Genomic DNA, 143,787 nt, shown 5'->3' on the forward strand with positions numbered 1-143,787 from the left:
AAGGCATTTAATCATTATCAAAGTGTGTCAAGTGATAATCTCAGATGTGGGAATCAAGGGCAGGCACAACTTTGATGCAACACCTCATATGCACAGCAAACCATCTTTCTGGAGTTTTTTCCAACAATTAAAATCTTCAGCCTTTTGCAGGAGCTGAACTGCTGTGTAAGCTCAGAAGGACACAAAAACTCAGCTGAAAATGCACTTGAGATCTTCAGTGAGCTTCCTCAGGTTTTACGTCAAGTCAGGACTGTCCAGCCTATGGTTTTGTTGAGAGCACTGTACCAACACTTGCCATAGCAGAGTCTCTATTACTGCTTCTCTCTCAGAGTGGGCATGAAATAATGCTTCAGACACTGCTGGGACTTCTCCCATCTCTGGAGTCTTATCAATACTGAGAAAATGTTGACAATTTGATAATGAACCATTATCATTTGAGAAAAAGAGAGAAATTAAAAGCAAACATCTGGTAAATAGAATTAAACATACTCTCTCATCACACATTAGACGTGCTCAAATCACAGAGTATCTGCTGCAGGTCTGCTGCTCAGCATACACCTTTACACCACGGATTACAAAACTTTTTTCTCCTTTTAGATCAGCATTTATTCTGATGCAACTCTGATAACTGCTCCAAAATTACTTGCTTACTAGCCACTGCAATACTGCATCACGAGCATGTAAAAATCCTAACATCCTGTGGCACTGGATGCCTTCATATTTTTTAACCTCAAAATCCTTTCCCTTCCCTGCAGTGCTCACCTAGTGACTTTTGTTTACAACTCCAGCACCAACCCCTCCCCCTAGCTAGGCCAAGATCTTGAGCATAATGATCCATACTTCATGACTGTGGAAATTCTGTCATCTTATTCATACCACACCTACTAAAATCAGTCTGCACCAATGTATGAGGACACAAGAATAGGCATTTGTTGAAAAGACTTTAAAGTATCTATTTTTGCACCCGACCATCACATCAAATTCTTTCATACCAAAAGGATTAGTTTTTGTAGTCCTAAGTTATGTTATCAACCTTACCTGCTAGGTAAGTAGAAAAGGGCTATGTAATTTTTCAAACAGCTGGTTTTTGCCAAGCAATGTACTTGGTGAGTTTTAAGTTAGTTTATTTATGGAACTATCATGAAGTACCCACTCACTTCTTAAAGAAGTCCTTAAAAATCCCTCAAACAAACAACAAATAACAGAAAGCAGAAAATTTACATTTTTTTGCCTTCCTTTTATTCTAGAGGTAACCTACCTGATAATAAGCTTCCATTAAATGTTAATAAAACAAAGGTTACATAATTCACTATCCAGCAAGGACTAAGCAGGATAAATCCAGATACTAATGATGGTTTGTTTGGGATTAATGGTAAGCATTGGATTAGTTGAGAGCTTCTTGGTATCTGCATTTCCCAGCTCACAACAAAAACTCCAACAGCAAAAGGCTAGTGCCACCTTTGGATGAAAATTCGTATTAGATCCCTCAGTCAATCTGATTTTCTAATCTGCTATTTGATTAGATACTTTGTCGTGCTTTCAGAAAGTTAAGTAAGATTTAATCAGAAAGTTGTTTTTTCCTTCTCTCTCACCTCCCTTTTTCCTACTTTCTCCCACTCAACTTTAATTTTTAAGCAATAGAGAAAGAGTTCTTCCCTCTTCTTAGTGCTCATATGATAGCTCTTCGGAGTTTATTCTTGGAAATGTATCAGAATGTCTATTAATTGTCATGGTACTTGATTAAAGTCTATTTGTAAGATATTTCCACAAAAATGTTAAGCATTTGAGGGAGAAGAAAAAAAATCAGTGAAACTTTTAACCTAAGTTTAGGTAAAGGTTTACATAACTTTGATTCTTATTTTGGTACTTCACCCATTTCCAGACTTATCCTTATTTTACCTTGCTTCAGATAGCCAGAAATATCCTCATCAGTCATCAGACCTGCAGCACCTCATTCATCTAAGAAAGAAAGGACTGCTTCATTTTGAAAGGCTGTATCCAAATGTGTTATACAGGCTCTGGCTGAAATGGAATTCACTTTCTTCACAGGGGACCACGTCCTGCTGTGTTTGAGTTTGTGACTAGAACAGCGTTGCTTAACACCCCAGTGGTTTTGTCTACTGCTGAACAGTGCTTGCACAACATCAAAGCCTTCTTGTTAGTCTCTCTGGGAGTGGGCAAGGATTTGGGAGGGAATAGAGGTGGGACAGCTGACACAGACCAGCCGAAGGGATATTCCATACTGTGTATCTTCATGCTCAGAGATGAGAATCTTGGGGTAGGGGATGGAACATCTTCCAGCACAGCCATTGCTCAGAGTCTAGCAGGACATCAGTCTGATCGTGAAAGATGGCAAGTACAGCACTCTCTCTCTACCCTCCTTCCTTCACTTTTGAACTTTCCTTTGACCCAGGCATTTTCTTGCTTTTGTTCTTCCCGTTGTGTGCCCAGCCCACCGCAGGAGGCGTGAGCAAGCAGCTATGTGGGTGCTTAACTGCTGGGTCCACCTAGCACACCAGGGTTTTCAAAACTTGTGTCTCCGCAATAGGCACATGGCAGCATCTTATTCCTTAAGGCAAAATAGTATAGCATTACTGACAATCAAATCTACAGTCGTGGTTGGTATCAACAAAAAGTGGAGACTGTAAGCAAAAAATCCCAGAGAGGCAAATGATACCATTTGCTAATTGGCTTTGGCTTTTCATCTCTGAGTGGGTTTTATAATTACATGTGAGCTTTATTTGATTTCAAGGGCTCTGCATTTATTTCTAATAGTAGTACTTTCCAGTTTTTATTGGATGATCCCCTGGAGACCTTGTACTAGGGAAAAAACGTGATCAACCAAAAACTTTACTTCCTATGTTCAGGCATACTTCTACAGCAATGTGAAACATATGCCATTTAACCTACCTCACACACAGGCAAGTAACAACTTGAGAAAGACTGTCTGGAGTGAATCAAATCAAAAGAAGGGACTTTTCTTGATGATTTCCCAGTGCAACCAATTAAGTCCACTCCCTGCACACTATGTGGCCTTGTTTTTCAATTTTTTATGATTTCTTTTCCTTAACAATTCCCTTTGTCCCCTTAGGGATGAAAGGACAAGTGTTTGCTTTCAACTGAGGAAATGCTCTGACATCAATGCCCCTCTACGGCCATTCTATTTCTAAAGCTTCTGTTTGCAAAGCTGAGCAAAGTTTGGCCGGCTGACTTCTTTTGCTCTCTGCAAGTACCTCCTATACTTGAGGAGAAAATTCAGGATCATCTGAAAAAAAGTTACACGCATCACACATCAACACGTAGCTGAAGTGATACCACTATTACCATGTGAGTCATTACACAACCATTTACTGGAGAAAAGGCTCATGTTTCCAGTTTTTTCTTATGCCCCTACCACTAATGCCTGAGTGTCTGTACCTCACTTACCACTTGAGTCAAGGTCAGGTGAATATAAGAATGGCATAAGTCAGAAGATTCCTGAACTCCTGACATGCTGGGAAGATTTAAAGAGTACCTAAAATCATATCTCGTATGACAGCATTTCTTATTCATGTTTTATTGAAGCGAAAGTCAGTCAATGAAGTAAAGTGCACATGCAACTCTACTACTATCTCTTACTTTCTACCATTTTTATCCAATGAATTTAGTACATATCCTAAAGGGAACTCTGGAGCTGCCAGCATGTCTGTGTACATTTAATAAAATGAAAGTAAACCAAAGTAGATAGAACCTAGAAAAACAAAGAGCAAATGCTGCTCTATTCTCAGTTCAATCCATGTTTCTCGGCCCATCTGGCACTTAAAGCCACCTTTATGCTTCCACAAACCGAAGGCCATATGAACAAGATTATATCCCAAGATAAAAATGCACATCCCCAGAGTGTGAGACCTAGATTAAACCATTCAACAGGTATTCATCCCTGTCCTGCCAACATAAAATGCAGCAGCAAGCAGGCACTTTCTGCCAGTATAACCCATTTATTCTATCACTAACCCACCACATGTCTGCAGTCCCTGTCCAGGTTGCTTACATTGGGGCTGACATTCACTCAGACCTTGACCATACCCAGCTTTAACACCATGGTGGGACACACCCAGTGACCGAGAGCTGACCACTTTAGTATTCACGGAGTGCAGACCATCACTAGGTTTTACTTTTTATGACTGCAGCCAACTAGTTTTAAAAGTAGTTACCTGGTACCCAAGTCAGGATTTTAATACAGAACATAAATCCCAGCAGATGCTGGAAAAATGCACCCAAAAAGCTGGATAAATATTTGGCCAGAGGATCCAACCTCCCAGGCTGGCTACTTTAAAACATCAGCTGCAGCAAGACAAAAACAATTTGCAGATTCTCATGAAGTAATTCATCAGAGTATGTAGCTCACAACTAATAAGCAACACTCTGCTAGACTTAGCATACCTCAAGCCTAAGCACACATGATTTCAAAACAATGAGCTTGTGACCATATCAGGGTATCTAAATTTCTGTACTACCCTGCCTACAAAGGCATCCATCCCTCCCAGCCAAGATGCTAACATTGGCAGAAGCCAATAGGCTGACAGTGAGTCTTGCCACTCTTTTCATTCCCTGACCCGGTGGGAGCCTTCCCTTTCTTCAGCAAGCAGCAAGAACTGATGTGACTACTCAGATCTGAGAAAAAGTAAAGAAAGAATTCTGTTCAGACCAGGGGTGTGGTTGGTGTCACAGCCAGCACCATCTCACCTTGCAGTCTCCCTAGGGCAGACTCTGGCTTTCCAGCAGCCAGATTAATACCTCCTAACCCACATTAACCTATACATTCCCTCATCCATCACCCCAGGAAACTATGAGGCCCTTGTCCAACACATTTAAAAGTGGCACAGCTGCAAAGGGTACAACAATACCAAAGAGCAACATCAGAATTGTGAAAGATACAAGTGATCGTAGATAAATGTATTCCAAAGTTTAATAACATGGCAGGCAGTACAACTCTAAATAGTCAGTTAAGGCACACTGTAATAAAAAGTTAGGGACACAGAAATGCAAGTTGACTCCTCATGTGTGAGGCTGTAAATACCACCTGAAACAAAAAAAGACCTTTCTCTCACAATGCTATCAGAAATCCCGTGTTACCCAAAACTTCAGCATTAACCTAACGCAGGGTTTGGATGCTCGAGGCACAAGCTCTGGCGTGCCCCAGGTCAGAGTCAGTCCAGCTGCGTTACCTCCACGCGTCGCTGAAGTGGCTTCGGCATCAGGAAAAGGGCTGCTTGCCGGGCTAGCTAGCTGGCTTCTCGGCAGAGGAAACATAGCATGAGCCAGTGGTATCAGCTCACTTAGCTCGGAGACAAAGGAAGAAAGAGGCTGTTCAGGTCTGACTCCTAACAGGTTTATTGTTGGAAGTTTCACAACCCAAACGAGCTCGGAAGGCTGGAATGCGATGTGATGGGAATGATGGGATTATGACGGGATCCTCCCTTGAGGCTCATCCTCAGTTTTATAGGGAATTTGAAAACCCTGGTGAAATGGGAAAACAACCAATGAGTTACAAGCCAGGGGGAGGATACAATGTAACAAGAACCACTGTAGGGGGGAACCGAGAGGCGAGAGTTACAACAGAACCAATGAACAACTGAGTAACCGAGAATTTTCCAGAACCGGGGGAGGTGGCACCGCCCAGGGGGTGCGTCTTAGGCTTCTGAGCCGCCCTTCGACCGACCCTCTGAGTCTGCCTCTTCGGGAAGCTCGATCCAGGGGAGGGGCTGGGATTGATTGGCATCACGCAGCCCCAGCCCCGCAGCGAGCCGGGTTGCGCCAACGCTAACCCCCGATTTCCAGTGCTGTGTTGTAACAGCTTACCCAGCCAGGCCCTTCCTATGTGGCTCCTCCAGAGCAGACAGTGCCTCACAGCGCTCAGCTCAACAAGAGCAACCAGAAAGTCACGACTGACACCATAAAGATGTTAGTTCCACATATGGTTGCAGCTCACACTTCATTAGTGCCTGTTCCTAAAGGACAAATTTATCTGCTGCTCTGACGCTCTGCTGCTCATGCCTGCCTAACCATATTGCAGGCAACACGACTAACCCAACAGCACTTTGGTTCCAAGAAATTCCATGCTCCATGTAATTTACTTATCTGGTGAAAAATCATACGCTGGCAAAACCCTTTCAAAGGCATTCATAGCAAATGGGATGTCTCATGAGGTCTGTAATATTGCTAAGCACTAGTGGCTGACACCACTGGATGTCTACACAAGCCTGGAAGTCGCCCTCCCACTTGCCAGGTCCGTGGGCCCAAAGGGACACTCTCAGGGTGGGCAGTCACAGGCCTCTCACAGGCAGAACACCCTGAGAACTTGGGTATTTTTTTCCTACTGTAATTTATTGCCAGTTAACATCAACTTCTGATTGCTCATCTGAGTGCTGGGGGGTGGGTGGGAAAGCATAAACACCTCCTTGAACAGCTCTCCTCCCCCTTTCTAATTTCAGCTTCTCATGGGTCACAGACCAGCTACAGTCAGCCCGTGCCACTGCCCTGCCGAGCCAGTGGATGAGGCAGGGGCTTGGGGTTGCATGGTAACGATCCCACCTCCTGCTCTTTCCTTCTTACTGTTTTTCCATTGCCTCTCCATGTCTTCATGTTTCCAGCTCAGTGTGCCCAGTCACTGTTCCTCAGATGGGTCCTCACCCTGGTGTGAGATGCCCACAGCCATCTTCCCGCAAAGGATCCCTCCTTTGGCGTGGGTCACCTTCCAAGAGCAGCAGCCCTCACAGCATGGTGCCTCTGGTCCCCCGCAGCTGCCATTCCTGCTCAAAGGCATCAGTGCTGATGGCCACAGGCTGCCCACGCCACGGGCTGCCCATTCCAGTCAGCAACACCACAGGGCTGGCGATGGCCACCTGCCGGGCAGGGCAGGCCGCAGCCCCCACTGCCCACACACAGCACATGGCCATGCAGCGCCCAGCTGTTCTGCACCACACAGCTTCAAAGTTAGAGACAAACTATTAAGAAAAAAAAAAAAAGAAAAAGAAACAAAAAGCAATCTCAGTCTACCCTTGCTCTTACACCACTAGATAAGTCAAAAAATTGAATACTAAAGTAGAACAGCACTAATACTTTAGCAGTCTTTGACATGAAATTGTGGAAAATCCTCTCATGATTTACTTTGGATTTGTTTATCTGTTCTAGATTTATTCTAGATTTCTCCCCCTGTAGATTTCCATTTGTTTTAACACATATACTAAAACTGGGCTGCTATTGCTATGCAAATTGTTTAATTCAGATTTCTTTTTATAGTAGCTTTTGTTTCAAAGGCTTGCATAACTTGCTAAGGAACTCATGCTTTAAAAAGATACATACTGAAAACAAATTAACATTTTCTGCAGGAGGTTTCAAATAACTGTACAGAGGGGAACTAAAAAGGAAAAAATCAATTATCCTTTTAAGTGGGGTATCGGAAGTGAGACTTTTTAAGTTACTTGAAGGTTATAATGGATGAGTTTGTTCAGACGCAGAATGCAATTTCAAACACAATGCAATTTCAGAAGCAAAAGTTTCCTTGGTTCCAATAATGTACTTTCCTGAAAAGAGACTTTATTTGGACCAGAGACACACAAACATCCCACGTTTCCAAAGAAGCTTCCTTAATGTCTACAGTGAACTACATCATCAATGTTGTTTGGCTTTCAAAGCCTCAGCCTCAGACCATCCTGAGACATAACACGTGCCCTGCGGCCACAAGTGCAGACTTTGAGTCTTCATGGTGCTCTATGTTCTAGAGCACAGAACCTGGAACTAGGCAGGCAAGTGAACGTGGCAGGCAAGACATCACACAAACACATGGCATAAACATGAGTTGGGTTTGTAGGACAAAGAATTGGTCTTCACTAATACTAGCCATACCAGTTCTGATTTCTGGCCAACTTGTATCCCACACTCTGCCTTTTCTTCTTTTTTGATTTGCTTTTTTGTCTAATCAAAATGGCTTGCACTTGCATTTATATTGGGAATTCTTTTCAAGCACGTAACAGGCACAGAGGAAGTGTTTGCACTGAAATTCATTGCTTACTTTCATCTGATCATTGCAGGAGAATGTACTTTTCATCTCCAAACTACAATGTGGTCTACCACGTTCTTTTAATGATGTAGCTAGTAGTAACTAGCCAAGAGGATTCTGAAATTAGTTATTTCTGCAGTTTCTGGATACAATGAAAAGCACTCAAAAATATGTAGAACCTCCTTGATATTTTACCATTGAAGACAGCATTATTATCTTCAGGAATGCAATATTCTGAAAAGACAGTTCTGCCCATCAAATTTCACCAAAAGTCATGGAAAATTAGACATGTTTTTTATTCCTAGAAGACTAGAACCAAGGAAAAAACTTTATGCTTCAAACAGTGACTGACAGTCTTTGTAGCTTCCACACATTTTGTGACTGTATTATTGAGATGTTTATTCCATGAATTGCAGAAGTTTAATCAGACAGTAAAGTTAAAGAACAAGCAGCAATGCAGGGGCAGACAATTTCTATTAGGCTAATATCCCATTTCTTGACTGAAGCATTGCAATCAAGGACAGCCTTGCCTCATATGGGCATCCACACATCCCCAAAGAACAGCAACTCCTCTCTCAATAAACAGTCAATACACCACAAGTGTTACGAGATAACCCCCAAGCTTTCTGAGCTACTGAGACTCTACATCCTAATTTTGGCTTCATTTCAGAACTGCCACTGGCACAAACTGAAAAGACTAGAAAAGAAAAACAACAAAGCATTGAGTTGACTAAAAGAGCTCACAAAAAACCCCCAAAAAGCAGAGCTTCTGAGTGTCCCAAGAGAACCAAGGTGTCTGAAAGAACCAGAATGTATGGAACTGTAAACTGGAGCAAGAAATTCAAGGATGCTGCTTTAATGTACTCTTCTCTCGAGCTTAGTCTCCCTAAATAAAAAAATAAATAAAAAAGGGCATTTGAGACAACCACCCATCCACTGTATCCATGAATAAACAGAGACTTCTAAGGGGAAGAAATGCACAGAGAACTCTGGAGATATGGTGCAGAAATCCAGAAGATACCAAGGGAAAATCTCAACTTCTCATGTTCTGGATCACATCCTCCACTTTCCATAGGCAGCAAAGGAGCACTAGGCTTCTATTCACCTGCATGATATACCTGGTGTTAGTAAAAGCGTAAGTGCTCTTCTATCCACACACTGCAGCAGATGATAGAGTAGAAGACGTCTACCCATCCAACTAAGAGAAAAAAGCCCAGAGGAGGTAGTTAGGCTAAAGCAGAGTATTATAAAAATACATCACAAATAGGCTGAAGCTGACAATCCAGAAAGTAATTCTTAAGTATATGCCACAGCAGTATAATCAGACAGCCAAGCAGGAATCTGCCTGTCTTCACCCCTTCCATCTTTCCCCCTCATCTTCCCTGAAGCATACCATTTATCAGCATACAGAGATGCCCAATCAGACTAGATATTAGAGGTGTCTTGCTACTAAATTTCAGCTGCTTGCATAGTGACAAAAGCTACTTACCAACTCCAGGGCAACAAATTTGCTAGACAATCAAAAAAAGAAAACTTGGAGTCAAAACCAAGCAGTTGACTTGACAGTTTTCAAAATAATGTAAACAATGCTATATTTCAGCTGTTCTCATCAGTCACACAAAAGAAGCCAAAGCTCTGTGCAATAAACAGTGTGTAGCACTATTAGGAGAGAGATTTTACACTTGTACATACATCAGTAGACAGCAGACTTTCAAAGTGTAATACCCTATTCAGAGATTTCCCTGCATCTGCCCTCTTAGAGCCACAATACATAGAAGATGTGGCAGAGCATTTGCAATCAGAAATCAAGGCTTACAGAAGTACACACTTAGGAAATTAGTACTGTTTTAAACACTGTTTCAGAAAGCTCACGGAATTTAAAAAAAGGCAATACCATAATGAAAATCCATTTAACACTAAAAACATTTTTCAGTATTGAGCAGCCCAACTATAAAAATTCTCTCTAGTTCTGGATTTCATAGAATTACATATGATTGAACTATCTAATGAATAATTAAGTGAAAGAATGGTATGATCAATATAATGAAATAAAAAGCAGAAGTAAATATCTGTTAGTCCAACAAGTTACACAAAGCTGTGTATTCAAAACCACACAGACTAACACTTTGACCAGTGACAGTGGAGCGCTGCATTTGCTAGAACTTTATGAATAGACAAGAAACAAAGAGTCTTGTAACTTCTTGTTGTTGGCGTCAACCCAGTATCAGTTGATAAAGTGGAAGTTTCCAAGAATAGCCATGATTTGCCTTTAGTGCTCTTCTCTGTATCGATACCAAGCCTCATTTTTGCTTCTCTCACCATGAGACCGTACAAAATTTCCATTTGCAACCTGGTGTCCCTAGCCCTGCCCTTAGCCATAACCTGAACTATGAATCAAATAAATCACCCAGCACAGAACACTTCATAAACAACTTGCAGCCATCAAACCTAGACCTGCAGACTCTGCTGTGTGATCAATGAATTTAATTCTTTATGATGCTGTTCATAATCCTAACCTAATCTCATCCTGGAAAAAAAACATACACCATTATCTTCTGACATGACAGGCCTGAAGAAGCTGAAAAATTAGCCACTAAAACTTTCCAATGCTTAAACTCATGCTTAATTCTATGGGGAATAATTGACAAGACATCAGTAACTCTCTCAAGCAAAGCAGAACACCATGTCCCTAGAAAAGTCATCACAGTTTTGGTTATTTCTCCTTCCTTCCATGTTGCCTAAAGCTCTTTCTTCACTCCATCCATACTGTATTTCCAAACCAAGAACACCAAGGCAGATATCCTTTCCCAGTCTCAAAGAAATGCTCAATTTCAAAGAAAACATATTGCCCCCTGACTAGATGAATTGTTTTAGAACCACTTCAGCATTGTAAGAGCCTATGTTCTGACAAGCAAAGGAAAATTCCATTCACAGATCAAAAAATAACTGTATAATTTGGAAGCTATTTGTTTCTTAGAAAACAATCAATGGAACAGTCCTGCCAATGTAGGAGTAAAATTACCAGAAGCACTCAAGTGCTGTACTCCTAGGTATGTAACTATTGACTTGTATATACGGCTCACACAATGCAGTCTCTAGCTGTTTCTGAGATCATGCACACATGCATTAGAAATACGATCTTCGATTTTGTGTTCTATAAAAACATAATGTAATTACCCATTTCCATACATGAGCTTAAAGGCACTCATTTTTGTATGTAAATAGCAGGAAGGCTACTACTCATGTTCAAAATGTTCAGTCTTTCCAACAGGCTCCTTGAACACAGAGCTATGATTTCCTTCATTGGATATTCTCATACCTCCAACACCAGTACTCTTTTTTTTTAAGGTGACTTTTTGCATCAAGCTGTCATCTATGACATAAAACTTGTGTGTGTGTGAAATTAAGACCACACTTTGTCACTGGCCAAAGGCAATGCACAATATTGCAGGAAATAAAATCTGTGATGTGATGTGATGTGATGCCATGTGATGGCACGACTTTGTTGCTTTTTCATAACTGGGTTCTTAAAACAGTTAGACCAGACTACACAGAATGGACAATTAAGTGTGGTTTTGCAGGATGAGACTGTCATGCAGGCATTTTACAGCTATTCAGCTTGGAAGGTATGGGCTACATACATGCTATCTAACATTTTCCAGTTTAACACTTCCTTTTCTTTTTGTCTCTCCATACAAGAACCAGAATAATTTTACCTGAGGAAAAATATTAACAGTCCTGTCCTTCCAACCAATGGAGCAGTAACCTATGGGCTACTCAAATAACTTTTTAAAAATTCAAGAATTAAATAAAAACCAATTTTTTATTTACAGAAGTAAATAAAATCATATTTCACACAACAACAAAAGTAGTATTTTGACACTCCTGGAAGAGAAATCAGAACTATGGGAAGTCACTACTGAACTTCTACAATAAACACAATGTTAACTATTCAAGTCATTAGTACACAGAAACACAAAAGCTGTGCTGAAAAACTGTTACCATCAACTCCAAAAGGAAGCACATTATGTTTGCAATATCAGAGTGTTTTTGGACTGCAACAGAAACTAAATTTAGACCCAGTTACATAAAAAATACTAATAGCCTTAACACTTTTAATCAGCATAAGAGGTTTAGAGATACACAAATGATTTAAAGTCTGATGACTAGTTTTATACTGCTTTTGCAATATTGTGCATTAGTAAAGTCAGTGAGATTATGAAAGAAATACTAAAGCATAATAAAATTACATAAAACATGAAAAGCAGGCTATACAGAGTGACTCCAAACATTGATGCTAAGAGAAATTTTACCAGAGTATTTCAAAAACGTAACTTCTCTATAGATTCTTGCAGCATAAAGATTAATCTAACCAGGTAATGCAAACCAAGTACTGGTAGGTTCAGAAAATAGGTTGGACGCTTTATAAATGCAGTATTAACTTGTGTGATCCTCCAAAGAGCAAAGAATAAAACACTTACTATCTTCATACTGTTGCAAACTGCTGATCCATGACAAGCACAACAGCACAAAGCAATCTGGCAGCCTTTCAAATGCCGAGTCTGGCATGGTGACGGGCAATATGCTCCGCCAGCTGTGCAACTCCTTCAGGAGCTGCAAAACAGCAGAAGAAGTAATTCCCTGATGATTTGTCAGAGCAGTTCATTACCATGTCTTGCAGAGCACCTGCCAATAATTTATGAAGTATTGATTACATCACACTCAGGGGTTTTTGCTCCATGAAAGTTAAACAAGTTCTCTGAAAACAACCAAAGATACAATAATAGTGCACTAACAGAAATAATTACTTGGATATGGTATATCTGTTGCCCCAGACACATGGTAAAATTACAAAATGATTGGCAATGTTATCGCACCCAATCTCACACTTTTTGATATGTAATCCACACCATGAAAACATTTTCAGGTTCACATCATGAAGCATATGCAACAGGCTAGTTAGATAATTGTGGGTAACGTTGTTTTTTTTTTTTGCTGACCATTTTTTCTTTATTTGACCAGTTCATTGCAGTGGCATCAGAAAACATTCCTTAGAAGGCTGTTCCTGTCGCTGTGTCCTAGGCAGATACAGAAATTAAACAGTGATGATTAAGTTCTAACTACATCCTTTCCTTTCAAGGATCTTTCAAAATCCTCTTGTACAATTTTACTGCAAAATTTGAGTGTTACCACTGATAACAACGTATTACCTACCTGCTTCAGAATTATTGCTGAAAAACTTTGGCAATAACAGCTGAGATGAGCACACTATAAAACTTATACAGACGGATTTAAAAGATTAAACACCCACAATTTGACACAACTACTGTAAAATAAGGTATACTGGAAAATAACGTATGATACTTGTGTGGTCAGTCACATTTTTGCTCTTTCTACAAAAATATAAAGAGCTGGAGAAGAAGTAGTTCTCTGGATTAGATTAACTGCAACGGTTTTACATAAAACTGCAACCTTCAACCCCAATAAAACCTTATCTTTCAACCTCTAGACTATTACTGATTTTTTCTTTGCTAGAACTCAGTGATCCAAACTGCCTCACTCCAAATTAAGAGTTCTTGTTCTGATTTACAGAGCTGGAAAGCAGTTGAGTAAATGACTGTGTATCACAACGTAGTTCAGAACTGGTGAGACAACTAAACAAGACTTCTTGCAGACAAGGTAACTGAGTTAAGTGACAGCTTTAAGAAGGTACCAATGAAACCACCGCTTGAGAAATCGATCACTCCAAGAGCTGTTGCTTAACAGCTGTGTTGTTAAGAGTTCATTCTTCACACCTATATATTCCTATAAACTAATTAGCCACAAACAAAGGAAAAAATAATTTGTTACATCTAAAAATAAAAACCTTCAACATTTTGAAGATGGAATTTTTATTTACTTGCAAAAGTTCTGACATTGTTATTGACACTAAATGTTATGCTTTATTTTCTACATCTTAAATACCAGCAAGGGCATAGCAGCCACCACTACACAACATGATTAATTCTCTCCGTTAGTTTACCATGTAATTTTCCAGAGTCAGTTTTACAAAAACGGTATCAGCCTTGGGCCAAGTTCAACAGCAAGCTTGTGGTTTGGGTTGTATTATTTTTTAACTGAAATGACCACCATTGCAAATTTCTTTAGACTCATTTGTCAAAAGTAGCTTTTAGAGAAGTTTTTATCACTTCCAAAAAGCTGCACTGAAAATTAAAAATATTTAAGAAAAGCCTGCACAACCAAAATAATGTATTTTCTCATTAGCAAAATTGGTGACTGCCAGATTGCAGTTACAAACTACACTTTTTTGCAGATGTTTAGCTCATTATCATTCAGCTGTTGAATCACAGATGCAGCTTGCATCACCTAAGAGGATTATGCAACAACAGGCAGGTTTTTACTGCTTAAAGCTCATACAGCAAACTTGCTTCTTCTAACCTTTAGAGTTTGTATGGATCCTTCTCTTCCAGGAAAACAGTTAGAGAGCTTACTGGAAGTTCTACTAAATAATGCAGGAGGTGAGGTTGTTTTTTGGATTTTTTACTTTTTGTCACAGTGGTAATACATAACCTATCAAAGACAGTAAAATTTGAAGTTCACTGCACGAAACAATCTTGTTTTCCCACATACTCATAACTAATTCCTCTTCTACCACTGTGAGGAAGTGTTATTGAGCTGAAAGGAAGGATCCATTCCCTTACCATGGAACTGCAACCACTCCTCAGAGCTCCTCTGCCAGAAAACTCTAAGACAGAATTAAGAATTTAATTAATGTAATGAATGTAGTTGATCTCAAACAACATGCTCTTTCATCCCTTGGTTAATACTGGTCCAGCAGTGTGATGTACATTAACAGTTCACAACATATACTGTTTATTATGCCATTTTATATCATCCAAACCATTCAATGAAGTATTTGTCCTTCCAGTACCCTTCATGGAAATGAGTTTCTACAAAAACTTGTGTTGTTATACTGGAAGCTTTCAACTTCATTAGAAATAAAAAAAGTACTCTTAAAAAGATGATTAGTGCTCACTTCAACTTTGGCTAACCACCCTGGTCTGTACTTGAAGGAAACAAGCCATGCAACAAGACTCCCAAAATAAATGCTGGTGATGTAGGATAGACATGATCTGGCAATGTGCTCTTGCAACCCAAAGAGCCAATTGTATCCTGGACTGCATACAAAGCAGCGTGGGCAGCAGAGTGAGGGAGGGGATTCTGCCCTCTCCTCCACTCTGGTGAGACCCCACCTGAAACATTGCATCCAGCTCTGGGGTCCGCAGCACAGGAAGGACATGGACCTGATGGAGCAACTGCAGAAGAGGGCCACGAAGATGATCAGGGGGCTGGAGCACCTCTCCCATGAAGGCAGGCTCAGAGAGCTGGGGTGGTCTAGACTGGGAAAGAGAAACCTCTGGGGAAACCTTAGAGCACCTTCCAGTACTTAAAGGGGTCCTACAGAAGAGCTGGAGAGAAGACTTTTTACAAGGGCATGAAGTGAAAGGACAACAGGGAATGGCTTTAAACCAAAAGAGAGTACATTTAGATTAGGTACTAGGAAGAAATTCTTCAGAGTGGGGGTGACGTACTGGCACAGGTTGCCCAGAGAAGTTGTGGATGGCTCATCTCTGGAAGTGTTCAAGGCCAGGTTGGATGGTGCTTTGAGCAACCTGGTCTAGTGGAAGGTGTCCCTGCCCGTGGCAGGGCGCTGAAACAAGATGATCTTTAAGGCCCTTTCCAAACCAAACCATTCTATGATTCTATGAAATTTTGATCTTTGTATTATATCTCTTATCCAATCAAAAAGAGTCTTAAGAGAAGGTAACACTTAATACTGTTTAAAATATTTTTAAAAATGAATGTCAACAGGCAATTTTATAGATTCTTTTGATCTAGTTTCATTATCCCAGTTTGAACTACCATTGGTTTCTTACAGAGTTTTCAGACCAAGTGCTAAAATTCTGTTTACTAGATACATTTCTTTATCAGATTTGACTATGAGATCATCTTCCCCAGCACTTCCTTTTCAAAACTATGAAAACAGCTCTAAAAACCATGAAACAGAATATCATGCAACATTCAGACCCTTACAGTAAGATTATTTTTGACAAAGACTCAAAAAATGTTAGTAGTTTTCGTGGTTTAGGAATGGTATTCTCCCATTTAGCGTTCCCACCAAAACGCTCCAAACCATGTGCCACTTGTTTGCTCCTCTTTTCCCCTCTCCCTCCCCTGTTGGAGTTGAAGAAAAGAACTGGAGTCACAAAATGTGAAGATCATGGGTTAAGATAAGAACAATTTACCAGAAACAGCAATGAAATAAGAAAATGAACAGTAATAGCAACGACACCAGTAACAAAAGTGTATGAGGGAAGCGAACGATTCCCATGCAAATGCTCACCCCTACACCAAAGGGAGCCCAACAATACCCGAGCAGGAAGCGACCCCTTCCCCATTCTTGGAAAATGACCTGAGGTGGCACAGAATAACCTCTGGGTCCTGGCCACGCCCCTCCTGGCTGCTGCAAAAAATTAACCCTGTCCTGCCCAGAACCATGTTTAAGTGTTTACCCCAGGCAAAACACTCCCCCTTCCTACCTGTAGTATTAATACATGTCATGCCTTATCAAAGAAATCTTGATTCTGTACAAAACAAGTGGTTTAGGGTATGACCATCTATAATAATTATTTAGATTGGAGGGTGGGGAGGAAGGCTGTCTCTGCTTGTTAATTCCTAATGAATAGCATTTGACCCCAGTTAAAAGCAAGCAGAGATATGGGAAAATCCCTACATTTCCAAGCAAGTTGTAGCAGCAAGCAGATCTCAAATGCTGTCACAAGACTGTTAACTCTGACAGAATGCTGGGCATCCTACCTTTCCATTTAGAGCATATTTTAAGAAGTGGATCTGGTTAAGTCTAAATATTGTTGAAGGATGGAGAAGATTTTCAGCTTCACTTCACCTTCACTTCATATTGTCGAAGTAAAATGATTAAAAATTAAACTGTCACAAACAATGTTATTTAACTCAGGGTTATAAATTAAGCTATGTTTTGATAATAGGAACAGCATAATAATTAATGCTAGAATTATTTTTTTATCATTAGAATTCTGCTTCTGCATTCCCTTAATCTTTTAAAACATGTCTTCACATTCTACTACAGAGGTACAGGAAGAAGAGACTACAAGAGCTAGGATTTACCCACAAGTACTACAGACTTTGGGGATGGAAGGCGGCAAGTTTCCACCTTTCCTGTGTCTCCATATACCCTTGGCTCTTCTTATCTGAGGAATTTGAACTATCCAGGAGCCTTGGAAGGAAATATTTTTAACTGGTGAACACCAAAACTAGGTTTGACGGTAATGTTCTTACCCTCAAGGGCAACAGATTAGCGAATAAGAAATGGTACTCCTTGTCACATTTTTACTGTTAATGAAGAAAACACAGAAGTCAGAAAATACAACTTACAGATCGTGGCAGCACTGACATTTTGTGAAGGTAAGCAGAAATTAATCTTTTAGTTCAAATACAAACAAGAACCTGACTAGTAACTCTGAAAATTATACAGAGAAGTTCAATTACTGTCTAAAGCAAATCATAGTTAAGAACGTATCAGGGAACTGACAGCAGAATAGGCAAAATTAATGGGCATTGGCTTCAGCTGCACACTGCTTACAAGCACTGCATGCACAGCTGAGGAGCACACCTGCCCCACAGCACCAGTACAGCCTGTGATACATTTTCTACAGATGTCCAGAACTCCAGTCCCAGCACTCAGCTGACTACTGTCACCTTGCATGCCAGCTTCCTAGGTGTGATTTCACACTTCAGCCACCCTTATGCTGAATAGACTAAAATAAGCAGTTAGCTGTTTTGCTTATACTTGAGACTTTTCCTCAGTGATAGCACTAATTTGGGGGTCTCTGTCAGCACACACTAGAATTTAGTGGCTGATAACACTAAAATTTTGTTGACCTTAGCTGGATTTGTATCAGTAGGTTAAAAAAACAAACAAAACTGATAGAAAGGTTTATGATCACACTGTGTTGTCTTTATCTTTTTCTTAAAAACAGCACTATTTTTTACTTCCTAAGGGGTTTTTTCTTTATTAGTATATTCCATGCAGGTGTATGTAATCCCATCCTAAGCCCTCAAGGTAAAAGTCCTAGGCCAATATGATTATGTACAAAGTAACTCACTTTATAAAAGTTCACTAGTATCAGCAACAATAGTAATACAATAGTATTCAGCAACAAGTGTTCAGCATCATATAGATTTACATAGCATTGCTACAAAACGAGAGCATTTCTAAGAGGTTCTGGTTGCCAATATAAGGGAAATACACATTTTTCTAGACTGTTAAGAAAAAAACCCAGAAAACTGAGCCATCTAGTAATCCTTAGCTTTTCTTTGTGTAAGAAAATACATTCTCACTCCACATTACATTTTCAAGTTTTTTACATTTCTAGTATATAGTTCTACCAGATGTTTAACACAGTCTTCACTTTTAAGTTACTATTTTAAACAGAATAGTCTGTAGATCAGATAGAAAATTTTTGTTGAGAATGAATGACAAAGTAAATTAGCTTTCCATTGATAGCCCACAGGGCTATTTTTTGCCACTTTTTCAAAAGGTTTTATTTAAGCATACACACAAAGAGCATATATTACATTGCTGTTTGATATAAAAAAGCAAACAACCCTCCACTGCCAAAGCTGGTGTTTCACACATGGACAGGGAAGAAAAGGATTAAACAAACTCAAGAGGCCATTTGTTTTCATAAGTTAATTTCTGAGAAATTAATGAACTCAAAACTGTGCTTATCCTCACCTAAAAAGGAAGGTCAATTCCTAGCATCAGCAGCTACAATAAGTCTCACTGTCAACTAGAACAGAACATGGCACAAAATTATTAAATACATCACATGAATGCAGATTTCAAGAGAAAAGATCTTCTTGAACTTGGGTCATGGGACTCTGAACAAACAGCAGTGCATGGATAAAGGCTTTAGACTTTGAAAAGTATTAAAATCAGAACTTGGAAAATGTTTTACAATTGGCATAATTTTGCAAGAGCTAGGAGTTACAAATTCTGTAAGTTTGTGCAGAAGTTACTTTGAAGCACAATTACTGCATTTTAAACTGCCTGAAAATATCATCCAATCTTCCTAGAGTAATTGCCCAAGTAATTTTTTTATCTTGCAGATTAATACTTTCATATAGAATATGAAATGCTGTTTCAGAACAAATCAGTAAGATGGAACAGATACAGCATTAAGATGCAGCCAGATTAACACTGGGGAAACTTTAGGTAGTCTAGCTTTAAGTCTGCTGTTAATAATGTACTTTAACTAACCTCAAATTAAAAACAGAAGATGAAAATATTTGAGACTGTTTCCCAAATCAAACTTACTAAAAAAAACCCCAAACAACCGAAACCAAAAACAACCACACAGAAACCAAAATGAAGAAAACCAAAGAAACCAAAGTTCTTTATCCCATCTTATTTTAGAACAGAAAAAATGACTTTTACATATTTTGTACTCTTTGGCAGGAAATCTGTGAAACCAAAACATGCCCTCACAAATTGAACCTTTCCTGAGAAGTGTTCATAGATTCATTTAAAATGTGTTATGTGGGAGATGCCAAGTTGTAACAGTTTAAGAGTCAACTACATGGAATGTACCAATAGATTTATGAACAACAATAGCAGTTACTTACATATTCATGGCAGCTAATTTTTCTTTATGAATTAGATTTCCCTGTATAAATTAGAAAACTACAAAAAGTCAGAACTGGGAGAAACCTCTATTGTCTGTAAAAGTTCAAGTGAAAACACCTTTGCAGCACTTTCCTTAGACAATAGCGTATTGTTCATATAAAAGGTCTCTTATCCTATAGAAGTCCTGGCAGAGGCAGCCTTCCAATCCAATGCGCCCTGTTTCAGTCTGAAACAAAAGACATGTTTCAATTTATTATCTTTACACTAATGAGGAACTTATTATTAAAATAATATTTTAATTTATTACTAAAATAATACATATTATAATATTATTTGCCGAAGAGATTAAGATACAGAAGACCTACCCTGCGGACAGCCACCAGGTTGTTGCACACAAGCACTCCTCCTACAAATTCAGCTTGTATACCTTCTCGCAAGAGAACCTGCTTGAAGTCAGACAGTCTTGGCTCATTCATAAACACAGACTGATGTCCAAGAACCTTCAAAACAACACACACAATTTTACTACTTCTATTTAACACCTTACATTTTGCCAAAGATCTCATTATTGCATAGGCAGCAGTGCGGCCTCAACTAAAGGACTCTAAATTAGAAGATTGGCTCTATTTCTGTTCACCTGCAGCAATACATCTTCAGGATTGAAAGGCCTTAGAAGTTACCCATCAGGCAAAGCAAAAGTTTTTTCTTTGCGCACATATTGAAGACAAATGGAAAGCTGACAATGAAGATCCCTCTTCCAAGCCATGCTATGTCAGAGACTGAGCTGCAGTGAGCTGTACTGCTGATCAGTACAGGGTGCTATGATGGTTGTCATTAATCTGAACAGGCTTTAGAGTTGTCTCCATAGTTGTCCAGCTCCCAGAACAGACTACATTTAGGACTGTGAAACAGAGAATCTTAAAAAGCAACTCTAGGATTAAAAAGTACTGGAATCATGCAAGAGAAAGATAAAACAATATTTCCTAAAATGCAAAATATTTTAAGAGTAAGGGTAAATTTGTAGAAAAGATAAATGTAATGAACTCTCAAATCACTACTATAGAAGCAGACATATGAATGTCAAAGATCTGTATCTCAAGTATATGAAATATTTTCCATAGCATTAACAAAACATTATAAAATCCAAAAGCGATTAACACCAACTAATTTCTCTGTCTGCAAGTACTAATTACAGATATGACACGCTAATTAAAATCTTATCTTCATAAATATATGATACTGTATGCTAGGCACTGTTAATGCATGCAAAAGATCATCCTCACTGAAAAGCATAAAAGCTGAACAAAGAACAGCACTGGGTTAACAAAGAGAAACCCAAACATGAAAACCCAGTTTCAGTTAGGCTTTCATTTGAGTAAGATCACAGTATCAACCTCTAAGCACTAGCAAAAGACAAATGAATACAGAGGTCTTTGTAAAAGAAATCCAGACCAGTATCATTTCTGTACCTCATGAGGTGGCAGAGGTTCCAAAGTAGGAATGATCTCACTCTCCTCACACATCTCCTTGTCATCATCACCAAAGAGGCTTTTCATGGCCTTCTGTTGTGCAATCACACTCGAGTCTGAAGAAGGCACGTCCACTTGCATCTCTAAGTCTTCGTCTTCCCTCAACTCTCCCTCTTCCAGAATAACTCCAGTATCCACTTTTGAAACCCTCATGTCCAGAACACCATCTATCCAAGCCAACTCGGCATCCTTGGCTTTACAGAACTGAAGAGAGCTGACAAGAGAATCTTTCAACCTGACCTGGGTTGCACAAAAATAAAAGTACTATTAGTTTCATGAAAAATACAGAGTTCTTACTTCAAGCATTAAAGATTAGCAAGTTTCTCTTCACTGTCTCTCCAATGGGTTTGGTTCATGCACTCTTGCGGAGAGAAAGGAAGGAACTGGTATCACCGAGGCAAGATACTTTAAAATTTAATATGTGTAACACTCATATCACAACTTAAAAAGCAGCAGAGATCAACACCTCTCTCATCTTGGCTAAAATAACAAAAGAACCTACAGAACTGCAAACCCGAGTCAAATTTACAGCAAGAGCAATCATTTCCTTTTAAAAACCAGGAACCTTTTTTCCAGCCAAGCTGTCCCTCGGTTGGCCTTAGCAAATTCAGAGAAAGTTTCTATAGCTACAATTAGGTTATTGATGAATAGTTCCAAATTTCAACTCTCCAAAAAAATTATCATTCATATTTTATTGTAAGAAAAGATGTTGTAAATATGAGACTTTTAAGTGTCCGTACCCTGATTCCTCTGGGGGACTCTAGGACTTTAATCCTTTAAATAAAGCTCTACTCTTAGAGATTGTTATGCACATTAGAAGGTCCATGATTCCCACAGTGCAATCAAGGCTGCAACTGTGTGAAAGGCACAACTACCAACGACCCACCCATCTACAGCACAGCCCACTCTCTTACCGTTTTAAAAAGCAAAAAAACCCCAACAACCAACAAACCAAACGCAGAAAACATGCTGTTTTAAGGCTCTCATAACTAGATGATTTTTAATAATGATTTTTTTTACTTCCTAGAGAGTAACACTTTTCTCTGGAAAGAAACAGAAGTACCTCTTTCAACAATTCTACCAATGTTCTTCTACTAACTTTAAAAGAACAAAGGAATAAATGACTACTGCAAAAGTGCTTGTGAAAGACTTCCCTCTAAACAACTTCAAAAATTTAATTGGGACCATACACAATTTTTACACAATTCACACAAGTTATTTCTTATTTATAACTTAATATATTGCATTTAATTTTCATGGCAAATACAGAGCAATACATCATCATAACCTCACTTTCCAAGAATCATCATATTAAGTTTTTGGTGGGTATGCGTGTCTTGTTTTTATCATTAACTTGCTCCTAACTTTACATGTTCAATCTTAGGTACTATTTAAGTATCAAGAATTTTTATTTTCTAGCTCTTTAAGGCTCCATTTCAGATTCCAAAGAGAATCCTGAATTGCAGCTAGTATACAATGGTATTCTAAATTTAGGTATTATAAATTTATAAATCCTTCAACAAAGCAAACTGATGTCCCTGTGGACATGAACATTGCCTTCTGCACTACACACTGATCTCACATTCAAGCTTTCAAATGAATAAGCATCAGGAGAATGCTTGTCTAGAAGACAGAAAAACACTACCAATGCCTTGATCACACAAAACTAACTGTACGCACAGGTAGTACAGCTAGTACCACCTCTCCCCTCCCAAAGAGCAGAGGGCAAATTACATTCTGCCCATACAGCTCTACTACAGTCCACAGTAGTTACACAACTAAAATTCCAGCACCTTACCTGGTAAATATGAGTTTCACTTGTAGCATCTACAGTTTCATGAAGTTTGGGCATGTAAACTTTAATATCTTTTCCACCAAAAGCTCTGCAACATTCTGCAAGGTCCTGACTGGCCTCAGGCGGTCCATGGACAATGACCAGTTGTCTTGGTTTCATTTGGTTAATAATTTTTTTAATTGAGTCCCCATCTGAACGTCCTTCATAGTCAATGTATGTAACTCTGGCTCTAGTTTGAATTGAGAAATCCAAGAATAATATGTTTTAGTTTAGAAGATTAAACATCTTAGTGCTCCAAAATACTTCATTAAGACATTTTTTAATTATTCTACATCAACAAAAGCTGTCAGTACAAGGTATATTACGGATCTGTAAAATACAGCTGTCAAATATTAGTGTGCGTGTATTTAACACTATACATTCACAAAATTCACTGACACAGTTTTCAAAAAAATAAGTTATCCATGAAAGAAGCATATTTGAATATGTTATCCTTTTAACAAAACATATGTATCTACGCTAACACACTATTGTTATTATTTCTTCTACTTCTTCCAGTTGTCTCCACAAGACAGGGAACAAACCACATTTCTTAAGAGTGGGGAACCGTAAGACTGTTGTGTGCTCCCAGAAAGACTAGTAAAATTCAGCTTAGCTTGGGGAAAAAAATAAACAAAAATCAAGACCTTTCCCACTTTCTTAAATCCAAGCTAGCCTTTTACCCAATTTGCACTGTAACCATGACACCATTCTAGGAGAACTGACGAGAACAAAGTCACTCACTTAATTTCCATAGATTCTGTTGCAGAAATACATTTGGTAGGAACGTCTGATAAATCCTGGTCCATAGGCTCCTCTCCATTTGTCAAACCAGACTCTAATTTGCTTTTTTCTTCTTCTGTTGCTTGAAGTTCTGGAACTAGAAAATCCTCAGGTCTAAAGAATGAAAGGCATTTTGCTTTTTAGAGTAAAACCGAAGCACTACCTAATATAAAAACAAACAGTGCTGACTATTACTACTAAGATCCTTTTGTAACAACAACATTACTACATCTGCCTTCAGTATTTCCATACTTGAACAGAGCTGATTTGGAAAATATGACTTTCCTATCTTAAAAAAAAACTTGAATAACTTATGAAATACTAGCAAATCAAGCATTTCTAGCAAGTATTCCTTATGCAAAGGAATATCACTAGATTTTGCTAGGATGAACAGTGTTTTTTCACCTCACAAATTTAACATTAAGTGTAATTTAAAGCACAAAAAAGTCAGGTTAAAAGAATTTTAAATCTTCTATCTCATACGATTTAAAAAAAAAAAAGCCTGGAGTAAAAATGCATCCTAAGAGGTGTGAACACAACAGTGGGGATCAGCACTCTGCAGCTTCAATTCTATCATAAGCTTCCTGTAAGACTTAGCAGTTTGAAGAGCATATAACAATGCTGCAAAAGAGACAAAATGTTGATTTTAATTCCTTCTAGTTTTTGGTTATTTCAGAGATACTACATTAGTATACATTACCACCACATACTTGATAATTTCACCATATTCATCCCATTTAATTCTTTCTTCAGGAGCTGGAAACATTGGGTAAGATTTTTTTGCCTGTTTGAAGAAACTTCCTTTCCGGCTACCTTCACCTTTCATCATCAAATCATGTTTGGTCTTATGTAAAGTTGGCTGATCAATATCCTCTTCAGCATCACTCTCATCACTGGAATCGATATCTGCCCTGAAATGACATTCCAAAAAAACCTAGCACTTCTTCTTTTTTTTCAAGTTTCATATTGCATAAACACACTGACCTGAAAATAACAGCTGACATAACACTAACCAAGGCCAAGGGCAGTTTATGTGTCTGAAAAAGAGCTCACAGACAAAAGGCAGATGAAACTGGGTCTATCAGAACAACAGATTAAAAACAACCACTCCTGATTCCTTAGTGCCCTCAGAAAAGTCTACTGAAACTATAATTTTCATTTATCCCTGTAAAGAGTTGAAGGAGCAGAATAATCTCAACTCTGATCATAACAGCCGAATGAGCAAACACACTTACTCTTTAGACTGCTCTAACTTCTTAGCTGCTTCTTTCTTTAGTTTCTCCTTTTCTAGGTATTCTTCAAGTTCTTTTCCTTCCAACTTGACACGTTTTCTCAACTGCAGATAGAATTAAAATTAATTTTATTGTGAGTAGCTGACACAACTTTAATACTTCTCTGACATGCTGTTGACAAGAATGTTTGTACTTTGGTATCAAGGGCAAGTATAAATTGTATGTCACATACAAGACAAGACTATGACAAACATGCGGCACCTTGGCATGGCAACATCATGATAGTGTTAATTAGTATAGTCTACTTTAAAAGGAAAGCATTTCTAAAAATACTAAAATCAACTAAACTTCCCAGAAATTTCTGAAAATGTCTTTGGGAAATATCTCTTCAGTAAGTGAAGGCAAATACTCTTAGATGAGCAGTGGTTTTTAGTTTTTCTATCATTAACATCAACCCAAAAGAAGCTGGAAAAGTCATCCTAGCTGGCAAAACAATAGTAGATTTTGTCTCTTGTTTTCTGAGTACAGGTCACTCTGAATAAACTGAATTCTAGTGATAATCTAACACTGTAATTCAATGCTTTCAATCCAATCTAAAACTAAAATAAAGCTGCGTCATCAGTATTGAAATAATCACTGCAATCACAGGGACTTCCATATATTAACAGTGTGTACCAGAAAGAAGTAGATACAGGTGTAGAGATTATTAAAAACAATTTGAAAGCATGAATAGCAATTCATTGTCTCCTAATTTCCAGCATTTACTTATCTTTCTAATCCTGGTGGCATGTACTATACTAACTTGACTTGCTTCTCCCCTGACCCAAACCTGGAGTATTTTCCAGCAAGACTAACCCATCATATGTGGTGATCCGTACATCAACTGCAAGCAGATTTTTTTCTATTATAATAAAAACACAAAGGTAAGGGTTGTCTAAATATTTAAAAGGAACTTCATGCTCAGGTCTATGGAATATTAATTTTGCCACACTATGAAAAAGCATCTTACAGTTCTCACTAAGAGACCTATTTTTATGTAAATTTATCCACAATTTAATAAATATGCCATACACTGATTTCAGGTGTCTCTCCACCACTAGAAGAATTTTCAGAAGATCAAAACGGAAACTATGTTCAGTTTTGCCCATATGACCCCAGATGGCCCACAACAAAAACTTAGAGCTATAGAGACAACTCTTACCTCAATATCTATAACTTTTTCAGAAGGATTATCAATCAGGAATCGTGCTAATGTTCCAGGTGTAGTGCGGTAAGTTAAAATTATAGAGTTTTTGGAATCCTGGCACCATTGAATGAAAAGATCTCTAGAAAACCCACACTCCAAGTCAGGCTGACTGGCAAGAACAACTTTTGGACTAGGCACTCGAGCCAGATCAGACAGACTGTGACATAAGGAGAGATGGCGGAACTGAAAAGGGTTATTTCTTTTGTCTTCAAAGCACCTCATCAACTTGTCACTCATCCATTCAACCTAAAACATGTATTAGAGAAAGTTACCTATATGAATACAAGTTCTTCAACCGTACAAGCCTGATATGAAGTACAAGATGCAATATGCCCATGATTACTTCAGTATTTCTCAGCAGGTGTAGAAATAACATTGAGCATAACCAACACCAAAACAAGTACTTTAAGTTCTCATTTTTAACAACTAAAAACTATGCTAACAAGTCTTATCATAAAACCAGAAATCAGTGTCAAGAAACATGCCCACTATCAGAACTGGACTCTGTGTTACTTGATCAAAAGAGCTGAGACACAAACATGCACTACAGAATAAGGACACTCCCCCAGCACTTTGCCATTTTTTACCATTAAAACGAAATGCTTTTGCATAAATGTTTCATTACACTTCATAATTGGATTTTAAAATCAAAACAAACCTGAGATTTAGAGAACTCCACTACATTGTAGCTGACGTTATTCAAAAGAGCAAGAGAGTAGACTCCTAATCCTGCATCTTTTGTTCTCCAGATCTGATCAAGAAGCTGAGCAAGCTCCAGAACTCTGCCCGCTGTATCCACTGCTATTAATACATTTCCATCACCTCGTAATGTCTCCAAAACATTAGCTAAGAAGAATTAAGAACAAAACAAAAACCTACTTATACTTTGAACCAAAGTTAGGTTTGTGGTGTGGCTTGGGGCTTTTGTTTGTTATATGACACTAGCAATCATATTCAAAAGCATACTGAATACCGAAACAAATGAAACTTCAAAGGAGATCCAAATCCACACTTCCACCAAAATTAAAGGGAGCTGGAGTTTCCTCAGTAGCTCTGAAGATCTCTCTGCCTTGGTACTTATTTCTTTTGTCTTTTTTTAATTAAAAAAAAAAAGTAAAATGGAGTTTTAAAAAAGAAAGTGCTGCGGAGAGTAATTTAAAAATCCCTGAAGAGATTTACGGATACTGGGTAAAATATCCTGTTTTCAAATACAGTTCACTGTTGTTAGGAAAACATTTAACTCACAGGATCAGGATCATCAGAAAAGAGTAATTCAAAACTTGTTACATTTTAATAAGGGTTCTTAAGTTTAAATGCTGATGAATTTCTCATAGAAAAATCATTTATAGTGGCTAATAAACCACATTACTGATATTTTTGAAGCCCAAACAATACATACTCAGCAGCTGTTCATCCCTTTGCTTCCTCCTGGGTTGTACATAAGTAGCATTAAATGAATCTGTAATAAGCAATGAAGGCCTGCTCAACATTTCCAAGGAACATCCATTCAGATGGCTGTGGAAAAAAGGCAAAATCTCAGTTTTTTGCATTTCTATTTTAAAAGAAAAAATAAGACAGCTAGCTTCCAGATATTTGCATGTACAGAAATCAAATTACTCAGCTACTGAAAGCTTCCTGCTTCAAATTTACAAATAAATAAAAATGAATGGAATAAAGAAACCCAGAGCTAATGCTTGCTTCAAACTGATTAATCTAGATGCACATGAAATTAGTGGTCTTATTAGAACTGGAAATGCACTTCTGCTTCCACACCTCTTTATCACCCACTAAATGATACACACCTAACACAGCTAAGAACTATACATTGCTATGTTGAACTTACATCTCCCTCTTGTGGTTGAAATCAACGGCATAAACAATTTCTTCCTCCCCATCCTTGACAATCTTCCAAATTGTGCCTCCTATCATGTGACCAGCTGGCAATGGTGTGATTGACAAACCATGTCCTTTGCCTACAAAGGTTTTCAGTATTTTAGGTAGATTACACATATTATAATCCATTACTCTGAACAAGAGATAGTAACTTTAAACAACTGAATGCCTAAATTACTGCTGAGAAAAAAAAGTCAAATGAAGTATGAAAAAGCAGTAATATCTGTCCTTCCCATCTAACCAGTAACGTCAAAACAATTTGCAATTCACTTTTATATTTCCTCCAGAATAAAGAAATTAAAGCAAAGATCACTTCTTCCCTCCATCTCACACTGATACTCAGAGGCACTGTAAAGTAACACAACAACACTGTAACGTAAACAATAAATTATATAAAAAACACATCACAAGAAAGTAAGCACGCTGATGAAAGCCAGGACCCTCTCTGGGCCAACTCTAAATGTTTACTGTATCATTCACTTTTGAGGTACTTAGAAAAACTTATATAAATTACACAACCCGGAAGCTTTACTGAATGACAAACACAAGCCAAACCATAGCAGGAAAGGTGTTCATGTGCTGCAGTCAGGGATAACAGAACTTTTCAGCACCTGATGCACTTTTAAAATGCACTGTTGCTCCCTGTCACTGATACCAGCCTGTATCTTTGTCAGATTAAAATGAGACCACCCACGACAATTACTCACTGACTCTGCTGCATGAAGTGCACAGTAATAATTAATAATTCAACATACATTATCTTCTTAAATGCCTCCATCGAGTCTTTTCAAATCACCTCCATTAAATATAAAAGAAGTAGGTTGTTTTAAAAAAGTTGTACACTAAAATGACTCTTTAGATGTAAAAACTGCCAGCACAAACATAGCCTTGCTACAACTATCTTGAAAAGGGGCCTACAGTCTTTCAAGGGTAACATCCTCTTTCTATTTTACAAATAAGAAGGTAAGTATCTTGGCAACACTATTCATGAACCTGTGAAATACTTCAGACAAACTGCTGGTGGTCAGCTTGTATCTGTCTCTGTTCAAGAAGAGAGTTTTTATTTCATTCTGATCTTTACATTCAACACGAGTGGAAAGCTGCTGATTGTCTGGTTGCTACAGGTCCCAGCAATAAGCTATACTGAATATGATCTGAGTCAGTGAAGATCTCCCCATTAAATCCCCATTACATGCTGTAACTTCATCTCTGCAACCTGCTCTAGAAAGTTTTCCCTTGTGTTACTGCTTATGAACAGTTCTGAGGTATCTACCACTAGACATAAGTAAATGCTTTTAACAGACATGAGTAAATTTCAAGAAAAGCTACAAAAACACATAAGAGAAACAAACATCTAAACATTCTTTGGCATTACCTCCTCCGCATTAAGTGAATATTCTATCCATTTCTAGATACAATTGCTGAGGCAAACAATTCAGCTGATACAGGCTGATATGGGCTAATGAATTCAGCACTGCAAAACACACAGTATTTCAGAACACACTCCCTTTAAAAAAGTTACTTTAACTCTTAACTACTCTATTGCCTTTCACTAGAAGTAATTTCTTGAGGCTTTGGTGACAACTTTACCTTTCAAGTTCACAATCTGAGAAAACTTCAGCTGTTGTATCTTATCAAAGGCCGCATCTACATCATCCAATGTAAAGAGTGTAAAATCTTCAGTATTATGACGGGACTAAAACAACAAAGAGGTACAGAGCATTTAAACACTCCACCATAACAAAGACGTTGTGTATGAAAATATCAACTTAAACATACCTGGTAGAGATCATACATAAACATCTGTCCCATTTTATATACAGGAATAGTTGCATAAATGGCACAATTCAATCCCATTTTTCCAACTGCATAAGGAAGTGCACCAAGGTGTAGAGGATCCGGGTGGGAAAGAAGAACAGCATCAACCTGGTGTACATGCCTGTAAAAAGAGGGCAAACAAAAGCCATTGAAAGGAGTTCTGTATGGTTTTGCGTATCTCCTGTTAGGGCTATTTTGAGAATACATACACAGTCTGAATGCCAAACAATGAAACTTCAACCTTTCAAGGTTTGGAACAGTTTTAAAAATCATAATTAAAAGTTACAGGTGTTTCCTAATGTTCAAGTACTTAAAAACACAAGTGATTTCAGAAAGCATAATTTTAAGATCCGGAAGACGTAAGTTTCACATCAAACTCCTAATGAAGAAGATCTTAGCAAGTATGTGGACACCAGAAAGTCACTGAGGGACCAAAAATCCTATCAGCACAGATGTGCTACAAATTGTTTATACAACTGAAAACAGACTACAACTTTTTCTTCTCATGAGAAAGAACCAAGTAACAGGACCAAATACACAATAATCCTCAGACTAATAAACATCAAATCAAAATATATTTCTTTAAACATAGAAAAGATCAAACATATTGTTTAAGAAAAGTAGCATATCCATTTGGGGGATTTTATTACTTTTGAAAACAATTTTTTTTCTTGCAAAGTGTTGCATAAAATTAGAACTCAGACTAAAACCTTTCTATGTATCATAATTGAAAAACTTGAGGGCATAAACCATATGTATTTCACCAATGAAAATACAAGTTGGTCTGACAGCTTTTTGTTCCCTTGCACAGGAAGTGGGGCACACACATTCTTCTCAATGGCTGTTATGAAAAAGGGAATTTTATCTAATTGCTTCTCAGATAAGACACTTGAAAAATTTTATAAATCATCCTTACTACCTAACAATCCTCAGTTAAAAGATTCCAAACACTGCAAGTGTGTCAGTGCTATAAAACTAGTATCAAAAAGCTTAGTTTCTTTCCCAAATTTCTGTGTTTCGGTTCTAACCGAAACACAGCTCCTTGCTGTACACCTGCAGACGTCCAATATAAAAGTCTAGAGAGATTTTGGTTTATAGGGTTTTTTCACTTTGCAGGGCTGGTGAACTGACAGAAGGCATTTTCCTGACAGTTCATTCAACTTGAAACAGGAGGCAAGAGTTGAACCGCTTTGCATTCAGCCTACATACACTAAGGCTTCCTCTCCCATTTTAAACTTAGTTAACTGTTCTAAATTAGTTGAGAGCCAGTCTCCCACAAACTGTGTCACATTTACGACGGTAAAAACCAAACAAACTATCCAAGCCAAAACATGGAACAGTTTGAGAATTACAGTTAAGAGACACAACTCACTGGACCGACAAGAAAAAAACCCCAAGTTTTTGCGGGAAATGTTTCAGCAGTGTGATTCCCTTCAGGTAAAACACACACAAAACAAAGAACAATTCTGGATTTAGCAACACCATACATTATACCACTGCATGGAATTTCTACAACTTTCAAGACAGGCCAAGACCTATTTTAAAAAAAGGTGCACGAACTGAACTACTTACTTCCTCAGAGAATCAATAATATCCATAGAAAAGTTTTCATCCCAGCCACAGTCCAAAAGAAAACGAAACTCATCTACTTGCAACAGATAGCAAAGGGCAGATTCCTCCTGCACCCCCGAGAGCGTAGTCAACTTGATAATCGATGTCATTTTCCTCTCCAAGTGCTTACTCTCCAAAAGAACTAATCTGTATGGGGGACAAAATGTTTCATTGACTAACACAAAGAAAAAGTCCATTTACTTAGATCTAGCTTTACATATTCCTGAAAATACGCAGGCTAACGGTATTAGTACTGCTCAATAGAGCTGCTGGATACCAAGTAAGTCCCAGATGTTAACATTCGACCGTTGCAGGTCTTCTGTTTTAGGAAGTGGTGGGGTTGTTTTTTACAATATACATTAAGAATAATTAAAAAGAGGATCCCTAGGAGCAGCACAGTTAACAGCAGCTTCACAGAGCTGGATGGGGACACCCAGAGATGGCACATCCAGGGCCGCGACTCTCAAACCCAGGGCCTGCCCGACCAGGGGCACAGCGCGGGGCGGGCCGGGGCCTCCGCGCGGGGGCTCCGGGGCTCCGGGGCTCCAGCGTCCCACCGGGCCCCGGCGCCCAGGCCTGGCCTGACGGGGCGAGCCTCGCCGGGCGGGGACAGCGTCACGGGGGGCGAGCCTCGCCGGGCGGGGACAGCGTCACGGGGGGCGAGCCCTGCACCCACTCCAGTCCGAGACGAGGAAAACAACGGGGAAGAGGAGAATGGTGTGAAAGAGCGGATACCTGCTGCCCTCAACCACCCCCAGCCCGTGCCGCGCTCGCCGCCATTTTGCGGGAGGCGGGAAGGAGGGGCAGCAGGCGGAAGGGTAGCGGGAGGCACCACAGCGAGCCCGCCGGGGGGAGGGCCTTCCTCCCCCGCCCTTGTGCAGCCCGTGGTCTCTCCCGGCCCGCCCGTTCTGGTGCCCTTGGCGCGGCCGCTGTGGGTCCCGGCGGCGGCGCGAGCAGCGGTAATGGCGGGGTCGCGCGTGGGGCGGGAGCGGCGCGGAGGGCGGAACTGCTGTCAGACCTCCCTGGGAGCGCCTTGCCCTCTCCCCTACCCCTCCGACCGGGACGCGGCAGCGGGCGGAAGCGGCCCTCAGCCGTGGGGCTTTATGGCGCTATTGCCCCTGGAGGGGCGGTCGGGGTCCTGGGCAGGCCGGAGGCGGCTGAGCCGGGCGGTGGCGGGGCCGTGTCGCCGGTCAGCGCCCGGGCCCGGGCAGCTCCTCCCGCCGCTCCCGCAGGGGGGGCTGTGTGGCCGCCCCACAGCGGCCGCGGCGGCAGCGGCGGCGGTGTCCGCCCTCGGGGCTCCGAGCCCGCGGCAGTGTGTGACAGACGTCTTTGGTGTCGCGTGTAATTCCCTAATCTAGAAGGCTTTGGTTGGGTTGGAAAGGTTTGCTGGGCCTCTTTAGTCTGGAGAGGAGAAGGCTGAGAGGGGATCTCATTAACGCATGTAAATATCTCAAAGGCGGGTGCCAAGAGGATGGTGCCAGAGTCTTTTCAGTGATGCCCAGCGACCGGACAAGGCGCAATGGCCATAAACTAAAACACAAGAAGTTCCGCCTCAAGACGAGGAAGAATTTCTATAAATTAAGGGTGCCTGGGACAGGCTGCCCAGGGAGGTCGTGAAGTCTCCTTCTCTGGAGACATTCAAAAGCCACCTGGACGCATTCCTGTGTCACCTGCTCCGGGTTACCCTGCCTTGGCAGAGAGGTTGGACTGGATGACCTCCAGAAGTCCATTTCAACCCTAAAGATTCTGTCATTCCGTGATTTTAGAAACGTTCTTCCTTATTTTAGAAACGTTCTTCCTTATTTTAGAAACGTCCTTTCTTATCTCTCAGCTTCCCACTAAACATACAACTTGTCTCTGACACTTGAGGCAGGTAATAAACTGTCCATCTACAGGAGTTCAGGTTATAGAAGTGTTTTTAATGTTTTACAGAACAGCAGACTTCTGTAGAGTTGCTTTAATGGGTAAGTTAAAGAGATGTTCTATTTCTCTCCTGTTTTAGGATGAAAGACTTTTTCCCAGGGCCAAGAGCTAGTTAGGATTATTTCTAAGAAACCCAGGTATGGGTTTGAGAACAGTATGTGTCTCCTAGGAAGTGTTAGACAGCCCTCGTGTATTATGTCGTAGAATCCTAGTAAGTGAGAGTAAAGGTGCTAAGCATGCAACAGTTTCCAAGTGCAGATTTATTAGTAACACCTGTTATGCTTTCCTTTCTAGCAGTCATGGTGAATTTCGCCCAAGCTGTGCGTGACCACTGGGTTCACATCCTTGTTCCCTTAGGATTTGTGATTGGATGCTATTTGGACAGATGGAATGATGAAAAATTGTCTGCCTTCAGAAACAAGAGCTTATTATATAAAAGGTCTGCTTTATGATGCCTCTTATATACACGTATAGTTATTTTTCAAAGCGCTTCTTGGTTCTTTTCTACAAAAAAGTTATAAGTATAGCCAAAAAAAGGGAAGAAAGCCCTAAAAATATCAAGCATTCACGAAATGTTTGAGGTCAGTAATAACCTCTGAAAATTGAGTCTTTAGGAGCTATCTTCATGAAGGAAAGGATCATTAGCTGCTGTCAAGTTCTTGGTCATGAAATGTGGAAACCATTATTTTGACTAAAACTTCAGCAGGAAACACCGTGCTTGAGTTTTAATTTTCTCTCTTAAATTTAAAATGATCACAGCACTTTTTAACAAAACCTTTTTTATGAATGTGTGTTAGTTAGAAATAATAACCGAGTTCTTGAAAATTAACATACATACTGGCAGCTCTTCACTGAATTATGTGATTATATGCACTGATCAGTTTGGGTTTTCTGGCTGTGACTTCTCAGGGAGAATTTACATCAGAGGACTTCAGGCATGGACTCATCTGTGTCAGTCCTAATTCTGTATTAGATCATCAGATTAATAAAAGAAGAGGGGGGAAATCGTGTTGCATAGACGGATGATAGGACTGTTACTATCAGTTTGCCGGTGGATTTTTTTTTCCGCTCTAGCCTCATCTAAATAATTTTGAGTAAGAAAGAAAGCTTTTGACATAATCCACCTCACTGGTACATTAGCACTTTTCTTAATACATTTGCTAGTGATGCTGGGCTGCTATGTCAGCATCTTGTAAAAATCCTTTCTGCTTTCACACCTCTCTTTCCACTGAAGTACTGAATTATGTTTAAAAGAACTAGAATTTTTCATTTTGGATCCAATTAAAAGTCTATTAACTCCTTAGAAGTCAGCTGTTCTGTCTTCCATTTAAATGAATGGAAATTAAGAGGACTCAATCCACTGAAGCTTTTGAAAGAAAAGAGCAAAATACTGAAAGATTTTTAAGTGACAGCAATTGCACAGAGAGTTAAATTTTTACATAAATCTCAAAATTAAGGTATTGTTGAATAAATGCATTTATTAGTAGTTATTCTAAAGAGAAAGATACTAATTTTAGTATCTTCTCTCTTGGTTTTTTTTTTTCTACACAGGGAGTTGAAGCCTGGTGAAGAAGTGACGTGGAAATAAAAGCTGATGATGAAATGGAAGACATTTTTGTTTGATTCATCATCTTATCTCACCTATTGAAAGAACAGGAATATGGTTTTTACCCTGAGAGGATATTACAGTAAAGGATATCTGCAATTCATCAGTGCTAGTTTAATTTCCAGTGTTACTTTTTGAAGTTGATTTAATTACATGACTGATATGTGTTCGGGAATTCCATTAGTCCTTAAGTGTTGAGAAGATTTTGTCCCCTACTCTGGAAAGGAGAGGAAGAATTATAGAATAAACTATGCAAAAATCATTTGTGTTGTTATTGATGTGTATGGTGTGGAATCCATGTGTTGATAGCTAATTCATTAACTCGCCTTCAGAGGAATACTTGCATAGACTCAGAATGTGATTGACAGTTGTTTCGGTTTTTTTATTGAAACTGGGTAAGTTTCTTTTTGTATTTCCTCTGTAGGCTTGGTACTGTGGCTCTGTGAGCAGAGCAGGAAGGTGTAAGGGGCAGGCGGCCGGTGAGCGCACGGCAGGAGCGGGCGCTGCTCAGCGCGGTGCCGGAGAGCCGGGCCTGGGGCCGCTGCGGAGCAGGCGCCGCGTGCGCTCCCTGCGGGCACGGCCGCCGCCGCGCGGGGGCGCTCGCGGCCAGCGGCGGGTCAGCGCGCCGGCCTCCTCCCCAGCAGGGGGCGCCAGCGCGGCAGCGGGGCCTGCCCTGAGCCGCGGGGGGGCGACGGGCGCTGCGATTGGCCGGACCGGTCACGTGGGGCGGGGGCTGCGGCCGCCACAGTAAACATGGAGTCAATCTTCCACGAGCGGGTGAGTGAGGGAGCGAGTGAGGGCCGGCCGGGTCCCGCCGCCCGCCCTGCTGCCCGCCCGCCTTCGGTACAGCGCTGTCGGTTGTGGCCGTCCGGGCCGCTGAGACGGGGGAGGCGTGCGAGCTTTATCTGAGGAGCTGCCAGGGCGGTGGCTGGGCCTCCCGTCCCCGCGCTGACCGTGGGGCAGCCCCCGGGGTGCGCTCGGGCTGTGTCGGACCGCGCCGCGCGGCCCCTCCCGGGCATCCGTCCAGCCTGAGGGAGAGCCAGGGCCCTCGCGCGACGGTGTCGGTGCTTATGGCCCGTCCCAGCTGGATTGTGCCAGCCTTGCAGGAAAAGGAGAGTCAGGGCTGAGCCTCGGTGTCCGCTTCGGCATGGGTACTGTGTTCTGGGGACTGCAGAAACAGATTCCACGTGTGGGGAGGTGTAGGCTGCAGCTACTTACGTTTTTTAAGAGAGAGCACGCATAGCTGAGAAATGAGTTTGAGGATAAGCAGCGGCAGGCAGGGCTGGTCCTATGCTCTCAGACCTATCTCTTCACCGAGCTTGGTTGGGGTCGTGTAATGAGTAGGGAGTGGGAGACCTGCCAAAGAAATCTCAGTTCGTAAACTATGCTTCTGTGTGCCGAGCAGTATTTCCTGGTTTGGAGGACAAATGCTTCTGTGAACTGCTGTGATTTATCCAGGTTCCCAAATATGACATACTTCTGTTTCAATGTTGTTCAAATTATAATTGGCTTTTTTTCTTGTATTTTGCCAACGTCTCTTCAACTTTATTGTGTTAATCTTAACACTAGTTCTGTTACTTTGTTTTGATGTGTGGGATTGGTTTCCTTAAGAAATCAAGTAAGATAGCTGTGTACCGTCCTTAAAAAAAATTATAAAAATTGTTCTGAAATCCATAAAATCTGGGGAGCGTTCTTTCTGAGTAGGTTTGGGTTACAAAATTTGGCAAGTGTTGTGATGTTAAGTAGCTGCTGTTCAGAGGGTGAGTGTTGGATTTCAGTCATGATGGCCTCTGTTTCAGTGACCTTTGGTCTAGGTTTGAATATAGTTTAACAAAATGCAGTCTTTTCGTACGTGGCCTAGCCTATTGCAGTATGAAATAACGTCTTTATTACTAAGTTGCTTTCTAGTTTAATAACAAAACTGCTGAAATTGAAGTGACAAAGCATAATACATTCAAAGATAGAAGGTGATGGTAATTTGTAGTTGCTACGCATTCTGGGGAAGGGGGAGTTGGCAGTCTCTCACGTGAAACATACGTGCTCCCTGGTGAGTTAGTTACACAGTTAAAAAGTTGCACCTGAATGTATTTTAAGTTGGAAGACCAAATATTTTTATTCTGTTATTATTTTAAGGAAAATCTAACTGAATCTCTGTCTTTTTGTCTTAAGGAGTATTTTTTCCCCCATCAAGTGCTGTCAAAATATTTTGAAGTGCTGCATGTTGCTGTGTCTGCACACCCCAGTTGTTTTGATAAAAAGACATGAGAAACATGGTATTTATAAAGAAAATTTAATAAAACCAAGCAATTTTTAGAGAGAAATGACAGTTGCAGAAAGTAGGATTTAAGGATGGATGGGGCTTCAGGAGTCCCTGTCTTAGAAGTTTGTCCTTTCCTTGATAAGATACAGATGAGTGAAAACACTGAAAGCAGGGCAGCAGTTTATGTCAGGAGAGGTTTTAATGAGGGGATTTCAGGTTATGGAAAAGAGGCAATATTCTCTGCAGAAAACAATGGAAGTTCATGTCAGTTAAAAACTGTAGGATCTGTTTTCTGCATTTGGCACTTAATGTGTATAGCTTTTACATATGAAAATTAAGATTTATTAATTTCAGATAATACTGTACAGATACAGAAAGGTCCTTTTCGTGAAATTAAGATGTAACCCTGTAATACAACTAATTTTCAGAAGTATTTTAGTATCCCTCTGTTTCTAAACCGGTTTCATATAATTCTGATGGGGAAACTTGTGATTGTTGAGCAGGTTCTTCTGTTACAGTTTTGTCATATGACCAGCAGTAAGGATGTGGTCCCAGAGGGACAGAAGCTGGTGTCTAGTCTTGAGTTTCTTGTTGCAGGAAGGGCGTGAGCTGGAGGAGGTTTCTGGATTCCATTGAAGCCTGGCTGTACAGCCAGTGGAGCTTTAATAACTCTTTGCTCAGCTGAGTGATGAAACCATAGGAACGTTCTGGAGTAAAGGGAACTTTGGAGGTTTCTGCTGTGGGGAGATCATGGGAGAGTTCTACATATGATTTGTATGATGCTTTTATGGAATTTTAAAGAATATTGCTCAAAAGCATACTCTTGTATTCTTAGTTTCTGTGGGTCTGGTACAAGGGAGGGATGTTCTGTATTGTTCTTGAGGGGTTTTATTTTTAACAAAGAGCATGTATAGTAGAGTTCTTAGTGTAAATAAAAATGAAGACTGATTAAAACAAAAGAGAAAAGCAAGATTTTAAAATTTATGTTGCTTGTCTTGCACCTGGAGTTATTTGTTTAAAAAGGATTGCTTTTCATAGGAAACTGCTTTGGTTGGTTTATGTTGTGAGGTTTATTTAATGAGGCGGTATTTTATCTCTCATATGAAAATTACAGAGCCTGACATGCATTCATTCAGATTAGAGATTTTTTAAATTTGCACTCCAAAATCATGACTGACATCGTTATTTAGCTCTTTTAAAATTTGTGCTGGTGTTCTAAAAATGTTACACTATACTTCTATTATCTGTAGTATGCTGGACATGTAACAAATTATCTGAAATGGTTTTTATTTAAATGGTCTATCAATAAAAAAATATTTTCATTGTTTAATATGCTGAATTTAATTATTTTTTTCTTGTTTCCCCATCATTGTTTTCAAGATTTTCAAACTAGTGGTATGAGCTTATTTTATCTACTTCCTATATGTAAATTTCATGTGGAAAAGGAGCTTTACTGCTCCTTCAGCTGCTAATCACTTTGCCAACAATAAGATGGAGAGCGGATTGTCAATAGCCACATCCAGAAGGGAAGAAAAGTTAAAAAATAATGAGAGTGTCTGTTACAGAACATGCTTGCTACTAGGAAGTAGATATCTAAACTGTTTGATTTTCATGTATTGATGATTTGAAGAAGATAGAATCCATTGTTCTGATGGTTGCAGAATCTCTGTATGATTTTTTGGGTCACTGGCAATTTTTATGGTGTTTTCAAAAACAATTTTTACATGAAATTTATTTCCTTTGAGGAAATAAAGTAGTATGCATGTTAGGTTTTTTCCCTTCAAGTGGATGGGAGGGTTGTATTCTATAGCTTGCAGTGTAATGCATTGAAAGAATATATGGTATTCTGCATGAGGGGGGGGGGGGGGCAGGAAATTTGCCAGAATGAAATGGCTGAGTCATTTTACAGAGTTTACATTAACCTGATTTTCTTCTCTTTTTTCCCCCTTTTTTTTTTCTTATCATTGATATTTTTTTCTCTTTCACAATTAGCAAGAGGGCTCATTGTGTGCTCAACATTGTCTGAATAATTTGCTGCAAGGAGAATACTTTAGTCCTGTTGAGTTATCCTCTATTGCACAGCAGTTGGATGAGGAAGAAAGGATGAGAATGGCAGAGGGAGGAGTATCTAGTGAAGAATACAGAACATTTTTACAGGTAAAATCATCTTCATTTGAGGTTGCTTGATATTTGCCTGAAATGTAATATTGTCTGGCACAGACCTGCTAGTCTTGTGTAGCTAGACAAGGTTAATTTTCTAGTGCTAAAGCTTTTTAGATTTATAGGCCTTTTCATTCATGCATCTTGGATGTGTCATTTTCAAGTGTTACTAGTACAGCTTTACAATAATTCAACAAAAAGCTACATTACCTTCATCTTACAAGTAGGAAGATCAGGCATGATCAGGAGGATCAGTATCAGTAAGCCACTGTCAGACAGGAACAGAAATTCCCATGTCTGTCTGCCCTTTAAGCACTGAACATCTCTAAAGGTTTGAGTTTTAAATTAACATGCCTATTTTGGGCATTGTAATCAGCCTTACAGACAAGGACATAAGTTGTTGCTTTAAGAATCTGCAGTTATGTTTATTTTCAAAATTCAATTATTTTTGACCTTTTATGCTTACACCATTTTTCCCTTTTCTCCCTCCCAACCTCACTTCAAGCAGCAGCCTTCTGTAAATATGGATGATAGTGGATTCTTCTCAATTCAAGTAAGCATAGCTCTCCTCTGACATCATTTCCTGTTTATGCAATATATGTTCTCCTCTATAATTTAAATGGCATTGAGCTTTTTCATCTAGTTACCAGTTTATGGGCTTAATGGGATTAAGTGCTGGACTTCCAAGTGTTCAGTGTTTTCCATTAAGAGCAGTGACTTGCAGTTCTTCAGTTCATGGGCCCTCAAACACATAGGAGAAGCATGGATTCCAGAACTGTGAAATGACATCTGCTGGCAATAAGCTTGACTTCTAAGCTGTTTCTTATGGGCACTTCAGGTGTAGACCTTGGTTCCTACAGACTGCAGTTTAAAAAGCAGAATTCAGATTGCTTTCTCAAGTTAGAGACTGGAAGGCCCTTGGCAATGCTTACAGGGTTATCACAGTGATCTGCAGATTTTTCTTAGGTTTTTTGATTTTGTTTTTTTAGGGCTGTAGGGGTAAAGTAATTAATAATAAATACTTAAACCAAAACAACAACAAAAAAAGCTTTGAACACCAAATTGGGGCTTGTGTCTAGATTAGAGCTCTAGGCATCTTTGGCTGTCTCCCAAGCTTTCAGTGGTGCTTGCCGATGCTCCAGACTTCTTCAAGAGCCTCTCTTCATTATGGCAGACTAGGCTGTTTTTCTATTTAGCAAGAAACCATTAACAGTTTGGCTTTCTTTCTATCACTGATTGGGCTGCTTCAGTAGCTGAAAAAATGCTTCCTTGTTCTACTGCTTTGTCCTGTCATTGCTTTGCCATTTGCTGCGCAGTTGGCATGCTGAAAGGAAGTTGAATTGTTAACTTAAAAATTCTTACAGTGTTATTTTGTGTAGCTTTAAACAGTTTTTGTAAAAGAGTTGGTGCTCAGATCAATAAACTGATCCTGTGATAATCCAGTGGTACAAAATTTCCAATAGTTACTGTGAAGAAAGATTGAGATTGTATGGGGCGGAAGGAAAGTAAGGGCAGAGCAGTGCATTGCAAGTAGAGAGATGACAACTTAGGAAGTGTCTATGGAAGGTGAAATTACACCTTTGTTTGGGGGAGTAAACTCATTAACAAGGCTGAGTTAAATCTTAGTTTTGTTACTTCTCCTTAGGTAAGATGAGAGTGTTATGTTGCGTGTAGATTCGTGACAGCTGCATTTTGAGTAATGTGATTCCTAGGTTTCCTGGCAATGTTTTGAAATCTAAGTTTTATGAAAACAGTATAATTGTTTAGTGTAGCTAAGATGGTTGCATTGCTTGAATTTAGATTTGAACTAGTTTGACTCACGAAAAGTGTTATTTTTTTGACAGGTTATAAGCAATGCCTTGAAAGTGTGGGGTTTAGAACTAATCCTCTTCAACAGCCCAGAATATCAGAGACTTGGGATCGATCCTATGTAAGACTTTTAATCTATGATTTAAATAATGTTTCTTTAAAATTGCTGTTTCAAGCTGTGCTGCATTTTGATGTTTGTATTATCCCCTGACTTGGACTTTTTGTTTTGTTTTGGGGGTGCATGAGAACATCTGTCCTCTTTGCCTTCATGATATTTTAGTATCTGTGGCATCACAGGTATATGGAAATTTCAGTGATATTGACAACTTCCTAAATATTATAAAAGCAGTATGAGTATTCGGTAATGTAACATAAATGGTTGTATTACTGAAACTTTATTATTATATAAGTTCGAATTAGTGATAACATCTTAAACATTATTATGTACTCTGATTTTAGAGTATTTAATTTTATTTATACCTTTTGTTTTTCTTTTTACAGAAATGAAAAATCATTTATTTGTAATTATAAGGAACACTGGTTTACAGTTCGAAAGTTAGGAAAACAGGTGACACTGTCTTTTTTTATTTTAAAATTTACTTCAGAAATGGGTGTGGAAAAGTGGTTGCAAGTAGATTGTCCTTCCCTTTTGAAGCTTTTGCTGCAGTTTGGTTTAATAGTATCCCATATTTTTTAAAAAAAGTAAATGTTTGTTTTATTACAAAAATGCCAGGCAGGTCATTGTTAATGTTAGCCTGGGGAAAGATGGTAGTATCAATTCCCTTGTGAATCTGTCCTGTAGAGAGCTGCAGCTCTGGTAGAGTCTTATGTGACTTCTTAGACTACTTTTTTTTTTCTGCATGAAGTACTGAAGAAAAATTGTTTGAGGGGTGGGAGGGAGTAGGGAATCCTGAACAAGGATTGGGATCCCTACAGAATGCAAACTTATTTTAATACAATAAGTTACTGACATGGTAAAATAATTTTGTTTGTTTAAATAGGCAGTAGATATAAGGAAAAGTTCAAAGTTTTGATGGATAATAATGGATACTCAGAAGACTATCCATTAGAATGAGGGTTGGGAAAGTAGAATCACAACTTTGTAGTATTATATAAAACTTTGAAACAATTGTATTCTGAGCAGGAAATAGTTATTAAAGGTAAGGGATGGCCATGTTAGTATGTGGTACCTATGTACCAACTCAGTTCATATCCATGTCCCTTACAGCACCAATGCAGTGTTTTATTTCAGTAGCCAGTCATTGTTCTGGATCATACTTCATAAGCTTTTATACAACATGAGCTGATTTGGTGTTTGGTTTTTTTTAGGGCTTTTTTTCATAGAAAACATTCATGGAAAACAGCTTTTAGATTCTGTAATAGTGGGACAGGGGTCTCTTTGCCCATTTGGTTCATTTTTGTAAGTTCTGGCTATTTATGTTGTCATCCAGATTTAAAAAAATAAAGAAAAATCACCCATGAATGAGAAAACTAAACTCTACTGTTCTGCTTTAGTTTAAAAGTATGGGTAATGTTTACAGACAATTTTTGTTTATTTGATATCAAAAAGGCTGGATTTTTTTTTTAAATTATGGAAGTGCTCCTTATTATACAATGGAACCGTGTTGGGTGGAATTTTATGAGAGAGCATTCTAACCCAAAGCATTCTAAGTTGGAGGGGAGATGTCTTTTGTCTTTTTGTATGTGTGGCCTGTAACCACATGAAGACAATACTAAGTTTCTGTTATCTAGAGGGTAATGAGAAGATTTGACAAAATAGGTGGACTTAGATTTATTTGACCTGCTTCTCTTCTGTTACAGTTAAAGCAAAATTAGTTTCACAAAACTTTCTCCTCCATAATGCCTTTTAAAAGTTGCCATAGTCTGTCCATCATATTTTTTACCCAACTTTTTATTTCTGTGTTTTTCTACACTGTTGGTCTTCTTACCCATTCCTAGTGGCAAAGAGTGTTTTTGGCAAATTGATTGCACGACAGGGTGGTAGATAGTAATTTATATTATTGTATGGGCCTGGCTGCAAGTGTATGGGTGCATATATGGAGGTTTGGGTAGATTAGTGCATTTCTGTGAGGATGGAGATAGAATTCTCCTTCTTCTATCTCAAATGGTGCTTCCTGGTTAAAAATGGACAATATTGAATGAGGAGGTCTAAAAAAAAGTTCTTCAGTTTCATTGATATATATGGGGGTTTAAGGGTGGAATATTTTGTTTCACATTGAATGTATTTTCTCTCTAGAAGTTTTATGTAAGTATAATACTGTTTCTCTCTTAGAAGTATTATAAATTACTAGTTATGGTCTTTGGGGAACTAGAAATGAGTTGTGTATGTTTATATGAAGTGTCCCTTCTTGTAATATAGTGCTGTACTCTCAGCGTATTAAATTTGAGTAAATTTTTCTTCATTTTTAAGTTTAAAAATTATCTGAGAGAAGGGTAAACGCTAGTTTTCAGCTTCACCTGCTATTAAAGGTGGAATGTTCAATGAAAGTATTTAATGGAAGTAATGTCTATTTCCTGTATCTATTAATTTCTTAACACACAGCATTAACTGATGATGGGTTTCTTGCTTCATTAGTTTCAGGTTTAAAACTAGGATTAATCAGAATTTTAGAATGATGTCTGAAATAAATCAAAATACAATGGTTAAGGATTATCTGTTTTACTGTGTTTCCCTGGTACCAGTATTCAGTAATGGGAGAGAGCATGTGGTAATTTCCACACTTCAGATGTCCTGTTAGAGTATTTGAAGGGTAACCTTTACCAGTATAGGTATTATGCTTCAAAAAACTTTTATTTGGTAATTTATTTTAATAGATTTATTTGGATATTCCATAATAGAAAATTACCACAATGTACAGGAATGGATTACTGAGTAGTCTTCATGCTAATTTGTTCTCTCAACCTTCTTTTTTTCTTAATTACAGTGGTTTAACTTGAACTCTCTCTTGATGGGTCCAGAACTAATATCAGATACATATCTTGCGCTTTTCTTGGCTCAATTACAACAGGAAGGTAATAGTAACTTGCAGATGTTAAATCTCATTAATTAAAAGTAGGTAATAACCATTATTTCTTAGAACTTACGTATTCAGTTAACTACCCTTAGTTTTATGATTGAAATAGTGAAATAACCCAACTCCTTATAATGAAAGGTGGAGTCTTACATCTTAAGTTGCACATGATTGTATTCCATATAGTGTGCATTTTAGAGTGTTTATATCTGCACTTTAGTGCTGTAGACTTATGATTTCTTTTTCTCAGGTTATTCCATATTTGTAGTAAAAGGTGACCTGCCAGACTGTGAGGCTGATCAGCTACTGCAGATGATTCGGGTACAGCAGATGCAGCGACCAAAACTGATTGGAGAAGAGGCAGCACAGTCAAGAGATCAGAGGTAAATAAAGATTTTATTTTGATAATGTTCCGTGTGATTGATTTGCAATTTGGAAGTAATAAGAAGTACATTTAGTTCAATGTTTACTGCTGTTGCACACAGTAAAAGCAAGCTGATTGGCAACAAATGGTGTATTTTTAAGTGGGTAAAAGCTGCCTTAATAAGGATTCCAGTCTTTCCATTGAGTCTAATGTGCATAAGCATATTATACTGCAGATTTTTGACTCGGAGAGGAAAATGGGTTAGCATATCTGATAAACTACTGTTAATAGTAATTATTCTATAATTCAGACTGGTTTGTGCATTCCGTCATAAGTAGAAAAGAATGAGAAACTGATCTCTGATTTCCACATCATATAAATCATTCAGCCTTCTCTTTTGGAATAATTTTGCTGTAACATTGTGGTGCTGCTCATTTTTGGTGCATTCTGCTAATACAAAACATCGTTGAAAGCATAGAAAGTACTACTTCTGCAATGATTTCATTGAAGTTGCATAGCGAACAAATTGCATACTGATAAAAAGGCTTAAGGCTTCTCAGAGGAATTCATTATTTTTCCGCTTTGTAAAGTTAAACTGATGTTGTAAATCGGTGGAATGATTGGCAGTAACATAGAAAGTGTGTACAGTTTACATGGGTTGCTTTTGTGTGGTCTTCCAGGCCTCCTGAGAAGGAGACCATATGCACCATTTTCTGCTGGTATAACTGTTTCAATAGCAGTAGGTTTGAATAACATGTATCATGGCTTTTTGTGGGCTTATAATTTTTGATGATTTACTATCTAACAGCTTCTTGTCACCATGTGCGTTGTTTTAGAGTGCAGTATGTGGCAAATATATGTTAAGGTTGCACTGCAGTTGCTTGCAGCCCTTTTTGTGCTTTTTCATTTTTCAGGAAAATATTTGTTTATATAACAGACTTTCACAGGAGAAATATTTTTTCCAAACTTAAACCTAGAGTTAAATCAGCAGAACATACTAATTTTAAACCTCATGATAAAACCTAATGTGATTTCTGTCTGAATTTTGCGATGAATGTATGGATTTCACAGGCTACCCAGAAGTGATGTGGACCAAGGAATAGAAGTTAACCATCCCTTTGATGGAACAGGCATGTTAGACGAAGATGAAGAGAATTTTCAGAGAGCCCTAGCTCTAAGTAGGCAGGAAATTGATATGGAGGATGAAGAAGCTGATCTTCGCAGAGCCATTCAGCTCAGCATGCAAGGTGCAGTGCTCATCTAAATTTCTTACAGTTGCTTGTGTTGCTTATGCTTTAAGCAACTACTGGAATCAGTTTGTCAGGCACTCTTTCCAGCATGCGTCAAGCTCTCTGGAAAGACTGGTTTTAGGCATGGAAGGACAATCCAGAATTGCCTGTAGCCATCTCCCTTCTGCCTTTTGAAAAGTTGTAACTTACATGTTGGCATTGATTATTAGGAAAGAAGAATGAATTGGCAAAGGGTGGCAGGAGGAAAGGGAAACAGTTCTAAGGTGAGAAGGAAAGAGAGTATCAGGCAAAGTTAAAAGTTACTCTAGGTGCTTAGCTCTCCAACAAGTCTCTTTCTTCTTCTCCTCAAGTTTGAAGACATTTTTTAAGCTGTATTTAATTTACTAACTTCATTTTACTATAATTAGTAGGATATGGCATGTTCTGGTTTTAGGTAGCCGTCGAAGTGAGCTCTCAGGCTCATTACCACAGAATGTTCCTCAGTCGTCGCACAGCAGTCAGACAGACTCCCTTTCCTCAGAAGAACTGCGAAGGAGAAGACAAGCATATTTTGAAAAGTAAAGTAGCTGATAGAAAACTGCATGTGGAAGTACATGTTGTATTTTTCAGTGCTTTTTGGGGTGTGAATGGGTTTCTTACTAAGGTCCAGCACACCTTTTCTGTCTTAACATGATTTCCTAACATAATAATGCAGTAGTCTTGCTGCTACTGGAAGTCTTGTGAGGAAAGAAAACAAAACATACATTATAGAAGTATTTTAAATGAAATCCTGTAAATTTCTGCAATTACCTTCCCAACAAGAAGTATTATTTCTCTAAGACTTTGCTTCTGGTAGTGATGCTTCTCATGTGCATCACACAAAAGCATTGTACGTATTTTATGTTGCTGTTCCGGTGTACCTTCTTAATACATAGTTGGGTTATTGTAGTTTTTCCTGATCTCGGTCTTACAGTAATGGAGGAAATAAAGACCAGGGAGAAATGGTATGGATGGGAGGAGTTAGACCTGGCATGATAGGATAAGAATGCAGAGCTTCCAAATCCTGGGAAAATAGTCATGTGGCTTGGAGTGTAATACTGGGAAGATAGGTGTCTGAAGGTTAGCAGGGTGAAATGATGAAAGAGATTTTGGGCACAGGGGTGTTACTGTACCAAACAGCTTCTACTTCTGACTCTTGGCCTTCCTTGCAATGAAATGAACTCGATTCAAGTCTCATACTGATGTTAATCTTATTCTCTTATAAATTTATAACACTTTCAGACAGCAACAACAGCTACAGCGGCAAGATCAGACCCCAAACCTACAGGATAAGGCAACTGTCAGCTCAAGCACTCCAGAAGCTGGCCCAGGTATTGTTTTTTAAACTTACATCCAACGCTGAAATGTGTCCTTTTTATCTTTGTATTGTTTCTTAATTTTCCTTGTCTGCCTACTTTGTCACTTCAGCAGCCACTCCAACTGCATATCACAGCTGTTACTGTACTGGCAGTGAAGGAAAGGATCACTTTCCTGAAAAGCCTGTTTCCCTTTGAATGGCAATATTCTGTTTCAAAGTGAAGAGCATTGCTAGCAGACCACTTGAGTTCTAGCTTTGCTTTTTGTTGTTTTGTTTGTCTTGAGCATTACAAATTGGAATCTTTGATGGTATTTGTGCCAACTATGTGTTTTCTAAATTACTTTTAAAGTTGTATGACAACTTGGAGTAATATCTGACAAAATTATTGGAACCAGTTTTCAGAAGAACATGTGTAGACCTTACCAGTGTTAGGTATTGATGATCCAAAATTGGTGTGTATGGTTGCAAACTGCCTTTTGTCAGTAAAAAACTATTTGCAAAATGTTCAGTGATTATAATAACAAAGCCAGTTTTGTGGGTGGGGTGGGAAAAGGGGGGTGTGGACAAAAGAAACAACAAAAACATTTAACTGAGATTAAGAACTGTGAATTTATTACAGCTTGTATGCATTTATTGTCTTTAGGAGGTGATATGAGCGAAGAAGACATGCTTCAAGCAGCCATGAATATGTCTCTGGAGTCTGTTAGAAACCACTTGAATTCAGAAGAGGAGAAATAACATCATTATTCCCCTCGTATTGTCAAAATGCTAAGTCTCCATTAAAATTCTACTGTGTGAATGTTGCACAAACAGGGTTCATTTCAGAGTTCTGGAAGCAGGAATGAAAGGGGGGCTGCTGGAGGTCAGTTTAGAGAGGGTCTGCAAATACAAAAAAGATTGCACTAATTTAGAGAACTGTAGCACTCCTACTACAAAACATCTGCTCACAAGAGTAGTGTTGTTAAAATTAATAGAACTGTTCACACAAACAAAATTAGACAAGGGTAGCAGCTGTAACTTGCATTTAAAAAACAAGTTTAAATTGTTTTGAAGAATTCTATAGAAGATACAAATGATGCTGAAAACAGCATCAACTGATTTTCTTCAGTACTAATGGAAAAACAGATACGAGTAGTAAGTTATGCGCATAAATTCTTTTTAATAGATCACTCTAAAATGGGGAGAGTAATTAAGTTCCATTCATCTTAAATTATTTATCTTGTGATTGTTTATTATTAATGACTTAATGTCAACTTTTTGATCCTGCTGTCCACTTCTGAAATGATCCATTCTGCAGGAGAAACAAGAATCCCTAAATTTAATGCTTTTCAATTCAAGACAAAATTTTCAGTGTATTGTTGATTATCATGTTATTCCTGAGTCTTTCAGTGATTTCTGACTTTTTAACAGTTTTTGGTTTTAATTCCAATTGTAAAATTTTAGGTTCATGTTTAACATACTGCCTTTTAGCAGATAACTTGCCTTATTTGGCTTGGGGTTTTTTGTAGTTCTTGTTTGTTTTTAATTATTGTATTCTTACGTTCTTTCTTGTTAAGCCACTGTATTTTTACTACAAAAGCAGCATATACTCAATTGGGTTGAACAGGTTTTCTTTTCTACCTCTTCCAGAGTCTTTTCCTCTTCAAGCTCAACCCTTCATTCTAGCCTTTCAGTATGAAAGAGCTGTAACGGAGTCTAGGAGAAAGTAGGAGGGGATTTAGGTGCCATAAAGTCAGTGCCACACACGAGGTGCATTCCTGCAGTCTGAAATGACCCCTGTGCAAGTAGCTCTTTTAAGAATGAATATTTATGCCTGTGTGGATGTTCTTTCTGAAATGCTTTCTATGAGTGTCTGTCAGAATGTTGCAGTTTTTTCAGGAATGGCCTTTATTCACGCACCTTAAAATTTTTTATCATGCTGTTTCTGATCCTGAGAAAAATTGGGAAGTGCAAAGTATGTGAGAGAGCTTATGGTATGGATTGTAAGACATTTGCTTTGATATCCAGGATGAATGTGTAACAGGGTGACCAAACCTGACTTTGAACTTCAGTGCAACAAAAGAGAGATGTTTCATTTTCCTAAATGGTGCTTGAAATACAAATTCTGTTTACATATAAATTATATGGAAATATGTTGTAGATAGAGTATATAAGCTGTAGTCCAGTTAAAGCATTAACAGTTAGCACAGGCATTCTAAGAATCTTTCAAAAATAACCCCAAATTTCTTTATCAAAATACTTCGAAGTTACATCTTTGCACAACAGTAACATTTAATTAAAATTAGTAGGAAATTAATGGTAGTTAGATGGAAATACACATTCAGCATCAAGTAGTACTGTACATGAAAGGGCTCTTACCTCTCAGTAAAGATTTGTTTACAGCAATGGTTTCCTGATCGCTTAGGATATTATTATATCATACATAATTGGGCTAAATTTTGGTTTTCTTATCTGTGTGCTGGATTTTCACCAATGTCACCAGAACCACTGGTTTGTGTTACACAATATGGATTATGACATGAGACAGCACTACTTTTTAAAAACTGCATTTTGTCTTTTTCAAATAATAGTCATGCACATTATAATTATTTGTAATGTGTTAAATTAATGTAGCTGAAAAGTGACTTTAAAAGTCCATCTGTGTGTGTGCCATTTTGAAATGCTATACTTTTCAGGATGTGATTTTCTGCTTTCAGTTTGAAATTTCTATGAAACTGAAATGAAGAAAGGTGTCTAAAGCACTAATTTTTTTTTTTTTTTCTCATCTGTCAATTAACCACAGCTTAATTTTCCTTTTTTGGTTGTGCCATAAACTAATTCTGAAATAAGAGTCATTTTTATAAATAGGTGTAGACTGGCAATCTGATGCCAGTACTTGGAACTCAGACCTTTTATCCTCTATTATGAAAATATAATCAAAATGTATTATTTCTATAGCTCTAGCAGCCCTATATAAAAAAAAAAAATCTCAGCCCCTTAAATCTCATTGACTAACCCAGGCCAGCTACATGATTTTATAATCACTAAAACATGCAGGCTTGCTGTTGAACTTTCATGTCACATCAAAAGTCACTTACCATTAACCCAGCCAAGTCCACCACTAAATGTAATGGTCCTAAGCACCACAGCTACACCTCTTTTAAATAGCTCCAGGGAGGGAGGACTCAACCACTTGCCTGGGCAGCCTGTTCCAATGGTGGACAACCCTTTCAGTGAAGAAATACTTCCTGATGCCCAACCTGAACCTCCCCTGGTGCAAATTGAGGCCATTTCCTCTCATCTTGTCACTTGCTACCTGGGAGATGAGGCTGACACCCACCTCACTACAACCTCCTTTCAGGACTTGTAGGGAGTGACAGGGTCTCTATTTGAACTGTACCTAAGGAAAAGACTAATACTAGTTGCTGACAGTACATATTTTATAACCCAGGTCCCAGGTTCAAAATGTCTGGACCTGCCAAGACACTGTCAATAAAACACTGATGTCATTTTTTGGTGTGCATTCTTTCAGTGGTAAACAGTTCTCAATGTGGCTTAACTATGCTTCTAAGGTGTTTACTAATTTAGAGCATCCTCCTGGTGTTATCTACCCTGTCAAGCTGAAGGGTTGGGTTTTTTTCCATGTTACAGCTTTAGGCCAAAGTCCATTGTAAGGGAGCAGACATTGATTTTTTTTTTTGATTTTTAAAAATTTTTTTTAATTACAAAATTATATTCGAGGGAATTTCAGACTTCATTCATTCAACAGATTTTTACTGTTTTCCAGTGAATGGTCCATGTGACATAATTTATGGTTTTCTGCCAGTAGAAATCAAAGGAGCAGGGGGAGTGAGTGATACAAGAAATATCTTCCAAAATTACTGCTCTAAGTATAATTCTGCAAACTCCTTTCATGGTCTTACAGTGAGGGCAGGAGGAACAAGAGTTGTAATGCAGTCATGCTTGTATGCAGTTCTTGTTAGGCGCAGCAGGTACAAATATGAGCTGTTTAAATGCTTACATTTTTCTAGACTAGAAAACTAATCTGTTAGAAAACTAATCTAGAAACTAATCTGTTACAATTCTGGCATACTTTAACATTTGGTCTTCCTGTGCCCTTCAAAAAACTGCAGCAAATTTAAGTGTGATTTTCAGCTAAGGTACTCTTCTTACTTGTCATACTTTATTCCTTTGCAGACTACTTGAAAATAACCAGTACAAATTTAAATCTATGATGTGTTTTAATGTTGGACTATTGCTTCTATTACAAACTTACAGAATGGTAGGGGGGTTAAAATGGTTTCTGCGGGTATCTAGTAGACAAATATCATTTGCAAGCTGCTCTGTCTTCTACAAAATCGACAGGTTTTAAAGATGAACAAGAACATGTTACAGTTCTAAAATGTGAAATTTTCTAGAATTAATTATTGGTTCAAATAATGATGAAAACATAAAAATGGTGGCCTTTATACTGAAAAATACAGTATAGGGGAATGGGATCAGAGAACTAGAACTCTAGTTACAATACTTATAATACTTACAAAGAAGTATTATTTTGCAATTCGTGTTACCGGCACATCACTTTTAAAGGATTGAAATAAGAATCCAAGGAGAAGAAAAATTGATGTGGAAACTTTTTTTAAGGGCTTAGGTAGAAAATTATGTTGTTCGCTTGGTAAGCCATTACTGTCTTGCATAAAACAAACTTAAGTCCTGGAAAATCTTTTATTCACAAATCATTACAAAAAAGAAGGAAAAGAAGTCTAACAGGTAATATGTACATATCTATTCCATACACACAGAATCATTTGTTCAAGTGAGAATAATACTTACTACATTCAAACTGGCTTGGTCCAAATACTCAATTCTTCAATGTAGAATTAGTAGCTTTGTCTCGTATCCAGGTTTTCATCTTAAAAGCAGGAGTTCTTTTGCAATAAACTTTTCTAATCTTCATACACACATTTTGCCTTATTTACATTTCAGAGATGGAGGGAATGGTGTAGTATTTAACTTGCCGTAGTCACCTCCTTCCCCAGTTACAGTTCTTCAGACAGTTAGTATGTGTGACTTTTCAACTGCTTTTACCAAATCAAAATATTTATACATTATTTTCTTTGTTAAGAAAAATAATTATAACTACACTTTTCTTTTAATCTCCCCCCATCCTCAGTACAGGCACTGTGTGAATTCAGGACGGGACTTTTTTATAAGAGTTTGAACAAAGGGATGTAATATTTAAATGCCATTGTCCAAAAGCAAAATGAAAAAAAAACAAGGTAAAAACCTTGATCTTGTCTTTAAAGCATGTAAGCATTGATAAAATTTTATTTTTTGCTACATGAAAACCCCTGTGTACAAATCAGGGTAGAGTTAGGATTTTGTAAGGGAATAATTTTTTTCATCTCTTGCCTAATAGTTGTGTATTTTAGAAATCATTTTCAGTAATAGATTTTTTTGTCAAGACTGTTTTCATATCACATCTTTGGCTCTGGATTCCTGTATAATTTTTGTCTATTTTGTGTATATAAAGCATAGAATACTGAAAAGATTTTAAAAGGGAAAGCTGAAATGCTTTGTCATTGTTTTGACTGGAAAATGGCAGCACTGTTCGGTATTTTGAAAATGCTCTCCAAATAGGCATGAATATATATGGTTGTATTTGATATCACTTTTTTAAATAAATATGATTATAGCTTCTAATGTTTCTCTTGTGTTTGCACATGTGCTTTCCTGTATGTGCAGATTGGGCACAGAATCATCAAACATTGAAATCTCATCCCTGGTATCAGTGGGCTTTGCACCAGAGGTGTGTAGACATCAGCAGTGGGGTAGTTTTCCATTGCTGACATTTCATCATCTGATGTCTTTGCATCTGTTGATACTCCAAAAGTTGTGTAAAGAGGCTCCTGTTAAGGAAGGAAGTTGGTGCCAATTATAGTTATGTTACATCTTTAAAAATTGTATGCTTTGTAATTTTTAAAGTAAGATACAGTTTCCTCCCTTGCTGCCAGGATACTCACTCTTTTTGTGCATTGCTTTTGTAGCTTAGTCAAAACAGAGTATACTGGATGATTTGTGTGCCCTTATTAACAGTGGATGAAGTCAGACAGCTAAAAAAATTACTTGCAATGCTAAATAGTCAGTTTCTAGTTTTGCAGGAGTAGTAATTAAAAAGAGTGGACAAGAAGCCTTCTGTGCTACTTTATTGACTACATGCCTTACTTGGCATTATAAAATTACCTACAATAGAAGACATTTTTATCATCCCTAAATATTTTAAACATCTGCAGGATGTCCCTGGTCTTTGTTGAAAAAATGCTAGGAGAGTTTCCCATAAAGATTATTTAGCCCAACACTAAATGACACATCTTTACTGTCATGAGGACCCATATGGGTTTTGTTAAACCAATGATAAGGGGTCTTTTGAGCATTGTAAACTTTTCATCTCCATTAAACCCAATATTGCAAATTAATAATACTGATAAAGATTTATCTACATTCCATGCTATGTCACAGCACTAGTACTTCCTACAATTTTAATGCCTCTTTTTTTTCAGCCAGAAATGAATTTGAAGTGGTGTATGATTGGTTTTATTATGGATAATTGTTAGGGTGGCAAGTATGCCATTAAATCAATATACTAGTAAAATCAGGTATAAACCTGATAGACGAATTGTTCAGTGAAGAAGAGTGAGAACAATCTTTATTGGAGAACTTTTAACTTCTAAACTCCTGGACCATACACCATGGCCAGCCTTAGGGTTGCCTGTGAGTGACAGAGGACAGTAAAGCTAAAAGGTAATACAGTATTGCAGGCCAGCGATCAACCCTTCACCAAGGCTCTGCAAGATACTGTTTGGGAAGCAAGAAGCAGATTGTTCCCCATCTGGCTCGTTGTGTTTGCCAGCTTGTAACTCTAGAGCATGTGTTCTGTGCCTGCTGCATTCTCAGACCTCTAAAAATCTAAGATTTCACCTGTGAAATGCTCTCCTCAGCTTCATTTTGCCGTTGATGTGGTGCTTTAATTACGCATCTTTTTATGTAGTTGTCAATTTGAAACGGGCAATGAGCCAACTGCCCTGTATTTTATTCCCGGTATGCACATTTTTTTATAGCAGTATCAATTCTGACTGATACAAAACTGCTTTTTTTCTGCACAGTGCAGTACTCCTTGTAGTCCCAAATAATTTTAAATACCTCGCTTGATCAAAAAGAATTTTGAATTGGACCAGTGTTGGCGTTCTGGCTGGAAATCCAATCAAGAATCACAGAAGAGACCACAGTAGGTCATCTGGTCCAACCTCCCTGCTCAAGCAGGGTGATCCCAGAGCACATTGCACAGAATTCAGATGATTCCTGGATACCTCCAGTGAGGGAGACTGCACAGCCTCTCTGGGCAATCTGTTCCAGTGTGCAGTCACTGCACAGTAAACAAGTTCTTCCTGATATTCAGGTGGATCTTCCTGTGCAGCACTTTCTGCCCGTTGCACAAACGTTGTCCTGTTGCTGGGAACCACCGAGAAGAGCCTGATCCAGCCTCTTGGCACCTCTCCTTGAGACGCTGATAGACATCGACTAGGTCCCCTCTCAGTCGCCTCTTCCCTATCCACTCCATTTACATCCAAAGCAGCCGGAGTTTCAGGTCTTGTGTGTTTTGTGAGAACACATTCGAACACAAATCGTGTCTGTTCCCGTGCGCAGCACACTGCTTTGCTCATGGCCCGGCTCCCTCCCGCCGGGCGAGTGCCCGCTGATCACACAGCGCTCCGCGCCGCCGCGCCCCGCCCGCGGCTCCGCCACAATCCCGGCATCCTCTGCTTCCGCGGACACGCCATGTCCGCCTCCGAGGGGGCGCTCTAGCCCGGGCTGCCGCTCTCGATGGTGTTTGGGAGGGGTGTCATGGCTGCCGTTGAGGTGGCAGCGGCCGAAGCCGCCGGGAGGAGTCGCTGAGCCGGGACGAGACAAGACAAAACAAGCCGGGAGGAGCAGCTGAGCCGGGAGGATGCGCGCGGCGCTGGCGGAGGAGTTGCCGAGCCCGGTGTGCTGAGTCCGCAGCAGGAGCCGCGACCCGCTGTAGCCAGGAGAAGGGGAAGCGGAGGCGGCCCCTTGGCCCGCAGGAACCGGCTGCAGGGGCCGCCCGGCGGGGCCGAGCGAGGCCCGGAGCCCTCCGAGCCGCGATGGCGTCGTGGCTGGGCGGGCTGGGCTCGGGGCTGGGCCAGTCCCTGGGGCAAGTGGGCGACAGCCTGTCCTCGCTCACCGGGCAGATCTCCAGCTTCACCAAGGACATCCTTCTGGAAGGAGCGGAGGAAGTGGGCGGTAAGAGCGGCTGGGGACGGGCCTGGTTCCGCGAAGGAGCTCTTCCTCCGGCCGCCGGTCCCCTCCGGACCGACAGCGGCGGGGCTTGCGCTGCCCGCACTGGCCGGGAGGGAGCTGATCCCGGCTTGGTGCTTTTCTCGAATGCTGCTGGCTTTGCTGCCTTTGTTTTTATTCTGCTCTTGTGATCTCAGGATCTGGAGAATACACAAATATATTCCCGGGCTCTAATAGCAAACGTGAACCTATTTTAGGCTTATTATTCAGAAGTTTCTGAATTGCGTGAAGTGTTATGTTGCTCCGGAATGACAGCACTCAAACAACACTCTTTCTCCTTTCTGTTTGCTTAGTTTATCTAAACTCTCAGTTAATTAGCTGCTTTTACACTGGTTCCATAAAACTGCAGAGTTGTAGTACAGAGGTTGTTTTGCTGCTGGTGTGATCTAAGTCTGACGTGTCACACAGGCAAAGGTTCAGTGTTTGTCATGTTTTTGTTTATATTTCCGTTGGGCCCAGAGAAACCTGTCGAGTTCTACAATTCCCTTACAGCCAAGTAGGAAAATATGGCCCTTGCTTTATAAGGATTAGAGGCTAGAACGATTTATCTTTAAAACAGAAAGTTAGAACAAAAAAGTCAGAGACATCAGAGTAAGATTTTCTATAAACCAATAGTAAATCTATTCTAGAATATAATATTTTCTTCATATTTTTAATAATGACTTCTTGTTACAAATTTTTGAAAAAACTTTAGTAAAGCAGTTGTATAATGTGATAATAAGTATCAATAGATTAATATCCCTAGTATTGTTTACGATCTTGTAACTACAGATTATTTTAAAAGTTAGCTTTCTCAAAACAATGTTAAGAATAGGAACCACAAAGAACAGCTAAGACTTCTGAATAGTCATCTTAAATGTGAAATTAAGCAGTTCTACTTCATTTACAACCTGTCATCTATTGTGAAAGAATATTATAGAAACATATGTTGTAGAAACCTTGTTGGCAAGCTGATACAATGGGTTTCATATGGATGGCCTTTCTGGTACACAGGTAGAATGCTCAGAAGAGAGAAATTCTGACAACTGTGAAGTAATTTTTTTTCACTTTTCTGGAAGACTTTCTTAGAATGGTTTTAAATTTCAAAATCTGTAGTAGTTTAATTTGGAAAGCTATTTTATGCTCCTGAGCTGTGCAGTCATCAAGGGTGTTTGTTTTGCTTTTTAAAAGATAATTTGTAAACTCACACATTTGTGCATGAGTTTGTGCAAGAGAGATGTACTGATGTTCAGTAGGTATTTCCAGGTGTACTTCACTGCTAGATACTGCTGTCAACATCTTAATTTTCCTAAAAATTTCAGAGTAGTGTATTTGTATGGGTTACTAGACTCCAGGGTGTAAAAAATCTAGTGTCATCCAAGTATTCTTTTATAAAGACCTTTAAATACTGTGTGGCCTAAACAAAACTTTTCAAGTACTTCCTTACAGTTTGGGTTTTTTAAATTTCCTAGTTGGTAAAAGTTTCCTAGTTTTTAGTATTACCCTTGCATTCAGTGTTTTGACTGCCATCAGTTGTTTGTGGATTATGGACTTGCACATCTTCTGTTTCGCAGTTTTCATGTGTAAATTGTTGCCTCTGCAGTGCTTGAGCTGTCTCAGTTTTAAACAGCACGTAGGAAATTATGAAATACAGTATTTACTTGGAACTTGTACTTATTTCAAATTTTGAAATATTGTCAAGGTTGCTTTATAGTCAGTTCGGGATATTTCTCATTGATAAAAGGAAATGTGGTGTTTCTGTCCGTTAAAGGTGGGACATAGGAGAAATAAACATAGTCAATTTGAGGAAGATTGGTCATTAAAGTATATCTCGAATTATGTGCTTTTTCTATTGGATTAACTGGCATAGTAGATGTATCACCTTTTTAAGAGACAATGACTCTTACAGGGTTGATGTTTTGTTGTGTGGGTTTTGTTGGGTGTGGGTGGTTCATTTTTTATTCTGAAAATTCAGTCACTGTTATGTGTATTTAATGGAATTAATACTTGTTTTGAAACTTCACACGGCATTACAGAGAAACACACAACTCTCAGGTCAGGAGCAAGTCTGAAATGAGAAACAGATTCAGGGACACGAAATAGTCAAGTAAAACATTTTTATCTCCCTTACTTTAAAGCTTAAATCCATACTAATCTGTTAGGGTTTTGATTTGGTTTAAAGCCTAAATATGAGTGAACTAAATTACATTCAGAAAGATTGTCTGAAAAATAATTCTTACAGTGTTCTGATGAAAACAACTTTTGATATTTACCTAGGAATGAACATTAAAGCAGTCTGAAGTAAGATATGTATTAATAATTTTCACTTTCTTTCAGATGCAGCAACAGAACTCCATGTGTCCAATTCTAGACTCAGAGAAATAGAAAGTATTAATGCAGCACAGAAGTTTGAAGTAAGACATTTTGAAACACTATTATAATTAAGAGCAATGCATAGAATTTGTTTTGTATAAAGTTGAAATATTGCACTGAAGTTGCTTGTCCCTGGGTAAATCCAGAAACAACGGTGACAGTGGCATTAGAATGTGACTTTTTGTGACAAACTGCCATCACAGTTAGGGAGGCACATTGGTTTATTGGTGTATGCATGTGGTGCAAGTTTTCATGTTTTGCTAACTGCTGCATGCTATGACTGTTCCTGCCTATCATGTGGACTAGGACTGCAGCAGTAGGCTTAGCTCTGAAAAGAGTGGGCGTTTTCCCTGCTTCTGTTCTCTCTCTGTTGTCCTACCGTATGATCATTTTTGACATAGCTATGGCTGCTCATGCTCCTCCAAAACCACTTATAAATCTCATGTGTCCTCATGGAAAGTAGCTTTGTGCGCTCTTATAAGAGACTTGTTGGTCTTGAGACTTTATTTATGTCTCTAAACAAACAACTTTCATGTATGTCTTCAGCCCTTAAGAGCATTGTGAAGTTAAGATACTGTTTTGGGGCCATAACTGTTCCTGCTTGTCCTCTATCTAGTTTTTTGCCATCTGCTATTGGCTAAGGTCAGAGAGAGAACACTGGGTATTAGCTCCAATTTGTGCTTTGTGGCTTAAATTCTTAAATTCTACCTGTGGATCTTGCTAAGATCCAAGTGATTCGGCCGTGAGTTTTTTAAACCTTGGCATTTATCTCTGGTCATCACAAAACTTTTTCTGAGAATGAGCTGGAGTCCATGCTATGTAAAAATGGAAAGCTTGGATGTGACCATGATTTTAGGCCCACGCTTGAACATTGCTGTTACTGTGTGTTTTGAATTAAATAGCATGAGAAACCTGTACAATTTAATTTACTTCTTTTCTGTTCAGTAGCCTTTTGCTTTTCTGATTCTTTAAGGAGTGCTCTGAGTTTACCAACATTCATTTCTCATTTTTGATAGAATGATAGACTGAAAAAAGTCTGTAGTGACTTAGAAGAAAAGCATGAAGCAGCAGAGCTGCAAATAAAGCAGTTGTCTATTGAGTACCGCAATCAGCTTCAACAGAAAGAGGTAGGATACAGAGTAAAATTTCTCAGTATGTTTGTCAAATAAACTTGCCTGTTGTCCTGTTTAATTCCTTTGTTGCAGTGTCTGTTCTCTTCCAGTGGAAATACTGGTCATAGCTATGGTTTCTTGGTTTGTTAATGTAGGCTAAGATATATTTCACTGAATCATGTGATGCAAGCCAAGCTTCCAGGGGATAGTTGAGGCAAGAGAAAATGCTCTGGGAATGTCATGCAGCTGTCGGAATTTCTGTTGTTTCTGGGATCACTGTGAGAAAAGACACTATATACTGCTTTGTATTTCTGATTCAGTTACTTTTAATGAAGGCAACAGGAACAAATTCCCATTTTAAGCAATTATTTTGTCTTTAGATATCATTATTTATCTTAACATATACAATTAAAGAGAACAGAGCTGCCTTTCAAAATTTGTGAAATGTCTCTTTGTGGTGGAAGCATCAGCTTTATAGCCTACTGTATAACATGAGATTTCATAGACCTAAATGAAGAAAGTTGCCAGCATGCCAAGAGTTACACAAAAGGGAGTTTTATTTCTGCTTTATTCACAAATTCATGTGGGAACTAGAGGAAGCAGAACTATGAGATGTATAAAATTCTGCTTGTTAAATACAGTAACAGAGTTGTTAAAAGAAAATTACATGTAGCTAATTTCACCTTATTGTAAATGAGTAAATTTTCAATACATTGAGTTGTTAAACATGAAAGAAATCAAATGTAATAAAAATAACTGGAAAAGCATAATATATTGCTTAACTTTCATATCTGAATACCCTCTTTATATATTTAAAGTTTTTGTATAATCAGTTAGCCTGGATAGTGCTATACTATTTGTGTACCTTGGCTGCTAAAAAAAACGTGTCTCTGTGTGAGGTACTTTTTAACACTTGAGCTAAGGATGTTTTTCTCCATTATGAGAATGTTTAGGGTTGTTTTTCTTTTTCTAGTGAAAGTGATCCGTTATTTGTGCTGGGGGGAAATTGCTTGGTTCACATTTCATAAGGCCACAAAGGGTAAAGTAGAGTGTATTTTGATATTCTTCTTATTCAAACAATGCATTTTATTTTGTATATTCAGGTGGAAATCAGCCATCTAAAAGCCAGACAGAATGCACTACAGGAACAACTGCAGAAAGTACAGACAGCTGCTCAGACTGCCCAGTTGGGAGCTGGTGTTTTGCCAGTAGCCACTGCATCAGCCTCCTATGTTCCAGTGGTCAGACATTCCTCAGGTTTTGAAGGAGATGACATGGATTTTGGAGATATAATCTGGTCACAACAGGAAATAAACAGATTGTCCAATGAAGTTTCCAGGCTCGAATCGGAGGTTGACCACTGGAAGCAGATTGCAGTGGTGAGTGGTTTCTCTTCTACCCTGCTTTTCCCTCTCCCCTCCAAATTACTGCTCTCATTGCATTTTGTGGATTAGGAGTGGATCTTTTGGAAGTTCATGCTAAAAAATGTCTAGAAGCAACATGTTTTGATGGAAAAGCTGAAACCTTTCTTGCTGTTGCATGATTAAGGACACATTCAGTGACCAACTTCCAAATGCTTTTTTGTGATGGTTTTGTGCATGATTTGTCAAGTTAGATAAGGGGTTTTGTGAACATTCACCTAGAATGCTACTTTAGGGTTTCACTTTTGTTCAGCTTTTCAAAAAAATACTTCCTTTCCTCCTGGCTATGATAATGATTTTTATTGATAGCACAGTACTGTTCAAAGTAATAGCTGGATACTTGCATATTCTTTATACTTTCTCTTCTCTGAGTCTTTGATATGTCAGTTATAATTCATGGTCTGTTGAGACAAAAAAGTACAATCTTTCAAGCTGCTGCTGATGTGAGTTATAATTTTTCAAGTAATAGCCTGATTTCAGAGGTATGCTTTTCCCATGTGAAAAAACTCAAAACTAAGCAGCCCTGTTGTCTTACTATGAGCAATAACACCCCCCACTCCAAGCTTTTTACCCATTTATATGTAGCAATGTAATAATAAAAATCCATGGAAAATTAAAATGTTTCTATTAAAATGTATTTTTTTAAAAATCAAAATTACAGTGGATTTTTATTTTGTTTCATGATAGCTTTGTTGTTTTTACTTTTGAGTATCAGTAGAGGAAGCATTTACATAAAAAATACATGTATTTATCACAATTTTCATAGGGATATGGTTTGGGTTTTTTTCAGTCTTCCAGAGTGCAAGGCACAAATGATGCTGAACAAAGTGAAATATGCAAACTACAAAATGTTGTTAAGGTAAGATGACAAACTAGTCTCCTTCTGCTTTACTCTTCGTGGTTTTGCACATGGTCACATGACTTGTAAGTATTTTAACTAGCACTGTTACAATATTATTAAAAATGCACAGGGGCATGTCATAGCACAGCAATATTTCAGTCAGCAGTACAATATTTTAAAATGGTTACTCTGAGAAAGGGTATTTGTATAATTTGATAATTACAGTATGTTAGCTTGGAACAATGATGTTAGTACTTATTAGGGCAAATCACTTTGTGAAGCTGTTGATGACTTATGAGACTGTATTTTAGATACACAGAATAATTTCTCCCTTCTCAGAAACATCTGGCCTTTCTTTGTTGAAGATGCAAAATACCGATTTTACATGTCATCCTAGAAAGTCACTAAAAATGCATCCTAGTGTATCCACTTTGTATGTAACACTTGTAACTGCTTTACGTTGGTTTAATATTTGCTGTTGTGTAGGGCATACTATGTGTGTAAGCATATGTTTTAAAGGAATTTCTTTCAACACGTTTAAAAACTCCAAATCAACAAATGTCAAGAAACTTGACTTCTGCTGTGAGAAATCCTTTAATAAATCCTTTAATTAGACTGGGGAAAACTTTCTTTCTTTCTTTTGTATTGTGTTATTTCTTTCATAAGAAGACATTGTGCTGTATTTTGCTATTTTGTTTCTCTAATGATATTTTTTAGGAGCTCAAGCAGAATTTAAGTCAAGAAATAGATGAACATCAGCATGAGCTGTCAGTGTTGCAGGATGCACACAGACAGAAGTTGGTAGAGATAGGTCGCCGACACCGAGAAGAACTGCGTGAATATGAAGAGCGAATTGAAGAACTCGAGAATCAGTTACAGCAAGGTCTTTGTTACCACATGCTTTCTATTTTAGTTTATGTAGAGTGAATTTTGGTTAAAGTGTTGAATATGCATGTGGCAGTACAATAGGTATCAAATATATGATGTTTAGAATTTGAATTTCAATTTCAGTTCAGCTTCATGCTTAAGATGTGTCCTGTATCTTTTATTCACTCTGATTGGCTTGAACACTGGAACGATAGTGTTTCATCTGTGACATGTATTAGTCTGGAGGGTCATTTTCTATACATACCAATTGTTGTGCTCTGAATTTTACACTTTCTGGGTTGGTTTTTTTAACTTACACTGAATATAGGTGTGGATGAGACGTACCGAATTGAAGATACGAAAGTAACAGCACAAAAATATCTTTTATGAGAAGTAATATGTGCCAGTTGAATTACTTGACAAAAGCTCAAAGATTGGGTAGTGGGACACTGGAACAAGTTGCTCAGAGAAGTTGTGGATGCCCAGTTTCTGGAAATGTTCATGGCCAGGTTGGATAGGACCCTGAGCAACCTGATCTAGTGGGTGGCACCCCTGTCCATGATGCAGGTGTTAAAACTAGATGATCTTAAGGTCCCTTCCAACCCAAACCATGCTGTGATCCTGTGATTGCCATAAGAACCACACCTAAGAATGCGGCCTGACTACAATATAGAAGCTCAGTAGTTCCCACAAGGAGCTTTTTGTTGCCTTTTAAGTATTTCATATTCCCTAAAAATAGTCGTGTCAGTTAGGTTTCCTCTAGAGGCTTCTTTGCACAAATACATCAGCTTTGCCTGTAAACCTCTATTTACCTGGTAAAGCTTCGACTTCTAAAGAGTATATATTCTCTGTTTGCAATGAGAGATCTGTTCCCTTCTTGGAAAGAAGGGAAGTATTTTCACAGCTTCTCTAACTTGTAAGGTAGTACTGATAGGGAATTTATTTCTTAAAATCAGATGCCTGTTAAGATGTAATATGTTTTTTCACTTCATGTATGTACACCAGCAGGACAAATTTAAGGAAGTCGAAGGTAGAAGCCCCTTATCTTTTACATTACGAGTTATCTGCAAAATAAATACCATTAGTGACTTTTTAAGAACTGGAGTATTTTATATTTTTATTTTGTTCATTCTGTCTGACAACATGATAGGGACTAGGGCAGGGGCAAGTGTTTGAGCTGACACCGAGGTGAATTCACAAGTAGTGTGCTTTCATTTTTTTCTGTACTCTCCTGATGATGATTTTTGGATTCTCTAACTTACCTGGAAATTATAGGAGATTGTACAGAAATATAAATGTCAGTATAGTATGATGGATCTGTAAAAAGATTAATTCTGAAAAATGTTTTTCTTCAGCTGAAAAGCTTAGTGCATCATTTAACCAATTATTTGTAGCAAATTGTTTCCTGTAACAACCGTTTGGCAAACCTTTGAAATATAATTAATTAAATTATAAATGGATTTTGCATCAATCTGAATTAAATGGGATTTGATAAATTATTCTTAGAAAATTGAGAGATTCCAAATCCTGATAAATTAGATTGTCATCTCCTCACCAAGAGAGGTGGGGATCAAGTCTATTCTAATTAAATTGCAAACAAATGATGTCTTGCAACACTTAGCATTTAAAGTTATTTTGAGCCAAGCATGTGAAAGTATTCAAAAAGATACTTATCAAATGAGTAATGTGTATAGCACAGCTTCAAATGTTAAACCTATTTAACTAAACTTTCTGTTGATGACGACCATGTTTTTGTTTTAGGCTATCTCCCTCTGTCAGAAGAGGTGAAAGAGAAATAAAACATCTAGAGTGATGGTTTTGGTTAATATTGCAAATAATCTGTTTTGTCTTTTAGATGGTGTGAGCACAGATGCCGTGGATGACTCTAAAATTACTGAACAGAAAAAAAAACCTCAAAGTCTAGATGGAGGAAAAGTAGAAGAGTTGCAGATTGTAAAGAACCTAGAGGATGAAATAAGAAAATTAAATCACAAATTGTCTTCTGCCAAAGCAGAAAACAAAAATCTTCTGAAAGAGCAAGAATTTGCAAAGCTAGAAAAAATTCAAATAGCACAAGATTATGAAAAGCTTAAATCTGACTTTAGTGTGCTTCAAAGATCTGTGGCAGAGCAAGATGCTCTCCTGAAAGAACAGAAGCAGCTCCAATCAAAGACATCACTACCACAAGATGTTGTCAGACTACAGCAAGCATTGTTAGGTACTAAGATTATTATTTTTTTATTATTTTTTAATAGTTTGTTTTCGCAGGTTTTTACTTTTAAAACTCAAAATTTATTTTATGAATTTGAAACTGAATATGAGAATATGTACCTTTTAAGTGTTGCTGCTTTAGAAAAGCATTGTCCATTGAAGTACGGTGAAGCAGAAAAGAGAACGTTGTTAGGACTAGCGTGGTTATCGTAGGGGTTTCTCATTAGGGAAGTAATCATGTCTGCCAACTGTTTGGTAGGGGTTTTTTTCTTTAAAAGTGAGTAAGCCTCAATAGAAGTTGTTTGTTTAAATTCAAAAAGTACATTCTTGTGTATGTATGCTAATATCTTCTTGAGGAAACACTAACATACCTGTATAAGGAATATATCTGTAGGTAGAAAATATTTTAATATTGCATAACTGATAAACTGTAGTACCAAAGTCCTCCTAATGTGGGATCAGTTGTGAAAGTAATGCTCTGCTTTGTGGTAGTGACTGATGGTATGTTTGAATCTTTCATGGCCCTGGTGCTTGTCATCACAAAATGCTGTGAAACTATTCTCTTCTGAGCAGCAGCGTTCTGTTTGGGAAAGGTGGGAGAATGATTTTGTTTTATTGTTGTTTGAAAGGTAGTAAAATTATCTATTTTATTTCATTTTCCTTTATAGAAGCAGAAAATGAAATAGCAAGACTTTCCAGTTTAAATCAGGTAAAGCAATTTCTAAATTAAGCCAACAAAAAAACTCATAACAATAGTAACTGGTAGAAAACACACGTTTTGGTAATTTTGGGGTTTTTTTTGAACATTCACACTTCTACATAAATAACATTGTAATGTAAAAGGAAATAATTGTAGTTTAATTCTATAATTACATGTGGAATTTATAGAAACAATACATTTTTACGTGTGAACCTCCAGTGTATTCTATTAAGGAAAACCATTCAAGTTCCACATATCTTATTGTTACCTAGAAAGCTATAACATACATTTTTAAAGTACTAATAGTACATTTTGTAGAATACATCATTTTTCACTTCTGCTTTAGCATATTTCAGTTTCAGCACTTACCAGTTGGGAAATACTTCTCTTCTATGTAGTACTTGTAATAATAGTGCATTCCATCTTACTGATGAAGTGAAGCAGTGGAACATAACACACCTTTAGTTTTTGGTGTGGTTGACTTGGTCCTTTATAAACTCTCCAACTCGAGAGATTTGGTTTATTTTACTTTGTATCCAGTAGTATTTTTCAATTGAGGATTTCTGTGTTTCGCTTTCATTCAAGGGTTCCCATAGCATTTTTCAGAATGATGTTATTTGGATGTGCTTGATTAAAACTTCCTGTCTCACCATGCAGCCTGCTGTGTTTAGGGTGGCTCTTGCAGTTATAATAGTTTATCCCAGCTGTCAATCCATACCTCACAGGCGGATATAACTTCTTACCATACCATGGCTTTTTGTGCAGAAGTTTATAAACTGCACTCCTAAACCAAGCGATGAGGAAATAAATGTGTATGTATGAATAGTGGAGACAAATACTTCACACTAAAGAATTTTTAACTGGGGAAGTATTCCTGTAGGCTTAGAGATTCCAACATAATTTCAGCAAGATAAAGTCTGATATTTACAATTTTATTTTTTTTTTATTTTGAGGGACTTGAGAAGGAACTGACAAGTGCACAACATAAACATGAGAATATTCTTTCTTCGAATACAGAGGATCAGAATTCAGAAATAAATCAATTAAGACAAGATTTGGAAAGGAAAGAACATGAATTAGATGAAAGTGTTGCTGAAAGAGAAACATTAATAGCAGAGTTGGAAGAACTAGACAAGCAGAATCAAGAAGCTACTCAGGTAATAAATACTTCAACTAATTATTGAACTGCTGAATAAATGTTTAGAGTTGATCTTTGAACATAGATAGCAGGGAAATACAAGTTATCCTCTGAGGTCTAAAAAGACAATTGGGGCCAGTATTTCTCCATATCTACCATCTCAATGAGAAATTCTGAAGTGCAAGTAAAACCCACTTGTTACAGACAAAGGAATAATACAGTGTGTCAGCTATCCATAAGGGATGTTACTTTACGAAGTCCAGTTAAATAGTCCCTGATTTTTCATTGCAGCATTTCTGATTAAATTTATCCTGGTAGTATTCTGACTGTTTTATGACAGTAAAATCAATCATAATTTGAAACTTTTTTCCTTTTAAAATTTTTAATTACGTTGAATATTTAAGTTACTTTATTGCAAGTTCTGTATAATATGAGCATTTGTGGAGTAAAAAAAGTCACCAACTACATATAATCAGAAACTTAAGAGTTGCAAGCCATGTGTTTTCAATTATTGTTTTACCAATGAATCACCTATGAAATGAATCCAAACAGGTATGTTGAAACAAGAAGTTGAAAATAGAATATACAGATAATTTAAATGTAGTGCCGCCCTTTTTTTAAGCAATTTTGTTTGCTGAATTCCAACTGTCTTGAGAAATTCTGACAGTTCTTTTTTTTTAAGCAATTTGGTTTTTATTTCTTGATTTAGGTAGTTTTAAGGTTCTTTTAGGGGGGATGGTGTTCTTTTTTTTTTTTTTTTTTTTGGTAGTGAAATGTCATCTGTCCCTGTTTGATATTTGGTTTTAATTAATTTGACTAGGTGATACAACTTGATAACTTACATTGGCAACTAAGAAACATTTTTTCCTCTGAATTTTTTTATTGTTTAGAGGATAAAAGTGAATGAAATGCATAGTTCAGCTGGTTCTCCTACCCTAATGAATTCTGTTTTGTGTTCATTTCCAGCATATGATTACACTGAAAGAGCAGCTGTCAAAGCAACGCACAGAAACTGATAGTATCATCAAACAGCTGAAACTTGACATAGATTGTGAAAGAAACAAAGTATCAGAATTAGAAACTGAGAAGATGAAAACTATTAAAGAGTTGGATAGTCAGAAAGAAAAACTAAACCAATGTTCATATGCACTTAATGATTTGCATATAATTAAGCAGCAGCTACAAGATAATATTAAAGATCTTCAGGAACAATTAAGGAAAGCCCAGGACTGTAATTTGCATAGTAAAAAAGAAATTGGAGAATTGCAGCAGAAACTAAAAGAAAGAGAGGAGGAACTTTGTGTATCCTTGAGCCAGTTAACAGAAAAAAGTAATGAGGAATCTAACAACACTTGTCAAGATCTGATTCTGAAAGAAAGAGAAGTTGAAATTACAAAACTACAGAATGATGTTTCAGAAAATAAACAACTCAATGAAGATTTACAGAAATCTCTGTCTAATCTTAGAACAGAAAATGCAGAGCTGATAGTAGCCATTGAAGACCTAAAACAGGAGTTAAGTGATGCCATTTCAGAGAAAAAGAAAGTTTATTTGGAAAAAGACACTGTTGTGGAGGCTTTGAAAATGGAAAAAAGACAGTTAGAGAGTGAATTAAATGAGACAGAGAAGAGGCTTTTGGAACAAGCACATAATTATAAGCAAACTATCCAGGAGTTATCAAATGCCCGTAGTATGGATACCACTGCACTGCAGCTTGAACATGAGCGCCTGGTTAAGCTCCATCAAGAGAAAGACTTTAAGATTGCTGAGCTTAAAAGGAGCATTGAGCAGATGGAAATTGACCATCAAGAAACAAAAGAGATGTTAACTACTAGCTTAGGAGGACAAAAGCAGTTGACAGATCTCATAAAAGAGAAAGAGGTATTCATTGAAAAATACAAAAATCAAGCCTTACAGGTGAAGCAGGAACTTGAGGAATATATGAAAGTTTCAAAAAAGCAGGATGTCTTAAAACAGAACTTGGAGGAGAAAGACAGAAGTCTTGCAGTCATGAAGGAAGAAAATAATCATTTGAAAGAAGAAATTGAACGCCTTAAAGATCAGCAAAGTAGATCTACACCTGTGGTTGAGCCTAAAACTTTGGATATTATTATTGAACTTGAAAGTGAGGTAACACAGTTAAAAGTGATAAAGACTAATCTTGAAGAAGAAATAAAAGTTCACAAAAAAACAATAGAAGATCAGAATCAAACAACAGTGAAACTTCAGCAGTCACTGCAGGAGCAGCGAAAGGAAATAGATGAGTCCAAATTTCAGTGTGAGCAAATGAATGTCACACATGAAAGACTCTTTTTAGAGAAAGATGAGGAAATCAAAAACTTGCAGAAAACAATAGAACAAATTAAAACTCAGTTGCACAAAGAGAGACAGATTATTCAGACTGATTCTTCTGATCTTTTTCAGGAAACCAAAGTTCAAACCCTTAATGGAGAAAATGGAAATGAAAAACATGACTTATCTAAAGTTGAAATTGAAAGACTAGTGAAAGGTATCAAGGAAAGGGAGATGGAGATTAAGCTCTTAAATGAAAAGAATGTTTCTCTAAGTCAGCAAATTGATCAGTTGTCTAAGGATGAAGTTGGTAAACTTACTCGGATCATTCAAGAGAAGGATTTAGAAATACAAGCTCTTAATGCCAGAGTTTCCTCAGCTTCCTACAGGCAGGATGTTCTGACCCTTCAGCAGCAACTGCAAGCTTATGTTATGGAAAGAGAACAAGTACTAGCAGTTCTAAGTGAAAAGACAAGGGAAAACAGTCAGTTAAAAACAGAGTATCGTAATATCATGGACATGGTCGCTGCTAAAGAAGCAGCTTTGGTGAGGTTGCAAGAGGAGAACCGAAAATTATCTAATAGATCCGAAAACAGCAGTCAAGACATGTCTAGAGAAACTATTCAGAATTTGTCCCGTATCATTCGAGAAAAAGATATTGAAATAGATGCCCTAAGTCAAAAATGCCAAACCTTATTGACTGTCTTGCAGACATCCAGTACAGGTGCTGGTAATGGGGCAGGAGGTGTGAATAGTAACCAGTTTGAGGAACTTCTGCAAGAACGTGATAAACTAAAACAGCAAGTAAAGAAAATGGAAGAGTGGAAACAACAGGTAATAACCACGGTTCAGAACATGCAGCATGAGTCGGCTCACCTCCAAGAAGAGTTACACAAGCTGCAAGCACAAATTTCAGTTGAAAGCGATAGTACTTCAAGACTGCAGGTAGATTATAATGGCTTGATTCAGAGTTATGAACAGAATGAGAAAAAGCTGAAAAGTTTTAGTCAGGAATTAGCACAAGTTCAACACAGCATAGGACAGCTTTGTAACACTAAGGATCTTCTCCTGAGTAAACTGGATTTGGTAACACCGTCTGTGGCAGCAGCTCCCACTGTTTCACAGCTTTCAGATGTTCAATGCAGTCCTCCTGAAGCACTCAGTGAGGAGTATAAACTCCTTCAAATTGAGTTGGAACAACTGAAAAAAAAGTTACAAGAAAAAGATTCAACTATTAGGACTCTTCAGGAAAACAATCAGCGATTATCTGATTCTGTTGCTGCAGCATCAGAGATTGAAAGAAAGAGTCAAGAAGAGACCGAATCAGAGATGAGGCAGATCAAAGAAAAACATGATGTGTTACAGAAATCACTTAGGGAAAAAGATATATTAATTAAATCTAAAAGTGATCAGTTACTTTCTGTGAGTGAAAATCTTAGTAACAAAGAAAATGAAAATGAGCTTTTGAAGCAAGCTGTAACTAATCTAAAAGAAAGAAATTTGATTTTAGAAATGGATATTCGAAAACTGAAAGAAGAAAATGAAAAAATAGTTACAAGGTGCAGGGAAAAAGAAACAGAATTCCGTGCACTTCAGGAGACTAATATGCAATTTTCAATGATGCTGAAAGAGAAAGAGTTTGAGTCTCACTCAATGAAGGAAAAAGCTCTTGCTTTTGAGAAGCTGTTGAAAGACAAAGAACAGGTACGTAAGTTCATACTTAGGACTATCTCTTAAAACTAGACAACTTCAAAATAATACTCTTCCTGGATATTTTTCTGTGTTGCAAAGCCAGAGATGTGCTAGCCTTTTCCTTGTTAGATCAATAGTATCTTTACACTCTTCCTGGCAAAGACTATGCCTCTGGTAAAACCGTTGGCCATGTTTGAAATACTTGTCTGTGTCTTCAACAGGGCAAGACAGGAGAATTGAATCAGCTGTTAAATGAAGTTAAATCAATGCAGGAGAAGGCTGTTACTTTTCAGCAAGAGAGAGACCAAGTCATGGTAGCACTCAAACAAAAGCAAATGGAGAGCAGTGCCCTGCAGAGTGAGGTACCAACAAATAATTTATAGTTGCAAGAAATAAATGAAAAAAGAATAACAAATTGCATCCGTAATATTTTTTGGATTATCTTAGTAGCAATCACTTGTTAAAAGCACTTAAAATCAATACACTTGCAATGTGCTTGAATGGGCATGTGTTACGTTTGCTTAATTTTTTTTTATGAGAAGTAACATAGATTTTTTTTTTATGTCCAAGTAACTCAAGGTATGTTCTACACAGGTACAGCATTTGCATGAGAAGGAGCAGCGCCTAAATCAGGAACTGGAGAGGTTGCGGAATCACCTTTTAGAAATGGAAGACTCCTACACCAGAGAAGCTTTAGCTGCAGAAGACAGAGAGGTCAAGCTAAGAAAAAAGGTTTTGATTTTGGAAGAAAAACTTGCATCCTCATCTACTGCAGTAGAGAATGCCAGGTAGTCTTTTAAATACCACAGTTAACTAGACTGGTGCTGATGGTTCTATTATACTGAATTGCCATCCTGTAACTTACTAAGCACTTGAGAAAACAAAAAGATACAAACTTTTGTTACTCAGAATCAAGAGGGTGATTTGAAATATACTTGGCTACTGTTGAGAATTTAATACATTTCTCCTTTCAATAGCAACTATTGAAATCTTATATGGTTAACAGTGCTTAGAACTAGGAAAAAAATCCTCAACCCATCAGTTTAGTTGTGTGTTAAATCAAAAAAGAAAGTGACTTAACTTACTTTGAAGTCAAGGCTTCATTCAGTTTGAAAGAGTCTTATTTTATACACTTCAGTGCACAGATGTGACTGTCATGCTTTGTGAATTGCTTTCGAGACACATGCACATTCTTACTTTGTCCCTGATGCCATGGAAAGTATACACTGCTGAGAACTTCCTTGTTCTTAGTGTAAACATATAGATAGAGCAAGATGCATTGAATTTCTCATGGATAGCAGACTCTGGGACGCTAGAACCAGTTGTTGGGTTTTTATTTATTTGCCATAAACAGTTTTTTCAGCCAGAACAATGAAAGCCCAAGTATTAAAATTACTTACTGCTTATCTTGACTGCTTTAGTATCTTATTTAAGCAAATTTTGGTTGCTTCAAGCAAAATAATTCTTCTTTTCATGTTATTACAGTTGTCCAAATGAAGAAGTATTTTAATTAAAAATATGTATATAGCTGCAGTCTTGGGTTTTGAGGTTTTCTAAGCACCAAAGGTGGATTCTGCTCTTAACTTTCTCAGGAGATCTCCAAGTTGAGCAGAATTTTTTGTGAAAAATTCTGGAGAAAGTGTAAGTGTTGGGAGAAGGTTTTGTGAAATCTGAGTGTTTCTTAATTCTACATCAAACTTTTCAAATACCTTTCAAGAAATAGTGCCTGTTTCCCAGCCAAGTAAATCAGGTTCAGAATATTTTTGCATAATGGGAAAGTAAATGGAGCATTCCATTGTTAGTATGTAGCAAGCTATACCGAGTTCTTGGAGACCAGGTTAGAAAGTAAGAACTGGTAGAAAGACCTATTGATTCATAGTCATTGAAGTAGACAATTAGCAAGATATGGATTCTTCTTTTTTTTTTTTATTGTCAAGATTTTGTTGCCAGACTTCATTAAAATATCTTTTTAGGTTGGTTTTGTTTATTTGTTTTTGAAGAGGAATTGGGGGCAAAAATGCCATAATTTTTTTAAGTTGAGCTGAAAAATTCTAAGCTATTGTTTGCTGGGATTTGATTTTCTCTGTGATAATTTCTGTTATTTAAGTAATGTATCTTGTTTTCATTAAGTCATCAGGCTAGTCTGCAAGTTGAATCTTTGCAAGAACAGTTAAACCTGGTTACCAAGCAGAGGGATGAAACTGTTCTGCAGCTGACCATCTCCCAGGACCAAGTGAAGCAGTATGCACTGTCTCTGGCCAACCTGCAGATGGTACTAGAGCAGTTCCAACAGGGTAAGGTTTGTCAAGAAATAGCAGAGATTGCAACAAGTATTTTTTAGCTGGGATAGTTATCATATATTGATGCTTTTGAAATATTATTTACCTGGTTAACTTTTTGATAGCCTGAATTTAAGAATCTGTTGTCCGTTTAAAAACTTAAAAAACAAATTCTGTGAAAACTGTTGATCAATATCACATTTAAGAAACTTGAATTCCACCTCTACCTCATGAAGACCAGATATGATAATGCTGAGGTTTTGCAATTGCATATCTCAAGAAGAGTTATATGTTGCAAATTAAGATTTTTTTGTTTTGTCTCTTATTTTTTATCATTTAGAAGAAAAAGCTATGTATTCAGCAGAACTGCAAAGACACCAGAAACAGAGTGCAGAATGGAAGAAGAAAGCAGAAAACCTAGAAGAAAAAGTTGTGTCACTGCAGGTGGGCCGAATAATGAAATTGAACCTTGTCAAACTACTTTTTAATTCTTGACTGAGTAAGCAAAGCAGCATTCTTCTGCTGACCCTCCATTTTCTGAGGGTGTTTACAATCCAGTTATTTGAAAGAACAAGTGATTGGAGTCTCTTCATATGTCATGTCTGATGTGTGTTGTGTTAGTGTCATTGTGATAGCGATCTCCCTTGCTTCTCTTTTTGTCCCTTTCCAACCCTCTATTTAGGAGAGTTTAGAAGAGGCAAATGCTGCCCTGGATGCAGCATCCAGGCTTACTGAGCAGCTTGACATCAAAGAGGAGCAGATTGAAGAACTTAAGAAAGAAGGTAACAATATTTTCTTCATTTCTGCTTAAAATATTTCAAGCAGCTGAGGAGACTATGTAGTATTCCTAGAAACTTATTAAAATTCATATCCTATGAGAGAGAGACTAATTCTGTGCCACATTCTGAGGACTTCCTTGTTTATAAAGCAAATATGAAAAAGTATGTTTACCTTCTGTTAGGGATCTTTCTCAAAAAAAAGTCCTGTAGACTTTTCTGGGTTTTGGGGGTTTTTTCCCTGTAAATACCAGGACACTTGATTTAGCTCTGTAAATGTCTTTTTTAAAAGTTGGAGAAATACCAAATGTTGTCAGATTTTCCAAAGTAACTACCATATTTGACATAGATATAGGAATACAGTGAGGTAGAGATAAAGGGTGTGCAGTGGGTCAGAGATGTAGAGGCAGCAGCTCTTGCACAGCTGTGACTGCCCTCTCTGCTGGATATAGTGATAACTCATGCTTTGAACGTATGCAATTAATTATTGCTATTCCTTTTTAAGTGATAATTAGTCTTACTCTTGAAATAAATGATGTTTTCTTGAAGCATACTTGCTTATGATCAGAGAGATGGTGTGAAATGTCATTTGAAAGTCTTCAAGATTCCAGCAAGAACTTTACAAAAAAGTTATTCCTTTTCTGCTACATATTTGAATGCGTACTTACTTAAATTTAGTTCTCTCTAAGTGCAGTTTGGCATCCAGGTGGGCATCACAGGAGTTCACATATGAATTTTACAAGCTAAATTAAATTTCAAACTGCTACAATATACAACTCATGATCTGTTTTTGAATTGACTGATCTGTATATCTATTTCTCACTACAGACATTCACAGCAAAAGTTCACAAACACCCTGGATTGAAATTAGTTTTGACATAGGCAAATACTGCACTCTTAAATGGGAAGTTCTTCATTACTGTTTAATTTTGATGTCAAACCCTTGCATAAGAAAGCAGGAGGGGTTTGAACTTGGAGAGAAAACTAAATCTCAATATCAAGCAGTGTTGTATTGGCAAGCAAGTTACTTGATAAAAAAATTGAAATGGAATTGTTGCATAAAGGAAACAGCATTTTAACGTTGTTGTAAAGTAAACAATGATTTTTATAAAAAAAAAGTATCACTTCATATTCTCTATTTATACAAGAAAACATATAATGTCTTATTGAAAATTGGCCAAATACATTCCCAGACACAGTTTTGTTAGCCAAATCTTTTGAAGGATTTCTTTATGGATTTTTTTGGCAGGAGAGGTGATTTTAATAGAAAAGTATAAGATGTACCAGATGCAGTTTTCTGGATTGCCATAAATGGTTAATAAATTATTGGAGACTGTAAATGTCTGGTTTACAGCAGTCCATGCTGAATTTTGGCTCAGGACTTTTTTGTTACTTAGTCTTTTCATACAGCCGAAGTATGTGTTTAAGTCCTTTTCAGCTGTAAGATTCTATTTTAGAAGGAAATGTTCCATTTTAAAAATATGTTTAATGGTAAATTGCATAGTCACTGTGGATGGAATATAGCAAAGTAGTGGTCCTGAAAAGTTGATCCACTTTGTTACAGAACCTTTTTTTCATTTAAATTATTAATACTTTTGGTTTAAAATTCATCATAAAGGGATAAGTTAAGTGAATAAAAATGGAAAAAGCAACTCATACTGTCTTGCTTTGTAGAGAAATAGCAACAGTGTAAGATTTAATTGAAATTTGTTTTCAAATGCTGTTTATCTTTTTGTGGTGTTAGTAGTTTATTTCCCTTTTTATTCCCTTTTGTTCTGTGGACATCCAAATAACAAGTCACCTGTGTTTGCTCCTGCAACTGTATCACTGTGTAATTATACTGCCAATGTTTTCCTTCAAGTATTGATGTCCTATTTAACCATATTTACAAAGTAGCATAATTTTAAGTAAATGTAAACCTTGAAACCACAGATCAGTTCTCCTGTGCCTCACCCTGATGTGTTGAGAGAGGAGCGTTGAAGAGCAGTCACATTATTGGAATGGATTTCGATGCATATGGATGTAGTTGTTACAAGATAGTGTTGTATAATACATGTTTTGCTTTGGTTAACTTGCTTTGAATGAGGAGTTTACTCTGTGTGTTCCTTGAATAAGAACTTTCCCAGCATGACATTAGTTAGTTTGTTCTATTCTGTACTCCTTAAAATTCATATTTGTGAAGTAAAATGTTTGTATAAAGATGTGGAGTATTTGAACAGGGCATATTAGGTTGTATCCATTTCACAGACTGGCTCTTTGATGTGTGTATATACAAAATCTCTGTGTGGATTCTCAGGGAGTTATTGGTGTTAATTGAGAACCATGTTTTGTCAACACAGTTGTGGCATGCACTTATTAAAGATTGAAAGTGGTGGAAACAAGAGTGGAATGCTTTCCATGCATCCCAGATGATTTGAAGGTTGTAAAAATTCATAAGTCACTTTTCTTACAAAGATGTTGAGGGTTTTAGAAATTAAGATAGATAAACCAAGAGTGTATATTTTGTGGGGTTTTTTAAAATGAAGCATTTTCAATTAACACGAGCCTAAAAATTGTTAAAATGATAGGAAAACTAAGGTGATCAGTGGTTTTTCCAAAGGATTTGGAGATAAGCATTAAACCTTATAGAGGGAGAGGAGCAAAAGTTCATCCTGTTATCTTATACATCTGTAGGGTAGAGGTGGTCTTCACATGGACAGTCCATGTTATAGTGTGTTTGTCAAGCTTTTGTGTATGAATAATTGTACTTTTATTAGGCTTCAAAGGCAATATCTTACAGAACCCCTTTGGTTTGAGAATTTGGTGCAATATTACACTTTGGCAGTCTTGAGGTGAAGCCATTTGAGGTTTAACTTCCAAGAATTCTTAGTACCTTGTATGTAATTACTTGCTTTCTTGTCTGAGAACAGTTTACTGCCAGTGTTCTAAAATCCTGCATTTGGGGATTTAATGAAGATAAATTTTTCTAGCAAGTTACTCTGTGGGTTTTACAGAAACTCCGCAGACCTGAACATCAGAGACTTCAATCCAGTTTTTAATATTTCTGCATTTTTATAAAGAGAAAACTTTCTGCCTTGTTTCCTTACAATTGGAATGCTGTACGATATTTATGGCAAGTAAAACTTCTGGGAATTTTTTTTTCTTTATTATGAGCTTTATTTTTATGAGCTTTATGGGAAGTTAGAAGCAGCCTGAGTTACTGGCACAGTGTGGTTGGGGTAACTGGTGTATTTCAGTTAACAAGTAATTTGTGTTATTGGAATTTTAGAATTGCAGAGAAGTTGGTGCTGTGAAATTGTTGGGCAACAGTGAATATAACAATATCATGCCATGGCTTCTTTTAAAATCATGGGTTATTACATTTGTCGCCCTTGTTACACAATCCAATGTTGTGAGACTCAAGTGTGTAGATAGTAAACAAATCGTTTATTAAGTTCAGGAATTTCAGGAAGCTGAAATGTTTACCGCACTGGTAAGTGCAGAATCTAAACTCTTCTCTTACTCTTCTAATAGTTCCTGTTTTGTGTTTATGAAGAGGAAAAATAGTGTGTTTGTGCAGGCCAGGAAGATCATTCTCAGTGTTGTGTTATCCTAGATGAACAGATTCATTGCAGCCACTACAGAACAGTATCAGAACTTGGAGTCAGCATGCAAAAGAAGGCAGAAAATGTGTGTAGTGACTCCTAGCACGCTCTTAGGCTACCTCACATTCATTGACTTATAATTCTGACCTATTTATTCAGTTTGCAGGTCATGATGCCTGACTGAAGTGTTTACCATTTTTCTCTCAGTTTTGTCTTTGGTTAATAGTAGCTGTGGCATTTAATGTCTTCCATTCATATTTTTGTTCCCAAAGTACGGGTAATCTTGCATCTCTCTGCCTCTCTTGCCAGTATACTGAACTGTGAAGTTCAACACTGTTTCTGTGATGCATTAGTGTGTCCCAGTATGCCGTTTCCAGAGCTTGCATCAGTTACAGGAGTGAGAAAGGTCCTAGCAGAACAGACCCACAGCAAGCTCCTGATGTTGCTCTGCTAGCCAGTAATTCATCTGGGAAACTTGAGAACTTCTTGGTGCTTCAAAGGCTGTAGCAACCTGATAGTAGGGTGTACAGAATACCTGGGCTTGGGTAGTATTGGAGGTTAAGGGCAGAGATGAAAAAGACCTGATGCCAACATGGAGTTTGCTCATTATGAAAAAGATTGCCACCACAGAACTACAGACCTTGCTGTAGAGTTTCTTTCCAGTTCTGTATTATTTAGATGAAACAGAGGAGTTCATCAGACCTTCTGCAATGGATTTATTTAATGTGTGTTCCTGTACTTCGGTATTGAGTATCATTCCTGAAATTTAGGTTGTGGTTTCAAATAGTAATGATGTAGTAGACACCTTTTTATAAAAAAAATCACATAGATTTTATGGGTTTGTTTTTTATTTAAAAGCACCATAGCAATATTTATAGAAGTGTGTATTATTGATAAATTTTGCAATAATGTTTCAAAGTTTTGATTTTTGTTAATTTTGCTGTGATATCAATTTATAGGTGAGATCAGAAGAGAAATGTTAGAAGATGTACAAAATAAACTAATGAACCTTATGAACAGCACGGAAGGAAAAGTGGACAAGTAAGTCTTTGCTGAAAGATTTTACTTAAATTTTTGGGTTTTATTCCTCTCAGTGTACAGATGTGGCACTCACAGTTGCAAGAGTAGTGCAGGACTGTACTTCTGTATGTTATCTTGTAATTACAGTTTAATTATTTTGACATTTTTCAATTGCTTGGTGGTTGTAAATAGTCATTTTGATTACTAAAACCAACAGATTTGGATCAGTGATGTGTTTCTTAAGTAGAAAGAAGTGCACTTCTGTAGCATGAGCTGTGCAAATGGAGATAAGAGTTCTTAATGAACATATTTTATAATGTTCAAGGTGTGAACAGCAAGCCCTTTCATGTATCTGCTTCACCTGGATGTCATGTAAATCTCTTCCTTGGTCTTTTTTTTTCTTCTCTACCCAGCAGAACTGAAACAGGGATAGGCAAATCGGCTCCCCTGTCCCTTTCCTTACATCTTGGTTTGGGACTACACAGAGCTATCTCTTTAAATGCTCTTTTGAATCAAGATCTTAGAACAAGCATTTTCCCTGACTGTAGTATGTGCATCAAAATTTGCTCATGTACCCTTCAGTTTCACTTTACTGCATACAATATTGCTAATACTGTCCAAATTCACACTTACTATGTAAGAAATGTGATAACTTACAAAAGGAGGAAATTGGTGAGGCACCTTTTTAGTTATTTGTATTTGATGTGTTTATTTGAATTACTGTAAATTAGTCAAGAGTATGAGGAATAAATGCATCAATATTATGGTATCAGCTGTTACACAATAGCAGCTTGTATAAGTAGCTTCTTTTGTTCTGCAGACTGTTGATGAGAAATCTCTTTATTGGACATTTTCATACTCCAAAAAATAGACGTCTTGAAGTGTTAAGGTTAATGGGAAGTATCGTGGGACTAAAAAAGGATGAACTTGATCAGGTAATACTTTGCAGAAAACTAGGCTTCTTTTTTTCCTTTCTTTTTTTTTTTCTTCTTTTCTTTTTTTTTCTCTTTTTTTTCAGTATCCTTACCTGAAAATAGAATCACTTGCTGCTAAACTAAATGTGACTGTCCCTGCACATCTTGTGGGGAAAGTATGTTTTTTCTTCTTTCATCTCACTTTTTTTTTCATGTGGGACATGCTGATCTTAATCTTTCGATAACGTTGTTTTAATAGAGTAGATTTCATTTTATTGATGAATGCTAATGCATAAAGGAAAGGATTTAACTTTGTGCTGTTGTGTATAGTAGCTGTAATATATCAGTTACAGAAAAGTAAATCTGTTATATATGTGCCAGTAGTATTGTGAAGAATGTGAGGCTTATATTTTTAAGTAAAGAGCCAGCTTTTTAGACTGCCAGTCTAAAAGTGAGAGGCGGAGAATATGGTTTTGACAATAATAAAAAATTTTTATTTATCTCTTTGAGTGCCACATTGTTATAGTGCAGCTCATTATATTTACTCACTTTCTTTCATCTGCTGCTTTATTTTATTTTGTTTCCTAACTGTTTTCTTTAAATACTTCTCTAGTTACTATCTGAAGAGCAAAGAGGAGTTACAAGATGGGTGACTGGCTGGCTTGGTGGAGGAGCAGGGTCAAAGAGTGTTCCTAGTACACCTTTGAGACCAACTCATCAGAACATTTTTAATAGTGTAAGAATTAATCATTCATTCTCTTTGAGTGCAAAAATGGGGAAGTTGCATATTAATGCTCGTGTTTGGCTCATCAGTATATTGAGCTTCATTTACTGATGCTACTGTATCTTGCATTAATTCTTTTGTGCAACTGCATTGGCAAAAGTTTTTTTCCTGCACTAAGGAAATATGTAGACATTGAAAATTATACAATACTAAATCTTGTGCTAATACAGAAGGCAATTACTGTTTCACTGGTTCCCGGCATCACTCTTTTCTTACACTATGGACTTCATCTTGCAAACTATGAGTACTGGAAGTTAAATATATGTGAGAGTATGGAATTCTGCAATACTCAACAGTATGGAAGACCATGACATTGTATTTTGATGGCTCTGTTCCCATATGTCCTTTAAATTTAAATTGAAAAGCTTTTTCAGCTGCTGCAGCTAGTGCCTCTTCTGTGCAACATATAGAACTGGTATTTTAAGTTTTCAAATGCTGTAAAGCAACAGATCTCATAGCATGATCCATGGGAGCAGTTTATCTATGGAACTTTTCATTTTGCAGGCCAGTAAATAATGTACTCAAGGACCAAGTATGAGGGGTTGGGGTTTTTGGATTGACTTTAGGTTTTTGCTCAGTTATGCTAGAAATGTTGAGAATGGATTCCTGTAAATCATCTTGAAGTGTAGGGATTAGTTTTTCCCCCTAAAATAGTGCAGGCACATAAGCCACTAAAGGACTGTGGCCTATGTGGTTTATAGATGTAAAAGAGAAAAATTAATCCTTTTGTGTGAATAGTACAGGCTTTACTAAGTCAAATTTTATCTTGTGATGCTACCGACACCTTAATCATTCCATGCTTCCTTTATTTGAGATTCTTTGTGAAATAAAGCATACACGGGCTTTAAGAGAAAAGATTGGAGTTTATGTTTTTCTGGAGGAGAGATTGGTTGAGCAAAAGACAAAGGAAATACTGTGATGTCAGTACTAGCATGGGATTCTTGAAACTTGGCTTAAATCAATAATGGAACCATGGTAGAAGTATGTGTGTTATCTTTAGAGTTTATCAATTTTACATAAATGCTTCTTAGTGAGACAGCAACAAAGAATGTATTTTGAAAATAAATTTCATTGTCACTCACTGAGGACTGCTTAGTACTAAGTACAAGTACAAAATTGATTGCAGGCTGTTGACAGCTTTTTGTTTTATGTATGTATGTATGTATTTTTGGCTTAGTGCTTTTCACCAGAGCATCAGTGAAATATAATAACTAGTAGCCTCTTACAGTCTTTTTCAGAACTGTTTGTGAAATTCCTTGAAACGGAATCTCGCCCAAGCCTTCCCCCACCCAAGCTCTCTGTTCATGGCATGAAACCTTTGGGAGCAGCAGGAACTGGTAAAACTAACAGTACTCCATCCAACAGTCAAATGCAAGGTAATATTTGAATCTTTACATAGAATATAAATAACTAAAGGTAGAATTTTCAAGAGGACTTTAATGATTCTGTGCTTCCTCACTTGTGAATTATGAATTTGATTTCTTCTGCCCCAACCATTTGCTACTTTTCTCTTTTTATTTTTTTTAATTCTTCTCCTGTCTCTCCTTCCCACTGCATCTATACCTCACTTTCTAAACTCTCAGAAGATTAGAGAAACCAAATTCCCTTTGATATGGAAAGGATTTAACAGCACCTGTTAAAGCCAAACGGATGCTGTGCAGACAACTTCATATGGTGTAGTAGTGAGCACAGTCCTGATTTTCAGCATTCCTGTTGATCAGCTTGTGTTGAAGTGAGTGAAGAATGCAAGTAATACAACTTTGCAGTGTCTTTGCAGTGTGTAGAACTGGTTGCTCAGAGAGGACCAAAATGAAATCAGTTAAGTGTATGGCCTGGTATGAAATCTCTGTAAGCTGTGCAAGAGTGTTTGATTTTTCTAAGGCAGAGAACAATTAGGCTTATATTATGCATGTTAAATTAATGTACTTTTGTCTTAAGTAATTCAAGGTTCAAATCTTCAGTTTAACTGGTCCAGTTTGTTCTTAATTTTTTGTGTTTAAGACTTCACCTTAATATAGGCCTGCTGATTTGCAAAAGCTTGTTTTGTTTGAAACTTAGCTGTAAACTCAAAAGAAAATAAAAACAAAAACCCCGAACACCAAACCCCGACATATTATACATGTGTACAGAGAGAGAGAGAAATGCTAAAAAACCCTCTTTCAATTCACCTAAAGTAGTTGGATGTTACAAAGTGCTGTTTATTTATGGGGGTTTTCTTGGGGCTGACTCTGGGGAATCTGTGCTATGTGCTGGGAAACTTTCCTGTGGTCTGCATTGTAGTGCATGTGCCAGGGCCCTTACACCTCTGCACAGTGCTGGAGTCAGTGTGACAGATATGTCATGCCTGGCATTGCAAAGGTGAAGTGAACTGCAGAGGGGGTTCACATTGCCTGTCAGATGTGCACGGTTTTTTGGGTAGCTTGAGCTGTTACAGAATTTTGGTGGTGGACTTGGCAGTGCTGGGTTAATAGTTGCACTTGACTTTAAGGGTCTTTTCCAACCTAAATGATTCTATGGTTCTATGAGAGAAGTCAGAGACAATAAAAGTCTTTGAGGGTGTCTACTGTCCATGGCAAGGAGATTTTCAAGGACTTACATGTTGCAGAAGTGATAGGCAATTTTAGAACGTCTCTGTGAACAAATGCTGTAAAATTGGATAGATTTAGGAATGCTTTTTAACAAAGTGTTTTCATTGTTGGTTTAGGTTTTTGGGGTTTGTTTTTTTCTTATATTCCAGATTCTGCAGTCTCGGGAATGGGTAGAAGACCAGATGCAAATCCATTTATAGCACCTCGATCTGCAGCAGTGCCTCTCATAACACCAGCTACTAGTTCTGGACATCTGCTTATGAAACCTATTTCTGATGCATTGCCTACTTTTACACCACTGCCAGTGTCCCCTGATGCCAGTGCTGGTGCTGTATTAAAAGACCTCCTAAAACAATAGATCATCTTGTATCAGTATGATGAGCACTTTAAGGAAAATGAGAACACTATGTTGTATATAATTTATCACGATGAGGCCTTCTGTAAAAAGTCATGTATTTGACTTCAATTGTACTTTGCTTTTCTTGTACTTACAAACTTATCAGTGCTTCAGAAATTCTAATGGTGGAATGAATAACTGCGTTCTGTATAGCAGGCATTCATTTTGGGCGTGGGTTAAATATTTAACTGAGGAAAAAATCTATCTTGTTGCTAGATTGTCACAAGACAAATTAAAGGATTTTTAAACCTTATGTATACTGGGTTGTTTCAGATATGCATAAGACAGCATTAACTCTTTGGTGTTGAGATCTGTTTTTCCATTAAAATGATCTGCCATCTACCTTACAGAACCAGAACTGAAAGGAATACATAAACCACCCAATTAATGTTGTTTACTTAATGTACTTTTGGACATATATCTCTTATTTACAAGTTTGATTCTATTTGGGGGGCAATTTGAGGCACATTAATCTCTTTGCACAATGATTTGATATACCCCCCCCAGACTAATAGGTGTTTTCAGTAGTCTAATCCATCAGCACTAAGGAGTTAACTAGGGAAGTGAGGCTAGAGATATTCATGTGAAGAGTGGGTAATTTAGCAAATGATACATTCATATATATATAAAGACACTGTGCTTTAATGGTCCAAGGTGTATATTTGAGAGACTTTTTATCTTGCAAGATTTTGTAGATCCAAATATAGACTTAAAGCTTGAACACATGTATAGAATTAAAAGGGAGGAAGGTGTTTGCTTATCTCAAATGTGTAAATAGGTCTTTGTAAAGCCAAGGCCAAAGTCAGTTACTGTGTAAATTTTGTTGTGATAACTTGTATGCTTTGTTTGGCAGGTAAAGAATGAAGTTGCATACTAAAGGATAAGAGTCATCCTCATAGTGAACCTGAGATAAAACATCTTCAGTTTAAAATGTGTAATTTCTTAATCCTTTTATATGCCTCTCCTTGTTAAGTCAGTGTTAAGATAACTGTTGTGCAAGTTCTATATTAGAACTATCAACCTCCTTCATTTTCATTAAGGTCCTGGATGAAAGAGTTATATTTAAATAAAATAATTACTGAAACTTGTACAGAACCAACCAAAATAATGCAAGAAATCTTTGCATTTATTTATATAGAGGTCAAATAGTGAATTTCTTTTGTTGCCTTGAAACCTTGCAAAGGTTTTTTTAATTGCTGTACTTAATTTAAGAGCTGTTTGAATCCTTTGTCTCCAGTATATTAATGTTTCATGGAAGACTTAGCAAACTTGTAAGTGGATTGACCATATTGGGGTTTGATTTTAAATTTTTTACCCCATTATGGACAGTTTGGCAGATTGATTTCTAAAAAGATAGCAGCCACATATTTACCAAAATAAATTCTGTGTTTTGTAATAAATGTATTGAGAATCTCAAATTACCTCAGCTGAGAATATCGCAGTTAGGTACTTCAAATGTAGATCTTCATTTAAACTGGACTGGAACAGCTACCTTTTTTTTTCCATAGCAATTATAAAGTAAAGTGAAATCAGATGGCTTCTGTGCAATCTCCCTTGGTCTTGTAGTCATGGCTGTTCAATGATAAATAGCTGCTTCGCAATAAAATTACCTTTTGGTGAGCCAGAGCAGAAGGAAATGTTTAGTTTTTAAAAATTATGTGACTTACATGTTGTAAATTACAAATGGAGTCATGCTGCTCACTATTCTCTGAAGATACTAATGGAGCAGTTCTTAACTTTTTTTTATGCATTTTTTTCTTCTTCAACTGCAGAGAACTTAATATGTACACATTTCTCTTTCAGGAAGCTTTCTAAATGCCAATAAAGAAAACATAGTAAGACCATTTGTTTCTGCATGCTGTAAATCAGTTCCATTTGTACAATAAGCTGTGAGTTTGAAGAGGGAAGTCTAATACCAAGCAAAGGTACTGAAGAACTTCAGAGTTCCTCATTAAGCTCCTTGAGGGAGAAGAAAATCTATAGCAGAGATACAAAAGGCTTCCGTCCTTAAGTCCTAGGAGGCGAGCTCTGTTGAGCTATGGAGAAAATTCTTATGCCTTAGAGGTTTCTGTTCTAAGGCTTGTTCCACAGGTACATTGGTGGGGTTTGATGCTTTGTTAGAAATCAGCTGGGCTTTGTGTTCCAGGCAGTACTTTTGTGCAGAGAAATGTAGAACAACTTCATTACTTTGTTTCTTTCTTCCTTCTTTGAATGTTTCACAGACCATTACAAACATTCAAGCTTTGTTTTCATTGAATGATTAGTAGATATATTTTTTCCTCTAATTTTTCTTCTATGTTTACTTTGTTCTTGATAACTGTTCCATATATAGTTGCCTTACCAGTTTCCCACATGTACATACGTGACTCATGTAGTCTGTCCTGTTAATTGTGTGGGTCTTTCACATAGCAGCATGAGGAAAAAAAAAATCTCTGGAATTTATTAACAAGGTGCAGTAGTTGAAAATTTTCATTCTATCATTTAATGTAATTGTTTTCTTTTCTATGGCTTTTGCAAGGAAAAAAGGTGTCTGGTCCTCCTAGTTTTGGTCTAACAAGTTATCAGTTATCTTTAGTGGTAAGGTCACAGAATTCTATTAACAGATTCATTTTGCAAACTTGATATAAGGGGGGGGGAAACAAAGGTTAATATTTTTCCATTGTTCTCTTTAGACTTTCCTCTCTTTTTCTTTTTTTTTTCCCTGTTCTTTGCTTATCCTGCATTCCATGCAGAGAAGGAAGTAACTGGTTGATCTTCTAATTGTGAATGTGGTTTGGGTTTTTTATTGGGGCAGGGCAATGTTTGGTGGGTTTTTTTTTTTTTGGTTTTTTGTTTTTTTTTTTTTTTGGTTTTTTGTTTTTTTTTTTTTAATTAAACTTTCCTGCATTACACCAGTTAGTCACAGCAATATAATTTCACACATTATAGTGACCAGTGTAGAAATAACCCTTTTTTTTTTTTTCTTTTTTAACCAATGTCAATCCCCTGCATTTTAGTATTTTTTCTTCCTGTCATTCTTGACCATTTTGCGTAAGTTGTTACCAATAAGGCAGGTGATCTGGACTATGTATAGGACGTGACTGATGGCTAAAGTAGAAGAGACAGAATGGAACGGTACTTGCCTTGTAAGTATTTCACATTGTCACATACCTCATGAAAGCTTTGCAGTTAATTAATGTCTTCTACTGCTGATGTCAATATTGATACACTGCTGGGTTTTTTGGTATTTTCATAGAATCATGAAACTGCCTTGTTTGGAAAGGGCCTTCAAGATCATCCAGTTCCAATCCCCCCTGTCCACAGGCAGGGACACCTTTCACTAGACCAGGTTGTTCAAAGTCCCGTCCAACCTGGCCTTGAACACTTCAGCAGATGGGGCATCCACAACTTCTCTGTGCAACCTATTCCAATGTCTCACCACCCTCACAGTCAAGAATTTCTTTCTAATATCTAATCAAACCCTACCCTCTTTTAATCTGTAGTCTGTGGAAAAAGTGAAAAAATATTACAATATTTGAGTTTATGGTCAACTATTATTAGAGGGTTTTGCAGTTTATTGATAGAAGAGAGTTTAGAAGCGCTGTCACATGTGGTGTTGTAACAAGCCACTGACAGACTACAGACCAATTGGTATCAGGGAAACAAACTACTTATACCTGTTTTGTGTGTTTGTTAACAAAGGGTAGCAAGCTGACCCTTGTACCAGCAACCAAGAATGTTCTATCTCCCTTAGCATAAAGGACATCCTAACTCTTCAGAGAGCTGCCTGGATACTGTTTTTTGAATATTAGCCAGTATCACAAAGGTAAAGGGAATCTTGGCAAGTACTGAGTAGTTAGCCGCAAGGTTTTCTTTTTTGACATTAGATGCTGCCTGCTTCTTCCTCCCAGTGAATTTCCAGATGGTGATGCAAGGTGGATTGAATGCAGCATGATCAGGTGTGGGAAGCACAGACCAAGGAGATTTTACAGATTTGAGGCAGCTAGGAACTATTTATTTCATGTCACTTATGAAATAGTAGCTCTTAGCCAGCACTCTAGTACAGCCACTTAGTAACTAATGTTTGTTGATGGAATAGTCCAAGGGGTTAGGAAAAAAAAGGTGTTGTAACAACACTCCAAGTGGTGCCTATTTTGTCATTTGGCAGCTTTCTGCCAAGGCTCTCCTACGAGGTGAGCAAAGTCAGATGGTTGATTTTGAGCTAGTAAAACACCGACACAGTGGTATCTCCTGACTCCCTAGAATGGGAAGCACTGTTAAACACAACCCTCTGAGAACAGAAAAGCCAAGAGTTATAATGCTTCAATGTAACTTTTTGTAAATGTTGGAGGGTAGGAACTAAGGACATTCTAAGGTTTTGAAAATTATTTTGACCTTTTCAGGGCTGCAGAGAAAGACAGCAGCCGACATTAAGCTGGATGTTTAGAACTAAATAAAGCTACACTCATTTGTACAACTTAGCCTGAATCCATGAGTTTCCTGAACAGTTAATATAGTATTACCAACAAATATACTTACTCTAAGCAACAAAGTTGCAACTAGATGTAAATAGAGCAACAGTAAGAGGTAGTAGCAGTTTTGAGTAAATACGGATAAAAAGTTCCTAAATGGGAACAAGTATAAGAAATGTAAGCTGCAAACATTATTTCACAGAATCATTAGAAAAGACTTCTGAGATCATTGAGTCCAAGCTTTGACCAAACATACCTTGTCAACGAGACCATGGCACTGAGTGCCACATCCAGTCATCGCTCAACAACCCTTTCTGTGAAGAAATTTCTCCTGATGTCCGACCTGAACCTTCCCTGGGGCAGCTTGAGGCTGCTGTCTTCTCATCTGGTTGCTTGGAAGAAGAGACCAACTCCTGCCTGGCTACATCCCTCCTTTCAGGTAGTTGAAGAGAGCGGTCATGGTCACTTTCTCAGGAGAATAAATAGAGATAATGAGAGTGATTCCCAGACACTGTTTGGTGCAGGTGTCTAAGAAGCTGCATAGGGAAAAGGAAATAAGGGTTCAGGTTTCAGCTCATCATGAGGAAAGCCAACCACATGGTGATTGTAAATTTAACCTTTATGTAAAACTGTTTCCTTATCTCCTGCAGTAGTTTTCTTTATTGTTATAAGGTATTAAAGTATTTGAGTGATGCTTTTGTGTGTAATAAAAGGGTATTTTCAGAATTACAAGCAAATTACCAAGTTGATTCTGGTTCACCTGTGTGTTTTGGTTTACATGCTGTACCATGGATACAACACTAAATTGTAGCAGGAGTAAAATTGTAGTAAAGAAAGTGGTTTAAATGGTAGACTGGAGCATTGAAAAATAGTAATCAAAATTGAAACTTTTTCTGGAAATAGATTTGGAAAATTATTTAGACTGCACTTTGCTCTATGCTTCTAAGTAGTAGCTGCCAATAAAATGAAGACAAACAGAACACTGCCTTATTTTTGACAATAGGAGCAGTAACAGATGTATTCAACAGTTTTCAGCTAACATAGAGAAGGCTTATTATGAAACTACAAAAATTTGAGGAGTACAGGATTCTAAAGAAAATGAATGAGTCATAACTAGGGTTGCCAGATCTGTCTGGCCGCAAATGCAGACTGAATAGCACATTGTCTGCAGAGTGCTCTGGATGAAGGACCTGCAGAGTGCCACTGCAGGCAGAGGGGTTGCAGGTGGTACTCTGTCCTTACTGGACTCTGAACAGAACAGCAACTATGGTGTGCTTCCCAGAACCTGCCAAGTCCGGCGGGGCTGGGGATCCAGGGAGCCTGCTGCACTCTGGCTCTGATGTTCTTCTCCTGAACTCAATCAGTGTTCCAACTGCCTTGTACAGGCACTTAAATAGCCTGATGCTTTGCTGGCAACCTGAAGCCTGCACTGCCCTGGCAAATGGGACTGGGCAATCTAGTTCATGAAGAAGATTTTTCATTAGAAACTAAAATGGAATAGGGAAACATCAGAAATTACTGCAATTGATCGAAGCCTGGAGGGCCAACCCTCCTGTTGCAAAAGTATGAAGGAAACTCTGGCAAGACGCCAAACTGCAACTTAATTGAGCCTGTGACTCATAGGGGGAAGGCTACGTGAACTCTGCCACAGCGATGTGGTCTTGACATTGTGCTTGGCACTGAGTCCCCGCATTGCCCAGGGTACTGATGCATCTCTCACTGTTGCCACAGGGCAGAGAGGCAATGTGTTTAATACTGAGAAGTTCCACTTCAAAGAGCAGTTGGACTTACCTTCTTGTGTCCTTCACTCTTTGATCCCCCATCCCTGGTCTCTTTGTAAGTATCTTGGCAGACCTCCTAATGTTCCATGCCCCTGTGCCAAGTCCCCTGGGAGTCTCAGCCACACCTAACTAAGCTTCAGTGCCCATTCCATGGTCCTTTTCTGGGTTGGCCCAGGGTGGCTAAAAAGGCTATAGATGAAGTTAAAAACTTTGAAATGGCAGCTGTTATACAAAAATTCCCAAGTTTTGCTGAAAAAAAAAAATCACATTTGCTATTTACAGGTGCCAGTTAGGAGTTGGCTGGAGCCGGTTTCCATTGCGCAGAGCTAGAGTAAATTTAAAAATAAACTTCTATACCGTGGAGCAGAGCTATTTTTCTGAGGTACGTAGTTCTTAAGGATAGTCTCCAAGAAAACCTATGCCTAAAAGATCACAGAATCATTAAGGTTGGAAAAGACCCTTAAGACCATAAAGGCCAGCCTTTGATGGATCATCACCACATCAACTAGACCATGGCACTAAGTGGCATGTCCAGTCATTTCTTGAACACCTCCAGGGATGGTGACTCTACCATCTCCCTGGGCAGTCCATTCCAATGTTTAGCAACCCTTTCCATGATGAACTTCTTCCTGAATTTCACTAAATCTCCTGTGCTGTACTACTGATTTCCAGATATTTTGGATTTACTGTTCCATATTTTATTAACAATTATATAGAAACCTATGAAATATAGGATTGTATTTGGTAGTTTTCTTCTAGCACCAGGGCAATTTTGTGAGAGATTGCACTTCAGATAAACAATTCAGCTGTTGCTAACAGTCATATTTAATTCAGTTAACAATTTCTAAATGTCAAGTGAGTTCTGATTAATGGTTTTTCTTCATTTTCTTGATTTTTTTCTGCAACCTCTCCTGCTGACATTTCAATTTAGACATATCATTCCAAACAGGATTTTTTTTGTTTGTTTTTACTTATTTCTTTTTCTTTTTTTTTTTTTTTTTTTTTATTCCACCATGGTAATCTCTTGAAGTTTCTCTAGCAAAAACAGATGAAGAAGAAACACTTCACCTTCTACAGTGGTTTTAAATTTTCTAAGCACTATTTTTATACCTTGTTCATCTGTTGGCTTTGCAGACTGGCAGATTTCCTGCTTGTGGTGTGTCTGAAAAAGAATTTATTATTAGCTTTTATGCTTCTTATGATTTGTTTCTCAAACCTTCTTGGCCTGACTTTCTGTTTTTCACATTTAACCTGTCAGAGTTTTTGTTCTTTTCTATTTTCTTTATCTGGCACAACTTCAGCTTCTTGAATTTTGTTATGGAACTATGGACAAAATGGGGACTGATTGATTTGTCAGGCTCTGGCTATGGACTCTGTTATCTGTACAAGTGCCTCCGTTGGAAGAAGGGTCCAGTTCCACTGACTTTTCACATGGCTGCTTGAGGTTCTGGTACCCCACAATTCCCAAATGGATGGGAGCCCTGGGCATGGCTGGGCTGCTTCTGAACGGGGAACTCCTCGTACTGCTCAGCTTCTTCTGCGGTGGCAACCAGTGCAACTCAAAGCAAAGGCCAGCAGATTTAAAACAAAAAAAAGAAACACTCTGTGTTAGAAAATGCATCCTGTTGGAAGATTTTGTATGCTCTGCAGCACACACAGCACGACTAGGAGATGGGAGTACAGCCTGCTCAGTGGAGTTTCTACATTTAGCACACTAAATCACTGCCTTACAGCAGCACTTGTTGCTGCAGACCAGTGAATAATGAGTCTGAAAACAAACAGACAACACACATCATGTTTATCACCCAGTTTCATAGCCAGTTCTTATGAAGCATGGTTAGGTCACAAAAGTAAACAGGTAATTTGTGAAACGGTGTAATCCCTGCTGTGGGAATAAGTAAATTAAGTGTAGTAGTTCTTAAACCGACAAAAAGTTTATAAATGTCTTCTGGGGTTAGGAAGCAGTTGAGAAAGTACAGAACAGTCAAAATTATCTCTCTCCTCATAGGGAAACTTTCTGCCACTCCTATATTTGACTAACATATAGCCCCAAAAATCTTAAGGAAAAGACCCAAAAATGTGCCGAGTGTTTTACTGGAAAAAGAAACCAGAAGTCTTTGCTTACATTGTATTCATTCACCTATGAGAGTGAAACATGTTTTTAAAAAGGGAATGTTTTCCACCACTTGGAAGAAGAGAAGCTCTGGAAAAGAGGGTTGATGTCAAATATTGTCTACTCTGGATTCACCACCAGGGTTCTGGCAGGTGCCCTTACAGAAATAGTGCACATACTTGTGAACATTCAAACACCCCTGTTGAGAGATGGCATTTCCACAGACTTGTTTTGGTTTATTCAGAACCTAAAGTGTTTTAATGGAAAACAGAGAATATGCTCAATGCTATGGTGGCTAATCTTTTGGATAAAAACAAAGTGAGTTGCCAAAGCAGACTAAAAAGGAGAAAGGATGCTCAACTAAATCTGAAAATAAAAACCAAAATCAAACCAACCCAGAACACAAAACCCACCTAAAATATAAGTTCTGTGTGATGGAATTGAAGTACCTGGGAGCCGAGGAAGCATAGGCGAAGCTGGTGTTTTACTGGCACTGATGCCCAGCAGCCAGGGAGAGCTGCCAGGGTAACCAGTAAAGGTGAACCACTGTCTCCAGTCAGCTGCTCTGAGGTGCCACCCAATCCTGCTGTGCCAGATGTGCCCAGTGTGGTGCTTGAGTTAGTAAAGGGCTTGGGAAACTGTGAAAGACACAGCAGTCTTGAGGCATTTTAGCAAAAAATAAATCTGTCCTGAATATTTCTAAGGGAGGTTTTAGTACATACTTCTAACTGTCTGGTCGTAATTGGAGACCAATGGTTTATGTATCCCAGGCACTTGAGAAGACTGAATGTTGGCTTGCTCCAACAGTGAAACAGACTTTAGTCTTGGTCCAGGAGTATGAAGAGTTTTAGGTCTTTATTTATGGAAGGTCATTATTAGCTGAAATTGGCCATAAAGAATTTATGCTTGCTATTAAAAGGGGCTGGTAAACATTTTGTCACAAGATTAAAGAGCATTGTTTTCAACCACATTGTCTAGACCATTTGACAAAAATGCAGGGAAGGCTGCAGCCCAGTTTATGTACATGTCAATCTTATAAAATAAACAAAAACAAACTAAAATATCTGTCTAGTTTCAGGCAAAATGTGAACTGCAGTTACCAGAGCTATGCTGAGTGTCAACAGAAAAACAAGTATAAGTATGAACAGTGGGCTGGGGCACCTTGTTCTTGGATACTCAGAGCAACCAAGGGGGAGAAGGGAGTTCTCAAGTCTATCTTTTGTCTTTAGGTACAGGATTATGTTCCACACACTTTTTACAGGGAAATATTTTAAAAGTACAAATGTCAGTCATCTAAGGATTGAAAACTCAAGAAGAATGTTGCAGGCTGTTGCAAACTAATGCTAATTATAATTATTACTCTCTGCTGGGTGTTGTCACATACACCAAAAATGCTGTGAAAGGCTTTCCTGAGGAAGTTACGCTAATCATTTAGTTTGCTTGTTTACCTTACTTTTATTGGGTTAAAAAAAACCCTGAACAATACTGAAGAATTCTTCCGAGAATATTACTCTTTTTTGCCTCAGGCGTCTTCCTAGACTATCCTAGAAAGTACTACGGCTCGACAGGTGATCATGAACATCACATCTGATCTCACTAAAGGGAATATTCCTGAAATAGTTCGGTCTTACAGTAGATGCGTTCACTGGGCTATTTAAATAAACTGTTTCGGTTTTGGTATGTACCTGCTAGATTCTAGCACTGCTCATCTAAAGGGACAATTAACGTGTTTTCAAAGCAATAAAGTGGAGTCAGATACTAGTCCTTGTTTAGAGTTGTTGCATTTCAGAATGGATCCAGTGGTGCCTGGCTTTCCACTGGTGCCTGGCTTTTCCACTGGTAATTTCTATCCTAAAAGAAGTTGTGCTATTAGAAGCTGGTATCAGAGTGACCACTGACCTGTAAAGAGAGTAATAGCTATGAGGTGTTTAACCTCAGCTGAAACCAGGACAAAGATGAAGAGTTGGAGTACACCAAGGACTTCAAGTGTTTATTCCATGTGGTTGGGCACTGTGAGTCCACCTGGTACAACACTGAATGGGGCTCAGCGCGTGGCTCTTTGGAAGCAATATCAGCAGTATCCTCTTCCCAACGGAGCCCGTGCCTCAGACAGACAGGTGATACCCTTGTACAGGAGGAGGAATGGGTGCTGTATTGGATCTGTTTTGCATGGATATCCCATGCCGGTGGTAACTGTACCACATTGAGGCAACTGAGCCCCAAGAGATGGCAGCACAACAGGAACTATTACATTTTCTCCTTCCTAAAAATGATATTGTGAGCTGCAGATCAACACACCACAACATCTCAGGGACCCTACATTCCCCAGTACATTTTAGTTAGCACTACTGATGTCTTTACAATTACGTATTGTGTTAATTTTCCACTGTTAATTCTAGCTTGTGTTATGTTTGGCTAGGAAAGGAAAATATATGTAGGCTGTGCTTTTGAGCTACTGGCCTGAGCCATCTGGAACAGGTTATTGCATCATTCATGTTATGAGATGGCAATTATAATTCAGGACACTGAATAATCAAGCTGATAATCTAAGGTAATAGTCTTTGAAAAATTATAGGGAACCCTCCCCAAACACCAGGAATTTGCAACTGAGATTCTTTCCTGGGAGGTGGAAGAAATGAGCCCTACTCTTTCTCAGGTGGAATTAGGGTTTGAGACCACATTTCCCGTGTGCTTGGTGTTTGGCAGTAGGATGAGATGTGTGTATGTCAAATCACTGCCTGTCATGTTATATCAGCATGTGACAATATCAAAAGCTTGCTTATTTGGCAGTCTTCAAGAACACTTAGATCAATCTCCACAGTCAGGCAAAAGCTCAACTTGTGAATCTCATGGAGCTTAGATGCTATCAAGACACAGTTGTTTCTGCAAGTGCCCAGCAGTTTTGCTCTGAGTGTTCTACCATTTTTGCTGGTAAAAATATTTGGTTCCATAAAATTTGGTAGGAGCAAAATGAAACTTGGACATGTGGGGCCTTAAAGGGCCAGTTATTGACAGATTCCTTTAATGAATTTTAAACCAGTCTGTGTGGCTGGGTAAAAGATGTCTAAGACCTGGCATGTAGAATGACTTTGGGCTCACAGACCTACCACCATACAGACTTGTGTGGTTCGACTCTTCACACAGTCTGACAGTTGTTGAAGATGTTCAGAGTGGGGGAAATTTAAAAATGACAGGAACATCCAAGAAGGGTGTTTGACTGATGTGGTTCTGGAGAAATGTAAGAACAATATCAGAGTTTAAAAAGGAGATCAAATGTTGTAAAACTTAGAGGATGAGGACTTGTTTCTGTGAGGAAGATTTTCTGTTCAGGTGTGCTGAGTGTAATTAACTCTTCTTAAGTTCCCTGACCTATTTACAACTTTTTTCTTAGCATTTAAAATCTGTCAGATTATGTTCTCCAGTGCTGAGGGCTCCTGTTCATCCAATCCTGTGCTTTATCTGCAGGAGCATGGCTCAGTTCATATGTGCAGCTGTCTCATCCAAGGAGAGTAAAGTTATGCAACACTGTTTATGTCCCCCTTATGATTATATATTACACAATTTTCAAAATCCAAGTCTTAATTGGAGATATAGTTTCAACCCTAGCTATACACAAAGCAAACTTTGAAGAACATGATTATTTAACAGAGTCCCATTTTATACTGGGGACTGTTCCACACCTTCTCACAAAGACAAAGGAAATGTCAAGCTAATCTAAATGAAGTAATGGATTTTATAACACAGAGGGATATTTGAGACTACTGAAGTGAGAGCACTGCTAGAGAGGAAGTTTAGCCACCATCATAAGCATAGATGCTGAAGGTGTCAGCACAGGGTGTTGAAAGATGCTTTGAATTGTCCACTTTTATAGGTATCGTGAACAAAAGGGGGTTTATGCCCTACAAATTCCTTCCTTTATGCAACTCTTCATACCAAAGGGAGTTGTGAGAAGGCTGTGGCTGCATCTCATTGTTTTGTGACTGATGGTAGTTACAGAAAGGTACTGCAGAAATTCCATTTAGCTGCAACATCAAATCCTTTTATTTTGGAAAAAAACAGTCACCATGCTGTAAACGAGCCCAGGTTGTGGTTTGGTACACTTCTTATACTCTGGTTTTTATCCACTTCAGCTGTCAGATGGAGACAGGCAAAATCAAAACATTTGTACAGTATTTCTTCTTAAAGGAGCCCCTTAGGTGGTGAGATTTGGATTCACCTCCTGTCTCTGGGGCTGGAGCACCTCTGCCAGTTGGCTGATTGGATCAGAACTCTGAGGCAATTATTTGGGAGCAGACTGGTGCTGCACTCATACAGTGATTCTGGCATGTGTGCAATGATTTTACCATGTGATTGTAGAAAAATTCAGTGGATTAGCAAGTGAAGTATCATCAGATGAAGCAAGCTCTTCATCCACACAGCTGGATGCACAGACCGTTTGCTTTCCTGTAAAGCTGTTTCTCATTGTGTCGGTAGATTTTCACTCTTCTAACATACAGTAAGCACTGCTACTCTTAGGTCTGTTAGCTCTCCAGGTTATTGAGTGTATTGAGAAACTCTGGTGGTATGGAGCAATGAGAATACTCACTGTTAACCATTTGCCACAATGAAAATTTCCCTGGTCTTTGCTTGCTATCCTCTCTTGCCTGTTTTCTGACCCATGGCAAAACTCCTTCCATGCCCAGCAGCTTCTTCAGAAGTCCCTTGTGCAAGTATTTGTTAGGCTTTTGGGAACTTTATTTAAAATAATTAAATTGGTTCTTGTTTGTCTGCAAATGTATAGACACTCTTTGAATAATTCTAGGTGAGTGTTTAATTTTTCATGCAGTGCAAGCGATGCAAGCAAGCCAGAGAGACAAACTGTCAGGAATGGCCCAAAGCCTCTGGTGCTGTCATTTTTGAAAGGTAATTTGGACAATTACAGCCAGTTAACAAGGTACAGAGCTCTTGAGCTTCCCATTGGCTCCAATACAACTTGTGGGGGCTCAGCACCCCTAAAGCAGCTCAGTCTGTGTATCTCAAGCTGGATGTCGATGCTTAGGGGCTAGTTTTATTAATATCTGTTATATCAACTGTACTTCTGTTTCTCAATCTGTTACACAGAGATGTATGATAATAATTTCAGGTTCCTTAGAAATAAAGGGTTTTCTCAAATGGGACACTCAACAGAAATTCAAAGTTAGTTGTTTAATGTCCATGTCTGTGTTTAATTTCAGTGTTCATCTTTGGATCTACTATAATCTTTGCTGCATCTGATTGCTTACCTTTCACATCTCATAAATGTTCTGCTTGACCTACTAAAGCTCTGCCTGTGGCAGAGTTGCAAAACACCTGAAAAAGTACTTTATTTCCTTCCTCTTCAGTCATAACTGGAGATCTGCAAGTTATGCTTTTCCTAAGAAATACTTCATATCATAAACTGCTCCCTTAAGCATGGGATCAGTTTAAAAAGGGCCAGTGTTTGCAGACAAGCCATTTGTTTTCCTTTGAATGTTTAATTTGTTTATTCCTGTTTTCAAATAATCCCCAAGCAATATAGTTCCTGTAGCTGTGATCATCGTGAATTTGAGTTATTCACCTCCCAGAGGGTCAGACCTTTCATCAGTATGCCATTGGCACAGAGCAGCGAGTGTTGCATATTCATTGTCCAGGACACCAGCTAGAGGGCCTCCAAAAAAGCCTGACTTTTTTTTGTTCTCAGAGCAAGGAAAACAATCCCTTCCCTTCTCCAGTCCCTTGATAAGGGTTTCTGTCCAATAACGGTGCTCTCTGCTCTGAGGCACATTTAACTGTGAAGTTTGCAGCGGGAGAGGCTTTCCTTCAAGCTGTTAGTGTTTTATCCTGGCAGGCTCCTCGAGGTTGTTGTGAGGAGTCTAGCCAGTTGGTGAGCTTTGTAATCTAAACCAGCTGTCCCAGGCTGAGGCCCCCATTTGCATTGTTTAACATACTTAGAAAATGAAGTGTTCATTTTTAACATTCCTCCTCCAATTGGTTTAATGCTGAATTACAGAAGAGAACTAAGCAAAACCAGGTGCTTTCTCTGTATTCTCTCCAGTGTCTGAGGAGGTACAGACGGCTCCCGATCTTCTCCATTACTTGCCATTTCATTCTTTGGACTATAAATGACGGAGGAACTGAAGTGCTAGCAGAGGGTAATGTTTGGAAAACTTTCTAGTTATTCATCAGCACAGACTCTGGGTTTTTTCCACCTTTCCCCAACGGTTTTGGACATGCAAGGATTAAGAAGGTAAGTGGTATGCATGAAACTTCTTTACTTACTGACGGGAAACCTACTTGTGGAAAATAGCTGTGGCGGGGACACATTATGCCAATCCACTTGCTAAAGCCATTTGCAAAGAGACAGGATCTCAATGGTCAGAGGTGGGGAAAGACGATCTGCCTGTTATTAAAGCTGTGCTGTCTCTGACGAGTTCCTTCTTGATCTGTGCTTATACTCTGCGCATCTGCGGGAGTGCTGAACTGCAGCAGCAACGATCCCACTGGCTACAGTGATTGATTGAAGTTAATTAGTTACTATTGCAGAGGTTAATTACTAGTTTAAAATATTTTGCCTGCTGGGCAAGGTACTGTGACCAGCTGCGTATAGTGTTGATAGGTTATGCTGCATGTCTGTTATTAATTCTTGAGGGGATTTTAGATCTAAAGTAAATTGAGATCTAAAGCAAATTGAGATCATGGGTGCAGACAGAACATGTACGAGGCAGTAAGGTCACCCCCCCACCAAGAGGAAAGAATATATCATCTTGTAACAATGGAAACTAAAGACTGTCTAAAAACATTTGAGTTTTGTCTGACTGTTTTGTAGGGGATTTCATTATTGTGCACTGTCCTGCAGCAATGTGCAGCATTGCCCAGTTGCTGGGTATGTCAGCCTTCTGCTATAACCTGTTGTATTCCCTCCCAGTGCTGTTCTTGCTATAGGCAAAGAACAGTCTTTATAGCACACTTTAAAATCTCTTCAAAAAGGTTTGAGGAATCACTAAATTAAGTGCAAGCCTGGGATAAAATTGTAGTTTGAATGCTATACATCAGACTCTGAGGAAAACTCTGTGCAGAATTTGCCTTTCCTTGTCACTCAAAAGTTGCCAACAAGCACAATCTGTCTCCACAGCACTACCATTTTAGGGTTTGTGTTTACTTTTCAGAGCTTGTCTCCATCTCCTCATTTAAAACAAATCTGTTCTAATGTGTCAGTCATTGTGTGTGGTTTTGTCTGATGCATTTGTAGGTCTTGCTCAGCAGCTCAGTTTGCACTGGAAATCAGAGACAGCTCTAAGAGAGAAAGTTGGCAGCTCACATGAGTAGCAGAAGTAAGGCTACCTCAAATATCCGCTGCTTCCTGTACTGGTTTTGTGGGAATGTATTGTATCCAATTGCCATTCAGAATTACAATCCAAGATAAGCAAGGTGTGGGTCTAGTGGTATTGGGAAGTTTTATATAAAGCAGCAGCAAAACACTGAAATCCACAGTACTTAGAAAAAAATAACTTCTGACTGTGCTTTCATGGTTTTCTATCTGTTAGTAAGTATTTGGAGGTGGGAGGTTACTTGACCATAACTTTTATGCTCCGGGTAAGGAGCTCCAAAAATAGCTGTAGGGCTCTGTCAGTGAAGGATCCTCTTCTTTCAGCTGCAGTGGAGAGAGACCCAGTAGGGACCACTAGATGTAAAGATGATACACCTAGGGAAGGCTCCATTGAAGATAACAGCTTCTAGTAGTGGGTGACCTGGCACAGTGTGTCTCCTTCCAGAGCAATTACTCAAGACTGAGTAAAGGTACAGAATCTGGCCCCAAGAAAATGGATTCATCTCAGATAGTCTCCTGGGGATGAAACGCGGTTTAGCGGTTGGAGCAACTGGCTTGGATTCAGGACCTCCTGCGTGACATGTCTGCAGCCCTGCCAACATGTCACACTGTGAGCTTAGGCAGGGCCTTGCTCTGGTTTACCCATCTGTAAAACGTGCACAGTGTGCAAGAAAAGCTTTCATTTTTGCAAAAGAAAGGTGTCAGAGAGGGGCAAAACCTCTTTATTGAATATTGCACACTTGTTCATTTAACAGCTGCTGTTTGGGGTGTCATAAAAATTAGATTAGTCCATAGACATGTACAGTCTGGTTTCAATCCCAGTTGCATAAAACCATAGCACCATCAGAGTCACTGACTCTGAGACCTGAATCTGGCCCACAGTTGTATTACTCCTTCTCCAGAGGCCAAATTCATGTTAGCAAAACTGTGGAATACACTGAAGTGTCACTAGAAATTAATTTGTCCGTGTATATTTAATTCTATGTAATGAGCCTGGATATCAGAAGATTTTCAGCCATTTTTTATGTACATTACAGGATACTGACTGCTTTCACACTGGCTGTCTGCCTTTCAAGCCTTGGAAAAGCACAGGTGAGAGGTGCACGCAGAGATGTATGTACTGTTTTGTACTGAATTGCTATATGGCATGCAACTTAACTGGCTAGCAGGTGGTAGGAAGCTCTGTGGTCTGGGGTTTACATGAAAAGGAAGTTGTGTGGTCTAGGGGTTTAGAGGGGAGAACTTGGAGCCAGCAGGATTCTGGAGTTGAACATGGATTGAGCTTACTGACTCATCCTTGCCAGCTCAGCAAAATATCCCTGCAGAAACCTGGACCTCACCAAAAACCTGATTCTGCCTCTAAACTGAACACTTCTGGAACAGAAAATAAGAAAAACTATCCCATGAGACCAGAGACTACTCAGTTCTATTGTGAGAAACATCCACACTTGGAAAATTCATTCATATAAATACACATTTTCTGTGTACAGCAGGTTCATGTCTTAAGACCATTTAATTTTGGACTGTGATCCTGAATGACTGTATCCCAGTTTTCATTTTCACTTATGCCCAAACCCATTTATGTTCAAGAGGGGGGTTGGAAATAAAGCACTCCAGTTCTTGAAACAGCAGAATCATTAGTTCTTTGTGTGCTTGGGCTCCAAGTAACTTTAAATCAGGAAAAACTGTTCCTAAAGACATGCTGTTTAGATTTCTAGTTGATAGTCCAGATATATTCAGTCTCCAGAGCTGTGTTTCTAAATGCCTTCACCAAAAGTCCCTGAAATGTAGTTGTTTTTCTTCTATTACATTGAAAATTTCCTGCACATGGCATGCTTATCGATATTTTTGTGAATATTGGATCTGTATGGGAAATGCTTTTCATGCCCCTGGAGAATTTTTGAGATGTCTTTAAGGGTTTGTTTTTATAATTTAAAAAATATTGTTTACATTATAATTTTTATAAAAACATCTTGTAACATAAATTGATTTTTGAAGTTGCTTTGAAAAAACAACTTGAAGTTGAAATTAAAGCAATGAGTTATTTCTGAAGATACTGAAACTGGTACTTTTGACAATACTGGAATCTTTTCTAGAATAAAGTTCTAGAAAGTTGTTGAAACCAGTTCTACGGTAGTTCAGTGTTTCTGAATCATCATTTATTGTCTGGAACAAAATAATTTTGTTAAAAACTATCTCAGCTTTTCTGGCTAACCTAGGTGTAGTGTATGTACCACACTCAAAAAGGGGAACAAAAGGTAGAGTACACACATTCTTTAAAACATGAGGGTGATTATACATTCTCCCATTAGAATATCTTGGTTTTCCACAACATGATACCAAAACGTCTTGGATTGCCAAAATAAATAAAGGCAGAATTCCTCCGTATTTGTCTGACACTTCTAGCAGTGGTTTTGTGCATTCATATGTGCAAGTGGCAGGTGCAGTCCAAACAGTGCCATGTGTTTCACTTCATGTCCTGTCTCTAGGTCCTGCAATGACCCACTTCCACTGACTCACCCCTCTAACCCTTTGTCCCCCATCTACAACTTACTACTTTTCCAAACATCAACTAAGTACTTTATTCTTCCACTCATTTCTTCCATAAAGTCCAAGAATAAGTGTCTTTATCATTAAGAAACAACAAAAAAGGAAGAATCTTGAACACACTCCATCCCTCTACCCTCTGGTTGTTTCAGTGGTCCCTGTTTCCTGGATATTTCTTGTTTACACTCCTTAGTACAACCTATTTACTGGAAGATCCTGTGCTTGTGTCAATTGCTGAATAGCTGGAGGCCCATTCAAAATCTAGGAAGAGCAGGGAATAATTTTAACAGGCTTTGAAACCATCATCACCAGGACTTTCACCGGTTTAGAAATGCTGAGGTCACTGAGGAGGTGCTGAAGACTCAAGGCTGCAGCCCTAATAATGACCAGCACCACAGAATAGGAAGGAACAAGGCTTCCAGTAACAGTGAATGCCTAGAACGTCTTGTCTACAGATTTATCCTCTAAAAATTACAAGGTTTGGTGGAAAGGAAGAGCCTTATTTTTATTTGTTACATTTCAACTGTGGCTACAGATCAGTCAATGGCTAACGTGTCGTGTGCTGAATGGGCTGTCTGGGGAGCTTTAGAGCCTGTGAGAGACGTAGCAAGTACCTTTGAGATGAACCCCCCTGCTCTGGCAAAAACAAGACCCCAAACTAGAAGACTGCAATTCTGTGCTAACAACTCATAACACATTGCGCATTGGTGAGCCTTGGGCAGAGGAACAGCCTGACACTGCCACCACCTAAAGGTGCCACTCCTGGGCTAAGGGGCTGGAACACATGCTGAGGCCTCAGGTTCATGCTTTGCTGCCTGTCCTCTGGGGAAGGGACTTTATTTTGATGTACAGCATCATGCTGAACAATTGTACTAATTATAATAATCCAGATGAGCATTTGATTCTGCAAACCTCTCATTTCACAGTCACTGAGTGTCCTTTTTTCTCTCATTTTAGCAGCAATGCACTAATGGGTTTGACCTGGACCGTGCCTCTGGGCAATGCTTAGGTAGGACTTTCATTAAATCAATACATTTAAATTTGGGTTCAGAAATTCTGAATTTATTGAGTTAACATTGTGCTGCTCTTACTATGTTTTAGTTGAAAAGTTCTTACTGTGTGACAAATATGTGTGTTTGTATACATGTACATACAACAAATATGTGTATATATAAATACGTGTGTGTGTGTCTTTACATATCACTGATCTTTGACATTGTTGAGATACTAACAGGCTGTCAGGGCTACTCAAACAACAGTGATGCATTCTGATAAAGAGCTCAGTTTAGTTGCCAAAGGACGAGGATACTCTCCTTCTCTTTCTCCTTCAAAGTCAGGATTTATTGTCTTTGGTGCCTGTCTCCACCTGCAGGCTCAGAGAAGTCTTCCATTCTCAGCACTGAAACCAAGTAAACTGAGTTGAGGTAGTGTAAGGAAATCTGCTCTTTGCCCAATAGCATCTTTTTATCAATGGCGTTCAGTCTCCTGGCCAGCATCTTCTACATGCAATAATGTCATTCAAACAGAAAGGGAAAAACCTGCAGCAGATTGTTTGCCCTGCCATAGCCTACTGCTTCTGTGGCCCAAGAACCAGGGGAATGCTCAGTTTGGCTAAACCAGTTGTATCTTTCTAAATTTAATTCAGCAACATTCTCAGCCAAAGCAAGAAAGAGGCCTGAACTTTGTCCCCAGATCTGAACATCCCTAACTTTTTCTGTGGGAGGGAAGTTGAGACTTCTAAAGCAGCATCCAAATTTCACAGCTGGGCAGACAAACCACCAGTTTCTGAAATCCTGATCTGCATGTTGTGGTTTGGACAGACTCTCTAGCAGGAAGAGGCAGTAGCATGCTGCAGCCATGTGTAAATCAGTGTTCAAACCAAACTTCTATGGAATAGCAAAGCAGTCCTTGTCCTCTCCCTCTATCCTCTAATAGTGAAATAAAACAAGTAGATTGCAGGATATGTTGAATATATGGGATGCTTCCTGTTTTAGTACAATCTAACTTCAAAGTGAGGCTCCACAAAGAAGGATTAGCCTTTTTGATGGAGAATATAAATTTTTTTTGCACCGTTTTGCAAAAAACACGTTAACTATTTTTTTAACAGGTCCCATTAAGGAGCAATCACTCTTTTAACTTTTGCAATTTCGTTCCAGATATTGATGAATGTCGGACTATTCCTGAGGCCTGCAGAGGAGACATGGTGTGTGTCAACCAGAATGGTGGCTATTTATGTGTCCCCCGAACAAACCCAGTGTATCGATCACCGTATCTGAGTCCTTATTCCAATGTTTATCCACCGCCCCCAGCACCAGGCCCTGTTCCTAACTACCCTACAGTTACAAGACCTCTGATTTGCCGATTTGGTTTCCAGTTGGATGAAAACAATCAGTGTGCTGGTAAGTAGTAGAAATCTTCCTTCTGTATTTTCATTTATATTAAAGCTTGTCTGCCATTGCAGAAACGATTGTCTTGCAGTTGTCCTTCAGTTATTGCAGCAGTCAAGCCCAGCATTTTGAAGTACAATTTTTTTTTTAGGATATGAGCTGTATATTTCATATCAGCATTATTCAATGCAAACTAAGATATGATTCAATCCTATTATTTAATCAGGAAAGCCACTTTCATGAAAGAAGTAATGTTTTTATGAAATAAACAACCACCTGATGGCAGCTGATTTGTCAGTACATCAAAAGCATGCCTTTTATGCTTATGATTCTGCCCATGAGAGAGAAAGTGGCCTTTCATTTGAAGTGTTAGATGGGGCCTGGGGAAACTTGGCTGTATGTGAGCTGGTCTTTGACAAGAAAAAAAAGCCCAAACCAGAGATTTTTTTCTCTTTCAACAGAGATTTTTGCCTCTTTAGACTAAGAAACAGCACTTACTTCAAAACTGCTGCAGAAAAACACAAGAGCTAAAACTAACTTGTCTTTTGGGCTTATTCTGCCCTATTGTCTGAAATTTCTGGCAGGACTTGGTCGCAGATGATGTACTTTGTTTGTTTCCCTACTGAAGAGACCACAAGAGCTTCCCCCACAGGACCACAGGAGCTCTGAAAGTCTAGAGTTAAATTCAGCTACACTGGGGCACATTTTGAATCACTGTCCTTTCCAAAGTGGGAAAAATGTATTTTCTAACCAGCACTCATAGTAATACTGACTGGAAAAATTAAAAATAAAATTAAAAAAAAAAAAAAAAAGAAGAAATTATAAAACTGGGGGGGGGAGGGGGGTGTTTGAGGAGTTTTTAAATCCTGGGATAACTGGAGAGTTTGCTGTAAAAATAAGCATTTTTACTATCTGGTCCTTTGAAAATTGCCTCTAGTCTTTTTCATCTTAGCAAATTGATCAACCTGTTACTTTATCTACTGCTTTGTAGATTTCCAGGAGTGTTTTCATTTTGCTCACTTTGCTCTAGATGATTCAGGAAATGGGGTCATTAGTAGAGAAGAAGTGCTGAAATGAAAGTGGAAATGAAACCTCTGAATTATATGGTCTGGTCTGCTCCATGCAAACCAGAATAATCAAAACAGGTAGATTTAGGAAACTTTTACAGTGAACTTTCCAGCCTCCAAAGGGCACATTTGTTCCTATCCATGCTGGCGGAAATGGGAGGACTAATACTTTTTTCAGTCAGGGCCGTTCGCTTCTGTCATTTTACTTTTCAAATATGCGGGATTTAATTGTAAAGAAAGTTTGGTGATGAGAAACATTAATAAGAATGCATGGGAAAGGACAGGCTGCCATTTGAGTACCACAGCAAGCTGGGAGCAGTTTTTGAAAGTCCGCATCAGATTTGAATTTGGGCAGATGATGTGCTAAAGGAAGAAAAACAAAACTAAAAGAAAACAAGACCTGTCAGGGGTCTCTGCTGGGGTTAGATTTCATTCTTTACTTAGTGAAATTCTCTGAAGACATTCACTGTCTTGATGCAGTATTTATTGTTGTATCTGTGTGCCTTTTGTATCTGTGTGCCCAGGATGGAAAGTGTGGTCACCAAAGGGAGTGATTCGGTCCATGTCTCACTGTGGTGATGGTAGAAAGGCCTGATCCCATTTCCAGGATTCCTGGAGCAGTTATCAGGGTTATGTGCAGTTCCATGCTTGAAGTCCTTGGAGGCAAAACACCAGGGAACCTTGACAGGGTCCTCAGGAACAACCAAAATTTTACCTAGGTCATTCAAGAAAGTCTGAACCAAGGAATCATGGCATCTATAAGCCAAATATAAGCATCACTCATGTTAATGGTTTTTCAGTTGCTCTGTGCTTACCTCCTTGTCCATCTTCAGCATGCTCTTAGGATACAAAGCACTTCAAGGGCTAATTTTGTGGTGGAATGGTTGAAAAGAGTGAACTAGAAGTTATTTTGCCCAGTAGCTGAGCCACTATGTAACTTACAGGTTTGCTATGTTGGTGTTCAGACACTACCCTCCAGCACCTTCTTTCCAAATGAAATTAGTCACAGGTATTTCCATTAGAGATGATGAGATTTTCTGCTACTGACTGCAGGGGAACCAGAGTTATTCTCATGAAATTGTGTCTGAGCAATCTGCAGATTTTAACAGAGTACACATTTTTGTCTGGTCAGATATCAGGTTATAGATCATAGTCACATTTTACTGCTAGGACAACAGAAATCTTTACTTTTGCCTTAAATTTCAGTCAAAACAGCTTATTAAATACAGGAACCTTTTCTGGGAGATTGGGAGATTTGCAGCCTCCACTTTGAAGCACTGAGGTTGTTCAAGAGACTTCCAAAGTGAAACAGGACAAGAATTTGATCTGAAAGCTGTGTGAGTTTGTACTAGTTTGAAAACAAACCAGTGGGAGGCACCAAGTCAGAATAACAAGTTAATGGAAATTAAAGAAAAGGAAAAAAAGTAAAAGAAAACACTGGTTCAAACTGACAGAGTCAAGGTACAACCTGACACCCTGTTAGGCAGGGTGGTGGTAGCAGTCTGGTAGAATGGTGGCTGCAGTCCTCTGAAGCGGTGATCCGGTAGTAAAAGAGTCTGCTCTTCCTCAGAAAGTCCAGTGGTGGCTGTGTAGCTCCTGTCCTCTGGAAATCCAGTGGAAAGGGTTGTCTCTGGTGTTCAGAGTCCCAGATTATATCCACGATGGAATGCTTAGTTCCTCCCTCTGGGTGGAGCATCTCACAATGGGGTAATGAGTCATGAGGCCAAGTGTTGATTAGGCTCATTAACAGAAGATAGTCAGGAGGGAGTTATCTGTGAGTCATGCGGCAGGACAATGATGGGCAATTAACAGAAAGATAGTCTGGGGGGAGGAGGCAAGGAAACACTGCCCCACCTGATTTCAACAGCTCACGAGGATGGTAATAGAATACACTGCAACCCAGGACAGAGTTCTAACAAGATCCTTCTTTTGCTTTTTTCTACCTCTCCACAAAATGTAGGGAGGCTGCAAGAAGGTCGCTCTGTCCCCATCTGGCACCTGGCCTGCTTGCCGAGGCCCCACATTCCTTGGCTCTCAAGGGAACGTGCACCCCTGGTTGTTCACATAACATTTCCTCTCATGGGGCTGCTATGTTTCAACGCAGCAAAAAAAATAATCCATTCTTCTCCCTTACAAGCTTTTTGGCCTCATCCTTTCTGGCCTGGTCATAGGCAGTGGTTAGGCGTCCACAATCCTTCCCTATCCTGGTCACCACTCAGTCTTGCCAAGACTCTTTCATCTCCAGATTTTGTCCTTTGTGAAAGGACTTTCCTGGCTCAAGTGCCTGTCAAAGACACCTGTCAGTGACGAGTCTGCCCACTCCAGTGTCCTCTGTGGGCTGCAGAAGTACCCATAGCCATTTATGGTAGCAGACAGAGAAAGCATTTAATGATAATTACTTCTCAAGTCTTCTGTGGGTTTAATTCCTAATACATGGTATTTCTTACCCCTGGAGTTGTTGAGTGCTTTGTATTTTGTATGTGTAAGTGTTCTGTGTTTTCAACAGCACGAAGTTTTTGTAAATCATTCCAAAGCAGGTTGGGAATGATTTATAACCACAATTAATGCTGGAATAAAAGACCACATACAGAAAAAAAGCAAAGAACATCTAGTGCAAGAGCACTGTTTGAACTGTTAGTCTTCTAACATTACTTCTCTATAAATACAGAAGGGGTTAGTCATAATAATGACTTTTTGCCCAAGGAACTTGATCTAGTAACTGTTGGCTCCAGTTTACTGGAGTGAGGGCCTGTGTTCTTGCATTATACATTCATAAGCTGAGAGCTCTTTCCAGTTTCCTTTCACTCCACCTTGCTGTTTCCTGATTTACAATGATCTTCAAAACATGCCTCAAACACAGATCCTTCTGGGCATTGTGGAAAGAACAGTAGTGGGTTGGCTCTTATTATTGCTTTCCCTCCAATTAATGCAAACTCACAATGTGGGGAGATGATGGGGTTGGAGAGGGTTGAATAGAGATCAGAGAAAGCAGACCTCAAAGACAGAGAGGTAGATGTTAGGAAAAGTACAAGCATAAGGCAAGATGAGTATGACCTAGAGACAAAGAGAAGGGAGGACAGAGGAGGTGATTATAAAAAATACCCAGCATAATTGTTATTTTTAAAGCAAAAATTAAAAAGAAAAAGGGAATGGAAGGATGCTCTCTCCAAGTATAAGAGAGAGTTGTTTTTCATGCCCCATTTGTGCAGTAGTCATTGCTTCAGCTTTCCTCATTTCTCAAAGATTGTCAGGACCTCCTACATTCCCCACCTATGGGTCCCCAGTCCTACATTTGTGGAGTGAAACTCCTTCCTTCAAAAGATTACCTTTGCACAGATGGGTTTTAGATCGTTTATATTACAAGCATACCTAAAACCCACATCCAAGCCTGCAATTGTACTGCCCTGCCTTGTGCACAACCTCATTAAGAGCAGCCTATGTCTAGATGAGTTTTCAAGCAAAATGAAGGAACCAGATGTGCCTGTGTGGGGAAAGGAGAGGGAAATTAAGAGACAGAGAAATGAAAGGAAGTGCTCAGGTCTTGCATCAGGCTCATGGCTGTGCTGGGATAGAGCCCAGAGTTCCTTATCCAATGGCTTAGCCACCAAGCCAGGCTGCCTCCTCCTAATGACTTTCCTAGTGACCTCTCTGGGCATATAGAAACAGGAGGAAGAAAAGTAGGGAAATGCAGCAAGGATATTATGCCTTAGAGTTTGTACAAAGGAAAAACAAATGAAGTCCACTCCTGCCATTGCCTTTTTTAACCCTATTTTGTTCAGCTCTCTGTCTTTCCCTTTTCCTCCTGTCTGTCAGACAATCTCTTTTGCTGTTCCAGAGGGCCAGTTCCTGAAGGCTATGCATGATCCCCGTTAGGGAATGACTGCCATCATGTCCAAATTAACCAGAAAAAGAACGAAAGATTGCATGAGAACAGGTTCTGCAAGAGGCTGAGCTCAGACTTCTGAAAGTATATGTAAATGTTGACAGCTCCTGATTAAATTAAGGGCCATGATATGTAACCTTTACTCGTAGTATGGTTTTCCTGATGGGCTTTGTATGAGGAAACATGAATGGAGACCTCATCCTGCCATAGCAACAGAAAAGTTGCCTCTGAAGCATCTCAAGAGGTTATCGTTGGTGGCTAAGGCTTGGTTTGGAGGAGTTTGTGTTCAGTTCCTGGCTTTGCCATAGATAAGTGTGCCATTCCTGGAGTCACCATCACTGGAAGTGTTCGAGAAACACCTGGACATAGTCTAGGGGACAATGTAGTCAAAGGTTGGACTTGATGGTCTCAGAGATCTTTTCCAGCCCAAGTGATTCTATGATTCTGTGCTGGGTATTTTGGGGCTAAAATGAAATAATAATTCATTCTCAGGATTATACCAAGGAAAATTTCACAAGGGGATGACAGGTGTTGAGGTGACTTCCAGACAAGTATCATGTAAAGATACACAGACAGGATAGAAAGGTTCAGTTTAATAATCCTACAACAGTGAAGCTCAAGGTGACACATGTGGAACTCAGTTATTTCCCCAGTTGTCCTGATTCCAGCCAGGATGGGGTTCATTTTTTGCAGTAGCCAGGAGGGAGTATGGCCAGGACCTGGAGGTTATTCTGTAGCCCCTCATGTCGTTGCCAGGGGCAGGCAGAGGGATTCGGTCTTCCAGGGAGAAGGAGTTCCTTCCACCTGAGAAAATTCATCCAGGGTGGTTTATTGCTGAAGGCTGCAGTGAGCATTTTTGCATGTGAATCACTCTCTCTTTTGTACACTTTTATCATTAATATTGTTGCTGTTACTGTTCATTTTCTTATCTCATTGCTGTTTCCAGTAAATTTTTCTTATCTCAACCTATGATGCCTTTCGTGCCTCCATTAGGAGTGGGGGAGGAGGAGCAGCTTGTGGGGTTTTTTGTGGGAGAACTAAATTGGAGAGTACCATTCCTAAGCCACAACAGCAGTGCACTAGCCTGGCTGGAATTCAGGGACCACTTTTGTCTATATTTCTGCATGGATCAGAGGAGAGGGGAAGTCCAAGGCCTTTACCCATATCTCCAATGTGCTTCAGGAATATCTGTGCTACAAAAGCTTTCAGCAGCTATTCAATCCTGCAGTTTTTCAATTATCTTCTACTTATGCTGTACCTGTTTCATGTTTTAGCACAATTCAAGATGGTTTATCCTTGATTATTTAACGTAATGAGACTAGACAAGCCAGCTAAAATAAACATGTGGAAAATACAAACTATATACATTAAGGTACAAGACCATATGTCAGGAGAGTAATGAAAGAAGGATCATTAACATCCTGGAGTACAGACATACTTAACATAGTCCTGTTCCATTGGATAAACCCCCATTGTACAGCTCCAGACAAACATAATTAAAATCTTCTAGATCTAGCCTCTGTGCTTCTGATCGGATGGCCTGTTCTATTCACAATCCCATATAAGCAATCTTCATAAAGGTAATCACAAGTTGACTATAAAATAATCATGGGTTAAAAGGTACATCTGAAAACACTCAGAGCTCCTTCCTGCCTCAGGAAACCATTGCACCAGCACAGAGGATGGGCTGGGGCTGAGGAAAGGCAAGACTCATCCAGCCGCTAGAGTAGGGTTCATCAGTAGAGTCATTCCTACAGAAATTTGACCATCAGTAAAGGTATCCTATCCCGCTTACCATGGGAAATGAGGGTGGAAATGCTGTTTTTCACTAAAGATAATCTATTTGTGGTAGAGAAGTCAGCTTGATAGAAAAAGCTGCTGTATGTATCAATCTGTAGCAAGGTAAACTGAGCTTTCTGTGGCTTGGCTTGTTCCTGCTTTCATTCCTCCGTAAGTGCAGTGTGGGAGGAGTACAGTCTGGTGGTTAAAGCACAGGCGAGTGCTTCATTTATTTGTGAAACTTCTACTACTAACAAAGTAATTGATAGAATCGAACCAAGAAATATAACATGCAAGCCAAGAATGCTGACGTGTTATTAAGAAAATGGGCACTCTGTGCACTGGAATGAAAAATAGCAGGCTTCTGAGTATGGCAAAGTGTAACAGTAGGTGCCCATCATTCTGCGTGTCAGTGCCTTTCAAGCACCACTCACTGACTGTATTTATGTGTCATGGTGTGAGAAGTGAAAACAGAATAAATACAACTACAGTATAGCCACAACTGAACTTGAATGAACTACAGTCATACTGGGTAGGTAGCTGGGCAACAGCTGGAGACAAAAACACTTAGACCCATGATTACAGTCCGTATTGACTTTGGTGAAGATCTTAAAGCAGAAGTTCTTGCAGTGAATTTATTAGGTTTAAGTTAAGCTGTCTTAAACCTAACCATAAGTATCTTATGGTCAGGGAGTCAGGTAACATTTTTCTCCTGCTAAAATACTGATACCACAATAAGGATTTCCTAGATTTTGTGACATTCCTTGACATTTTGAGGTCAGAATAGACAGATGGTCAGATCATCATCTTATGATTAAAAACTGTGACCACCCACCGGGAGTGTTTGAATTTGCTTTCAACTTTACCTTGAGCTAAACTGATTCTGTGGAAGTGTGCATCTGCTGTGATGGGAGTGATTAAGAGTTTTCTAGTTTCTTTTTTACTGAGCTGTGAGCCAGGAGGGAAGCACAGTGGCATACTGAGGGGGACAGCTGAATGAGAACAGGTCATGTTACAAAACATAATGGGTTTGTGCACAGAGAAGGGGCATAAGCACAGAAGGGACAGTGTCCATGTCTTGTTAGATGTGTAGGCTACAGTACAGACACAGGAAGGTTAAAATCTCTCTAGACTTGGACCTCTCTATTTCATGATGTGTTTCAATTTTCCCTCTTTCTTGGAAATGTATGATACTTTGGTATACAAGGTGGCAAGAACCAAAGAATCCCATCTCCCTTGAGATTTGTAGACTACAGAGGGAAAGGGTATGCAAGGAAAAGAGGTTTAACTGATACTCTGGTTTAATGGCCTCAGTTATGTTTGGTCTCTGAACTGGGGGTTATTGGTCACTGGGCTCTGAGCCAGACAATACACAGACTTCAGCTGTCACCAAGAGTTAGTTGGCAGGAGGTTATATCTGACTCAATTCAGAGGAGCAGTAATCGTGCCCAGCCTGCCATATCCTCTGGCATGTGCTGGCCAGGGCAGGGCTTGCACCCCTGCCATTAATCTCTGAATGATTCCTTGGACTCCCTGCTAACAGTGGTTTGATACGTGGGGCTTTGTTGCTGCCTTGCCTTTATTATGTCTTACTTCCAGGGATTTCAGCAGTGCCAAATCAGTTAAAGCACTATGTACTGATTAGCTCTGTCTGCTCTGGAGTAGATTTCATGAGCTTTCCCTTATGGAATAGCTGTCATGCAAGACAGTCCCACCAACTAGACAATTCCAAGGCTTAAAAGAAAATGAAGTCCCTTAATAGTGCTGGAAAATTGACAGGTGTCATGAGTACCCTTCCCCAATCTGTCAGGCTTGTTTTTCTCTCATTTTCATGTGAGTGACACTTTCTCTACCTTCCTGTGCCATAACGTGCAGAGTTTAGTACGTGATAGTCTCTCCTCACCTGGAAGGCTGATTTATTTTCAGTGCCCTTCATAGCACCAGCACTCTGCTCAGGCCTATGTTAATTTTTACATGTATTTGCATCACCCACAATGCCTAGAGATGGCAGTGTTCTCAATGACTTAAAACTCACTGTTTTTCTTGGCCTCTCCCTTATATTTTTTGGGTCAGTCTTGTTTCTTTTCATTGGGTTCCAGCCTTAAATTGGCCATGGTTACATGTCACAATATAGATGTTAAGCCAAAATATATAGAAAATATGAATTCTCTTCTTTGCCAGTATAAATCAGCCAAATGGACCATATGTTTTGCCAGACTCTATAGGCAGCGATAACATGCTGGCAATGCTCCTTTGTCTTGTCCCTAAAACACCAGACCCATGACAGACCTGCCACACAGAAATAGAAGAGCCACCTGATGTTGTGTGGAGTTTAACATGCTCTGACCCCTTCATCTGCCAGTTCCCTGCCTTCCCATTTTACTACTTCAGTGACATTAGAGAATTTTTCAGAGAAAATAAAGCTACTAGAAGATAAATGTGAGTTACAACCAGCCCTTTTCAGGGCAGTTGTTTCAGCATTCTGCTTCTTAGCTGGGACGTGCTGCCCATTGGGGATGACAAGATGTGCTGAAATCCATCTTCAGTTTTAACACCAGCGAAACCTTCTCTTCTTTGAACTGTAACTCATGGTTGCAGGTGCTCTTGAGCATCTGCAAGTTTGAACATACAAACTCATAAGTCTGTCTGGAAAATTTTCTTGTTTTTTCTGTGGATTAGCTCTACATCAGTAACAGGCCACTACAGTGAGAATAAATCTGTTTGTATTCATGAAGCATTCAGATACTGAAAATAAAAGAAGTGCTTCAGCTAAACAGGGAGAGCCTAGGAGGAGAGGGAGAGGAATGCACCATAAATTTGCAGGGTCTGAAAGAATCCACAATCTACTGCTTGGTTTGAGACTGTGTTGTTTGGTTTGGGTTTCCTTTTGTTTTTTCCACAAAATAATTTTAATGTCTGCTTCGTTATAATATTTTGAGCTTGTTTTTATTTTCTAATTTTTTTTTTTTTTTTTTTTTTTTTTTTTTTTTTTTTTTTTTTTTTTTGTGGTACGACAAACATATCTGCAGGTAACACTGAAGGGGAAGATTGTATAAACAGTAATACAGAAGTCTAGGAAAGCTACAATTGTGGTCAGGAAATTAAGGGACTGGAACCCAGCAGTAGGTGAAAAGATAACCTAATACATGGTCATCTGGTGGAAGATGATCAATAGAAGGCAGTGATGTCAAAAGCAATGTAGCTTTAGGCAGTTTCTGGCAGTGTTACTAAGACGTCTCATTCCAGAACAGAGAGCAAATAGTACTTCAGGGTGTTCTGTTGAGAATGGCTCCAACCTACTGACATTAAGTGTAAGTACTTTACTACCAGATAAATGTAGATAAGTTTATGGAAATCTCAGTATAGAGCAGCAGCAAGTTGGGGCCATTATTGAGGCTGACTTTGATTAAAAGAGTGAAGTGTATTTTAAAACCTAGGGTAAGATGACAGTAATTGGAACTGTAAATAACAGAGAAGCAGAAGTTTGTATGGTGGGTGGTACAAAAGAATGATTATTGCTGAATAGGGTATAATTTGCTGAAAGGAAGGAAAATTACTTTTAGACTGAACATAGTAAAGCCCTTTATGGCACTGCAGTGTATCAGGTTATACAAGAACACACTAGGTATGTTGTAGTGGAGGAATAGTACAAAATGTAACAGTAGAATCATTTAAAAGCTGCCTGGAACAATTTTTAGCAAGAAAGAGTCTCACACAAGTTGGGGGTGGGATAGATGTTGTCAGGTGTAAGTTGCTGTACTTTTGAGTCCTTTGATATATTTCCAGCTTCCAGTGTGCACAGAGGCACAAAATAAAACAGCATGCTTTATCTAACACTGCAGAGAAAAGTTCATAGCATGGGTAAGAGCCTCCACCCTTTAAATAACATTTATTGTCACTGTGGCTGAGCAACACAAAGCTGAGATAGCTTAAACGGGTAGCCTGACATCCCCTTTCCGAAGGAGGAATCTTGGAGCAGTGCAGAGTCTGTTTGCCAGACTGCCACTCCTTAATCCTGGAGCAGGAACCAGGCCAGGGAGAGGAGATGTGATCTGAAAGCTATAGCATGCTGCTAATTTCCTGCTATTGCAAACCCTGTGGGGAATCCCAAACCCGGCACAGGCTGGACCAGCCTTGGACCATGCTCATGTTCTCCAGAGGTAGACTGCAGCAATATATACAACACGTATTGCCAGCAAATCACTAAGCACTGCATCTGGAGCTTTATTTCAGAAGCAGATTGAAATTATTTTAATTAAAAGCACACTGACTTTGTGATGGAGTAGCCCAGAACTGTGCATTTACAACTATCAGTTGATTTCATGCACTCATCCCAAAAGACTGTAGCATGCCAGCTTTAGAAAGGAGGTGCTCTCCCCCACTAAATCAGTGCTGTTTGAAGATACAGTTCTGTAAAACCTGTATTATGTTTTTCAGGTGGTACATTGCATTTTGGGACAAAATTTGTTCTCATTAACATTTTCAAGAGGTTTAACTAGTCCTAGATGAAAGTGGTATAAGAGAACTTTACAGGGCTATACATAAGACTTCAAACATTGCCCATGAATTTAATTGAAAGAAGTAAAAAGTTAATCTCCATGTTCCTCAGGCAGTAAGCCCAAATACAGATTTAAGTCCAGAGAACTATGGCACAGGTGTGTCCTACACAGACTAGAGAATACCTCTAAAGGTAATGAGCAGCTGACAATTTGCAGTATATCCATTAATGGCCCAGCTGGTCACATGCATTCTGGAGCTGGTAAGTGACATATATCATCTAAAGATACAAAATACCATCACATGCTGCTCTACAAAAACCTCAAGCTGACATGTAGAAGCTTGGGACATGAAACTATTTCAGAAATACGTGATCCGTCCATGGTTCATTCCCTTTGACCAGGGAGGGACATGAAATGCTGAACTAAGCACTGTCTGCAGTATCTGATTGGAGATGATTAGAAAGACTGTGAATTGTAGAATGCTAATCATGCTAAGAATTTTCTAGGCCTGCTCCTGTCCTGGAGCCTGTGCCTTCTAAAATGGTCCCTTGTGTGACTCAGTATGACCCGAGACCTTGTGGCAATAAGGGGCTAATAAAAGAAAGTACTATGATAAAGAAAAAAAAGTAAATTGACTTTCCACTACAGCAGGCCCACATGATGGAAAATTCACTGGGATGTGCCTTCTAGAGAGCAAAAGCAGGAGTTTGCTCCAGGAATAATCACAGAGATTAAATGTTCCTGCTGGTTGGGAACATTGTCTCTTCTGTTTATTTATTTACTTTTCTTTTTTTAATTACCTAAAGAGAACGTGGGGTTTTTTTCAGGCCAGGCTACTTGGAAATGAACCATTTGGCTTGGGAATGCTCAGTGTGACAATGTGTCTTTCTGAGCTTTCATGGATAATGTGAGAGCTGGTGGGACTGCCTGTGACACTGGTCCTATGGCCAGCCGTGTTTTCAGCTTGTAGCGCTAGTCAGGAATTTCTGAGTTCTGGTATAAGAAAGGTAGGCTTACCTTAACGATCTGGGGACAAAAGTGTGAGTGTAGGTGTGAGTAGTGCAATCTGGTTCTGGGTTTGTACAGCATCCAGTGAAATAGTTCACCCACCTCAACAGTTGCTACTAAAGTAAGCAGAGATTCACATTTTAAGTACTTTCTCTTAAATACCTCCAAGGGAGAATTCAAAGTGCAGTCAATTTCTGTTGCCTTCACAGGCACCCAATTCTCCCAGTCCTTCTGGTTTCCTGGCATAAAAAAGACCTGGGCACACTGAAGGATATGCAGCAAAGGACTGCTGTGGTGGTTAGAGGGTGGCAGCACATGTCATACAAGGAGAGGTTGAGAGAAGTGGATTTACCCTGCCTTAAGAACATGAGGTTTATGAGGAAACTGTACTGCTTGCTGCCTTCCACTGTCTAATGTGAGTGTGTAGAGCAGATGAAGCCAGATCCATCTCAAAATGCATGTGGACAGGAACAGGTAAAAGTTGCAACACGGGAAATTCTTATTAGTTATAAGGAGAAATGTTATCACAGTGAAGGTGGTCAAACACTGGAACAGAGGTTCAAAAACTTTGTTGCTAAAGGTTGTACCCTTGGAGAAATTCAAACCTCAACTGGAAAAGGCCCTGAGCAGCCGGACTGAATTGTCCCTGCTTTGAGTGGAGGCTGGGACCAGATGACTTACAGAAGTCAACTTTAACATGCCTTGTGCAATGGTTCTGAAACTGCAGTGCCTGAAGTGCAGTAGCCTGTGTCTGATACTGCTCTAGCCTTTGATATATTGAAGGCCCCCATGAAATGAGATATTCTCTTTTTCACATAGACTATGAGTTTTAGCACTGATTTTAAAGTGCTGTAAGATCTTTGAATGGAGTGGGGTGCTTTTATATTTGCTTTGGAGGCTCTGTTACCAGTTACATGTGACTCAAAACTCACATCACAACCCCAGGGTCTGCAGGCAGTGAGAATTAGAAGGCCTTTATAAGAAGGGAACCTTCAGATCTCTGCCCATGGCTGCAACTCTTGCCAACTGCTCCAGGAGCTGTCATGATTGACTAAAAAGATTGTTATGCTTGGCACTAAGGGCATTGGGGACCTTATCAGGCGAGAAAATTGTTTTTCATATTTCATCGAAGTTTCAAATCCGTCCATGTGTCAGCATGCTTTATAACAATCTCAAAAGTGCCACAAAGCCAAGGTAATTCTTGTATAAATGTTAGGACCTTTTGGGCTCTTTTATAAGCAAAGAATGGGTAGTGGAAGAAAGCCAGTGGAGAAGAAAAATCTCTGCAAATACTGGCTTCCAGGCTCAGACAGCTGTGTCCTCATTACTGTTAATAGCAAAGAGCTATGAATGTTGGGCAACATTCCCCTCTGAGTGTATACATAGCAAGCCATCTATTTATTTATTTCAGTGGTGGTGATCATAGGAAAATGCCTATAACCCCTGCTCAAATAACTGGCTTTAACTCAGATCTGGCATTCACTGCTTTATAATGCTTGAACCACATTTTCTTGCAATGTTCCAAAAATTGCCGCCAGCCAAGTGGGTTGCAAACTATCCTGGATAATGAAAACTGCGTGGCTATGGGAGGTTTACTTTGTTCCAATTAGTGTGTGATGTGGATGTCCTACTGGCAGTTTTTTCCTGCTCTCCTTACTCTCAGTTCATGGCTCCCTGAAAAAAGAGGTGTTTCAACTCAAAGGGCTTTTCCCTCTTTCTCTCCCTAACCCCATTCAGTTACCTGTAGGGCCTAAATGAACACAGGAGATTTCCAGATTTGTGACATTCTGATATAGCAAGATCTCAAAGGAGATACGCTGAGCCTATAGAGGCAGAAAGTTATGTTTTGTTTAGCCCCAAGAACTTCCAGTTTTGAGCAGGACCATGACAGGTTCTAGATGGTTGCAAAACTCCCAGGCAGGACAAGATGTGAGGCTGAAACTGCATTAAAGAAAATTTCTAATAAAAGTTACATAACATTTGCAGGAGTCCTGGCCCCCCACCTGTAAATCAATAAATCAATTGAGATAAGGGCAGATCTTCTTCCTCTGTATTGATCCTGGCATAAAACAGAAGTATTGATCTGGATGTCTTGACTGAATTTTCTCTCCATGAAACAGAAGATTCATTTCACTGAAAAACTGATTAAAAATCCTACATTTGATAATCGTTTCTACTTCACTATATGAGCTTCCAGACACACATTCTGCAAGCCAGGCTCTTTTCCCTGGTTTTAATGCTAGGTTGAGGGATTTACGTGTTAGCCTCCTGGAGAAAGTCAAAGTGCCCATTGTATGTGTGTTTGACTCACGCAGTTTCAAGTGACATGAGGCAATCTACAGCCATGCCACCTCCAGCTGGTGCCTCCTTGTATGCTCAAGCCAAGCTTCTTTGGATACTTTAGATTCTTTGAATCCGGTCCTTTACTGAATGAGATGCTGGTGATTATTGCTGAAGCTTTTGTGAGAGATCAGTTAGTGACAAATCTCATATTGCTATTCCAGTTTCCCATGATAGAGATCTCTTGTTGTCTTTTTTTCATGTATATTGAAGATTTCAAGTTATCCTGTGAGAGTGACTACAGCATTCATACTGAATTATCTCTATGGGTATGTACATATTGCTCACCTAGAATCTCTCTTGTATTTTCAGTTGTTTGCACAACATGCTTGATGCTGCATATCCAAAGTGGCTGCATTTTAATGGAAGAAGCAGCCCTTCCAATAAAAGTTTCTGTTATAACCTGCAGGTGGATATTTGTATCCCTTTGTTTTCACTGTGGCTTTAATTTCTGGATCCATTTGGATCAATTTCTTCTGCCGTATTAAAAGTCGGACTGTTCTCTTCTTTACTAGTTATTGTGGTTTATTCACAGTCCCAGACCTCTCTAGCCTGCCAAAACACTTGGAAAAGGAGCTCTTAATGACTCAGTTAAAATGTACGGTCAAGAAGTTCACTTATTAGAGGAAATGTAAACTGACCACCAATTGGCTAAACCAGCTGGCTGGACTATTTGTGCTTGAGATTTCTCAAAGCTCCCCAGGGAACAAAAGTGGGAATAGCAGCTCTCTGCTTTTAGTTCTCTCATGTTCTGTACCCTAACAGAAAAGTCTTTGAAAAAATTTGTTGGAGGAGAAGCCAATAGCATTTCACTGACATGTTCAAAAGCTTTATAAATAATGCTTTAAATGCCTATATTTTTGATATATTCTTTCTTTCAGGGTCTTTTTTAACTAACCCATAGATTTGTAGAAAAATACAATTCAGCCATAGAAAATTCTGTTCATCAGTGTTAATGCTTCTACTCCTCTTCTGTAAAATTTTATAAGCCTTCTCTACAGATTCTTGCATGAGACTATTTCATATCATGCAGCAAAGGGATGATTGTAAGGATCTTTTTTCTTATTTCTGAGTGTGCATTTCCTGGCTCTGACTGCATATTTTTTGTTTCCATTACAATAGAAAGTGCTACTTAGATAACCTCCCATCAGCTGGGAGTATTCTCAATAAAAGCTCACTGGCTCCTCTTACCACCCTACCAGCAGATCACAGTGTAGCATGTGGTCATATAAAATAGATAATTTTGAGAAACCACAATAACACTTCATTTATTCAGCTGAAAAATATGCTTCCTGATGATGAAGATAAAACCATGTTGAGCAACAATTTCTTTGTATCTCCTAATTCAGCAGGTTCAGTGTCATCAGTGGAATAGTAACACATCTACCTCACTTCAGCAGGGTACTTGGGTCACTCCCGTTCTGCTATACTGCAGCTACTTGAAATAGAATAAGTGCAGCAGGGAAATAGCTGAGATTCCCAAATCACATGCACTGATCATGCACTTCATAAGATGTGCAGAACCTGCAGCAGGAAATCATGAATCCAGAGAATACAGTTATGTTCCAGTCCATGGAGTTTCTATGTTTAAGCAAAGCTCTTAGTTGAAATTAGTAGGGTGTCTTATTTTTGATCTCAGAGTTAGCATACTGACTAATGTGCATTTGTGCAAAAGCTCTCATGGGACACCAGGAACAGTCCACACAAGTGGCTGGGATCTTGTACCAACAGGGAACCCTGTGAATGTGTGGGAGTGAGGATCTGTGGTCTGCAGGTGATGCCAAGTATGTGAACCACACACAGGTCTGTTCTGAGCAGAGAGGGGAGAGGCTGCTGGCCCTTTAGTCCTCTTGCTGTGCACTTCTCTACATGGCTGTCCTGTAAATCTCAGCCACAAAAGCAGCACTAGAGCTGCACTCAAAGAGCAAAGTCCTTCACAGTTTAGCTGTTGTTTATCATCTTTGAGTAATGTGAAAACTGTGCTTGCTAAGGAAAGGCTCAGATAGCTGGCAGGAGACATAGAACCTGTGACACATGTTGAGCAATTTTCATACCAGGCAGAGGGAGCAGAATTACAGATTCATGCCTCACACTTATTTAGTGTCCATTTCCAGACTGACCCTCTGTGTGAAAAAAACCACTTTAATCCTTGGTTAGCCATCAATCAGTAACCTAATGCATATGGGATGCAGATAGAGAATTAATTCAGCAATCAATGGCCAGCCCTCAGAGAGTGAAATATGCAATTAAACAGGTGTTTAGGGAGTTGATCTTGGACGGTGTCCAAGCTCAGCGGGGTCAGTTGTCCTTGGAAAAAACACTGACCCCACACAGCAGCAGTTTGAATTTGGCTTCAGTCTGCACTTTAGGAATGTGGCATTGTTATTTCTTCCCTTTTCTTATCAAATGTAATTATATTGAGAAAAAAAAAGTTTTGAGAAAACATGTGATTTCACTGAGTAAAAATCTACTACTGAGGAAATTACTTTTCAGTGTCCAAATAAGGAGTGGGGGAGAAGTTTGGGGAAAGTGCTCTGTTCCAAGTAATCTTGGAACTGATACCCATGTTACTGAGCTCGGATGTTTAGTCCTGGCCTGCAATTATGCCTATAAAAAACAGACATCCAATCTTTGTATTATTTTAAAATGGAGCCCTGAGGGTTATAAATGACTGAACGAGCTTTAGTGTTTGAGCAGACAGAGATTCTGGAACAAGCTGTCAGCTTTGAGCCTCTCTTCCAGAATGTTGCATCTTAAAAGCAGGATTAGCTCCTGGGGTTGTGACAGTAAAACAGTGGGACTAAAACACAGACAGAATAAAATAAAGATGTAGGGCCCCAAAATCACACACATCTCCTTGTAAAAGAGGGAAGAAGATTTTCCATGGCAAACATTTTCCAATCTGCACGACCTGTGCTCTCACAACTGTCAAATTAATCTTCAGTATTACTGTGTTGAACCCCATGGTGCTACTGGCTCTCAAATAATCACGATGGCAAAAACATACCTACTTTTGTCAATGGCTGATCAAAAGAAGGAAACACAGCCATAGCTACTACTGTGACCCACAGAAATTTGTAGCATGATTATCAGCATTCATTACTTAAGAAGGGAAGTCATGCATGCTAAATATGTTCCAAAGAGAACAAAATGTAACAGTCCATCTGTGAAACAGCACACATTGCCAAAAGCATATTGTCTTGGAAATCTGCTGTCCACATTGGCTTCCCCCTTCATCACAGAGTCCAAGCAAAGTTTCACTTCTAATTGTCAAAGTCTCCAAGAGCATGGTTCTAGCTCAGAGATGATAAGCCCACATCCTTCCATGACAGCTCTCCACTAATGCTGTTATTCTGTTGTCAGCCAGCCAGGAAATCTGCCATGGAGGGAGTGGAACGGTCACAGTGCCCTGAGCACAGACCATGCCTGTGGAGGGATAAGCACAGTCACACATCCCACCATTTTCAACACCAGTGGCTGGACTGAACAAGGACAATAGTGCCCCTGTTCCTGTTGTGGCAGGTGCAAATCATTTTGGGATGGAACGTCTTTGGTAAACTTTCCACTCTATGCATTTACTCTGTCATTTGGTATGTAACCACATGCTCATAAGGACCAAGACTTTTTTTTTTCCTTTAAAAGTAGCTTTTTGTCAAGAAAATCTTTTCCTGCCTGAAGGGCTCAGAAAAGTCTCTGAACTGATGAGGTGATGTTAAGGACTTGGTTTCTGCCTGTATTCTTTAATGCACAAAGTCCTGTTTATGCACAATCCTTTTTTTTCTGAGGAGAAGAAAGGCAGTGTCTTTGCTTACAGTTTTTGAACCACACCTTCCAGAAGGCAGGTGATTCCAGATCCTAAACACCTCTGCTCCGTCTCCTGTTGCCTGCTGGCTTCTTCCCCTGGCTATCCACCTCACAAAGTTACTTAGAAAAATCTACTACTTCCTGCATGACCACATCCTCTAACCTACAGTTTAGTCCTCTTGAGGCTCTTTGATTCAACAAATTGTCTGTGGTAATAACTTGGATTCTTCCTCTTTTACTTGATTCATCCTCCATAAAGTAGCAATCACTCTGTGTGTACTGAAAGGAAGGTGGTTGGCATGCTCAACATATTTAGGCTGATGACTTAACATCTTCTAGCAGGGAAATGTTATTAACGTTTTCTGTGTTTTCCACATATTTCAGAAGTTACTACAAACATTAGGGGTACAATTTCTCTCACTAAAAATCAGTTTTCAGATGCTTAATCAGTAGCACTACTAAAGTGTGTGTCTTATTTTTATTTTGAATTTGTCTTCTAGACACTGAATTTCATTTCTTTAGTTTTAGTGACCATCTCTAGATAAGAACACAGTTTCCATGAAGAGGTTTACAAATCACAGGCAAATATACCTTGAACCTTATCTGAAACAGATTACTAAATGGAGTATTATCTTGCTCAAAGATAAATTTTCATGGCTTGGAATAACTCTTTGGAATCTCTTGGTATCTCTTTGCAATATCAGTTTTTGAAGGTTGACACTAGAAATGTATTTCAGTAATTATCGCATTGATGCAATATACAGTGGTAAGAACAATTTCCTGTGTCTACTCAGTGTTCTCATGTTTATGCTTGTCTTTTCAGCAACATGATGACAAGAAAAGTTCATTTTCAAGTGATTATCTGTAACAACCCCAGAGTTATTTTTTGACCTACATTTTTTACTCTTGATATATGACCTTGCATTTGTCTGTCTTGAAAAGCACTTTCAAATGTGCCCACCATATCTAGCAAAATATTTTCATATAAGACTTCATTTGACATTTTAGTTCTTAACTCCACCAGCTTGTGATCCTGTGGATTTTATCACAAATGTGGAAAACAGTGGGCCAAAACCAGATCCTCAGAATTCCACATTTATGATTCTCTCTTGATATTTTTGAACTCCTAGTTTTAGCCTCTTTGGTTTGAGAAGTACTGAATATGTCTGGTCTTAATTCAATGGATTAGAGTGTTGGTTTTCTTTTTATGCTGTGATTTCTCACAGTATTATTGATACAAATAAGACTGGTCTCAGTCCTGCATTCTTGGTGGACATGAGTCAGTACAAAAAAAGATCTCCTGATAAGAATTAGCCTCCCCAGTGAGATGTGGTGTTCTGCTGCAGTTTCACATCTAGCTTTCCTTTCTGACTATATTAATATCCTGACCCACTTTTGTGTATGCATGGCTTTTAAAATTTTTTTTTCTTTAATTTATGAGCAGTGAATTAAAAATTTCATTCATTGTTCTATGATGTGGCTAAATTCTAAGGAATCCACTAATGTCCATTAATACTAGCTTTTACAGATAATAAAACACAAAGCCAGTAATTTGCATGCTAAACACAATTAGTTCATTTATTTATTTTGACATTGTAAATGATATCTATCCAGTCACCAGGCATCCTGCCATCAATTAAAAATACAATCTGTACCAATAAAAACAAAGCATCAGCACATCACATCCTACAAAAGGCAGTCAGCCAGAAATACCAAAAAAACCCAACTTTCTCCACCCTTGCAATCCCCAAATGAAATTCCATTGCCCCAGCCACCTCACCTCTTGTTTAAATGTTGAGTAAAGACAACATCACACCCCAGAGTTGCTAAACCAACCCACCACAGCCATAATTTTTTTAAGGCAAACACGGTGATCTACGAGAGAGGATGTGGTTAATTTTGAAGTATTCAGGCTTAGGCTCTTGCAGCACGTTTCCTTACAAACAGATATGGAGATGCCATCTACCTATTCTCCCATGCTGTCAGTAACCCAGAGATCTTTAAAACTTATGGCTTGGAGCCATGAGGCTCTGTTCATTGTAGGTGGTATTTCTTAGGAGGCAGAGAGCAGTGGTCTGGATGGGCCATGTTGTTGCTCTCGGTATTCATCTGGGAAGTAACACAGTGAATCGTTCCCACTTCAAGTCAGATTTTAATTTGTCTGGACTCCTGCCCTAACTTCTGCCTTTGGAACTAGCTGTGGGAGCAGTAATGTAGACACAGCAACTGGAAGGATGGATAAGAGAAGCGAATACAACAACTGGAAGGACGGGTGAGAGAATGTACATGACCACTAATTTAATAGCGTACAGCGGGATAATCAAGAGCTGAAACAACTAGAGCCAGCTCTGGCCAAGCACTCCTTGGCAAGAGAAGTTTTGAACAGTGATCCATCCTACCCTGCCTTGGTTCTCTAGTGTGCTTATAAAGTGCTGAACAACTGGTCCCTCAAAGGAGTCACACAGAGTCAGTAGTAATTTGAGAAAATGTGAATTTGTTCAAAATTTTTAGGTATGACAACCTTTAACATCATTTTTTTCATATGTAATTTCACAGCAACACTCGCGGTCCTGTCTGTAAGGGTAAGAAGAGGTGTGAAAGCCAGATAACTCTTAATTTGCTACTGACTACATCAATAGTTCTCTTTCTGCTTCAGTAACTGCTGGAATCTCTGAGGTTCCATGCACCGTTAGGGTAGAGCAGCAACATTCTGAGTACCATAGAATTTAGCTGAAGGAGCCTCTGATGCTTCCAAGGCCCTCTAGTAGAACACAATGCTTTCAGAAGATGGTTAATCTTTTATTTTAGATCTCACTAGCCGATGTTGAGTCTGCACAAAATTTCTGAAAAAGTGGGGCAGGTTGTACATGAAAGACTACAAGACAGAAAGGTCTGTGACCTGCTCTTGGTTTTGTTTTCTTAAGTGGTCATAGGCTTGTCCTTTAATTCCTTAATCTTGAATTTCCTCATTAAAATCCAGGTGCACTGGTATTTATCACCAAGTGGGATATTGCAGGGTTTTGTAGTCCAGTTTGATTTGTATTAGGATTGGAAGGCATTAAATAAAAATGGACTCACTGTGAACAGGTTTTGTACCTAAACCCTGTTCTGAAGAGTTTTAGGTGTTAGACAGTGAGGGAGGCTGGACTATGGCAGAGATCTGTGCTGGCTCCTTGACCTGCAGAGTAACCACCACATACTTTAGTCTGTCTTCACTGAGGACAGATCTAATTTGTATTTCCTTCCTAGTCCACCTCACAGCAATTCTTCTTTGTTGCCACATTCTGAGTCATCGAGCCAAAATCACATGAGGCATCCAGTAACAGTAGCTGTTATTAAAGACTAGACTTGTTTGGATGTAGGCAATATTTTCTAGGGATCTTGGTGATGAAAGGTACTAAAAGTAGGTTCAAGTATAATGAAAACCATCCTTGAATTATCAGTGATGGGTGACAGCATCTGATGCTTTCGTGGCACTGATGCTGAGATCATCGACTATCACAAATTATTAACATCTTGGACAGTAGAGTTTCTAGGATTTCTTACTAGCATGCTCCCCTTTAATAACTCTTCTGCTCTCCAGCTGATTAGACGTTACTTTGGGGCTCAGATGACAACTCATTGCAGTATTTCTGTCCATGGTGAAGACTGTGACACCAGTTACGCTGGGTCGGACACACTCTTTCAGGCTTCAGAAAAATGTACCTCAGGGACTTCTTAGCCACATCTGCTATCTTTGCATTGAGTAGGCATTACAGTTTTTTATTCTCTGAATTTGTCGTATCTGCTTTGAACCTACAAAGCTATTGGAAACCTATTACCATGTACAATTAGCATCACACTTTTGCTCTAGTATTGTGTATGACCCATCACAGAGGCAGAAGTAGTACAAATGGGCTTTGAAGTCCCAGAGCATGAAGACACCTAAGATTTGTGCTTGAATGGGACAGAAATAAGATGTGCAACCAGAAAAATAAATTATTCACACCTTATTGATGGATTGTCATGTTCTGCTTGCAACCTCTTGCAATTTTCCATTCAAACAAAAGTGTCCTGGAAGTGTTTTGATATAGCTTCTGTGCCTATCCATTACAGGCAATCTCTTGAAGTTCTATGGCTAGTTTTCTCCCCAGTGGAAATAATCTGAAATTGTTTTGGGGTTTTTTTCATTTCCCTGCCAAATGTCTAGTTTTGACTTTAGCAACCACACCTGTTCTCACTGTATGCTGCACTGTGTAAATGGGCTGGGCAAGGCACCCTCTGTCTCCCAGGTCTGATATCCTTCAAGAAGACACCTAATGGCTGGCCACTTGTTGCACCAATAGTTTTTTCAGTGCACAAATATCTGTTGTCACTTAGTGAGCCCATATAATGTAGTATAATATATAATGTAATATAATATAATGGGGCAGACAGGCTGGGATTATACTACCTGTTTCAACTATGAAGGCTGCTTCCCAAAAATAATTTATTTGATTGTATTGGCTGGGTCAGACTGTAATGGCACCTCATGGTAAGGGGCAATCTTAGAGAATGCCAGACATGGAATACAGAACTGGGTGTGCACCCTCAGGCCCAAGCAAAAAGATTTGCTGCTACCAGTAAAGCTGTTTATACCTGTTGGTTGCATAAAACTTCTTTAGTGAAGTCACCAAGGTACTGTTCAGTGCAAAATGTGAGGACTCAAGGTGTCCTGCGGAGACAGCTTCAGGTTTATCAGGTTTTCTGGCAGAAATTCCACAGGAGGCCTCCATTGTAAAAATGTTGCATTCAAATGGAAATATGCTTCCAATACCACCACAAAAGGTAAAGAAGACTGGGAGTAAGCAAATAAATCTGCTTGGTATATAGCAAATGGAAGAGGTTCAACATCTTACTTCTCTGGAGTGGAGCTCATGCAACTGCTACAAAGATGACTTGGGAACAAAACCAATCCCATAGCCACCTGTTGCTTTAAGTGAGACACATCATACCCCTGCAAGAAAAATGCACCACAAAGAGTGGAGGATCTGTAGTCTTCAAACAGCCTTGCTACCATATGTGGTGAGATCATGACCCTCATTTTGTTTTCACTTCGCTTCACCTATTAATATTACTGGAAGCAGGGAACGTGGAAAATGAAAATCTCTTTTCTAAGCTTAGTGCAGACTAGAAAAAGCAGAATTGGCCAGATCCCAAGGTACCATTCCTAAAACAATAAGCAAGCATGATAAATAGAAAGCTTTTTCATTTAGAAAACATTAATGTCATTGTTATTAAATTTATGGTTAGATAAAATCTCTGTTCAGATACTACCAATTATGTGTGATATGCTATGAAGGGAGGATCCAGATTTTTTAGCCCAATCGTAGAAGCAATAGCTGAACTGAACAACATATTTATGGACCTATATAGTCTAGACTTGTTATCTTACCCCTTTCCCACTTCCCCCACCATTTTGCCAGCCTTCATCTGGCCAATAAATACATGAGAACCAATTTCTGGCAGAGTTAATTACCTCTAATTGTGACCCTCTTGTTATCTTACCAGCTTTGACTCACCATAAATTGCTCCAGTACAGATGTTGGCAAGATAAGAACTCTAGACTCCCTCCATATGTATAATATACATGTATTTATTTATATATCTGAACATGTTAGATATGCTGCTGTGGTAGACTGGATCAGTTAATTCATGACTGCTAGGATTGTACAGCTGACTGGCTATGCTTGCTGCCTTGGGGACAGATACAAAGATGTAATTCCTGCCCTCTGCTGCCTGCTCCAGCCCAGGGCATCAGCAAGATACTTTCAGTCGTGACCTAACAAAGTCTGGATTAATAAGAATCAGGGGAGGATCAAGGGAGTAGCATTGCTTAGATGACACAGTGCTTCAGCAAAGGCCAGTGCATAGTATGCTGGAATAAAAAATAGTTTAGGTATCAACAAATAAAACATAGAAATCTGGTTTGGCTGAAAAAATGACACAATTTATCTTTTGGTATTTCCATTTCTGACATGTAGAGGCAAACCTGATGCCTGAATCATCAGGAAAGATATTGAGCAAGGCGTGATTCAAATTGAACTTCTGACTCTGAAAGGCATTTTTAATCAGTTAGGTTCCAGGGCCCTGGCTTATGTAAAAGTAGGAATGCTATTCACCTCCTTTGTAAAAAAAAAAACCAAACAAAAAACCCCCAAAAAAACCAAAAAACCCACAACAAAAACACCCTAAGGGTTTGTAATAAAAACCCAAATACATTAAAACCAATAAAGATTGGGGGGGGGTTGAGGGGTGGAAATTAAAAGAAAATAGTATTATTGTCAGGAAATTGATTCCAGGGTAGTATACATTTTTTGGTCAGGTAAAAGTTGACTTCGTGTCTGAAAAATTATGATGAGATGGTCTGCATTGGTGGGGGTAGGAAGTAATTTTTTTTATGTCTCTGAATTGTGTTTGTACACCTCTCGAACTCCCCTTCATCTCTTAGTCTTCAGTGGGGTTGCACAGCCTCTCCCTAGGGCTGAACACTGCCCTGTAGCATGGAAATCCCAGCTCAGTGACATAGCAAATGTGGAAGTAACAAAAATTTTGAGATAATGAGAGACTTTCCTTGAGGAAAAACACTGAGAAACACTGGGTCACCTGCAAAACTGAGAGATTTGATGTGCACCCTCAGTTCTCACTGCCCTCAGATGTTTATTATTGTGAATTTTCCTTCAGGTTATGCTCATTCTCTCTACTCCTCCAAACTTGAGTTCCTTGCCCAGAGGTGGTGTACACACTGTACAGCATGAAAAATCTTTTGTTGTTGCTATTTCTAACATTTTCCTTCTGTATTTCTGTGTTGCAGATGTGGATGAATGCGCTTCAGATTCTCACCAGTGTAACCCCACCCAGATCTGCATAAATACTGAGGGGGGCTATACCTGTTCCTGCACTGAAGGCTACTGGCTGTTAGAAGGCCAGTGTTTAGGTAAAATCCTCATGGGATATGGTATCTGGGTATCTGTATATGTGTACCTGTGACTCCCTGAAATAATGTCACTAAGCACTTTTGTCAAGTACACATTTAAACCTTCAGCTCTGTGAAAAGTGTCTTTTGTCTCTGTAAGTGCCATTGGGATGCTTGGCAGAGAGACTCCCTCATGGAACAGAAATGTAGATGTAAATGCCATATGACTAGCATCATAATAGTGTAATAACTGGGCTTTTCATATTCCCAGTCTGAAGGATTCCCTTTCATATAAGGTCAATTGTCAGCGTGTATGCATAAGGATTTTTGCCCCAGCAGACCTGTCCTTTCCTTACTGTGACAGTGTGGACCTGAAGGGATCTGTATTCGATACCAAGAAATGGGACAGACAGTAAATCCTTAGAGACAACCAATTCTTTTGTTTGGGGATGAGAAAAAAATTACCTCTGAACTGGGTGCCATTTCAGTATCTTCCAAGCAGTTTTATTTCAATTGTATTATTTTCCTTGCAGCAATGTCCTGTTCATCCTTTTAGCTCAGTCCTGTTGAAAAAACATCGCTCAACAAACAGCACAGGAAAACCTTTCATTACTCCTCTCCTCCAGCCCTTTCCCCTCACTTGACATGCTCATGGGATGATGATCTAGATGTTAATTTTAGGTACACAGGTAGGACCTAGGAATCAGCATACAACTGTTTTTAAGAAAAAGTTTGCCCATTATTAGTTTTTTCCCTGCAGTGCAGGCTGTTTGGTGCCAGCTCTGCAGAGCTGGACCATCCTGTCACACCTCCACTGGAAGGAGAATGGGCTTTCCCTGCCCATTCGTCCCTGGAGCATCTCCAGTTACTTTCCAGCTTTCTCCTCTCCTCTCAAATACCAATTCCACGAAGGACTCACTCATGGCTGCTTTCCTCACTACTGCAAGCAGCTGCTGTGTAATCACCTGGCAGGAACCAGGCTGAGCCCTGTCCAAGCTGGGGTCCGTGCAGCCACAGCCACTTCAGGGAGTCACTGTCTCGTAGTTCCCTGGGATAAGAAGTCTCCAAGGCTCCTGCTCCTTAATCTATGAAAAATCAACTTCTCTTGGGAAAAAAAAAGCTTGTGCTGGGGAATGTACAGGCATATGTGGTAGGGTGGGGATGAGGAAGGGCAGGAAGGCAGATTCTGCTCTGCATCACCTGTTCTGTTACCCATTTACTTCTCCCAGTCACAGGCCAAATGAAAGGGTTGTGTGCAGCATTCAAGATTTGAACACAGATCTAAAATATTCTTCTGCTTGATGGTTATAGCAGAGAACTGAAATGGCTGCATTGCTGAATTGATTTGAGTACCTGCTTATGCTATTTAAAATAGGCAATAATATCCCAGTATTGCTCTATTTAAGTAATCATGGGGTGGATTATTGCAAGGCAAAGGAAAAACAAATTGTGTTTAGAGTTGCTATATTTTTCCCTAAATTTCAAAGAAGTCTCAGTTTTCCATACTTTACACTGGCTTTGGAGAAGTGATTTTTGCTGCCATAAGGCAGTAAAGGAATATTTACTGTAATCAGGGGCCCAAGTTGGGTTTAGAGACAGATTTTTTGGTGCACTGTTAGTAAATCACCGTTACAAAAACCTACACTTCTATCTGTTGGAATTATCCCTGTAAAGTTTACACAGAGGAGCCAGTGCAGCAGTATCCACATAGCCCACTCACAAGAAGCAGCCCTGTTGAAGTCCTTATCCTCAAAATGTAGCACTCTTGAGATAACAGTGCTGCAAAAGACAAAGCATGTATTTAAAATAATGCATTGTGTCAGTGCAATGAGGTATTAATTCACTTAAAATCCATGTTATTTTTGCAGGATTTGGTGAAGCCTACTGCTGGTGTACACACCAGCACTGACCTGGCCTTTAGGTTATCTTGCTAACTGACTGCAGAAAATACACGGGGTTTTCTATTGCAGAAATTTAGCTTCAAAGATTTGAGAGCAGCCTTTAAAAAAAAATCTCCATAAATCAAAAGCCAGTTGATACCAAAGGAAATGTTAAGCCTTTGAAAGAACAACTATTCCAGGTGCTTCATTTCAGTTCTTAGTTCTGGGGCAAAAATCTTCTAGCACTTACATATCTTAGAGCATTTTCTTGTGCTCATAGCACTCAGTTGCATGCATTGCTAATGCTGCAATTCAGCCCAAACTGCTATTTTGGCATTAAATTAACTGTTTTTACAGTCTGTAATTTGTCAGTAAAAAATTCATATAAAAAGAGAATGTGACTATTTAGAAAAAAAGTCTTTCAAAAATATCCTCACTAAATAAAGAAGCCTTTAGTAAAACATAGTGCTGTTCCAGTGAGTAGCTTTGGTATATGTGGAGGCAAAGAAGGTTTCTATTTTGATTCTGCCAAAATTTCGCTGCAATGTTGGCTGTGGTTGTGCTGGCGTGCTGTGCCAGCTGTCAGGTATCCTTTGAGGGAGCTGCTTAAAAGAACAGACTGGGCTGCCTGATTTACACTACACTGAACATTACAGCAATGACAATCAATTCATCAGACACACTGGTAGATGTCAGACATGAATAAAACCACATTACCACATTCTACTGGGGAGAGGTATATTTTAACTATAACTCCATATCTGAACGCCTGGAAGTTTGACTCTTACATCCATAACCAGTGTGCTGGGCTATTTCTGTGTTATCAGTACTGTTGGCTCAGTGTGCTTGCTGCTTTGTATCTCATGTGAACACGCAGACCACTGTACTTTCCATCCTTCCCACCCACAGATATCGATGAATGTCGCTACGGCTACTGCCAGCAGCTGTGCGCCAACGTGCCCGGTTCCTACTCCTGTACGTGCAACCCAGGCTTTACCCTTAATGACGACGGGAGATCGTGCCAAGGTATGAGTATGGTAAACCATGGCTGAAATCCTTTGTCCCCACTCAGTAACACCCTTAAAGCTTGCTTGGTTTTTAGAATACTAGTAACCTTCCCAGCACTGCTTTTGAAAATGTTCACAGGTTTGTTAGACAGGTATTTCATAGTTTCCCAGTACCTCAAAGGGGTTTGGGTGCAACATGACCAGTGTATCAGGAGAAATATGCACAGAGGTCCAAACCTCAATTCACTCAATTCAGTGGAATTACCAAGAGTTCAGGCACTAAATTTACTATTAAAATCTGAGGCTATGTGACCCACCTGAGACAGGAAACCTTTGTCAGTTCATTAAATCAGAGTGTCCCAAGATCCAGACTGGAGTCCTGAGATTAGACTACCTTTTGCTGTGATGTGCTACCTCAAAGTCAACACGACCTCTTCACAGCCTCCCTAGCAAAGCAGCGAGCATCTTCCCACATGCTGCAGGAAAAGGTCTGTGCTAATGATGCCCAGAAGCTGCTAATGTCCTACCAGGAAAAAAATATTGGTTTTGCCTTAGCCCGAGGTTTCCATAAGGACCCCTTGCATTATCTTTCTCAGGAAAATCCTGCTGCATTTTTTCTCAGGTCTGTTATGACAATATTGGTTCAATGGTTTTCAAATTGGGTAAGGAGAGAAATATTTATAATAAAAATTTCATCCCCATCTTCCATGGTATTTTTTTTATTGAAGACATTCCCAAAATACTTTACTTCCATACATGTTGCGTTTCCAACATGCTATTCCCAGGCATCAGCCTGAATCCAAATAAACAACACTGACTTGGTTATGTTTTCTCAGAACAAATCATTCTGACTGTACAGCTAATGTCTTTGAAATGCCATGCAGTAAAAAAAAAGAAAATGGAGTTTGGGGAGAAGTCACTGATGAATTTGGCATTGGTTTCCCATAGATGTGAATGAATGTACAAGTGAAAACCCTTGCACTCAGACCTGCGTCAACACCTACGGCTCTTTTCTCTGCCGCTGTGAACCTGGCTATGAACTGGAAGCTGATGGAGTTAACTGCAGTGGTAACTGTCTTTATTTATTGTTTTGGTTTCTTTAATTCTATTATGTTTACTTTTTCAAAGGTATTGTTTTGTACATACTTCTAAAAAATTTTTTTGCCTTGGTCCATGGTAGCAGCAGGAAAGCTGAAATTCATATGATCCTCTTTCCAGCTAGAGCACACAGCAAATACCCAGAAAAGCTCAGTGGAGGAGGGCTGCAAATGGTTTTAAAGAAATAAGCTAAATATTCAAAAGCTCCAAGGTAACAGCAAAACATAAGAAAGCATTTTGTAATGCTGAACAGGAAGCTTTGTTAGAGCAAGTAGAGATAGTCCTAGAACATTCTTCCATGATTAAAGAAATACTTTCTATTAAGCACTTTTCCATTTGTCTGTTGAATGCATGTATTCCTCTTGCTCTTAACCACTGCTCACTTCTGCCTGAAACCTTCCCCAGTTTCCCCTGTATGGCTCTGGCTTCACTTTAGTAACAATATATGATTTCTTAGTACAGTTATTGCTGATCTGTTCAGCACACAGCAGAATAAATTGTGCTTATGTCACTGTACTTTTTCTTCTCTGCTTTTTAAAAAATTTTATTATTTTAATTGAAGGCAAAACTTATTTCTTTGCTTATTGTCCCCTCAGCCTGATAAAATTAGAGAATTTGGCCAATATTTCTTGGAAGGAAAAATGCACTGGAAAATACTTGAGTTTTAATTTACAGTAAACAGATGTAACATGCTGTTTCTGAGAGAGAAGATATGTGAGATGCAGTGTACATGATTAGTGTTTCCCAAGATATTTTTCCTGCAAACTTCCTTGTTATAAGGGAAAGAATAAATATTAAATATCTAAAGGTTCTTAAGCATTAAACATTTAGACTGCAACATCTAACTTAGTGTTCTGTTTTCTAATGGAATTTCTTCTTCTAAGTTAGACTCCTGAATGTTTTTTATGTGCTGACCTCCTGAGCTACCTGGGGATCTGAACCAGATAAGTTCATTGCAATGCCCAATAAGGTGGTGCTTGAGCCTCATCCATGTCAGACAGTTAAGCCAGAAAAAGGGACTTTCCACCACCCAGATAGAGAGCAGAAAATCTTTTCCTGACAATCTTGTGCAAGAAAATGTTTGACAAAGCAGGTCAAGCTTCTCTGGATGAGCTGCTTCCACTTCACAGGCAATCACTAGACATCTGAGGCTCACAAAAGGAATGCCTGGTTAGGAGGACACTCTTATGAGACACTCAGGACTCAGATTTACTTCAACAGGAGCAGGGTTAGTCCATGGCCTAGCAGCCAACTTACCTTGAAGTTGGGAGGCTTCTTGCCCCAATTCAAGGAGAGAGGGAGAGATTTCAACCTGGCTTTCCCAACATCATCATTATTTTCTAATCACAGAGGTCTTCCAAGTGCATTAGATGTGCTCTGAAATGACAACCATCTTGTTGTCTGCACATAGTCAGCAGAATGCCAGGAGCATTTAGGAACACTGTGGGCTCAGCAGCAGAAATGTAGGACCCTCGGGGCTCTAAGTCCCTCAGCACTTGACAGCAGCCAAGCACCAGTTATATGAATCCAATATGCTGGAGGTCGGGGCTAGGATGCCAGAGGGTGGTTGATATCTCAGTCACATTACGGAGTCAGCCCTCAGTCCATGTGTTTTCAGGAAGGTATTTATTTCAGTGAACTCACTGGGGAAACTCACACAATAACAGGATTATGTAGGTGTAGAGTTCCTTTCATCTCCCTTTTGATAATCTGATTTCAGCCCTAAAGCCACTTGGATATATTTGGACTCCAAATACTTTCCAATCCATCTGCACTAAACACCAGAAGTGGATAAATGGACTGAGCCCAACTTAGAAGAAAGGGAAATTCATTCTGAAGAGTAAAAGTGATTTGCCTGGGAGAGTCAACATGTCAAAGCTGGGAATAAGAACTTGGGAGTTCCTGGCTGGAACTCTGGCCTTTGTTTCTTTCTTCCCCTGAATGGGGAAATAAGGAAATGATTAGTGGCAGCCTCCCTCAGCCTAGTGCCTTTGCATGTGTTTTCCCCTCGGTCAGCCATGCCTCCATGTGCAGCTCTGAAGTTCGTCTTTCTCACTTGAGCACAGCTCTGCAGAACACAATGACTGGTCAATCCATGAGTGCAAGGGGAAAGAGCACAGTTTCTGCTTTCAGTCAGATATTTTGACAGACTGCCTAGCTTCCTGGGTATCTGAGAGAGGGCTGGGCCTTCCAGTATGTCTGACCCAGGGTGGGATGAGCTCTTGTAGTCTTGCTGGAATGACTTGGAAGTAACTGACTAGAGGCTAAGAAACATAAAAGAGACAGGGCTGGCTGCAGGAGTTCTGCTGGAACCCATGTGGCCCTGGGAAAGTGAAGCTTACTCTCCAAAAAAGAGGAAAAAAAAACAAAAAAAAAAGAAAAGAAAACTACTGCCAAGTCTTTCCTTTTAAATTACAGTTGCAGCTTTGTTGTCAGAGTATCTCTGACGTAAAACAGAAATGAAAACATGGCCAACTGGTGACAGGTATTAGAAAAGAAAAATAAATAAATAAAAGACATACATTGTGTTCAGCAGCAGCTTTGGTTTCCTTAGGAAAAAAGTGTTTAACCAAGAACTTGTATAGCATTTTGTCAGGTTGCTGCAGAGTTCTAGGGAGCTGGACAGTGCCAGCCTCCAGCTGAGGTGATGGGCAGGTAGTCTGGATGGCTACCTGCCCGCAGGACTGCTCTTTTGACAGTAAAGCCAAAGACACTAAACTTTGTTTTACCACTGCAGACATGGACGAATGCAGCTTCTCAGAGTTCCTCTGCCAGCACGAATGTGTGAACGGGCCTGGTTCCTACTACTGTACCTGTCCTTCAGGGTATAACTTGCTTGACGATAGTAGAAGCTGCCAAGGTAAGAACATTCCTGCACTGAGTAAAACCTGAGGGGACCAGAAAATAGATCCTGTGTCTAGAAAGAGGTTTTCAAGAATTGAGATGCTTGGTCCTGGAATTGCACAGTGAAGTACTTGTAGGGGCCAATTATGCAATTCTGGTAAGAATGTCATCACGTGAATATTCCAGCTGAGGTGAATTGGTGTGTTGTTTTAAGTAAGACTTTATTGACTAGGAAACAGCTACACAGGAAAGACCTCAAATGCTGTCCCCTCTGCTGCACATCTCTACTTTTCCCATTCTCTAGGGTCGGAGCATTTGAGCAGCCAATTCCTTTCCGGTTTTTTTGCAGCATTTAGCATGTGGGAGCACTCTAATAAGCAGAAATGAATGAAGTAAAAACTGTTCTTAGAAGAGGGATCAGTTATAAAAAGGCCACCTCTTGTGGTGCAAGAGTTTTATGAATTTTGGGCTAATTCCCTAAGATGCAAACTGGTTTGTAGGATTGGTATCTTGTACATATTTCCCTGCTTTAGCCTTTCTCTCATTCCTTGTGTTTTAGATATCAATGAATGTGAAATAAGAAACTTCACCTGCACTTCACAGCAAACATGTTTCAATATCCCAGGAGAATATAAATGTTTAGACCCAGTACGATGCGAGGAGCCTTATCTCCAAATTAATGAGAAGTGAGTAACATACCCACAGCCACAAAAGCAAATTCTATCTGTGAGAGTTGTATCCAAATAAGCTGCAATTTTGCAACACAGCCATGAAGTCTGTCTAAAGAGCTATACATACATGCTGCTGCTGCATTTACCACTGGTAAGCTTTTATAAAAATAAATTGCAATTCCTTACCAGGTCACCAGGTGTGATATGATATGATATCATGCTCAGATGTATGTGAAGTTAGACTGGAAAAACAGGTATCAGTTAGTTGAGAAAACAGCAAGGCTTGTGATGTAATAAGAGACGTTTACTTACATTACTCACTAACTTCACATATACCCAAATGCAGCCTGTTTATCAGTAGGAATATTTCCTGCAAATGGTAACTAGCTTATGCCTGGGAAGTACCTTAACACATTAGATGATAGTTAGAGCAGGATACAAATAGTTTCTTACTGCTTAAAGGTTAAAAGTTCTGAATAGTTCACAGACTGATCCGCCTTGCCCAGAAATCGTGTATGTCTGGATGGGGCTGTTAGCACTGTTACTGTCTCAATTGGGAATCATTTGAACAAGCAAAAAAAAAAATCCTACATTTCTAAAAATTGCCCATTTCTTTTACATTTTTGTATGTATTTTCTGGGGCTCAAAATATTTCAGTTCCAAACTGATCTTGATATATTGCAGTCCCTATTATTTCATCCACAGTGTTTGCACTAACCCAATTACCTGGAATTGCCTGGTAGCCCCATGTATTTTATAGAAAGGCAAGAGATGAATAATTAGCTTCTTTCCTTTATACTTTATTCATGTCTTTACATTGCTTTCTGAACTAGGGCAGCTGAAGAGTGGACACATAGTGTTTGTCTAGTTCTGGGTTTACCTACCTTCAGAGGTGGTAGTCTTAAACTGGAATTTGAAATAACTGAATCCTCTGTATCTAAATTCCCCAGAGCCCAACTACAGAGACCTTGCAGAGCAGCTTGCACCAGAACTCTTGACCTCTGAGCTTTGTGTTTGGTGGCTTTGGCTCATGTCTAGATGGGACTGCACTTAATTTGTGACATATGTCTAGAAGTGGTCAGTATAAAAGCCAAGTGAATTCCTTGCATCTGTGTTTTCTGTGGAAGGAATTGGGTGTTCATAATGCCAGGAGCCTCTTGATGGGGGCCATGCCAGAGGCACTGTCTGAAATTGATGTCAGTAGTGGAGGTTATAGAAAAAATAGTCAAAAAGACCCATGCCCCAACATGTCAATTCCCCCAACATGGCTTTTATAAAGGGATATCCTGCCTCACAACTTTATTAGAGTTCTCTGAAGAAATCAGCAGCATGTGGCTAGGGCACATGGACTGATGCAGTCTCTTTGCATTTCCAAAGGCTTCTGAAAAGACCCTCACATAGTTACCATGGAAGTTAAGCAGTCCTAAGTAACAGAGAAAAGTCCCTGAAACAGAAGAATAAGAGGCTGAAAGACAAAAATTAAACAGAGGATAGTATTAAATTGTCAAGTTTCACACGGAAGTTCTGCAGAGGTCTGAGCTGGACCTACTTGGTCCATCATAAGCAACCTGGGAAAAAGAATAAACCATGATACAGGCAAAGTCTGCAACCATATCTGAAGACAGTAGATAAAAGACTGGGTAGAAAAATATTGCAAAATAAACCTCAATGACTGTGCAATAAAAATGGCAGATAAAATTCAGTGTAGATTAATTTAAAGTAAAAAGACAATACCAGATTAACAAATTAAATAAGGAGCACTTATCTGATCATAATCCATCCAAACTGAGATTTGAGAGTTGTTCTAGTTCCATGAACTGCTGTACTCACTAGAGATCAGAAAAGCAATCTGAATTTCAAGTGTTAATAGGTAGAGAATATCCTTGGAGCACATGCTATTGTGTACCACATCTTTAAGACTGTGCAGTTCCTTCCCCTTCTGTCAAAAGAAATATAACTGGATAAAGGTTCATAAGAAGCAATGAGGATGATCAAAAGTATGGAATAGCTTCCTTGTGATGAACTAAGCTCTAAGTCAGAACCCTTCAGCCATGAACAGGGTCAAATACAAAGCCCTGAGATGTCTGAGGAGGATGAGCAGGGATTGACTGGCTGCTCTCCTTTCAACTGGGAGCATCAGATGAAGTCAGAAAGAGGCCATGCAGATAGGGATGAAGGGGGCTGTGGAGCTCCTGGCCACAGCGGGCTGTTGATGCCGAATATTCATGTGGGTGTAAGGGGAAGCTGGAACAGCTGATGGCTAAGAAACGCATTAATAGCTGATGAATACAAAGAAAATATTTTGTCTCAAGGATTCCCTGAGTCACAAACAATTGGAGACTGTTGATGGAAGTGTCGTATGCTTGGCTTGCTGTCCTCTTCTTTCTTAAGGCTCTGCATTTGATGTTAGAGCTTTGGTTTGATCCAGGATGTCTACTGTATGTTTTCATGTAGTATACAAAAAAAGATCACTACATTTATGCAGCACTATCAGTGAAGTGAATTATTAATATTATTTTGAGGACAGTTCAATTTAAATTACTATCAGAACAAATATGTACCAAGTATTCTGCACCTGCAGAGCTGCTTCAAAGAAAGTTCACATTTTTGAGTGATCTAAGGAAAATGCCAAGGTATTTTGGCCTAGAAGAAAAAGGAGGCAGGATATAGGCCAGAGTAGCAAAACAGAGAATACTAAAAGTGAGAAAATTAATTACAAGTTTCATGGATTCTTTTAGCTGCTCAACAACATTCTTTATTTATTTATAAACCTGTCTTAGCATATAAAGAATCAAATATTACAGCAATTTTAACCCCTGATGACAATTCTATCTCTGACAATCAGCCGCTGCATGTGTCCAGCTGAAAACCCCGGATGCAGAGATCAGCCGTTCACCATCCTGTACAGAGTGATGGATATGGTGTCTGGGAGGTCTGTGCCTTCAGACATTTTTCAGATGCAAGCAACAACTCGCTACCCTGGAGCCTATTACATCTTCCAAATCAAATCAGGGAACGAGGGCAGGGAATTCTACATGCGGGTAAGTCTAGCGCTCACTGGGGGAAAACATGAGTTAGCTGTATATCCTGATAGCAGAACTAAGTTTTTCATGACTATCATTTAAAGCTTCAGTATGAGGCATTTTTTACACACAGACATGCAGAGCAGTGTGCTGATCTGCAGGAACTGCTGGATCTCTCAGGAGAGTAACCTACCCAAAGTAAACATGCTTCTCCTAAGAGACAGTAGGTTTAGGAAAGCCCAGAGCTGTACCTATCTCTAAGAATAGCTCAGGTCTCCCAAGCTCAAGAGAAACTATTGTGCCAAGCTGTTTTTTATTTGATGGACAACCAGCAATTGTCACTGAAAGATTCAGTGTTTCTTGTCTGTTTTATTAAACTCTTCATTGGAAATTGAAAAATGTGAAAACCAAAAAAGTAAGCAAAAACCCCACCCCTTTATGTCAACAATTGACTTTCTGGGTTCTTTGCTTTCATTTGTTATGAATTTTTTCACTAAGAACACACATTTTATGTAGATACTGTTAGAGAAAATGTAATTACCTGGGCTTTTTTAATCTGTTTTCCTCAGAAGATCTCTCTGTTCCCCAGTCATCTTTGCCACACCACTGACATGCAGAGATTTCAGAAGTGTCAGGAGAGAATGGGGTACATCCACAAGGGACGGTGACGCTCAGGAGGTTGATTTTCAGCTCTAGGCAAAACCTGGCTCAGACACTCACATTAAGTCTTGTTCTGTGGCTACTGAAAGTTCCCATCCTTCACGGACATGGGTAGTGGGATAGATTCCAGGACATATTTCTCTCAAGAACCTCAGATTCCCACTGTAAGAAAAGGAAAATATTTCAAAATCCTGAATGGACAAGTGGTCCCATTACGTTACAATAATTTACATCTCACAAGAGCTTTCCTGTTGCAAAGTCATTACCGATCCCACTGACCTTTTCCCCTCATCTGGGCTGATCCAGCAGGTGCTGAAGCCCCAGCTCCCATCCCCATTGCCCAAGCCTGCTGGTTCCATTGATTTACCACGTCATTCCCTGGGCAGTAGGTGGGCAGGGTCACATGGGAGGGACACTGTGACCTTGCTGAGGCACCAGGACCCAGTCTGGCACGGACCAGGCAACACACCCAGCACCTCCTCATGGCTATGTTGGCTTTGCCTGATCAAAGGTAACAAACACCCAGTTTTGGGGTAAAACAGGACCCACTGTGTCTACGTAAGTTCCCAATGCAAAACAAACTGCAGTTGGTTTTAACATCAGCAGGTCTGATTTTTAAATGCACATAATCCACTGTTCTGGTCAGATATTGCAAAGCTTCCATTTATTGAAGGACTGGTTTTCTGAAGTGCTATCGCATATTCAAAGCTCTCTTTCGAGGGTGAGGTTTGTGCCTCTAACATACACAATGTACCACAAACCTGGACCCCATCCACATGAGAACACCTGTTGTCCAAGTTCTGTTAACATAACCCTTTCTGGGTGTTCGCTGCTTCACAGTAACACTGTCCTTTACATCAAACTAAAGAGTACCTCAAACAAACAAACAAACAAACAGGTATCATTACTTGTTTATACCCTAAATCCATGTTTTCATCTTTTTTCTTTCTTGGGCAATAGCAAGTGTCTATGTTCAATAGCCACTTTAATGTGCAGGGCTCGCAAAGGCTTTACAAACTGTAGAAGGTGATAGTTCATGCAAAACACTGAAAAGAAGCCAAATGCTGAAATGAAACTCTGTCCCATCAATTGCAGTGGTTTCAAACAATGCAACAGAAAACACCTATTTTGGCTGCTTGAAGACTGTAGTGAGACAGTAGGTTTGAAGAACCAGTTTTGGCAATCTCACTTGCTTTCTCTTGTTTTGTGCACAGCAAACGGGACCTATCAGTGCAACTCTGGTGATGACCCGCCCCGTGAAGGGGCCCCGTACTATTGAGTTGGACTTGGAAATGATCACTGTTAACACTGTCATCAACTTCAGAGGAAGCTCTGTCATCCGGCTGAGGATATTCGTATCACAGTACTCCTTCTAAACCTCGAGTTTGTGCCCTGGAAACACTAAGCCAAAAGAGACAGTTCCTCCTCTGCAGAACTCTCTCCTCAAAAGCCAGTACATATAGCAGCTCCAGACCAAATCACTATTTCCACAGACCCGGTCACCTATGCCTGTCTGAGCAGGGAGGCCTCTTCATGCACAGTCCCTACCAGGATGCAGACATCTGAAGATGTATTGTCAGCAGATCCCATATGATTCTCTATGTGGTCATGTATTTTAAGGACTCTTCTTCTCACTGTAAACACTTCTAGGGCATGAGTCTATGTGAAAGACTGTGAACCTTTGTAGCTCCAAGGCTGCTTAGCAGAAAGCACCAAAGAAACTGAGGGAAAAGCTGGCTTTTGCAATCTTGCCTTTTTTTAACCTTTTTTTTCGTTATAAATGAAAAGCAGACAAACAAGCAGAAACAGAAACAAAAAACTCACCTATTGAAACTAGGGACCTCAGAAGTCCTAATTTGCATTCCCAGTTATCTCTGGAATTATCAGTCAAGCACTTTGTTTCAATTCACCCTGCATTTGTCTTAGTTTCACCTGTTTTTTCTTTCATTCTATTTTATAGTTAAAATTCATTGTAAATTCATTCCAAAAAACCATGTTGTACTATGTAATCTTTTGCTTTCTGACAAAGTGTCACATATTTGGGTTCCTTTCTGTATTAAATCTTTCCATATAACAGAGTTCACAGAAATCTATCACTGGATGGTGTGTTTTACAACATTTAGGATTTTATGCTTATTTACACTCAAGATCTTTGACAGAGGCCTCCACTACCAAAATAGTGTCCAGCGTAAGTAGGGACTTGAGAGCAGATTAAGAATCAGAATTTTATTTTTCCCTGTTTTCTTGAGTGTGATAGTTGCAAACAGTTTGTAATGGCTACAAAGTAGTAATACTAACTCTGTAGTTATGGCTGCAATTAATCTCCTGTTCAAAGACCACTCAGGTCAGACCTGTCCAAATTCCTTCAAAAAATACGAATTGTTCTTTTCACTTGCAGTCTCTCTCCTACACTTCTAACATGAGGGGAAATAGCTGAAAAGGACCAGGACCAGTCTTATTCATGCTTCTACCACAAAGCAGACCGGACTATACCAGTACCTCAATCTCAAACAATGGGATCCCACAGTTTCCATGGGCACTGTCTTCTCAGGTATAACTGCTGTAACCAATAGAAAGTTTCTTCTAAAGTCTAATCTGCATCTCCATTGTAATCTGTTGCTTTTTAGCCTACTTCCAGTAGAAACTGAGAACCGTTTATCTACCCCTCTGCAGCAGTCTAACGTGTCTGAAGACTGTTGTCATGTCTCCCCTCAGACTGTTCTTCTCTAGTCTAAACAAACCCAATTCTTTTGGTCTTTCCTCATATATCACATTTTCTGGACCTTTGATCATTCTCGTTGCTCTCATCTGGATTCTCTCCAGTTGGTTCACATCTTTTTTGAAGTGCAGTGCCCAAAACTGTGAAAAGTATTCCAGCTGAGGCTTCTCAGTGCTAAGCTAAATCTATATATATGTTTAACAGTTTGAAAAAAAATTTAAAATTGTATAGTTGGAAGGTATAATGTGTGTTGAAGCCACTGGCACTTTGGTCTTTTATTATAATAAGGTGAGGGTTTATATGCCTTGTTCTTAAATTTGTCTGAAACAAGCTCTTTTGCTTTGTTTTTTCCTTACTGGCTTATTTGCTCTCTAGCACTGCTAGGACAGGAAGGATAATCTTCGCGTTGTCTTTTGAGAACTGGAAGTCCTTAGTGCTACCTAGGAGAAGGAGTTTACAAAGACTATCATGTGAGCAACTAGGAGCCGAGTAGCAGCATTATGTGAAGTCTTCATTGAAGTGGAGTATTAAATGAGAGAATAAAGACTTAGAAAGTTACTACAACACAGACTGCATGACACAGTCAGAAAACAGACTCTTGTTCCTAGTAAGCTATGTGAATCAGTAGAGACTCTGCTCTTTTTCCCTGTACTCAGCTTGAAGGAAGCCCTGATGCTCTCAGCAATGAAACACTGAGTTTAGCAGCTTCCATTTCTTAATGATTTAAAGGTTTTCTCTCTGCTGCTACAACATCCTGGGATGCTGTGGCTCAGAGCTCTGTCCTGTATTGTAAAAACAAAAAGGCTGAAGACTGACTCCAGGGTTTAGTGGGCCAAGCTGAAGGCAGAAAGCCAGTGAGTTTTATGAGCAGCCGACTGGAGGAGATAAATGCAGAGGAAATGGGCAGAGAAATATCAGAAACAAGAATTTGTTTCCTGAGTGTATCATGGCTCATCAAATACCACAGTCTTGGAGGGAAAAATAGAGATGATCAGGAAGGAGGAATGGTAGTTTATAACCATGGGACTAAAAGTGCTCCTGTTCCAGATGATGGAAATAAAGCATGGGAAACATGCAGGCTCTGGTGGACCAGAGAGCAGCCGAGGGACAGGCAAGGTCTTGCACTGAAGATGTCCAACTCTTAAAATGCTGACAGCTTTTCCAGTGCTTAAAATCCCCTCTTCTTCTCTTAAAAT

At 39.0% G+C, this 143,787-nt stretch overlaps 5 protein-coding genes and 1 long non-coding RNA gene across 10 annotated transcripts in view; 4 read left to right on the plus strand and 2 right to left on the minus strand.

Annotated features, from left to right (window-relative positions):
* Positions 1–5,357: 5,357 nt before the first annotated feature.
* On the minus strand, positions 5,358–15,670 carry LOC116445799. The gene is made up of 2 exons (XR_004240883.1): positions 6,595–15,670; positions 5,358–5,499 (listed from the first exon to the last, which is right to left on the minus strand). It is a non-coding gene; the product is annotated as an uncharacterized LOC116445799 (long non-coding RNA).
* A 657-nt stretch (positions 15,671–16,327) lies between these two features.
* CPSF2 (cleavage and polyadenylation specific factor 2) lies at positions 16,328–32,550 on the minus strand. Its single transcript, XM_032112064.1, has 15 exons — positions 32,448–32,550; positions 31,674–31,859; positions 30,063–30,222; positions 29,874–29,979; positions 28,234–28,363; positions 27,790–27,905; positions 27,049–27,236; positions 26,346–26,636; positions 25,148–25,248; positions 24,623–24,823; positions 23,874–24,026; positions 23,094–23,319; positions 21,236–21,535; positions 20,132–20,266; positions 16,328–19,992 (listed from the first exon to the last, which is right to left on the minus strand). The coding sequence occupies exons 2-15, from the start codon at positions 31,820–31,822 to the stop codon at positions 19,900–19,902; spliced, it is 2,349 nt and encodes a 782-aa protein (XP_031967955.1). The 5' UTR covers positions 31,823–31,859; positions 32,448–32,550; the 3' UTR covers positions 16,328–19,899.
* Positions 32,533–35,503, plus strand: NDUFB1 (NADH:ubiquinone oxidoreductase subunit B1). Of its 4 annotated transcripts, XM_032112065.1 has the most exons (4): positions 32,645–32,671; positions 33,715–33,772; positions 33,930–34,074; positions 35,187–35,503. In XM_032112065.1, exons 3-4 carry the CDS (start codon positions 33,935–33,937, stop codon positions 35,221–35,223), a joined length of 177 nt encoding a protein of 58 aa, XP_031967956.1. In that variant the 5' UTR covers positions 32,645–32,671; positions 33,715–33,772; positions 33,930–33,934; the 3' UTR covers positions 35,224–35,503. The 4 variants fall into 4 exon arrangements, with proteins under 4 accessions (XP_031967959.1, XP_031967957.1, XP_031967956.1 ...); XM_032112068.1 differs by lacking the exon at positions 33,715–33,772 and having other exon boundaries at positions 32,533–32,671; XM_032112066.1 differs by lacking the exon at positions 33,715–33,772 and having other exon boundaries at positions 32,595–32,671; positions 33,933–34,074.
* Positions 35,504–35,921: 418 nt separating this feature from the next.
* On the plus strand, positions 35,922–51,285 carry ATXN3 (ataxin 3). The gene is made up of 11 exons (XM_032112988.1): positions 35,922–36,018; positions 39,494–39,658; positions 40,170–40,214; positions 41,506–41,591; positions 41,972–42,038; positions 44,416–44,503; positions 44,753–44,885; positions 45,938–46,113; positions 46,550–46,673; positions 47,377–47,465; positions 48,096–51,285. The coding sequence occupies exons 1-11, from the start codon at positions 35,995–35,997 to the stop codon at positions 48,188–48,190; spliced, it is 1,092 nt and encodes a 363-aa protein (XP_031968879.1). The 5' UTR covers positions 35,922–35,994; the 3' UTR covers positions 48,191–51,285.
* A 3,999-nt stretch (positions 51,286–55,284) lies between these two features.
* On the plus strand, positions 55,285–84,616 carry TRIP11 (thyroid hormone receptor interactor 11). Its single transcript, XM_032112987.1, has 20 exons — positions 55,285–55,750; positions 58,121–58,197; positions 59,173–59,283; positions 60,372–60,647; positions 61,480–61,548; positions 62,248–62,413; positions 64,253–64,615; positions 65,277–65,317; positions 66,262–66,465; positions 67,413–70,442; positions 70,652–70,792; positions 71,025–71,218; positions 72,561–72,724; positions 73,050–73,153; positions 73,392–73,491; positions 78,029–78,110; positions 78,910–79,024; positions 79,617–79,739; positions 81,016–81,163; positions 82,525–84,616. The coding sequence occupies exons 1-20, from the start codon at positions 55,612–55,614 to the stop codon at positions 82,731–82,733; spliced, it is 5,856 nt and encodes a 1,951-aa protein (XP_031968878.1). The 5' UTR covers positions 55,285–55,611; the 3' UTR covers positions 82,734–84,616.
* Positions 84,617–96,892: 12,276 nt separating this feature from the next.
* FBLN5 (fibulin 5) overlaps positions 96,893–143,787 on the plus strand; it is a 48,614-nt gene continuing 1,719 nt past the window's right edge. Inside the window, exons 1-11 of one of the 2 annotated variants that reach the window (XM_032112636.1) lie at positions 96,893–97,361; positions 99,479–99,533; positions 101,949–101,997; positions 103,145–103,387; positions 128,588–128,710; positions 131,479–131,595; positions 132,525–132,644; positions 135,412–135,534; positions 136,078–136,204; positions 139,035–139,230; positions 141,087–143,787. The exon at positions 141,087–143,787 is cut by the window's right edge and continues 1,719 nt beyond it. In XM_032112636.1, the coding sequence (XP_031968527.1) occupies positions 97,270–97,361; positions 99,479–99,533; positions 101,949–101,997; positions 103,145–103,387; positions 128,588–128,710; positions 131,479–131,595; positions 132,525–132,644; positions 135,412–135,534; positions 136,078–136,204; positions 139,035–139,230; positions 141,087–141,248 (1,407 nt within the window). In that variant the 5' untranslated portion in view covers positions 96,893–97,269 and the 3' untranslated portion in view covers positions 141,249–143,787. Of the gene's footprint in view, positions 97,362–99,478; positions 99,534–101,945; positions 101,998–103,144; positions 103,388–128,587; positions 128,711–131,478; positions 131,596–132,524; positions 132,645–135,411; positions 135,535–136,077; positions 136,205–139,034; positions 139,231–141,086 lie in introns of both variants that reach the window. The other variant, XM_032112635.1, reaches the window with a different exon arrangement.

Source organism: Corvus moneduloides, chromosome 6 (assembly GCF_009650955.1).
Source record: "Corvus moneduloides isolate bCorMon1 chromosome 6, bCorMon1.pri, whole genome shotgun sequence".
NCBI lineage: Eukaryota > Metazoa > Chordata > Aves > Passeriformes > Corvidae > Corvus > Corvus moneduloides.

Coding starts and splice junctions, on each gene's coding strand:
- CPSF2 (XM_032112064.1), bottom strand. CDS start 31,822: ATGACATCGATTATCAAGTTGACTACGCTCTCGGGGGTGCAGGAGGAA. Junction 28,364..29,873: donor TCAGATTGTGAACTTGAAAG/GTAAAGTTGTCA, acceptor AAACCTTTGTAG/GCAAAGGACATGGTTTGTCA. Junction 27,237..27,789: donor AAGGGATGAACAGCTGCTGA/GTATGTATTGTT, acceptor AATTCTTCTTAG/CTAATGTTTTGGAGACATTA.
- ATXN3 (XM_032112988.1), top strand. CDS start 35,995: ATGGAGTCAATCTTCCACGAGCGG. Junction 41,592..41,971: donor AGACTTGGGATCGATCCTAT/GTAAGACTTTTA, acceptor TTCTTTTTACAG/AAATGAAAAATCATTTATTT. Junction 46,114..46,549: donor CATTCAGCTCAGCATGCAAG/GTGCAGTGCTCA, acceptor TTCTGGTTTTAG/GTAGCCGTCGAAGTGAGCTC.
- NDUFB1 (XM_032112068.1), top strand. CDS start 33,935: ATGGTGAATTTCGCCCAAGCTGTGCGTGACCACTGGGTTCACATCCTT. Junction 34,075..35,186: donor AAGAGCTTATTATATAAAAG/GTCTGCTTTATG, acceptor TTTTCTACACAG/GGAGTTGAAGCCTGGTGAAG.
- TRIP11 (XM_032112987.1), top strand. CDS start 55,612: ATGGCGTCGTGGCTGGGCGGGCTGGGCTCGGGGCTGGGCCAGTCCCTG. Junction 64,616..65,276: donor ACTACAGCAAGCATTGTTAG/GTACTAAGATTA, acceptor TTTCCTTTATAG/AAGCAGAAAATGAAATAGCA. Junction 66,466..67,412: donor AGAATCAAGAAGCTACTCAG/GTAATAAATACT, acceptor GTTCATTTCCAG/CATATGATTACACTGAAAGA.